Source organism: Solanum tuberosum, unplaced genomic scaffold (genome assembly GCF_000226075.1).
Source record: "Solanum tuberosum cultivar DM 1-3 516 R44 unplaced genomic scaffold, SolTub_3.0 scf00031, whole genome shotgun sequence".
Classification (NCBI taxonomy): Eukaryota; Viridiplantae; Streptophyta; class Magnoliopsida; order Solanales; family Solanaceae; genus Solanum; species Solanum tuberosum.
Window position 1 is genome coordinate 917,759 of NW_006238957.1, and position 109,219 is coordinate 1,026,977.

The 109,219-nt window shown below is 34.4% G+C and overlaps 3 protein-coding genes, 2 long non-coding RNA genes and 1 pseudogene across 14 annotated transcripts; 3 read left to right on the top strand and 3 right to left on the bottom strand.

The window, feature by feature from the left end:
- Nucleotides 1–2,845: 2,845 nt before the first annotated feature.
- On the bottom strand, nt 2,846–3,757 carry LOC107059659 (phospholipase A1-Igamma1, chloroplastic-like). Its single transcript, XM_015306381.1, has one exon. The coding sequence runs from the start codon at nt 3,755–3,757 to the stop codon at nt 2,846–2,848; it is 912 nt and encodes a 303-aa protein (XP_015161867.1).
- A 1,687-nt stretch (nt 3,758–5,444) lies between these two features.
- LOC107059652 (uncharacterized) lies at nt 5,445–7,552 on the top strand. Its single transcript, XR_001472799.1, has 2 exons — nt 5,445–6,180; nt 7,015–7,552. It is a non-coding gene; the product is annotated as an uncharacterized lncRNA (long non-coding RNA).
- A 43,847-nt stretch (nt 7,553–51,399) lies between these two features.
- Nucleotides 51,400–65,130, bottom strand: LOC102600214 (3-dehydrosphinganine reductase TSC10A-like). Of its 4 annotated transcripts, none has more exons than XM_015306374.1 (7): nt 64,795–65,130; nt 61,640–61,713; nt 60,056–60,134; nt 59,349–59,444; nt 58,523–59,099; nt 52,878–53,025; nt 51,400–51,939 (listed from the first exon to the last, which is right to left on the bottom strand). In XM_015306374.1, exons 5-7 carry the CDS (start codon nt 59,057–59,059, stop codon nt 51,647–51,649), a joined length of 978 nt encoding a protein of 325 aa, XP_015161860.1. In that variant the 5' UTR covers nt 59,060–59,099; nt 59,349–59,444; nt 60,056–60,134; nt 61,640–61,713; nt 64,795–65,130; the 3' UTR covers nt 51,400–51,646. The 4 variants fall into 4 exon arrangements, with proteins under 4 accessions (XP_015161860.1, XP_006341896.1, XP_006341895.1 ...); XM_006341834.2 differs by lacking the exon at nt 59,349–59,444 and adding an exon at nt 64,664–64,702; XM_006341833.2 differs by lacking the exon at nt 59,349–59,444.
- Nucleotides 65,131–66,854: 1,724 nt separating this feature from the next.
- On the bottom strand, nt 66,855–71,925 carry LOC102600985 (uncharacterized). 7 transcript variants are annotated; one of them, XR_001472802.1, is made up of 6 exons: nt 71,701–71,924; nt 71,292–71,402; nt 69,382–69,455; nt 67,820–68,376; nt 67,409–67,729; nt 66,855–67,096 (listed from the first exon to the last, which is right to left on the bottom strand). It is a non-coding gene; the product is annotated as an uncharacterized lncRNA (long non-coding RNA). The 7 variants fall into 7 exon arrangements; XR_001472803.1 differs by lacking the exon at nt 66,855–67,096 and adding an exon at nt 70,599–70,691 and having other exon boundaries at nt 67,127–67,729; nt 71,701–71,925; XR_001472801.1 differs by lacking the exon at nt 66,855–67,096 and having other exon boundaries at nt 67,127–67,729; nt 69,378–69,455; nt 71,701–71,925.
- A 6,458-nt stretch (nt 71,926–78,383) lies between these two features.
- On the top strand, nt 78,384–81,143 carry LOC107059660 (uncharacterized). Its single transcript, XM_015306382.1, has 3 exons — nt 78,384–78,729; nt 78,910–79,273; nt 80,003–81,143. Exons 1-3 carry the CDS (start codon nt 78,384–78,386, stop codon nt 81,141–81,143), a joined length of 1,851 nt encoding a protein of 616 aa, XP_015161868.1.
- A 17,731-nt stretch (nt 81,144–98,874) lies between these two features.
- On the top strand, nt 98,875–101,216 carry LOC102605142 (DUF21 domain-containing protein At4g14240-like; annotated as a pseudogene).
- The last annotated feature ends 8,003 nt before the right edge of the window (nt 101,217–109,219 follow it).

Consider the following 109,219-nt stretch of genomic DNA (forward strand, 5'->3'; position numbering starts at 1 on the left):
AGAAGAAGAAGAAGAAGAAGAAGAAGAAGAAGAAGAGAGGAGGAGGAGGAGGAGGAGGAGGAGAAGAAGAAGAAGAAAATATGTGCCTTTACCAAAATTTAAGGAACACAAAGTTTGCAAACAAATATTGTTAAAAGATTAGATGTTGTTCAAGCTATAGAAGCGCCATCAAGAAGTAATAATAATAATACTAATAACGGAAAAGGGAAAAAGGAACGACGTGGAAGAAAGAAAAAAGAAAAAAATATTCCTTTTCCTGTTGGCGGTGGTGGTGGAACAAATACTAATGTGGCACAAGTTCAAGTTACTACTGAGACAACAGGAGGTACAAGTAGTGGTAGTACTAGAGAGTGAATGAAAGAGATCATCCTATTTGGTTCACTTTGGTTGCATGTGATAAGCAGTGAGTTTAATTCTACGACTTTCAATTATATGTATTACTTTTCTCTATAATATTTTGATTTATGTGACAATGTTTGACTAGATATGATTTTTTTTCAGGGAAGGTCCTTCACCCTTACCATAGATTTATACCCGCTACATAAAGATCAAGGAAGTCTTTAATTACATTTGAACATATATTTACAAAAATATTATGTCCTGCCTATATATATTTTTGAAGTTCTAGATACATTTTGAAATGTTGGTCATTCATTTTTTCTTTAAACTATAGTAGCCATTGTGGCATGCATGAATCAATTTGGTAAAGGTAATTTTTTTTTCTTTTTGTATGAATTCTCTCTCAAATGAAGGAAAGCTATCAATGACATAACTAGTAAAGTTGTTCCAATATGACTAGGATATCACAAGTTTGTGCTGTGAAAAAATGCAGAATAAGGTGTGTATAATGAACCCTAATGGTATGGTCCTTTCCTGGACCTCGTATAGCTCAAAATACCTCTTAACTTCAATTAATATGTTGTACTTCTTTTATATGGTTAAATAGGGATGTGAACAAGTCGTCTTTCTACCTAAAAAAGTACCTTGCACAAAAATTGAGTCTTCAGAGCGAAGACGAGGTAATTATATACTTATATCGTCATTCAATATTTGCTCTGATATCTTCTAAATGACACCTGATTATTAATTTTGAATTTCTAATCCTAATAATTTGAAATATAGGTGGAGCTTTGTATGTTAGAAATGTTGATTCGTCCTGAATTGCCTCTCAAACATCTAGAAAAATTGTGGTTACGCGTAGCACCTCACTCTGGAAAAAGTTCAGTAAAAGTTGGAGCTTCTGCCGAAGAATTTGTCATGGTTTTGAAATATTCTCGATCACACCCAAAATTGAATTAGTATATTAACTATGTACAATATTTCAGTTTCTCCTTTGCCTAGACATTCAAATTTTGCAAGGAGAAAACTTCTTGTTGCATATTGTTAAACACCTTTAATTTGTGTGTGTTTTTTTTTATAAAATCAATTAGACGTTTTTGAGTTACTTCTTTTGCACTCTAGATATCAGTTGTTTATTAAGAATTGTGTTTTTTTTGTTCATTTTTTCTAAAGATGTGTTAGGTTGCACTTTTTTTTAGATATTGACAGCCAGAGTCAGGGACGAATCTACATCATTAGTTACGGATTTGACAAACCTTGGCCAGACTATTATATTCGTGTTAAAAAGTTCACTTAATAGGGTATAGAAAAATAATCTATATCGAATCCAACAAATTATCATGTACTAGAATCAGTGGCATAGCTACATAGATCGACCCAAGGGTGGTTATTTGAACACTCATAATCAATAACTTATTTTATGCATATAGAAAATAATTCTGATATCAAAGTTAACAGGTTGAAATGCGCATAAGTTGGTTCGGATACCAATAAGAGAGGGCTTTGTCCATCACATGTATGATCGTGATTTGTGTTCATCTTTTGCTGGGGATTAATTCTTGAGACAAAATTGTTCAACATACTGTTTTTTCACATTACTATCAAACTTCATGAATTTTTTCCCCATTGATTATCTCAATATACGTCTTGATCATGCTATCAGTTACTTTTCTCGCCAAATTTATATCGTCTCGATTTCGAATCAAAATCCTTTTCCTTTCCCTTGAAACCTGCTCATATGAACACATTCTAGTTAAATTTGAGAAAACTTAGTTCTGAGAAGAATTCTTTTATAAACTTCTATAACATGAATCAGAATTTCCAAATATCATTTTTCACTTTGAAAACAAAAAATTATACTTTTTTCGATCTTCACAATGAAACATGGTCAAACGTCTTATTTTATGAGTTATGGATCACATTTTTTTTCTTGGCTATTGTGTTCTGAATATATTGCTTATATAGAGTTTGGAGAAAAAATACTTTTTTTTTTGCCAAACCAGTAAGTTAAGGGATGGTTCTACCCCTGCATCTATACGGTAGGGGTGATAATTGGACGGGTTGGGTCATATTTGGGAGGGTCAAAATGGGTCAAGATCCAACTCAACCCAAATTTGTTTGGGTCAAAACGGATCAAGTAATGGGTCATAACCCAATCCATCCAATTTTTACTACGTTTTAATTATTTTTTAAAAAGATTTTAGTACCAAATAAAAAATATTATTATGGTTATACATAACATATTAAACTGGCCAAATGACCTGTGAGACCCTTGTACTTGGCTTCGTTTGTCGGTTGAACCCTCCTACTCATCAGTTTATCAACTAAACCTTTAAACCCATCAGAACACAACATGTAAAGCCCTTTTCTCCGAGCTCAACTAAGTAGGAGGGTTCAATTTGGACTACATATCAACTCATTTTTTAATGGATTGAAATGAGCTGAGCCCAAACTCAAACAGGTTGGACAGATTGAATTTTATTTTGTCACCCTTAATCTATAGAAATTAAAAAGGAAATTGTACTAACCATTTGAGTAAATCCAAGTGAACCTCCAAATCAGTGATGTATGTGAGATTATGCATTTCCTTTAAGGAAGGGGATATCTTATGATCCAAAATTATCTCTTCACCAACATGCCAATAACTCCAAAAATAATCTCCAAGTTTTTGAATCAGTCTTGTTTGAACCTCGAAATCATGTTTGTTTACTACTCTCAAAACTTTCACTCCTAATCTTTCAAGCCATTGTTTGAATCTAATATTCCCAACTCTTGGCCCTGAGAATGAAAATACACAAAGGGGAATAACACGTCCGGGTAAATCTAATCCAATTTCTGCAATGTCATAAGTACTAAACATAGCTAAGCCACCTCCCAAGCTATGTCCTGCTATTGTTATGCTTAATACCTCATTCGAATATCGATCTATCAGTCTCTTAACTTCGTCAAGAACTTGTTCCCTTGCTGACAACTTGCACACGTTGCATTGATCGTGTTTCCTCGTGTAGATGTTCAACAATCCAGCTTCGATTTTGATTGTTGGATCGCGACTAGACATGTTGTAATCTCTAGCTGGTCTTTGTAAGTCCATTATATCCGCTATCTCCTCAACATCCTTTGTTGTTTTACGCCAAGCAATTGTTATGTCACGGCATCCTAAGTGTGCTGAGTACTCATCATTTGATACTACAACATAGCCAATCCAATTTGCTTGGTGACTCAAATTACTAGGCCAAATTGAATGAGTGAGGCATTTGGAGTAAATGTAGCTGGAGACATCATAGCCATGTTTTTCGCCACTAGTGACTTCGGAAAAGAAATTAGGATCGATGCTATAGCTATGATCCAAATCGTACAGTGGCGATTTTGAAAAAGAAACTAGGATCGATCTTATAGCTACGATCCAAATCATATGCATTGTGACATGCTTGTAACATATCTCCGTAACGTATTAGCTCTGCTTGTAACAGGGGATCAATAGGGTCAATCATCCCTTCCCAATCATATATGAATGGAATTTCTGTTTGGGTTTTGTTTATTTGAGAAGAGAATTATTCTGGAATAAGAAATGATCATTGTATTAGAGATTGGGAGAAGAAGAATTGCACTTTGGTTTGTTGGGAAAAAAATGTGCTTTTTAGTCTTCTGAATTTGTGGCTTTATATAGAGTCTCTTACTCCAAAGGTCACGGTTCGAAATTCAATGGATAATGGACCTGATACTCTACTTGAATACTATCATATTGGAACTTGTGACGTGTATTTAACCTACGCATAATAAAGTTATGCTTTAACAACTAGAATATAATGATTAATAGACCTGCTTCTCTACTTTTCTCTACTTTAATACTCTGTGATAGTGTTAGGACCTGTGACGTGCATCTAATCTACGCATAACAACCAGAATATGATGATTATATATTTTTGTTTACTAGGGAAATGGTCTAGCTACTTTTGAAATTAGTAGGATGCTACTTGGCATTAAAGTAACACTAATCAATTGAGCACATTAGTGTTTCTAATTGAATATTTTTTTTAAAAGGTAGGAAATTACTAATTATCAACAACTATTAGAAGGACCTACTTTTATATATTAGCAGCCGATAATGTTGAAAGTGGTTAGAGATTCGATTTTGAAAATATTACATTAGAATAAAGAAGATTTTGGTTTGGTGTATTTAATTAATTGTACATTTAAAATGATACATTGGAATAAGGAATGACTTTTTTTTCTTTTTAGCAACTCTTTGATTTCAGTGTTTCATACGACATGTTTAAAACTACAAGATTAAATGGCATTTCAGTAGATTCAACATATTTTTAATTTAAGACCACAAAATTCAAGTCTTCCGTAGTGTCTTAAATTTCGTGTCAAGTCAAAAGCAGACAAATATGTGCGGGACTAGGCCCAAAGCAATCTAAAACCTTAAGTTGTTAAAGAGAGCACACTTTTATTAGTTAATGATATTCTCAACAGACGTTCATGATAGAAAGCAGGCCTTTGAAAAAGGGGTGAAAATTATTCCTTACGCAATGTTGACACTCAATTTTGACCCTCCCCGAGAAGACTTAATTTTCGAGCTTCTTTAATTTCAAACGATTTGGAATAATTAATTTGATGAAAATTTCAAATATTTTTCAAGTCATTTTTAGGTAATTTTAGTCATTTTATAATTTTTAAATAATAAATATGTTTTTATATAATTAGTATATTTTATAAATATTCGAAAATCGCGTCAATTTATTTTACTTCTACATAAATATTTTGTTAATTAGTTTAGTTTAAATTATAGTTAATATTCTTGAATTAATTAGTTTGATTAAGTTAATTATTTAATTTTGTTAAGATTAAAAAGTTTGTTAATTAATTAATCTTAATTCATCGTGTTTAAATTATAGCCAAATTCACTAAATTCACTCAATTCAGCTATGTTTTGAATTCTATATGGCTATAATTGCAATCCATCTAGCTATTTTGTATTTGCAAATCTAACCCTTTTAACCTCACCTTAGCTCCTTAACTTAGACCAAGATTTTGGCCTTTTCTAATTTTTTCAGCAGCCCACTTCTTTCATATAAGACCCAACCCATTACAATACCAAAACAATACAATACCCATACAACAATACAACATACGTACAGCAAGACCAAATACCAGAACTACCCCTGCTTCATTCTTGGTCTTCTTCGCGAGCCCAGATATGCAGAACCCAGAACTCCAAGGAAAATCGCGAGCAACAGCCCAGCGATTCCAGCAGCCCAGACGCGAGCCCATCAGCTCATTCTCCTGGCATCGCAGCGTGTCCCTCTCCGTATGCGAAGCTTCGGGAATAATCCAGGTGGAGCAATCTTGCATCTCCTTCTTCCTTTGCTGAAATCGAACGGATGTCATTCCAAATCCGTTGAAATTGGTACTTTGCCAACCGTTTGAGCCTTATCTCTTAGAAAGGTTTGAATTTCGAATTTGAAAAATTCATCCAAATTTCACCCGAATTCCCCCCAAAAATCGTGCCCTAATTCCTCCTATTTAACCCGCCCCCTCCCTCTTCTTCTTTGTGGGAGGTTGGAGAAAAATTTGGAAAAAAAAAAGGTAGGATAAAAAATTGGAAAAAAAAAGGTTGGAGAAAAATAGCTCGAGCCACAAATTACATAAAGTTCCAATAGGAACAAAAAGTAAAACTAAGGGTGCTTTCGCAGATCGATTCCAAAAGAATTTTGAAGCTCTTTTAGTTTTGGTTTCTGTTCTATTCAGTATCCTCCGGAGTTCGTTGGAATCCCATGTCAATGGTGAAAGGTTGGTGAGAAGTCCAGCTCATTCGTCCCGTTCGCTGCCCGAAAGAAGGTAAAGCTTTCTCCTTCGTAACACTTTCCTCATTTTTTTGTTCCAGTGTGATGTTACTGGCTATTTATTGTTTGCTATTATTTGTTATTGAGCTCTAGACGATTTGATATATTGCGTTCTTCTTTAAATGATCTTGGTATTTACTCTTAAGCGCTAATTCAAAATTTTCTTTTGCTGTTTTGTAGTTGGTGTTTTTCTGTTTTGAATCTATTTCATTGCCTGCCTCTCTTTACTTGTTTTGATGTCTGAATCTGTATTTTCTTGTCTTCCATTACTTAAATATCAGGTTTCTTTCACTTTGTTACTATAATATTACTTTTTTTCCTTTTGAAATGAAGGCAGAATCTCAGAAATTTAGCTGATATGAAATCGTATGTTGTATTATCTACTGTTTGGTTGGGTTGCAATGACTGGCTTTCTCTATTTTATTTAATCTCGTGTTTGTCCTATTGTTCAGCATGTCGGGTTTAGAATTGGTTTGTCATCTCCTTTATCTAAATTTTAGTCGGAATGCTCCTTATTTGCGGTATAGCTTATAAAAATGTGAGTCTCTCTTGTTGTTTTCTTTTTATTCCCTCTTGTTCCAGTTCCTGTTTCCTCTCAAAGTTGATGCCTATTTTCCTTTTTCTGATCGCTGTCCAGATTCAGCATGCAAATTGAATAGCTAGTTTATAGTTTTCCGTTTGTTTTGGAATATAGAATATTGGTCATCTATCCATCTTGCTATCTTTCTTTTAGTTTTCTCTGTATAGTATTATCTGTCCGTTAGAACAAGCTCTAAATGGTTGATTTTCTATAGTTTGAATGCTGTCTCATATGCTTTTTTTTTCTTAGTTATAAAAATGGTGGTCTGTTACAGTTGTGTCGGAAATCGGAATCATGCCTTTCCTCTGTTTATTTCTTTTTTAAGGCTAAATTCATGTACCATTCAATTGATTTAATCAAATGAATGTTTCAAATGATATTTACTTCTACAATTTATTTATTTTCTTTTCGTATATGATGATGCTTTAGTCATTAAATTGATATAGTTTACTGTTGCTTTCACTACACTTTCTCAGGCAATATTAATCTCTTTTAAGTCAAGATTGTTTCTTTATTTAAATGGCATTAACTGATGCAAAGTGTGTTGCATTTTCTTCATTGTCTTAGCTCAAATGTTAGAATAATTTTGCTAGTTTTTTAATGTAGCCTCTTCTCCCAGTCAGATGGTATATGATCTAATTCCATTTCCTTATTTTGTTTGGGTACAACCCGCTGGCCGAGTCTTTTAGGCTCTTACTGTTCTCCTAGCCTCTCTCATTTTTATATATTTCGTGTTAATTTTATTGTTAGTACATGCTTATTTGCTAATTAATTTTAAGGTTCTTAACTCATAATTCCTCAAAGGACAACCATTTTGAGTTAGTTAACTTATAGTACTTTATCTTAAAATAACTAAGTATACTTGTCTTTTTTTCCAAATTGATTTCTAAAAATGTTAGAAGCGTTTCTCTACTTAAACATATTAGATAATATATACCCTTTCCTCTCTAAATGATTTTAAGTTATAAAATTTGTTTATTCCGTAACTAGTCAAACCTGCCTATTGTTAGCCAAATATATTAATTGTCGGATAACCACATGTTAGCGGATGTTCTAGCTACTTTAAAACCCTTCCTAGAACATTAATGTGAACCCCGAACTCCCTTAAATATTTTCATTAGATTTACTGTTTTAATATTTTGAAAAAAAATAGTTTTCTTAATTTTCCTTAAAAAAATTAAGTGGCGACTCTAAAACTCGTCATTTTCTCTTTTTAAAATAAAAACAGACGAATCCACATCGAAATAGGAGAAGAAAGTTAAGGACCTTGTAAGAACGAGTTCAAAACAACTTTTGAGGCATCGTTTGAGTTAAAATCCAAGGGACAAATCCGTGCAGTCCTATACCCAAAAAGGACAACACCTTAACAATTGGACAAAAGACTTTACAATTGAGCCCCAACGTTGAGGTCTAGCGATAGACCGTACGTGATGTATGAATCAAGCATACGTCACATGTTCAAACTTATTGTAGAAAAATGCATGATAGTATTTAAGTAAAAAGGGGGAGAGGGACGATCCCACTATCCATCGAGCTTCGAATGTCGTGTCGGTTGGCCCTCTGGGATTTTCTAGTTACAAAAATAAAGAAAAGAGAGTGTAGACATTGAAATTTTGTGGGACTCTACAAGACATGTTCAATTCGAATTGGGACTGTAGAAGGTTTGTTCGGTTTCAATTAGATTTCTTGGAGGCTACTACCCTAAACCCTAGTTCATTGCATATATAAAGGGTACTAAATTCCCTTAAAAGGCATCTCCAATATTCCCCAAAAGTCATGGAATATTCATATAAAGGTTAAATCTAAATAATCCTTGTTCGAGAAATTCACCACTAACGGCCCTCGAATAATGGAAAAATCTTAGGAGAGTACAATCAAGGGAGGAATAGAATTGTACCCGCACTATTATCAATAAAATATTCATGTTTCTTCTGATTTTATTTGTGTGGTTTATTTATTTTTCATATGTTTAAAATTTGTTTCAAACAAATTAGCACGCCCAATGAGACCATCTCTACCTCTCATCTCAATTTTTCAAGCATCAAAGAATATCGAGATGACTTCCATGAAGATCAACTCTCAATCAACTTCCTATAAGGCCACTAGCTCCAAGTTCTCTACTGAAAAATTGAAGGCATTCATGGTGTTACCTTTGGAAGTTTCGGAGTTGTTACAAGGAGCAAAGCTACTATGCTAGGACAACAAACACTTCAAGTGTCGTCACCATCAACTCTTATTTTTAGGTCTTCGACCCCAAAAGGAGTAAGTTCCCCCACAAATGCTTTAGAAGGAGGAGTTAGTGTTGCTGAAAAGATCAAGAAAACATTAGCTCTGGTTGAACAATCTGGTTCGAAGACCTCTACCACAAGGGAGAACTATGATTCAACCAATGAATCATCTCTACATGCATCGCGTAACGTGATTCCACTGAAGATCAACTTACGTGACAATCCATTTTACTCTTCTACATCTCCAATGATCATGCAAACAATGGTGACCGATGCTTCTTCCCCTAAGGAACAACTCGCAACTCTGACGAAGTTGGTTAAAGGACTGACAAAACATGTACAACACCAAGAGTCTCGAATCGATAAGTTAATGGATATGATGGAAAGACTTTTAGATGGAGAAGTGATTCATGCGCCTGGAAAGGTTGTTGAAGTTCAAGAGATCGGAGATCCTGCGAAGAAAGCACCCCTTGTTAATGAGATGCCAGTTTCTTCTGAAGGAATGATCCCACTCGATCGCTTGAAGGAGTTCATTTAAGGCACAATCAAGGATAAGTATGAAGTCTCTACCAAGTCTTCTCATATGTATGCCAAGCCATACACTGTGAGAATTGATAACTTTAAAATTCTTGCTGGTTACCAACCTCCCTAATTTCAAAAATTTGAGGGTAAAGGAAATCTGAAGTAACATGTTGCACACTTTGTGGAGATATGTAATAATGCTGGAACATATGGAGACCATCTTTTCAAGTAGTTTGTCCGCTCTCTAAAAGGAAATGCCTTTGATTGATACACGGATCATGAACCCAATTCTATCGATAGTGGGAGCAATAGAGCATGAGGTTTTCAATCACTTTTATGGCACGAGGCGTATGGTGAGCATGGTAGAACTCACGAATACTCGCCAAAGGAAGGACGAACCGATTATAGACTTCATAAATCGATAGAGGAACGCTAGCTTGAATTGCAAAGATAGGCTTAGTGAAGCTTCTACGATAGAAATGTGTATCCAAGGGATGCACTGGGAGCATCTTTACATCTTACAATGAATAAAACCAAAATCCTTTGCAGATCTAGCTACTCGCGCTCATGATATGGAGTTGATCATGTCCTCTGCTGGAAAAGATATGACGCTTGTCCATGACCCTCGCAAAGGAAGGGACAAGCAGGAACCCAAGAGATGGAGCAAATTTTTGCCCAAGAATGACAACAAAGAGTCAATGAATGTTAATGTGTCACTTATAAATTTCACTACGAAGGAAGGCAAGAAGCAAAGTGTGAGAACGAATTTCCAAGCGCGCTCGAACCAAAAGTCGATCCTAAGGGAAATGCGAGAAAAGGAATACCCCTTCTTGGATTCTGACATTTCTGCTAATTTTGATGAGTTGCTTGAGTTAAAGCTCATTGAGTTGCCAGAGATGAAGCGACCTAATGAAGCTGGAAAAGTTGATGACCCAAATTATTGCAAGTATCATAGACTTGTGAGTCACCCTCTTGATAAATCTTTTGTCTTGAAGTATAGAGTGATGCTATTGGTTAGAGAAAAGAAGATTGTCCTTGATGATGAGAAAGTTGGTTCTAACCAAATCTCCATCACATTCGGCTCGTTCGATCCGATCCAAATATGTATCTCTGAAAAGCATGAAGAAGAGTCCTTAGAGCAAGACAAATCTCAAGTAGATATAGATGGTCACGAAGGCTGGATTCATGGGACTAGGTGAAGACGCACCAAATCAAGCTTACGAAAGGAATCATTCGAGCAACCAATCAGAAGGAAGATAGTGACGAAGGTTTGATTCTTGTGACTATGCGAAAATGCAACAAGTCAAGCTTACGAAAGGAATCATCCGAGCAACCGATCAGAAGGAAGATGGTGAGGAAATTGGAAAAGAAAAAATCAATCAAGCGTCCAAAGAGGGAAAAGATAGAAGTGCATCACTACCAGAAACCCCGACGTCCTGTGACTCTAGAGGAATTCTTACCAAGTTCATTCTGCACAAAGTCTACTCAAGACAATGTCGAGGCATCATGTTTCAATTTTGATAAATAAGAAATAATGAAGGTGTCTCTTACTGACAAAGACATAACAACGAGCAAATTCTCACCACAAGTGTCTCCTAGTGACGAAGAAGAAGCAACGAGGAAAATCCCATCAATGATGTATCCTTCGTCTTCTGAAAAAACCTATTGAACCTTCTTCCCAAGAAGCACATGCATGTGATACAAAAATAACATTTACAAATAATGATCTTCTATTTGGTGAAACACTACACAATCATCCTTTGTATATGGTGGGTCACGTGCTAGAGAAGAAGATAAATAGAATCTTAATAGATGAAGGATCTAGAGTCAACATTCTGCCTATCCACACATTGAAGGAACTCGGCATCATGACTGAAGAACTTAGTGGAAGTTGTCTGTTGATACAAGGATTCAATCAAGGGGGACAGAGGTCCATGGGCTTTATTAAATTAGAAATCCACATGGAAGATTTGCGATCAAGCGCATGGATGCATGTGATCGATGCAAAGACTTCATACAATATATTACTTGGCAGACCTTGGGTACATGATAATAGAATTGTCTCGTCTTCTTACTATCAATGTTTGAAGTATCTTGAAGGTGGGATTGAAAGGAAGATAGTTGCGGATGATAACCCTTTCACAAAAGTTGAGACACACTTTGCCGATGCAAAATTCTATTTGAAAGGTTATGTTGTTAAAGGGGCAAAATCTAATGATGTCAAATCAATCAAGTCTGATAAGATCACAATAAAAAGAATTGATGTGGCTGTCGGAAAGGTAAAAGTTGACAGCAAAGAACTTTGTCCCATTCTTAATGAAGGGAAGATCATTTCATCAAAGAAATTGACTTCTAGACTTCGCTATGTTCCAAAACTAAATAAAGAAGAAGGTAGATCATCTAACCTTCAAGAAAATGCACTTAGAGGACTAACTCTTGCTATCGGACAGATTGATGCAATAAACTTGTCTTCAAAGCTGCCAGGAAAGTCAATAGCTCGAAATCAAGTGCGAGATGTGGCATTCCCTACAAAGCGCATAAGAGAAGGTTTTGATTTCAATGCTTACAAGTTATTTGTGAGGGCTGGATACAACCTTAATGAGCCATCAATGTTAGGGAAACTCACATCGGAAGATACAACTACGCAAGCATGTAAAGTTCTAGGCTATAGCCAATCGCCGCCAATTCGCATTTTCATAAGAAGGGCAAGCAATAATCATATAACTGTTGAATATGACATCACTACTCCCAATAAAAAGCCTTCCTTCTTTGATCGACTTGGATAATCAACTTCAAGAACTTATGTGTTCAAGAGATTAGGTCTATTGAAGAAGAACAACAACAAGCATCAGAGAAGTTATCTAAAAGTGACAACGCTGGCTTCATCAATGATCCAAAAGGATTTCAAAAGTTTGATTCCTTCTAGAATGAGGCGACGAGTGGAACTTGCGGTTTCTTGTAAATAGGAACTAAAGGCAACGATTCACATTGTGGTTTACACCAAGGAGCATGAGGAAGATGAAGAAAGTGTAGGCTCATCATATCATGTTACAATCCAGAATGAGCACGATGCCTTGTCTCAAACGAAGATTGATAAAGAGTTGGAAGATATTGACTGGTGTTGTCATATATCTGTCAATGACAATGATCCTCTAAAACAGGAAGATGTTGTAGATGCTCCACCAAAACTTGAAGAAGGGGGGAAGACCACAATAGACCCTTTAAAGGAAGTTAACCTTCGCACTGATGAAGACCTTAGGCCAACTTTCTTAAGTACCTTTCTAGAAGTTGATAAAGAAATTGCTTATGTGAATATACTCAAAGAATATAGGGATGTCTTCGCTTGGAGTTATAAAGAAATGTCTGGCTTGATTCCTAATGTAGCAGTCCATCAGTTGGCAGTCAAAATAGTGCTCGTCCTGTTAAGCAAGCATAAAGACGTGTTAGGCCAGACTTGGTTCCATTGATAAAAAATGAAGTCAACAAACTCATTGAGGTAGGATCCATTCGTGAAGTTAAATATCCAACATGGATTTCAAGTATTGTTCATGTAAGGAAGAAGAATGGCCAAATTCGAATTTGTGTTGACTTCAGGGATCTAAATCATGTATGTCCTAAAGATGAGTTCACTCTTCCCATTCTGGAGCTGATGATTGATGCCACCACTGGTTATGAGGCGATGTCATTCATGGAGAATTCCTCTGGCTATAATCAAATCCACATGGCACCAAAGGATGAAGAACTCGCCGCATATCGCACGCCTAAAGGTATTTATTGCTACAAGGTGACGCCTTTCAGTTTGAAGAATGTTGGTACTACATATCAAAGGGCTATGCAAAATATATTTGATGACTTTGCTCTATAAAAATGTTGAATGTTATGTTAATGACCTGGTGGTAAAGTCAAGAAAGAGAGGTGATCATTTGAAAGACTTAAGAATGGTGTTTGAGTTGCTTCGAAGATATCAATTGAGGATGAATCTGTTGAAGTGTGCTTTCGGAGTTATTTCTGGAAAGTTCCTTGGCTTCATTGTCAGACATCTAGGAATTGAAATTGATCAATCCAAAGTTGATGCAATTTCGAAGATTCCCGAGGCTCGAAATATTCATGAGTTAAAAGTCTCCAAGGAAAGCTAGCCTACTTGAGGAGGTTCATCTCAAATTTAGCAGGAAGATGCCAACCATTCTGTCATCTCATGAAGAAATGTGCTCTTTTTAATTGTGATCAAACATGTAGTGATGCCTTTAAAAGTATCAAATTGTATCTAGCGAAACCTCCAGTTTTGGCATCCCCTATACTTGGAAAGCTATTGATACTCTACATTGCAGCACAAGAAAGGTCTATAGGAGCCCTATTAGCTCAAGAGAATAGTGAAGGAAAAGAAAACTCTCTTTATTACTTAAGCAGAACGATGACGCCAAATGAGCTGAACTATTCATCAATTGAAAAGTTGTGCTTGGCACTAGTCTTCTCGATCCAAAATATGAAGCATTATTTTCAAGCTCATGTTGTCCGCCTTATTTCTAGAGAAAATCCCATCAACTTTGTTATGTCAAAACCTATCCTTAGTGACCGACTAGCAAGATGGTACCTCCAATTCCAGCAGTTTGAGATCATGTACATCCCTCAGAAAGCTATGAAGGGACAAGAATTAGCGGATTTCTTGGAAGACTATTTGAGACCAGATGATTGGGAGTTAACTGATGATCTTCCTGATGAGGATGCAATGAATATTGAAATTCAACCACCTTGGAAAATGTACTTTGATGGGGATGCACATCATGGCGCTGGAGTGGTGTTCAGCACTTCGCAAGAAGAGATTCTACCATTCTCCTTTACTTTGAAGTAATGTTGCTCCAATAATGTCGTTGAATACCAAGCGTTGATACTTGGATTTGAATTGGCCGTCGACATGAAGCAATTACACTTACAAGTCTTTGGTGACTCTCAGTTGGTGATTAATCAACTCTTGGGAAGTTATGAGGTGAAGAAGCCCGAATTGCGCCCTTATCATGATTATACTCAAAATTTAATAGGATGGCTTGGAGATGTAACCCTCCAATATGTGCCTAGAACGGAAAATAAGAAAGTTGATGTGTTGGTTGCCCTAGCTTCAACGCTAACCCTTCCTGATCTAACACAAATCACTATTTGCCAAAAATGGATGGTACCACCACCAAATGAGGAAGAATATACAGAAAATGAGCTTAAGTATCACGTCATTGTTTCTGAAGCCGCGAAGGAAGATTGGAGACAACCAATTATTGACTATATGTGTTATGGGATGCTTCCAGAAAATCCAAAGAGTCGTGCACCTCGCTTCCTTTACTACAAGGACACATTATATAGAAGATCATTTGAGGGAGTACCCTTAAAATGTTTGGGAGAGGAAGAATAAATCCAAGCTCTACAAGAAGCACACTTAGGAGTATGTGGATCACATCAATCTGGACCAAAGCTCCACTTTAATATAAAAAGAATGGGGTATTATTGGCCAACCATGGTGAAGGATTTCTTAGATTATGCTCGAAGGTGCGATGCTTTTCAATTTCATGCGAATTTCATACATTAGCCACCTGAAGTATTGCACCCAACTATCACATCTTGGCCATTTGATGCTTGGGGATTACATGTTGTCAGACCACTACCAAAATCTTCTGGTGGACACTTGTACATTTTGGCCACAACAGGTTACTTCTCAAAATGGGCCGAAGTTGTCGCTCTTAAAGAAGTGAAGAAAGAGAATGTTGCCGATTTCATTCAAGTGAATATCATCTATCTCTTTGGCATTCCTCGCTACATAATAACAGACAACGGCAAATCATTTGACAACATGTTAATGAACAAGATTTGTGATTTCTTTGGCTTCAAGCAGCGTAAATCTTCTATGTATCATGTTGTCGCCAATGGTCTTGTTGAAGCATTCAATAAGGTTCTATGCAACCTGCTCAAGAAAGTCGTCTCCAAGTCCGAACAGGATTGGCATGAAAGAATGGAAGAATCCTTGTGTGCATATAGGACGACGTACCACACTCCAACTCAAGCAACACTATATTCACTTGTTGTTGGAGTTGAAGCAGTCTTGCCACTTGAGCGTCAAATACATTCTTTAAGACTTGTTATTCAAGAAGGGCTCACTGAAGAAGAAAATTCTCGACTGCGTCTTGCTGAGTTAGAAGAACTTGATGAAAAGATTCTAGAAACCCAACAAAATCTTGAATATTATCAAGCTCGTTTATCTCGTGCTTTCAATAAGAAGGTTCGCCTGAGGTTCTTTCAAGTTGGAGACCAAGTTCTCGCAGTTAGAAAACCCACCATTACTTCGTATAAGTTTGGGGGAAAATTTACCTCAAAGTGGGATAGACCATATGTTGTACAAGAATTATATTCAAATGGTACTTACAAGCTTGTTGATGCAGATGGCGTAAGGATCGGTCCCATTAATGCAAAATTCCTAAAGAGGTACTACTCTTGAAGTAAGATGATGCTCCTTAAGGTACGAGCCTAAATTGCATGTCACTCCTGGCCCGCAAAAGTATAAACTGTGTACGACAAGCGGCAAAATCAAAGAAAGAGTTCTATAACTTTTTCAAAGGTGAAACATCCACGTCTTTGCAGTCCATTTCTTTGATAATTACTTGGATTTCATCTTTATGAGGAGAAGCAGAATCTACGTCACTTCTTGAAAGTTTGCCCTTAATAACATTCCAAATAGCAGAAATAAAATCTTTCTGAGCATCTAGGATGACCTTCTTCCAATCAAATATGGACATAACAGGTGATGGATGCTTGTATGCTTCATACCCCAAATCGTCTTTAACTTCATTGCAAGAGACATTAGGTAGCCCCTTTTCCACTTGAGTCACAGGAGGTGGTTTCATCAAATCTGAACAAGATATAGACTCATCAGTATCTTGTGACTTTTCTCATTAGGGTGTCTCAATATTGTTCTCCTACATAAAAATGAGAGGGATAAATAGTAAAAAAAATGCTAAGATATAGTCGTCCAGAAAACATCCTTTCTTCGACATGTGATCACCTTGTTGTATCAGGTAAGCCCCAACTAGGATTATGGGTTGATTCGGGGCGAGCAGACTTCTTTTCCTCCCTCGGTGGAGCAGCTTCATTCCTCTAAGGTTTCTTACACCAAAAACTTATCCACTTGCTAAAAGATACTTCTTGATTAACCCCCTGAAGATGATGAAATGCCGGAAACAAATATTCACAAGTCTGAGGAATGTATTTTGTCCTCTTTTCATTGGAACCCACAAGTTCCTTGACCTCAGGCACTATTTCTTCATAAAGAGTACCCCAAATCAGTAAACCTCCAAGAATATGTAAATCCCATAAATAAATAGATACTTCTCCGGCAGATGTAAGAAGTGTACTGGTTTTTGGACACCAAATATAGGTTGCTTTGGATTTTTTTGAGATTTATTTGATCTTCATAAAAATGATTTTGTGGATTTTTTTTATAAATATTTCATGAATTTATCAAATTCTTTTCAAAAAATATACTGATTTTGTATATGTTTTCAAGATTAGGATAAAATAACTTTCAAGAAATTAAATTCGTTTAATAAAGTCCTACAAAATTTCAATGCTTATAATATTTTAAATTGTTTAGGCTCAAAAGTCAAATCATGTGGATTTGTTTCGTCAATAGGCACAAGTGCGGAGGAAATAATGAAATGAATTCTACTTGGACTTAATTACTTCCCTTGCAATATTTTTTTTTTCTTTTACTAAATATTTGATAATAACTTTTTTTTTAATAATAACTGTAAAACATTATGGTACCATCAACAATTCAATAAACCTAAAGAGCACCAATTTTACTATTAAAATTGATCAATGTAGTCTTCCCAGCCCCTAATTTTATGTTGTTTCCTCCCATCCTTGTTTTATTATTGGCCTTCGTATGCTTATCCGTTTTCTCCATATAATTTTGCACCGGCGGTGAAGTCGGAATCGTACATTTAGCCCTCGTTGGCATATTGTAAGCCAACGTGCATCGAGAGAGCTTAGTCGATATATAAGATTCGGATGTACTTCTTCACTCTTAAGGCTCATTTGAGACTTATAATTAAAAATGAAAAGATCTCATTTATCATTAGCTCCTCTCGAGGGCGAAAGGTGAGAGTATTGGCAATGAATTTGGTCAAACTCAATGCCAGTAGTTTTGGTTCAAACTTATATATATCCCAAAAATTTATGAATACATACATATTATTAATTTAAATTTAAATAAATTAAAATCAGAATTCATAAATTTCAAATACTGATTCCGAAGAAATTTCAAACAGCGTGGTCTGTGATGTTTGGTGATATATAGACATGAAACACCTATGTTGACTATGAACAAGTCTGAATCATGCATGAAGGAATGATCTTTTTTTCTTATTTAATGTATTCCTTCCTTAATTTAACTTAAAACCAAAAGTTGTTGAAGAGTTGTTTATCTGTATAAAACTATATATGTGGAAGAACCTTTTTTTTTTTCTTTTCTAGTAAGTATTTAATTTGGTAAAATAGGAAATATACAAATTACAAGTGGCTTAATTTAGGAGTAAATGTCAACATTAATACAAAAAACATAAGACTCATTTGGATATTCTCATAAAGAACATCTCTCTCCACATTTGATTGATCCAGAAAAAAAAACACAATTTCTATTTCTTTTTTCTTCGCTGTTCATTTTTACTGGTTCAGTATTAACTTGACATATATTTTAAACAATAATAAATAGAATGATAACTTTATTAGATATATTGTCTCCTCCATTTTTACTTGTTCACCACTAAAAATGAATGTTTATTTTTATATTTCCAGTTTTAAATATTAAAAGATAATTTATTCTTATTATTAACTAGGTAAATTATCCGTGCTTCGCACGGGATTGAACTATTTTACTAATCTTACATATGGTCATTCGGTAATATTCGTATTTTTGATACATACACTACATTGTCAAGAACATTTTATCTTAAAGTAAAGCATTCTTCTGAAATCTTAAAGTACAATATTTTTTAAAATTTTCATTTTTGTTATACAAAAATTATGAGTCGTAGAGAGATTTTAAGTATAAGAAAGAAGTCTAAGAAAATCTCCATGGAAATAGTTGGTCAGAAGTAATGAAATTTTCTAAATTCCAAGAAGTTATATAGAACAAAATCAGACATTAAAGAAGAGATCAAAAAGTCTCAAACAACAACACTCCCAAGTAAAGTGGAACATCACGTCTATACAAGAACATAATTAACTAAATTCAAATGGAGGACCTTCGACTCCTTTCTTATGAACCTCCATCAATCTCTTTTTTATTATAGTATGTTGTACTATGTATATGTTAAAAATGACCATAAAATTGTGAGTATCACAAAAGTTTTTCCTCATTGTCTCAGAATAGTCATTACTATTGCCAGGATTGAGAAGTGAAGAAATAGGGGAAAAACTTTTACTTGGAGAGTCTTGGAAGGAACTGATAATAAATCAAGTTTTTCTTATGAGCTTTTTTTCGAGCCTTTGTATTTCTGTTTTTCTTCATTATCTGCTGGAAAACATTCAGTAATTTTCTTCAATAGAAACGATAATATGTATACCTCAATCCATACAAAATGTTTGTACCTAAGAAAAAACAATCAAAATAATATACTAACTGTGGCAAGCAAGAGAGCAATCTATTTGGTTCTTTTAACAAACATCATCATTGGTTCCATATTAGTAATCACATATTTATTGTTGTATGCTATCAAATATAACACAATCCACAAGCAAGTTTCCCAAAAAGTATATGAAGAAACCTGTAAAAAGGGACAAAAGAGAAGATAAATTTTCAATCATCTTCATTGGAAATTTTAACAGAGTTAAAAAAAAAATACAAAAATAGCAAAAAGAAATTGCAAGGGATACATGAATCACTATGACTTACGGTAAAAGATTAATATTCATAAAATAGGAGGAAGAAAGCTTTGAGAAATGGAACACACTTCATAAGAAGCTTAATAAATGTATATGTATTTGACTGTCTTAATGCAAAAAATCCTACAAATAATAGTGGCAGAAATAAAAGATTTGTTTTCTAAAGAACCAAATGTAATGAATTCAACCATTTCAAAAGCGTTATGAGTTGTGGGCGGAGAGGTGCAAGAATAGTAATGTTGCAGTGCAATTAAAATCAATTTTCATTGTTTATATGAAGAAACTTGTAGAAAGGGACAAAAGAGAATATCAATTTTCAATCATCCTTGCTGATATTTTTTAACAGAGGTAGACGAAAGTCACCAAGATAGAAAAAAGGTATTGTCATTGTTACATGAATCACTATGATTTATAGAAAAGATTAAACTCCATGAAATTGGAGGAAGAAAACTTTGAAGAATGAAACAAACTACATAAGAAGCTTAATTAATGAATTTGAATTTGACTACCCTATAGCGGAAAAAAAAACACCTACAAATAATAGTGACAGGAAGTCCCTCTATTTATAGACAACAAATGGTAGTGTGAACAAATTTTTATTGTGCCTTGTCGAAAGGGTCACAACTCATTGGAAAAGTTACAACTTTTTGGAAAGGTCACAGCGTTCCATAAAAATCATATTTTTTCATAAAAGTTGCAACTCTTCATAAAAGTTACCAAGTTCAAAAAAAAAAGTTACTACTTTTCATACAAGTTACAATTTTTCAGAAAAGTCGTAATTTTTCATAAAAGTCACTACTTTTCATACAAGTTACAACTTTTCAGAAAAGTCGTAACTTTTCATAAAAGTCACTATTTTTCATTAAAGTCATAACTTTTCATGAAAGAGGAATACTAGTTTTGTAAATAAATAAATTAAAAGGGAATTAATGAAAGGGGAAGGTTAGTTTTGTAAATAAATAAAGTAAAAGGGAATTCTTGTTTGTGGTGGTGCCACACAATCCACAAGCAATTTTCCCAAAAAGTATATGAAGAAACCTGTAAAAAGGGACAAAAGAGAAGATAAATTTTCAATCATCATCACTGGAATTTTTAATAGAGTTCAAAAAAAAAAGTTACAAAAATAGAAAAAAGAAATTGCAAGGGATACATGAATCACTATGACTTACGGTAAAAGATTAAGCTTCATAAAATAGGAGGAAGAGAGCTTTGAGAAATGGAACACACTTCATAAGAATAAGAAGCTTAATAAATGTATATGTATTTGACTGTCTTAATGCAAAAAATCCTACAAATAATAGTGGCAGAAATAAAAGATTTGTTTTCTAAAGAACCAAATGTAATGAATTCAACCATTTCAAAAGTGTTAAGTGTTGTGGGCGGGGAGGTGCAAGAGTAGTAATGTCGCATTGCAATTAAAATCAATTTTCATTGTTTATATGAAGAAACTTGTAGAAAGGGACAAAAGAGAAGATCAATTTTCAATCATCCTTGCTGATATTTTTTAACAGAGGTAGACGAAAGTCACCAAGATAGAAAAAAGGTATTGTCATTGTTACATGAATCACTATAACTTGTAGTAAAGATTAAACTCCATGAAATTGGAGGAAGAAAACTTTGAAGAATGAAACAAACTTCATAAGAAGCTTAATTAATGAATTTGAATTTGACTACCCTATAGCGGAAAAAAAAACACCTACAAATAATAGTGACAGGAAGTCCCTCTATTTATAGACAACAAATGGTAGTGTGAACAAATTCTTATTGTGCCTTGTCGAAAGGGTCACAACTCATTGGAAAAGTTACAACTCTTCGGAAAGGTCACAACGTTTCATAAAAGTCATATTTTTTCATAAAAGTTGCAACTCTTCATAAAAGTCACTACTTTTCATACAAGTTACAACTTTTCAGAAAAGTCGGAAAATAAATAAATTAAAAGGGAATCCTGATTTGTGGTGGCGCCATGTAGGTGGGCATAGGGTTCTCTTTTATATATATATATATATATATATATATATGATTATAGTTATTACTAGAGCATTGATTTATCATATATTACTAAAAGTGGGAAGCTTCTAACCTCAAAGTTGGATTACCATTTTGCCCCTAAAATAAAATACAATATTATTAAATATCTAATTAATTAAATAATAATAATTATTTTAAAAACTTTTCTCATTCAAAAATAACATTAATTCTCTACATCACCAATTAATCATTATGTCGAGAATGTGGAGAAGATAGAAAGTTGAAAAAAGTAATTTAATGTTGACCAAATTCATTGGATTATATAAATTAAATAAACATAATTCTTTGGCAATTAAAATGTTACCAAGAATTATTAAATGAATGTTTGAATTTTGAATAGCCTCTACTATACAGAATTAAAAATTGAATATGAGGGGTCAATTTCCATGTAGAAATTAGTTTCGGATTTAAAAGGTCATTATCTAATACTATTTAAGATGGATGCTAATCACATTAAATTGAATGAATTGCACAATTCAACATTAGAAGAAAAGAGAGTTGGAAGCTGAACAAAAAAGTGCCGGAAGCTGCTAATCAAGAAGAAGAAACAAAAGCAGCAGAAAAAAGAAAAGTAGATTGAATACAGGAGTAGAAGAAACAATATATATGTTAATATGTTTGACGCCAACAATAAGAAAGTTACTATTTGTTATTTATTCATCTGAACGTGGAAACTTGCTTAGCAATATATATCATCAACTCCTCACACTTGCTTTCTTTTTTCTATTACAAGATTTTAATCCTTTATAATTCATTTGTTTCCGATTTTCAACTCGATATAGTTACAAACTTTAAATTTAGTTATCATCGTGAGCCTTTGGAACAATAAATATGAAATCAAATTTGTCATTCTTCTTCTTCTGCTTCCATATTTTGATGTCATTTGTCTTTTAATATTTTTGGAAACCTTAAGTGATTTTTTAAAATTCTTTTCGGGCATTATTTTACCCTTAAATTGCAAAAGGTTTGTTTACAAGATACAAATGTGACCGGACATTTTAGTCAACACAATACTTTGATGAATTGAGTAATACTATTCTCTTTTTTTTTTTAGTAAAGAATGATAATATTCATCTATAAGAAAATACAAAATAGAAGTTTGTATCATAGATGACTTGCTTTATGGGTCACACAAAGCTTATTATTGGTCATTAATGAGTTTAATATCTAGGCTTTTAATTTTATTATGTGGAAAAGTATTAATTATAGATCAAAGAAAGTTCTAAGATATGTGTGCACCAGTTAAAATTTAAAATTGGATATAAATTTATATTAAAATTTAGAAATTCACAGTTGAATTATCATTTTGATTTCAAAGTTTGATTACCATTTTGCCTCTACTATAAATTAAAATGTTATAATAATAATTTTATTTTTATTTACTTTTTCTTGCTCATTTACTCTATCTTTTACTAAATAAAATAATAATGATTCCATTTATCCCAAAATAAAGAGTACTCCACTCGCCATTATATCTGCCAACACGAGTAATTGACATTTTCAATAAGTTTTATCTAATAAATATTTGTATTCGTAACCGACTTTTTATGTAATCTATAATTACAATATATGTATTAACCTCTCACAATTGTAATAATTATAATAATAATAATAATAAAGTTCTTGTACTAATAGCATGAGATACACCGGCAGCATACATGTTGAGTATATATATATCGTTATAACAACTCCACACAACTTAGTATGGGACACACGTGCGTTGCACGTGTCCAGGACTAGTTATATTAAAAAGGTGATATAATAACATTTTCATTTTATTTATTTCTTTGAATGTGTCATTTCAATAACGAACAAGTAAACAGAAAGAGAGTAATAAATTTGTGTGATAATAAGGACAAATTTAAAACTTAATAATTAACTTCTAAACTGGACAAATAACTATTTTTAGTATAATCAACCAACGAAAATAAACGGAGGGAGTATAAATCAATTAAATGAAATAGTACACTAGAATATTTTTCATTCATTTGAATTTTTATTTTTTTAAGTGTATGGCATCAATTAACAGTTGTACAATTCAAGTGGTGCAAAAAAAAAAACCCTACCCTTACCCCCCACCTCCCCATGTCCCCCACCCCCAAACACCCCCACAATACACACCCATGGGGTACTTTTGAGCACTACAAATTCAAGACCAAACCCCTCACTTTCTTTCATTCTTTGTTTGTCCTTCACAAAAACAAAGAACAAGAAAAAAACTAAACTCTGGCAAAAAAAAAAAATCATATTTCAAAATTCTTTCTTCATCTTCTAGAATTCCACAAAATTTCAACATTTTTTCATCTTTTTTACTATCATTTTTTATTATTCGACATGTCAACTATAGTTTATCAAGATTTCCAGTCATATCATTGAAACAACTACTCTTAAGCTCAAAGTACCAACCCCAACTACTGTACTGGAAAATATGAATACTACTAATGAAAAATGTTGGAGTTCCGTTCAAAATCTCTCATCCATCAATTATATATTCGAAGGAAATGGATAACTCTTATAAAAAATGAACTCCAACAGTGTAATAGTGAGGCAAACCTCAATGAGGAGGTCAAGTTACTAAAGGGGTTTATGTAATGTAAAACTCATGAAATATAAGAGGGTGACAAAAGTTGGTTAAGGAAGAACTTGTAGGCTTCTAGGGTGGTAAACTTTCAAATATGCATGACATTTTAGGCTAATCTCATATCAAAAAATGAGAGAAACATCAGAACATTATACTCACGCTACAAGACTAAAAATAATACACAAGTGCGTGGGTACATACATACATTTATCTCACCGAAGATGCAAACCTTGATCTATTTTTGCATCAATTTAGAACTGGCACTACAAGAAAAGTGTGAATTACATAGGGATTTTCCTTGGGATTAGTATGAAAATTCGTAGGAAACTTATTTTCCCGCAAATTTTCATACTAATCCCCAGGAAAATCCTCATGTAATTCACACTTCTCTTGTAGTGTGGATCCTCTGAAGGTTCGCTGCCTGACGTGTGATCTCTGCAATATGAAATCTTGAACCTTAGAAACTTCATACGTCAAAAGTGCATGTCGTCAAATGTGAGTGCGGGAGCATATGGTTGGAGAAGTTTTCAGGGAAAATGAGAACAATAGAGTGACATCCAAGAAAACAAAATGCCAGAATGGCATCTGCCAGAATTGTTTAGTTGATGGAATATCTCGATTAAAAAAGAGTCATCATCAGTAACAACTTGCTAAGACGAGGATAATGTTTGTCAATCCTGTTCAGTTGATGAAAGAAGGGAGTTTCTTTCTCCATCAAACAGTTCTCATCAAGGAAGTTGCTTCTGCAAAATGCAAATAAATTACCCTTCGGGGTGGCCCAGTGGTTTGGGCTTGGGACTTCCATGTTGTAGGTCTCAAGTTCAAAACCCCTTGCCAGCAAAAGCAAACGGTTTGCCTTCTGGGTCGAACTCGTCGCACCGTGCTTGCCTAGTACGGGTTACCTTTTTTGTGTGGTTTGCAAGCTATTGCATAGGAGCGGGGTCTTACCCTGTGCGCACCCAAAGGGTAGCTAGCAGCTGTGGATTTTCCTTGTCATCAAAAAAGTAAAAATAAAAAATGCAAATGAAATCTCAGGGAAGGAGCTAACAGGATGGATAAGTATTTAAATTCAATCAGTTAATTTATGATAGCAGATGAATAAAAGGTCAAAGAAATGAGTGCAATCAGCAAATATCGCACTTTGATACCAAACACAGAAAATCACTGATCACAAAACACAATCGATTACACATGACAGTTGTAAGTACAATTCTGATCACTCCTTGCAATCATTATCAACCCTATTACATGATAAGACAAGATTATGAGAACTAATTAAAATTAATAAGAACTCTGATGAACACTAGCACCCTTCATGAAATCATTATGCAAGAATAGAAGAAAGTAAAGACAGAGATTAAATGGTAAGAATTGGATTAAAGTTCAGTCGGTGACTCTGAGCTATCTACGTCATTGCACATAATGTTGAGTTTTGGGATCTTTCAAGTTGATGCTAGATGCTAATGGAGTTGTATTCTGGGTAAATAACTTGCATTACGCACAACCTAAGATACATGTTGGAAAGTTATCTAAATAGACCTATAATCTCTTGAATTCATGCAATTTAGCAAAAGAATAGAACACAATGTAAGTAGAGGATTCACATAAGCGCACCAAACTAATTAGGATGAAGGTTTGGCTATTGTTGGTAGACTTAATGGTTGAGGCATTCAATTAATGTAGAATTCTCCACATAATGGTGCTTGTAACTTCTACAGGTCTACCGCCAAGAGAAGTTCAGGGCTGTTCAGCAATGTGAAACACTAGACAAGCAACAGTATTTCCCCTTTATAGAAGAACAATTGGTCTGAAAGTCCAAGTCATTTTAGTTTCATTGCTGGTGAAATTATGAATAGATAATACACATTGACGAAATAACTACCTTTTCACATCCAGGAATGCTCTAACTTATGACTCTGTTAAATCATTATCCCCAGCGGCTGATAAGTCACATGAAACAGTGAATGCATCTATACCTTTTGTCAGACATGTGGAACTATAACCAGGCTTCTTAGTAGCTTGACTATAAAGAATGTTTGCTCAACTTCTTGTCAACTTAAGCATTCATCACATCTGCAGGACCAATCATCACCAGGTTCACAGATAGGGTTAAAACTCTACGTTCAAGAAAATATGCAGATACAACTTTAGTTTACTTAGTCATTCACGCAAACATATTCTTTACAGAGACAAGGGGAAACTATATATATAGTAATACCATCACAGGAAAGACAATATGAACCAAACTTTACAGATGCATCAAAACATAATATCAGCATCTACTGACACTCTTCATTATCAGAATTGCCATGATTCCAAAGTTCCTCTTCTTTTTTTTGAGATTGGTTGATTCCAAAGTTACTCTTACCTCAAAAAGTTCTCCGATTACACACTAGAGCACCTCACACTGCTAAACTTGCAAACATCTTTCAAACCAGCTTCGGCAGCTCTCGTGTCAGGATTGACTCTACAGCATAAGCACATCTTTAGATTTTCTATAAGTAAAATAAGAGATGACTAAAGCAAGAGACTTGAAATATCCGTACAGAGGAAAAGTAATTGCTTGCGAGGTCCTGAAAACCGTCCTTTGTGCTCCATGTTCTCATACTTTTGTTGGTCACATTATTTGATTTTTGTTATATTCTGGTTTGTGCATTATTTGATTTTTATTATATTCTATTGAATGATCAGAACTTGGGACTGTGTAAATGTGTAATTGTAGTTTTAAAAAATATATTGGCTCAATCCCGGGTTTTCTTTAAACCAAGGTTCTTTGCAAGAAAATATCACATCATTATAATGTAAAATAGGAATTGAGCAAATGTACCTTTGGAAATGTAAATAATAGTGATCCCGAGATCTTTTGCCTTGGAAAGCTAGCTAAGAAAGCAAACAGAGATGAACAAGCAACTAAGGCTCTTGGTCATGTACCTTAGGAAATTGTGATGCCTATAAGAAATGAGTAGTTGATTGGTGAAAAAGAAACACATGAGAGTAGTAATGAGCAATCAGGTGAAGAAAAAAAAGTGGTGGATTTGCAACTGAGTGGTCAGGTGAAGATGAAAACAGATGACATAGGTGGTAATCAAAGTTAGAGAAGAAAGCATTGAGCATAGAACAAGTGAGGATTCAGCTGAAGAACAAGAAGAATTCTAAGGGCAATCATCAAAAGATAATAGTGATCCTGAGTCTCTTTTGCTTCCAGTAAATACGTAAAGATCATTGACATCAAAAGGTATGGGTTTAAGACCCCACTTAAACATGTCTGGGCCTTATGATTCAAGGGTCACTGCGAGAGTCTGCTTAGAGCTTAGAACTCAGTTTGTTGAGTTTATAGAGGTTTTGATCAGTGAGGGTGTTGACTAGAAATTTAGAAAAACTTGTTTTAGTCACTTTTTGAACTTAAAAAAAGATGTAGAGCTACAACTCCTTCCATTGAAGTTGATGCATAGCATTTTTCTTCGCTGAATCTTCTCTGAAACGAAAAAGAAGATCTAGGATGATTAAAGGTTTGCCTATTTGTTTTGGCATTAACGAATTCATTGTCATGACTAGACTCCAATGTCACTCTACCTCCCTTGCACCCCTTAGTCAACAATTGGCAAAATTTTTGGAAAAAGAGGGTGCAAATTTGGTTGATAAGTGGGGAAGTCTATTGCACTCATTGAAAGGATAAAGAATCCAAGGATGATGAAAAAACAAAAGGTGGCAGTGAGCGTGGTTTGGTTGTTGCATAGCATATTATGTGCAAAAGATAATCATCAACTGGTTAAAAGTGGTGTCGAATAAAAATGTATTCGCTTCAATCTTTCTATTGAATATCATTTAGAAGAACTGAATTCATCCAAGAGTATAAGGGGATCACCTTGCTATTGGATCTTGGATGGATTCAATTCTTTTAAAAGATATTCAATAGTAAGATTGAAGCTTATTTGATTCCATGAATATGAATCGAATATATTTTTATTCGATGCCATCTTTTACCGGTTGGTTTCTATCTTTTTTTGTATCTTTTGCACAATATATTATGCAAGAACCAAACCGCTCGCTACCATCGTTTTACTCTTTTTGTCAGCTTTGGATCATTTCTCTTCTAAATGAGCTCAATAGACTTCTCCACTATATCAACCAAATTCGCATGTAGAGAATGACATAAGAGTCCAATCATGATAACGAATACATTGATCCCAAAACAAATACACAAGTCACTGAAACCACACCAAATCTACTATTTCTTTTCACAAAAGACTCCGCGAAGAAGAAGGCTACACATCAGCTTCAGTGGGAGTTGTAGCTCCATATCTTTGTTCAAGGTTAAAAAGCGACCAAAACAAGTTATTTTTAATATCCTTCTTAATACCCTCATTGATCAAAACATTTTTTAACTCAACAAATTGTGTTCCAAAGTTGACACTCACAGTGACCCATGAATAATAAGGCATAGACATGTTCAAGTGGGTCTTAAGATCCATACTTTTCATGTCAACAGTGTTGATGCATTACTGGAACCGAAAGAGCCTCAGGATCAAAGTCATCAATTGAGTATCTAGTACCTTTTTTTTAGAAGGAAACGATTTGTATTATAAACCAGTACTTATGTAGTACTGAAAGCCCCTTTACAAAAAAGTATGAAAATCTAGGGACAGAAAATAGCAAGCCTAGCATGATTCTAATACTTCTAGGATTGCTTCTGCATCTACAGGGGAACTCTTTTTACACCAAAAACATAATAACAGTATACAATCTGTTTTGATCATTTGTAGGGATCTGCTTCTATCCTCAAAGCTTCTAGCATTCCTTTCTCTCCAAATGGTCCACCAGATGCATGTTGGAATGGTCCTCCAATAATTTTTGTTCTTTGCCTCAATTCCTGCTTCCTCCCAACTTGAGAGAGTGTCAACAATCTTGCTAGGCATCGTCCATTGAATGCCTCTGAGATTGATGAAAATTTTCCACAGTTGATCAGTGATTTTGCAATGTAAGAACAAATGCCTAATTGTCTCAGCTGCTTCCCCACATAAACAACTATGTGTCACCAGAATGTTGTTTCGTTTCCTCAGATTCTCATGTGTTAGTACTGCCTCCTTTGCTAGCAGCCAAGTGAAGCATGCCACCTTGAGTGGAATTTTGGCTTTCCAGATTTGTCTCCAAGGCCAATTGAGGGTTAAAGGAGCCCTATTTATGACCTTGTAACCTGAACTCACTTTGTATCTTCCTTTGTTGTGCTCTGTCCACCGTAGGTAGTCCTCCCCTTCCTTCAAACCTTGAAATGATTCCAACCTTTTAAAGAACTCAACTAATCTACAAACTTCCCAGTTATTTAAATTCCTTCTGAGAGATAGATCCCAACCTTGGGGAGACCACATTTCAGCCAATGTTCTGTCTTTATGTAGTGCTAAGTCAAAGATGTCAGGGAAGATCTCTAATAAGTTTTGATTACCAAGCCACCTATCTTTCCACAATCGTGTCTTGATACCATTGTGTACTGTTATAGTAGTATGATTCCTAAGGAAAGGCCACCAATTCCTAATTGATCTCCAAACAGTAACACCATAGGGATTGGTTGCTTCCTTGGTGACCCACGAATCCATCTCTCCGTACTTCAGTTTAATCACCTTGCTCCACATTGAGTGTGGTTCATGAGCATATCTCCACAACCATTTCAGCTTTAGAGCCTTGCTTTGGTTCTTCAAATTTTTTATGCCTAATCCTCCTTGTTTTTTTCCCGTGATCATAACTAGTATCTAGTACCTTTAAAATTATCATAGCCACCAACATCATTATTTGACCTAGCAACAGCTTCTAATCGGGCATCCTTTTTAATCATGTTATTTTTATCTATTTTCTGTTCTTTCTATATAGCTGCTGCTGAATCCTCAACCAGATTTTTTGCTGATGTGCTCTCATTTCTTTCTTCTTCTCCTTTAGATGAATGCTTACTTGTACTATGATCAAGTTTTCTTCAAATCATCAATCATAGTTCTGTCTTTAACTGTTCAGTTGCACTCTCACCATATTTTTCTTCTTTGCCTGACTATTCACCGCTACTCTCATGTGTTTCTTTTTCACCAACCAATTGGTCATTACCTAAAGGCACCACAATTTCCAAAGGTACAAAATCAACAGCCTTAGTTGTTTGTGCAGTTTTGTTTGCTTCCTTAGTCAACTTTTCCAGTTATGTGGTGGCTTTTTTACTGTGGTACGTCAACTGTCATCACCACTATCCACCATTTATAATCATCACCATCAACTATCATTACTATATAATAGCCACCAATCACTATCGACAACAATAACCACCATCAGTCACCACTATATATTTTCTTAACAAGTATCACGTAACTATACCCACCAAGGCTTGAACAGATAAAAAGAATCACCTAATATTTATATCTTTGCTAGAAATTAAACCTGAGACCTCATGACTCTCAACCACTTCATTAATCACTAGACCACACCCTTGGGTGCCCATCAGTCACTACTATATATAACCAACCAGCATCATCATTCACCACTTGCATAAGTTATCACTATCATCCACCACAATTATCAACTACCCCAATTATCAACCATCATTAACCACTACTACAAGTTCCCTGCCATCACTAGGTACTACCTACAACCACCACCATCAGTCAACACCATTCTTAATCGGCACCCACGACCACTATCGCTATCTATCAGCACCACCAACCATTATACAATTTTTTAAAACTATTTTTGTAGTATTACATTTATTTAGTATTTTATATGAATAAAATATTTATTACTCCATCTATCCTAATGTATGTGACACTTTTGGATTTCAAAACTCCAATGAGCTTTATTTGGACCACAATTTTTTTCATACACCTCGTAAATATTTTGAATTGTCAATTATTGTGACTTGCAGTACTTTCGACGTAGTTCTAAAAAATGTAAATTTTATTTATAAAAACTTAAAGATTGCATGTACGAATTAACGATCAAAATTCAAAACTGGCTCTTGAAGGTCAAACTGTTCCACATAAATTGGGACAGAGGGGATAATTTTTAAATAAAAGACAACTTCTATACATTCAGATGTTGAGAAGACAAACTATTTAAATTATTTAGTATTTATATTTTAATATTTAGAAATGTATTAGGAAGCATACATCTATATCCTAATGCACATCTTAATATTTAGATTCATATGTTTTAATCTTAATAAAAAAAAAATATGAGTTCCATTTTGTCATAAATCTTAATCAGACTTATTAAATGGCCTTGCACCTTTTCATTTGAATGGGAAAGAAAACCCTAAAACAAGAATAAGAAGTGAATAGTCAAAATTTTCCTTCAAAGTTCTAAAATTCTTTTGAAATATGGTTACCAATGAAGTCTAAAGGTGTAGACTTACATCCTACTGCCCTAGTACTTCCTAGTTTAATCAAACTTCAGAAGAATACAAGAAACTTCAAACATCTTGTACTTTTTATCACTTGTCAGTCAAACACACCCATACGTAAGATTGTAAAGCCTGTCCATATTTTGGAGTTTGGACCAGACAAGTTTTGTTGATAAACTAGCTATTTATGCCCCACATTCTTTTCTAATTATGAAGGTTTCGAACCTAATAGTTGATAACTAGCAGTGCAATGCCTCTGAATATGATGCAATTCTACTATTAACTGTGATGCCTATGGGAATCATTATTTTTTTTTTAGATTGGTAACTGTTTCTATTTCTTTAAATCAGTACTTGGGTTGTACTGAAAACCATATTTACATAATGAACTCTAAAGGCACTGTCCTATCCCTATAATGAGTCTAAAACATCGATGATAGAGACAATATCATTAGAGTAGATCTGATAAACCCAACACAAAGTTAGAAAACAATTCAATTTTACGTGCTGCATATTACTCTCCCTATTCTCAAAAACTCTAAGATTTCTCTCTTTCCAGATAGTCCACCAAATAGTAGCAAGAATGATTCTCCAGTTTTCTGTTCTTTGCTTGTAATCCTGCTTCTTCCCAACTGTATAAGGGCTCTGCAATTCTCCAGGCATGACCCATGAGATGTTTTTGACCCTTAGGAATAGACTCCACAATTGGCCAGTGACCTTACACTGGATGAACAAATGATTGACTGTTTCTGCAGTTTCCCCACAAAAAAAAAACTTATCAAGCACAGTGTAACCCCCCTCTTCATCAAATTATTATGTGTCAACACAACTTCCTTAGCCAGTAACCACACATAACAGGCCACTTTGTCTGGGATCTTTGATGAGTCGGGAAATTTGACTCATTTAGGGCTTGTTATTTCATGAATTAGTATTCTCAATGCCTATTTTGTGTTTGATGTTAACTTGTTTATGTGCAGCCATGAAGGCTTAAGAACAAGGAAAGAACATTACATTGCGAAAAGAAGCAAAGAAAAAAAAAGTTGGAAAAGTTAAGGAAAAGTAAGGTTGGAGCTCGCAAAAGTCACTCGGCGAACTCAAGTGCAAAACGGTGCATCGCCGAATGAAACGGTGAGCTCGACTTAGATCGCCTAAATGGTCAGAACAACTAGAGAAGGAAGTCAAGTCCAATCAGCGAGAAAGGATCCAAACGGCAAGTCGTCGAAGTCATTCGAGGATGTCCATTGAGTTCGCCAACTGAGAAGTCAAGAATTCAAAAGCTGAACTTGAAATTTGGCGATAAGGCCTGCCCATCGACGGATCGCCGAGTCATTCGGCAAACCTGACTAATATCGCCGATTTGGTCTCGAGCTGAATCTTGGGAAGTTTTTGGAAACATATAAATTGGTTTTTGAAGAGAGAGAAGACACTTTTACATTACTGAATATTTTGCTGAAAGAAACTTCTATTCTCTGAGAGATTTCAAGCTAAGATATTTTTGGTTTGAGGGTTTGTCATAATTTTTGGCATTGATTATTGAAGATTTTGGCATTCTGATGGAGAATCTATTTGGTAACTTTTACTTACTTTTTATTATGCTTGGCTAAACCCCCTTACCTTAGGGGTGTGATTATGTAATAGAATACACAAATTAGTTTGTGGGTATTGTTAATTGCTTGATTTAATGTTGTTTAGAAATGAGTTCAATTATTTACTCATGTTTTCATTTATGGATTGAAGTTGCAAATTCAGTTCTAGCTTTTGCTCTCTATGCTTGCTTGTGAAAGATGATTAGGATGGAGTATATAATTGATAGTTGTATTGACTCTTGTCTTTACACCCAGCTTGATAAAGTGGGTTAAATTAAGGATTTGGTTGCTTTGCATCGTTAAGCTTGTTGAGGTTCAAAAGAACTTACTTGAAACATAATAGCTGATTGAAAAAATGGTTGTTATAGTTACAATCCATCCTACCCATTGAGATTCAACGACCTAAAACAATTAGTTATTTACCCATTAAGCGAAATTAGTATTTGATTGCACACACTCCAAAGGTCCCTTCTCTACTTGTTCAAACCCCGCGTTAATTGTCTTCTTTAACAATAGGTTATCCAACACTCTTAATATTGATAATCGAAATTTATTGATTTACATTATGTTACGTGTAGTTTATTCCATTCTACAAGAAGTTAGAACACTTTCATACTTCATATTTGAATTCTTTTCAATACCATTTCTCGTGGGATCGACCCCAACTCACCGTTGGGTTTATACTTGTTAGCGACCGCCTACGCTTTGAATCATAAGAGGTGTAGTTGAGCGTTATCATCTTGGCCTTCCAAATGTGTTTCCAGGGTCATTTAGGTGCCTGCATAATTGGGTAGTTCAACTTCCTATATGTCGCACTTACTTTAAAGTCCATGTTCCGTTCCCCAACCACTGCAATTTGTCCTTCCCTGTCTCCAAGCCACCAAATTATTCAATGACGCTGAAGAATTCTGTAACTCTTAGAATTTCCCAATCATTGAGATGCCTTCTAAATATAATATTCCACCCATGAGGTGTCCATAGTTCAGCAATTGTACTTTGTTGCTGAAGAACCAGAGTGTGTATGTCCGGGAAAAGTATCTCCAGATTTCCTACTTCATGCCAATCCTCCTTCTAGAATCTAATTTTAGCGCCATCTACCACTTTAATCTTGGTGTTTAGTTTGAATTCATCCCATAGTGATCGGATGGATTTCTGTAAACTAACACCATAGGAAGTGGTAACTTCCTTTATCATCCAATTGTTACTTTCTTCATATTTTGCTTTCGTGACTGGGCCCCTTAAATTTTGGTCATCGTTGGAATACGTCCAAATCCACTTCATTCTCAAAGCATTGCTTTGATTCTTCAGGTTTTTGATCCCTAAAACCCCCAACTCTCTTATCATTGATCACTTTTTTCCATTTGACTAAGTGGTACCCCTTCCTTTCTATCACGACTCGAGCCTACACCCTGGACGTGGCCGGCACTCGAGAACTATTGTTGGTCCCCAAGCAAACCCTCATCATGGCTGACTACAAGAGGAAGACTAACTCAAGCATACAAAAGCTTAAAACTGAATTATATTCAATAAACTCAACTTTAAAATAGTCTGAACAATACTCAATAGATAACTCAGAGTTTGTAAAAACAACTCAAAGAAGATACATACTGAAAACTACTCAACTTTGTCTATCTATGAAGCATCTACTATTACAGAAGGATATTGGGACAAGACCCATGACATCTCAAAACTACTAACCGTAAGATAAAGGTGAAGTCCTCCGGAATATAATAAGAAGGCTCACCAAAGCTGACAGGAACGTCCCATGACCTCAACGAAACGCCTGCTGATGATCCTAAATACTTGTATCTGCATCATGAAACGATGTAGGCCAAATGGCTCAGTACATGGAATGTACGAACATGTAAGGGGAATTCTAAAGCATAAACATAAGCTTGAACTGGTGGAAAAGACACATACTTACCTCTTCTCATCTCACTCAACTCGACTCAACTCAAAGAAACATAGTTCAACTCAACTCAAGGAAACATAGTTCAACTCAAACTCAAGGAAACATAGTTCAAACTCAACTCAAGGAAACATAGTTCAACTCAACTCAAGGAACATAGTTCAACTCAACTCAAGGAACATAGTTCAACTCAACTCAAGGAAACATAGTTCAACTCAAACTCAGAGAAAATAGTGCTCAACTCAATGATAAGATATTCAACTCAGTGAAATAAGGCTCAACTCAATAATAAGATACTCGACTCTAGGTACTCAACTCAATATAAAGCAACAATAACAGATGAAATATATGGAAAGCTTTTAAAACAGTAGAAAGCAACTCAATGTATTGAAAAATACAATAGTAACTCAGTTTGTATGCAAGGATACAAGATAAATTTTGTTTGTATATGAAAATACAAAGTGAACTCTGTGTATATAAGAATACAAAATATCGCTGTGGGAGTTTCTCTAACCGACAACCATTACTATGAGCTATGTGATGATACAACGTCTCGCCCACGCTGCCAGAACTGTCCTATACCTTGCCGAGGTATAGAACTCTTCAACTAAGTGGATCCACTAGTCTATGCTATAAAGCATTAAGGAATCATCTAAAAAGTATGACCATTTCTACCCATGTTGGCTACATGGTTTATGGGGGCAGTGAGTTGTCTGAACTCTCACCCATATCGGTGCTCAATACTACTCCCAAAATATAACTAGTTCATATGTTTAAAAACATAACTCTTTCTGTGGTTTGAGATGATTACTCAAAATCTTTCTCTAAAAAGATATGGTACTCGACTATTCAAAACTCTTTTGGAAATCTCAGTTTCCTCCTCTTTTAAATGTGAAAACATTTACTCTTGGGAATACTTAGTTCCCATATATCATTTTAAAGAAAATGAACTCAACTCCACTCTTTCTCAACTCAAGTGCTCAAGTCTTAAATCAAGTTTAGAAAAATTTGTAAAAGACTTCTCAAAATAAGGTTCATGCCGAATTATGGACGTGAACGACTCAATTCAAGGTTTTCAATAACCATACATAGAACTCAATACTCAGAACTCAACAACTCAGAACTCAAGAACTTCAATGATAATACTCATTTCAAGAATGCTCAACTCAGAGGATTCATGCGGAATTATGGGCATGAACAACTCAACTCAAGGACTTCATGATACTACTCATCTAAAAAATGTTCAACTCATAGGGTTCACGCGGAATTATGGGCATGAACAACCCAACTCAAGGACTTCATGGGTAACATGTAATAGTTCCATGATTAGGAATATAATCTCAAAAGGGTTAGGAACTCAATACTTAAGAATTAGAACTTGAAGATACTACTCCTATCAAAGAGACTCAATTTATGGAGTCCATGCAGAATTTATGGGCATGAACGACTCGACTCAAGGGTCTACATAACAATAGAACTCGTGTATACGACTCTTCTCATCCTCATACATACTTCCTCAAAACTTAGTTCAAATCGATAATTGATCTCAAATGATTCACAATTGAACTCAAAGACTTTCTTGAACTCTACTCTTAACTCTTTCTTGAATTTGAATTATGAATTCAAGAGTTATGATTCATGATATGAAGGATCTCATGATGATAATGTAGACTAATGAATACATTCTCCTCATTCTCATACTCACTTGCTCGAGTCTTGAAACAAGTTATTTGAAATTGTAGAAGACTCCTCAAAAAGGACTCAAAGGGACTTTCTCAAAATGATCTAAAGAACTCTCAAGACTTAACTTTTAACTCTACCTTGAATATGAATTATGAATTCAAGGTTATGATTCATGTTATGAATGATTTCTAGGTGTTTAGAAGTAGCTTAGAGTGTTTAGAATCAATAGGGCTTGAAGGTACCCTTTTAAAGGACTCAGACCGGCAAAACGACGGAGAAGGGGTAGGGGCAGGCGACCCTGGCGCACTGAGTGGCACAGGGCGCCAACCCTCTACCAACAAAGGTGTGGTTGGGGCGCACTGGCTGGTGCAGGTCGCCAGGCCCCAACCCAGAAAACCCCGACGACTTTTCTTTCTCGTTTTCTGACCTTAACTCGCCTAGAATCGAACGGTTTCTTCCCCAATCACCTAGATTCGAATACCCAACCAAAGTACACAAGAATCTACTAAAAAAAACTCTTAAAATCCATACGATTATCTCAAGAACTCATCGAAATCCCAACAATCAAGATTACAAAAGGAATTTCAAGAAAACACTTCAAGAACTCAAATCCTTCAACTTTAAAACGAATTTGCACTAAAAATAACATGATTAGCGTGTGGGAGAACGAACTCAACACAATGAGAACTCACATACCCCTTAGGGGTTAAACCCATGGCGAAAATCCGCAACAAAACTCAAGAATCTCAACGAACGCTTTGATCCCTTTCTCTTTTCTCCTCTTTTCTCTTTTATTTTTCTCTTCTTGAACTCTCAACTAAAACCCTAAGCGTAGATTAGGATTATAAAACTGAACCTAATCAGTTTAGACCCCTAAAACCTTACTAAAAATGAATTAAATCTGATTAGGTAAGGAAACACCAAAATACCCCTCATATTTTCGGGTAACTTTCCTTAACTGGACAGCCTGACTTAAAAAGGCATATCTCACTCATCCGAACTCGAAACTTAGCAAACTCAGTGGCGTTGGAAAGATAATCCAAAGACCTTTTATTTGATATCTTATAGGCCACCTAACTAAATCATGTACTGAAAGTTATGGTCGTTTGAATTTGACCCAAAACTTAGAAGAACTTAGGAAGGACTTGAATAAATTTCTCTTTAGTTCTTTTGGATATCAAGTGCTACATCTAGTGACCTTAACACTTAGGAAAAATTTAAATTCCTTGGTAAAATCTTACTCACAACGAAGGATGGTTCGAGTCTAAACTCAATTTTTTTTCCGGGGTGTTACACTTTCCTTATTTCCTTGCAATAAAAACTTTCTCCTAATGCTATCCAACCTATTAATGACACCCGGAGGAATAGGAAATAAAGACATCATATATGTTGGAAGTGCATCAAACACAGAGTTGATCAAAGTCAGACTTCCACCTTGTTAGTTTCATCTCAGACTTCTCAATCACTCAATTCCAGATTTCCAAAGACTTGGATTTGGCCCCTAAAGGCATACCCAAATAAGTAGTTGGAAGAGCACCCACTTCACCACCAAGAATTAATTTCAAATTTCCCATATTTGGCACTTCATTAATTGGATACAAGAAGCTTTTTCTCCAGTTAACATGAAGTTCAGACATTCCTTCAAACAAGACTAGAAATAGTCTCAAAATTTTGAGGTGGTTCTCTTCAGCATCACAGAACATCAGGGTATCATCAGCATATTGTAGATGAGTTATCCTTAGGCTTTACCTTACGACTCTAGCTACTTCAAAACCTCTTAGCCATCCATCTTTGTTTGCATTCATAATCATTTTGTTGAGTCCCTCCATGACTAATAGGAAAAGGAAAGGTCATAAGGGATCACCTTGCCTTAAGCCCCTTTGTTAACTAAAAAACCCTGTTGGACAACCATTTATCGACATTGAGAAGATTACTGAAGATATGCAAAATTTAATCCATTGTCTCCATTTGAGACCAAAAACCCATCTTCTCTAGGATACACATAAGAAAATCCCAGTTGACCTGGTCATATGCTTTCTCAATATCTAATTTGCATAAAATGCCTGATTTTTTCAAACTTGACCGGGAATCTATAGCTTCATTAGCTATTAGAATAGCATCCATGATCTAGCTCCACTTAATAAAAGCTAATTGTTGTGTATTAATAAGTTTGGACATCACTCGTTTTAGCCTTTCAGTGAGTACTTTCGAGAGAATTTTATAGATACATCCTATCAAACTGATAGGTCTAAATCCGTTAGTTCTTTAGCATCCTTTTTCTTTGGAATCGGGGATATGAATGTAGCATTAAAACTTCTTTCAAACCTCCCTTGGTCATAGAAATGCTGAAAAGTTTTCATGATATCACCCTTGACTACTTACCAACATTTGATGTAGAACCCCATTGTAAAGCCATCGGGTCCTAGTGATTTATCCATTGCACATTGCTTTAAACTTCTCAGAACCTCCTCCTTATCAAAATTTCTTTCTAGGTCCTCCATTTCCTACCCTGTTAACCTTGGACAATTTATGAAATTGTTGCCAGGTCTCCGTCGAACATCTTCTGAGTAAAATTTCTGGTAGAACTCCACTATTTACCCTTGGATCCTTTCTGGATCTTGGACTATATTCCCCTGAATGAGCAGTTGATCTATGGTGTTATACCTCTGGTGTACATTAGCCATTTTGTGGAAGAACTTGGTATTATTATCCTCTTCCTTTAGCCAATCAGATCTTGACCTTTGTCTCTGGTATATCTCTTCATTATTTATTAAACCCTCCAGGTTCAGAAGTAAAGTTGCCTTTTCCATTGCTTCATCTTCTGTTAATGCTCTATCAGTGGAAATATTTTCCATAACATCCAGCTTTTCAAGCATATTCTTTGTCTGTTGGCCAAGACTTCCTTGTTCACTTCTATTCCATTCCTTCAATCTATGTTTCAAAGCTTTTAATTTAGATGTCGATATGTAGTCAGGTCTCCCAATGTAATCGAATGAGTCCCACCACTTCCTAATTCTATCTGTGAACCATCAATTCTTAACCACCAACTCTCAAATTTGAAGTAACTTTTGTTCTTCTTCCAGGAACCAATTTGAAGTGTGACCGGGGAGTGATCCGACACTATTCTCTGCGTAGTATACTATTTCAGATTACTAAAAGCATATCCCATTCTTGACATACCAGGATCCTGTCAATTCTCGAAGCTATTTGATGGTTATCCCCTTTTAACCAAGTGAACTTAGCATTTGCCAATTGGAGATCAATTAGATTCAAATCCTTAATCAAATCAGAAAACTCTCTCATTCCTATTGTTCTCCTAGTACAATTTTTCTTTTCTGAAGCATATCTGGCCACATTGAAATCCCCACATATTGCCCATGGACCTTTTATTAATCCTCCAATAGACCCAATTTTTCCCATACTAGTCTTCTTTCCACATAGCAATTGGGTGCATAAACTCCTGCAATGTGGCAGGAAAAGTCCTACAATTGTCATTCAAATTTACAGGTGAGAGTATATGTCCCTCTCTCTAGTAGCTCCCCCTTCCATATTCTACTATCCCACAACATCATTATCCCTCCTCTTGTCCCACTCGCCTCCAAATATGTCATGTTGACCCACTTCCCCCCCCCCTCAAATCTGCCTTACCAACTCAGTGATATCCCCCTATAATTTGATTTCTTGTAGACAAATGATGTCAGCTTTCTAGTCCCCCATAATGTTCTTGATAACCCTCCTCTTATCTCTATTATTCAAACCCCTTACATTCCATGATACTAGTTTGAATTGCATCATGAAATGGAAAGTAAATTTCTCCCCTTTTCTCTATCCCCACCACTCTTGAATTTCACATCAAATTCTACTAAACTTTTCAAAATCATATTTGGAATTCAAGCAATTAAATAAAACCTCAGTGACATATGTGTCCCAAGCATTGAAACATGAGGGTGGAAGATTAGCACAGAAATGTAGACCACTTAATTATGAAATATGGGTCAGGGGTTTGACTCACAAAATTAAGCCTCCATTCTTATAAAGGGTAATATGATGTACAACCTCACCACCCACCCCCACCCCCAAACCAAAACCACTACTAGCAAGGGCATTTACACTAGACTATCAATATATATGAACATTCATGGCTTTAGGTGATAAGAAAAAATAAGTTGATAACCGTACTTCTATTGACAAGCAATGGCCAGTCTGCAGAATTACTTCAGGAGCAATCCAGTATGGCGTACCCTTCATTAAAAACACACTTAAGAGCACGTGGGTCTAATTTGCCTCTATTTTGAGAATGAATATGAACATAGGCAACACTCCCGAAGATTCTAGGAACCAATTTATTGGAAATTTCAAAATTCGGAAAGAAATTCCTAAGAGTATCAAGCGGACTTTTAAAGTTCAGAATTCTTGATGGCATTTTGTTCTAAAATGTGCAGCAGTTAGGACAGCTTCCCCCCAATACCGTTTTGGTACCTTTTTGTGAAACAATAGTGATCTACTAATGTCATAACAAACCATTTCTTCTCTCTGCTATCCCATTTTGTTGAGGAGTATTGACACATGAAGATTCATGAATAATTCCCTCTTTTTGGAAGAAAATAGAGAGGGTTTGATTGCAATAGACTTTGGCATTATCAGATCGAAATCTTTTAATAGGCACAACATATTGGGTTTTGATCAAATTAAAAAAAGGTAGGAAGAATTTGACTAACATCTGATTTTTGCTTTAGCAAATAGATCCACGTTACTCTTGTACAATCATCAATGAATGACACAAACCATCTAGCACCAGAAATATTAAGAACGGGAGAGGGTCCCCAAATATCACTATGAATAAGAGAAAATGGAGTTTGACTTCTTTTGTGACTAATTGGATAGGAAACACATTTGTGTTTTGCAATTTCACAATCATCACAATGAAAAGACTCAACAATCAAATATTTGAACAAAGCTGGAGACATCATTTTGATTACATAAAAGGAAGGATAACCTAACCGACGCTGATAAAGCCATACGTTTTCTTTATTGGACATAACAAATTCAGACAAGAATGAACTAGATAAGGAATTCTTAGTTGTATCTTCACCATTGTGGACATCCAGACAATAAAAACCACATTTCTCACTAGCGCCCAATCATCTCCTTCGTGTTCTGTTCCTGAAATAAGCAATATGAAGGGAAGAAAGTTACTTGGCATTTGGAATCTTTGGTGAGTTTCTGGATAGAAATGAGATTTGCAGATAACTTTGGGACATGAAGGACATCTAAGTATCAAGGATTTTCCTAGTGGTATGTCGCCTTGTCCAGCTACAGTAATAACTGAACCATTAGCTATAGTTATTTTTTTATAGCTAGGACAAGGGGAATATGATATGAAAAGATGAGAGGAACTGGTCATGTGATCAGTTCCCCCGAAATCAACCACCCATATTGGAGAAAGTTTGTCTGAGACATTAGTAACAAAAGAGCAAGAAATTCCTATGAAGGCCAATGAACAACTACTTGCTGTAGTTGAGTGTGGACTTGTTTCATCAGCCTGAGGGCAGCTAGCTATATGTGCCTGCTACCATCACTAATGTTTATGTTTGGAGGTCTACCATTGAGTCTCCAGCATCTCTCTCGGGTGTGCCGATATTTTTTGCAATAGGTGCAATAAAGATTGTCCCTATTGAATGGCGGTTTGAATGAACCCGCGGGCTTGATGGTGCTCTCCCATTGTGAAACTCCAGATTCTTTTGAACTTGTCCCTTTTTGCTACAAGAGTTGATCCTTCATTAATTTGAGTTTCAAGCATAACATTCCTCTATCCTTCTTCTATCTGTATAATGGCCATTGTCTCATTCAATGATGGCAGATCTGTTTTTCCTAAGATTTGCACTCTCATGGAATCAAATTATGCATTTAGCCTTGCAAGAAAATCATAAATCCTTTCTTTTTCAATAAATATCTTCAGAATTACAGCATCATCTTTACAACCCATTTGAATGCATTGATAATGATCCATTTCTTGCCATAACCTCCGTAAAAAGTTAGAATATTTAGTGACAGGTCGAGCTCCCTGTTTTGCTGCAGAAAGTTTTGTTTTTATTTCATAGATCCTGGAAGCATCATGTACTTTAGAGTACTCCCAAATTTCCTTAGCGGTGCTAAAAAACATAACGCTATCGCTGATTTCTGGAAGCATAGAGTTCCATAACCAAGACATCACCACTGCATCATGTTCATCCCATGCATCAAATGTGGGGTCTTCTTTAGATGGTCTTGTACCAAGAAGGTGTCGTATTTTCCTTTTACCCTTTAAAAAGGTACGAACCAATTGAGCCCATTTTAGATATTTTTTTCCATTCAACCGATAAGAGGCGTGAATGTTTTGCAAATCACCGGATGAAACTATAGAGTTATTCTCTACAGTTGCAAAAATATTTTCAGAGGCTTGAATAGTTGCAACAATCACATTTTCTGGCATGGTTCTTGAATTGTTTCAATCTTTGGGCATATAAAGATAGAAAAAAAGGATATTTCAAAACAAGATGGATGAAACTAGTAAGGAATAAGTCTAAAGCTCTGATACCATGTGGAATAAGATAGTTGAAATGTTTCATTCATATCTTTCTATGTCAAATACATGGCTTTATATACATGAGAGATTGTGGAACAGAATCACTTAGTTCCCATGAAATCTGGGATTCTATAAAATCATATATTTTACAAAAAAGGAGAAAAAGATATTCTAGATTACAACAATTATCTTTAAGATCTTAGAGGATCAAATCTTGATATGGAGAATATCCTCTATCAGCCAACACTATGTTCTAGTTCTAGTTGCATCATGTTAAGGCATATGGAAATAAACAATTGATGGTACAGATGGAAAGCAAAAGACAACAGAAAAGTGTAGATGTTCACTAATTTATTAGCCAAACAACCCACAAGAATAAGTTTATTATCATATTCATATCTATCTATATCTATATTACCTTAAAAGAATGAGCTCCTAACTTGAATGTTAAATTACTATAATATTCCTAACTTAGGTTTTGACTTTTTCGATGAGTTGTGAATTTTCCAATAAGTTGTGACTTTTTTCAAAGGGTTGTGATTTTTTGATGAGTTCTGACTTTTCCAAAGAGTTGTGACTTTTTCAATAAGTTGTGACATTTCCAAAGAGTTGCGACTTTTTCAAAGAGTTATGACTTTTCCAAAGAGTTGTGACTTTTTCAATAAGTTGTGACATTTCCAAAGAGTTGCGACTTTTTCAAAGAGTTATGACTTTTCCAAAGAGTTGTGACTTTTTCAATAAGTTGTGACTTTTCCAAAGTGTTGTGACTTCTCGGGAAGGTCATGATCTTTAAGATAAAACACAAAAAACATTTGTTCATACAACCCTTTGTTGACTATAAATAGAGGGACTTCCTATCATTTTTCAACCACAATTTTTTCTAATGTTCTACTCTTCTTCTTCTTGCATTTTAAAATTTCTTGTGTAATTTATTATCGTTTGAGTGAGTTCGAAGTTAAGCGGAATATGAGTACCACTATTCTGATGAAGTAAGTCATTCTATCCTAAGAGGGTATATTCCATAACCTTGAGTACTTGAGGAAAATAATATAATTTTGATGATATAATAAAAAAAAATTCTTAATATACACATTAGTATGTAATGTTCCAATATATGAAATTTACATGATGTAGTCTAAAGTCATTTGTTTTTGTTAACAATTTCTTTTGTCATGTAGATATATGCTTCTGAATATATTTTTTCAAAAATTAGAGAATTGTCACGATTTGTTTTTGATGCTCAAGAAAAAAGAAATGGCTTTATTTATCAATGTTACTTATGTAATTTAGACTCCCACAAAGTTTGCTTCAAAATAGTTATTACTATATAAACATTGCCCTTTTGTTTTACTTATTTACTATTTCTTAATATTTAGTATTTTAGACGAAGAAAAGTTCATATGACTTGTAATAACGCCAATTGAAGTTTGTATTAGTTTAAATTTTATTATTTATTTAATAGCTAATTTTATGAGATAAATATTTTCATTAATGCAAATATATATTTATATTTTGGTAGGTATTTGTATTTAAATTAAAGTATTATATATGTCACCGTATTATCAAGTTAACGAGATCTTCTAACTCGAAAATATATTATTTAACAATTTAACATAGAATACACATGCAAAGCACATCTGGTTAGATGACAAGAAAAATACAAAACAAATATTGTCTATAAGGTAATATTAGTGAGATAAGATTAATTACATGATTGAACCTAATCAAATTGAAATAAATATGTAAATAATCACATTTAACTAATAATTTTTTTCATTGACCATCTTCATAGGTTTGCGTGAATAAGAGAAGCATGAACTCCTAACTTGAATGTTAAATTACTATAATATCCCTAACTTAGGTTGTGACTTTTTTGATGAGTTGTGACTTTTCCGATAAGTTGTGAATTTTTTCAAAGGGTTGTGATTTTTCGATGAGTTGTGACTTTCCAAATAGTTGTGACTTTTTCAATAAGTTGTGACTTTTCCAAAGGATTGTGACTTTTCCAAAGGGTGACTTTTCCAAAGAATTGTGACTTTTTCAATAATTTGTGACTTTTCCAAAGTGTTATGACTTCTCAGAAATGTCATGATCTTTCAGATAAGACACAAAAAACATGTGTTCATACTACCCTTTGTTGACTATAAATTGAGGGACTTCCTCTCATTTTTCAACCATAATTTTTTCAAATCTTCTACTCTTCTTCTTCTTGCATTTTAAAATTTCTTGTGTAATTTATTGTCGTTTGAGTGAGTTTGAAGTTTAGCGGAATATAAGGTACCATTATTCTGATGAAGTAAGTCGTTCTAGCCTAAGAGGGCATATTCCATAACCTCGAGTACTTGAGGAAAATAATATAATTTTGATGATATAATAATTATTTTTTTCTTAATATACACATTAGTATGTAATGTTCCATTATATAAAGTTTACATGATGTAGTCTAGAGTCATTTGTTTTTGTTAACAATTTCCCTTGTGATGTTGATATATGCTTCTGAATATCTTTTTCCAAAATTTAGAGAATTATCACGATTTGTTTTTGATGCTCAAGACAAAAGAATGACTTTATTTATCAATGTTACTTATGTGATTTAGACTCCCAGGAAGTTTCCTTCAAAAATAGTTATTACTATATAAACATTGCCCTTTTGTTTTACTTATTTACTATTTCTTAATATTTCAGTATTTTAGACTAAAGAAAAGTTCATATGACTTGTAATAACGTCAATTGAAGTTTGTATTAGTTTAATTTTTATTATTTATTTAATAGCTAATTTTATGAGATAAATATTTTATTAATTCAAATATATATTTAAACTTGGGTATGTATTTTTATTTAAATTAAAGTATTATATATGTCACAATAAAAAAATAAAAAAATAATCACTACAAATGTGAAAATATGTGAATATATAAAATGTAGTTGTTCTCTTCACATGTTCATATGACATCTAAACAATTTAACGTAGAATACACATGCAAAGCACATCTGGTTAGATGGCAAGAAAATACAAAACAAATATTGACTATAAGGTAATATTAGTGAGATAAGACTAATTACATGATTGAACCTAATAAAATTGAAATAAATATATACATAATTGCATTTAACTAATAAATTTTTCATTGACTATCTTCATAGGTTTGCGTGAAATAAGAGATATATATGAGGATCCACATTGAACATTCACAAAAGAATCTGCAATATTATTTTTTGCTAAGCTTATTATTCAAATATTTGCTTAAATAAGCAATTATATTTACCATAACGTATAATTTTGAAATTGGTAATCACGTGCAACGCAAGGAAGTATTAGGTTAGCGACGCTTTCAATCTTCATTAGCGCAATCAAGTTGGAACAAAACTAACATATTACATGAAACTAATCAAAATGTCTTTGGTCATATTTATAGGTCCGATTGAAAAAGAGACGAGCTAACCATCAGAATGCAACTTTTGAAGGAAATACAGCTATTGTGTGAAAACTTTGATATTGATAATTAGGATACGAATGACTTCAAACTCCTTGACGGTATCCGCTATTTTGGAACAATGTCATAAACAGAACCAAATGTAGCTTCGAGCAATATTACATATCCGCTTATTATTTTGAGCTTTCGCACCATTAAATGCATCTAATTCAATACAATTATCGGACTAAATGAAGTATTATTTATAAACAAATATTTGGTAACTAAGAAACATCCATACAAACAAATCCCTTAAGACATATGCCATGTATTGAACAAAGAGAGTGTTCATGCTTTACTGCTTCACAATTGTAGACATGAACTAATATTTAGTAACTAAGAAACATCCATACCGATAAATTCCTTAAAGACATATTCCATATATTGAACAAAGCGAGTATTTATGCTTTACTGCTTCACAATTGAACGCATCACGAGACTAGGTAACATTTTTAAGGTAAAAAGTAATAATTAGATTTTCCCACTTTTAGTTATCTTTTTTCACTATTTCTTTTTCATTTTATTTAATAAGAAGTCCAAAAGTCTATGTAATGTGGGTAATATCTTATAAACAGAAGTTCAAAGATCACCATTGATCTTACAATCGTTTCTAAGCCAAAATGGTGAGTCTTATTTTTGAGTTTGAACTTCTTTTTCATTTCCTCTATTAATGTTTTGTTCAATTCTTTGAGCTTTGTTCTTAAAAATTTTCTATAAAGAACTTGTCTTCTTTTTTTAAAAAACTTTTCATAAGAGTTTTAGGTATTTACAAATGTATATTCGGTTTTGATATGAAATTGTTGGAAATATGGGTACAACAAACAGAGTTTAGAGGCTATTTGAAGGGATTGCTTTTCTGATCGTATGAAGGGATTGTTGTACACAAGTGCAAATAACATTAGATTTGTTGTGCACATGAAATACTTTTTTTATATCAAATTGAAGATTACATGAGGTAAAAAAATTTCGTAGTTTGTATTGAAATATTTATGAATATTTTAATATTTCTCCAAATAATTTTTTTTTTGTGTGTAAAACAATGATGAACATATCTTTTGATATCTATATTTCTTGTTTAACAATGATGATTTAATTTGACGTTGAGCAGGGTTGTTGTATACGGATACTGTGAAGTTCATGATTATTATGATCACATTCTTTCTTCTATTTTGAATCTCCAGGTAATTGTTAATTTAATTTTAAGATTGCCTTTCTCTCTCTGTTTTTTCATTTTTATTTTTTTTGTTGGAAACTTTTGAGTTCTTATACCACAAAACTTTTTTTTTTTTATATTTGCCTTTTTTCATTTATCAGTTACGTTTCTTTTAAATTTCTCAACTCTTTAAATATAGGTAGTGTGAATACTCTTTGCAATAATAAATAAATGTTATTTACAAAATAATAACATGCACTCTTTATTTATTGATATATAATTCATTCCCTTTTGGATCAAGTTACCATGAATTTTTAATTTTAATTTTAGGATTAGATTTTTTCCAATTCAAGAATCTCTTAATATACTTTCTAATTAGTAATTATATTTGGATAATTAATACTACATAATAGTAATTATGCAGGAATAAAAGGCTGGGGAATTTACATAATCTCAAAAGTATCCAATAATGAAATATGTTGTAATCATAATATGATGCAGTTAGAGGACATTTTTACGATGATAAATACTACTACTAGATATCCCACATAAAAATGGCCTTACATATTCTCACGCTGTATAAGTAAGATAAGTTACCATTATTGTTATCAGATTCAATATGGTAGTAGTTTTTTCCCAAATTGACAATATTCATGAGTTATGCATATTTTTTTTCACATGGGTGGTTTTAAAAGTCTACAATTCTTACTTATAAAGTTGAACTGCATACTAAAAAATCACCAAATAATTGAAAGCTTTTTTAAATTTTAGTGAAACACTGATCTTACTACAATTGTTTATGCTAAAATATCAATATTCGTTCTAACAAAGATTTAAAAGTTGAACTTAAAAGAAATACAAATATGATAACCATTCATATTAACTTAATTAATTAAAGAAAGTTATAGTATATCTTTGCGATTAAATCTTACTATTATTTAAGAATTCACAATGAATTTGCATTGAGAAACGTTTACATTTGTAAAGTTAGCTCTCGAATGCTATATATACATATACATTATAAGTAACATTTGTAATATGCGAAAAGAAATATAATTTTTTTTATTTAAAATACTACTTTAAATGTATTTATTAGATCACTTTGTTGGATTACACTAAATATTTATTCAAACACTTTAACATAATAAAATCATCCCACTTTATGGTACTATATAGATATATCGTTGTTGTTGTTGTGGTTGTTGTTGTTGTATAAATTAAAACAATTTGAAATATCTATTCAAGGTCCTTCAAACTAATAAGCTTTATAATTTAACATTGTCGTTCTCTGTTGTCTTACAACTTTGCGACCGAACATCATGTTTGTGGATATAAAAAGTATAACAAACTTTTATTTTGTTTACAACACTACTATGTTATCAATCGATGTAACTTTTTTTAAAAATCGTATACTTATTGACGTAGGGTTCACGCGCAAAGCGCGTGTCCAGGAGCTAGTTAAATAAATAAGAAAAAAGAAACAAAACAAGGTGTTTAACCTCCCCTATTTCATTTAGTGAGAATAGTAGCAAGCACTTAAAGATTCAGGGAAAGATCCAAATTTTCCCAAAAGTGACAAGATTGAACCCCTGGGAACAAATTCCAGCAATATATTTAATGATCATGCCTCACTTGCAGTGAAGCAATACTACAACAACAACATACCCAGTGTAATCCCAAAAGTTGAATCCGAAAAGGGTAGAATGTACGCAGACCTTATTCCTACCTAGGAAGTAGAGAGATTGTTTCCGGTAGACCCTCGACTCAAGGAAAAACATTTCAAAGCAAATCGAAAAAGAAATAACGGGATCCCTAAGAAGTAAAAAAAAAAAGAACAGTAAAACAACCTTCAACCACACCTTACCTAACTTGAGACAAAAATAGAACCATGCTCATGACTATATTGAAATGCGAGAAATTCTTAAAAATTAAATATCCAGTTCTTCTTGAAGCTCCCCAAACATGAGTCAGATTCTTAAAATTGTCAATTTTTCATGTTGCACCCACTGAAATTTCTTAAAGCAAGAAGCCAGGATCCTTGACGTAGAACTCACAAAGTCATTTATCAGGGAAAAAGTAACTAATGTACTTGGCATTAGGAAATTTCTTCTTTAAATTTCATCTTCAGAAATCATTTTTGGATCATTTCCCATACTTTGTTGGGTAAAATAGTAAGTGACCTATGATGATTGTTCAAGGTGGAATATAGAATAAGAGGAGAGAGAATATTTGATGTTAAAAGTTGTCAACAACAACCAATTGTTAACTGAAACAAACCACATTTTGAAAGGCAAAAAAAATATTTGTTCATATGTGATGGAAGTCGGTGAAAAATATTTCCTTTCTAGAAGACATTTCAACTAACCAAATACTAGAAATTGATTTCGTCAATAAAAACAGTCTCTTACAAATCATTCTCAACGCAATCCAAAGTTAACTAGTTTAATATTTATGCAACAATTTAACTCAATTTTGGTCGCCAGTATAAATTAGTCATAAACCTAAAGGAAAAAGGAACAACATTAAGCTATTAGGTCAATCAAAATTTCTTATTTTCCTTTGAAGCACCCACCATAAGCGAATCCAAATTTCAGCAGCATAATGCACATATTTCCTTTTCCATTAGTGATCAAAGTAACAAAAAGATGACTAAGAAGAAGCAGTTAAAGGGGAAATTTAACCTCCTTGATAGCGACTTGGCGAGTAACTCTCAAGAATCAACATTCATCCCCATATAGACCTTCCAAAAGCACCACATCTTGCAATGGACGGAAGACCACATATTCGAGTCTGTCTCCCTAATTGATTTGAGTAAGCTGGAACCAATCTTCGCCTCCAAAGATCTGTCATATTCCATTTTTTGAGAGAATTGGGAGAAGAGGACTAAGATTTTGAGGAGTGGAAGAGATAAAATTGTTCTTCATCCAGAATTTTCACTTGGAACCATTATTTTGAACCCCTAAAATACTGTAATCTTATGTTTATGTTTAGGGGTTCAAAATTAATATATATATATATATATATATACATCAATGATGACAGGAACATGAACTTTCAAGAGTTAGCATTAGAATAGAAATTGTGATCAAGCGAAACACATGCACTATTATTGGTAGCAAAAGCCACAGGCACGCCTAGCTAAGAGTGCAATTTACTTCAACTCGGAACAAAATACTTTTTATATATTTTTCTTTGTCCACGGTATCAAAAATAGATATTCACTTTTACTTGTTTAGATAATAAGAGTTGTTATTTACCATTTTGTACTTGTTTTACCTTGTATGAGAGATGTTAGAGAGATGCCTATTGTTGGAGGCACTGGACTCTTTAGGTTTGCTAGAGACTATGCATTGGCTCATACTTTTTGGTTTGATGTCAACACTGGAGATGCTATTGTGGAATACAATGTGTCTGTTCAACATTATTGAAGTGAGAATTTGTGCTTATAAAGTAGTAATCACAGGCACAATGACTTTACTTTTTCTTAATTATTCCATCTTTTTAATTTCTTTTTTTACTTTTTCTGAATGTTCTAAAGTGATGTCTTATTTATATCAAAGAGTTTTGCTACTAATGTTTTATCAATTCACCAAGAAATCTATGAACTCCAAGCACAGTAGATAGAAAAACTTCTCAATTAGTGGACAAAGTATCCAGAAACACTTGGTAATGTATATAATCAAAGAGGAACCAAAACTACATATTTCTTTTGGTTCACTTGCACAGAAGTAGATGAAAATTGGACAGCCTAGGGGTACATAAGACATCATGAAAAAGTTTGATTTCTATAACAACTATCATGTCGAAATGCATTTGTTCGATCAAACTATCAATTCTTGTTAGAATCTGTTTAGTAGTTGCTCTCTATTTTCTTTCTCCAAGGAATTTGTCAATATTACCATACCAATTCCACTGGAAACATAGACCAACAACACGTAATATTCCAGCAGCTATCACTTCGATAAATGCCATCAGGAATGATCTCTGAGGAGATAGACCAGAAGTTGCTATGGAAAGAAAGAATCCCTCAAAGTTGCAAGGGACAATGAAGTTTCCTGATTTAAGGCCATTCAAAGCTTTCTTTGCAACTTCATCAGCTTTCATGGAACCAGAAGAAGCTGCTAGTATACTAGTCAACTGTGGCCTCCTCTTGTTCTCTGCAAAAGGATTAAACTTAAATTATTGCAAATGTAAACTGATTATCATTCAGGTAAGTTCAAGCACCTATCGGGTACATTCGACATTGTGCACATGAAATATTGGGGGTACAACACACACAATCATGTTGATGTCTCCCAAGGTTCAATATTAGTGCATACATATCTCCATGTGCATTCATCACAGCCTAAATATCATAACAAAGGAACTCTATAACTCGCATAAGCATGTCAACCCCTTGACCACATTCTTTAATATTAAAACGAAGCAGAGACCATACACATTAAGCCTCAAACTGTTCTAGACCTGTATTATCTAAATAGATCTAAAGACACTGAAATGCAGCATTTAACATCCTGTCGGGTTCTACAGAATCTTCATGGCATTTCAAGATTTTACATAACCTATTGAATTGCTATAAAGGATAGCTAATATGTGCAGTACATCATGAGCTAATCAAGAACAAATATTTTCTGGCTTTGTTCCTCGAAACATAAAGAACAAATTGGCTAAACAATTTGTGCTATCCCATGCAGTACTCAATAATTGGTAAAAAGATCAGTTCTATCATCATTTTTATTGTGAACTAATCAACTTGCTTGATCCAGACAATTTTGTGGTCTCTGAAGGAAGATAAAGAAAAAGATATTAAGGAAAAGGATATAAAACGAACATATCAACTTAGAATCAGAGGTAGATCATAGCATTTAGCATTAGTGGATTCCAACTGGGTATGGTGATATTACATATTTAATTTTTTTTACATAGATTTTATTTATGATAACCTTCTTTTTTTTACATAGACAAACATGATGCAAGTAGAAAGCAGTGTGTTTGTTGCCCCCCCCCCAACATGTAGCATAGCATCTAATTCGTGCATTGTGACATGTAGTGATAACAACCAGAAGAAACAGAGTAGGATTTGTTCAGGTCCAACCTTCAGCAAATCCAGGAGTTTCAGTGTCCGGGGGAAATATTAGTGATACGTGAATATTTTCACCAATTACTTCCTGCTGCAGTGCTTCTGCCAGTCCTCTGAGGCCGAACTTACTAGCTGAATAAGCTGTATAACCATATATCCCAACCTAAGACAACAAAATACCAAATAAACCAAATCAGCTAAGAAAAAACATTATAAAGTACACTAATGCAATTGTATGGGAAAAGAAGTTCACCTGATTCTACCATATTTTATCACAGACTGCTTCCAGTCTTTCAGGTTAAACTACTATTTGAGAAAACATTTCAGTGGTGGCTAACGATACACATTATCTCTTTATTATGTGAGCATCACAGACCAAGCTCCAATCCTTCAGGTTTAACTACTATTTAAGGAAGCATTTGCCGTGGTGGGTCCTCCAGTTAATTTTTTTATGATGAATACACGTAAATGTGAATGCATAGAGGGAAACGAAATTAAATAAATTGGACAATTGTGATGATCAACTCTAACTTATTTTCATTGTTTCCCCAAAAACTCCTAGATGAGATAAAAAATAAAATTGCAATAGAGATTAGATATCAATCAGAACAGAAGATGAAAAACGCTGCTGCTGAAAGTGTCTCCATGCAAAAAGTCCTCATGAATTGTGTACTAACGAGAATACTGCAAAATCATAAGATTGTCCACACTTTCTCAAACTACCATCCTCAAAGAATAATGAGTTCCAAACTTTAAGTGAGTCAGGTACATAACAAAACTACTTCTTTCTAATTCTAAATAAAGAGACGAAACTAGCTAATGCATTTCATTGTCTTTTGCTGTTCAAAAGACACTACTTGAAATGCATTTGCTAGTAACTGTAGCATGAAAAAATTTATAGGAAGTGCTTATCTGCAAATGTTGATACCATAGTAGTTACGAGTTCAGATACATTTGTAATAGTATTATAGCTCTCAACTACTCCGGGTGCTTCTAATTTAGAATTTTACAGTATTAGATGGTAAATGAACCTACGATGCTAAAACTGAAAGTATTAATAGGATATTTAACAAAAGAAAACTCCAATATCCTTGGTGGACGTAAGAAAATGGGTAAAGTAAGTAGAAAATAGAAAACCATCCAACATGTTACAGACTCCAGATTTAAGAACCAATAGCACAAATCATATCTTGACTAAATCTAGTGAATTTTAGAGATTGAGATAGACTTTATAATGCTTTGTTATTCTTTAATCATCTCAGACTGTATGACACTAATTTTACCTTCATTTCTCAATCTATTTATACCAGAAAACTGTGGTAAGATCTTCGAAAATTAACAACAAATATAAACAGTGATCATAGTACGACGTCATTTACATTGTTATCAAGTTCAAACCATATTTTGGTTCTGAACAATGCTCTCATTTCAACGTTTTGTGATAGTCATACCAGAGGCCAATCTTTATTATAATAACAAGACAGGTTAAGCTCACAACAGAAATATACTCTGGAGCAGTTTAGCCTTTCATGTCCTTATCTCAAAACTAGTTACTCGTTCTCCTGCTTACTATAGCTGTTACTAAGCATTTTTCTTTGACTAACATCTAACCTCAACCTAAATTCTTACATGGCAGATAGCAGAAGTGGTTGAAGAGATGTATTCAAGTTAACCAAAAGAGTATAATGCAATCAAGCATGTTCATAAATTACCGCCAAACATGCTCTTGATTTAGTGCAAACTACACACAAGAATACATTAGCCCCTAATGTCCTTAAGTCCACCGGTCTACCCACTTGGCGGCAATGCTAGATTACTTTACTATTTGTTTCATTACAACAGAAAATGTTTGAAGAAATCCTCTTTTACTTTTTTTGGTTACCTTACAAAAATATAATTCTCCCAAATACTTCCACCAATATGGGAAACTGACTAATACGGAACTTAGTATCTAAGCTAGAAATTACCTGAAGTGTGTGAAAGCTAATTTTGGTGGGAAAGTTTGTTAACTTGGCATTTTCTTATCCTAGTTTAATTTCCCATTTTCTTTTATTTCATTTTCAGCACACTTCATGTGAGCATAGCTGGTAGTATAAAAGATCAATCAAACACTTGTATTGCATCATGATAAATGATAATACAAATTGCTAATTTCCTTCCTAAACTTCTCCTCATGTATGCCCTTTTCTCTCATTTTTCTCTTCTTTTTTGATGAAGTAAGAAGTTTCATTAAAAGCATCAAGAAGATGAGTAAAAGGGGAGTACATTAGAGCTAACAAAGAGACTTGTGTTACATTCCTTTCTTCTCTCTCCTCTGTTCTTCGATACCAACAATTAGGCATCAAATGGTATCAAAACATTGATCTCTTGGGGCTGTGTTCATGGAGAAGAACACATCAACTGGGAGCTCAAGCTGAGATCCTAAGATGATGGAAAATCGGGTGGATTTGGCTGCACGACTTGCTGCTATGGCTGCTAGTCAGAAGGAATTAATGAATCGAAAAGACCAGATGGAACAACGACTGTCAAATTATTTAAAATGATAAGTGAACTGAAGGAGGCTATTAATGGCCTTCACCTGCAGAACAAACAAAGAGAAGCTCTTTCTCCCCAAGAGCGACACTGAAGCTATTCTGCAGACTGAGAAAAAATCTCAAGCTGGATCGGTCTCTGCCAGCGAAATCACTGGACTAAATAAAATTAGAGAACTAGTTCAAAAATGAACGATTGTGAGATGTTTGAAGGAATGACCCAAGGATTTATAGCAGATATATCAGACCAGCAACACACTATGAATATCCGTAAGAACATGGAACTAAAAAAAGTTTGTCGATGCTCTCCACATTCGCAATAACCACAAAGCCATCCAGTCGCCGAAAACTAGGGACAATGAAAAATCTGATCAGAGAGTTTAATTTGAGTACTGTTCACTTTAACATCCCTATAAGCATGCATCATGTTGAGAGAACTAAAATTGCTTACCGCATTTGATCAAATGCTTGAAAGCAGTGGCGGATGTAAGAATTGTGTGATAGGTAGGGACATGATTACTCAAGGTGTTTTGTTTCATTTTCCATTTGACCCTGGTCAAAATGTGCTTACTAGCACCTCTAGTAATTCACTGCTTGGTGGTTACTGTGAAAATAAATAGATGCACTATGCAGTCACATGTTTGGGACAACACCTGACAAAATTATTGTTTCCTAGAAAGTGATGATCTCCTGCTATACCAGAGGTTTATGGTGTCATGAAGTTGTGAGTGTATTTCCTGGTTATTTAGGATATATCCAGACCAACACAACAGAGATTCAAATGATTTGGCGAAATATGGAAAATAAGTGGCATAATTACTGGTAAATCTGAAGAAATCAGCTTTAGGGTACCATTGCAATTCTTGTTTAGCTGGTTGCTCAAGAGTGAGGTATCATAGTCAAACACATGAAGATTTTGATTTGTGTACCGAGTGCTTCAACAGTAGCAAATTCGAAGTTGACATGTTTCCTTCAGATTCCATTTCTATTGACCTTGTTGAGGAAGAACAAACAACAAATGATTCATGGGATGTGCCTACAGAATCTTTTTTTTTATGAAGTAGATGTGCCTAAAGAATCTACAACTGTTGATGGCAGCACACATTTTGAGATTGCAACAATAAACCCAGTGTAATCCCTCGCCCCAATTTTTTTGGGCCTACCTCTACCCCTCCTAAAGCTCTCTACGGCCAAAATCTCACACCTCCTTACCGGGGCATCCACACATCCAGTGGCGGACCCAGGATTTTCGTTCAGGGGGTTCGAAAAATAAAAGTATAAATGTGTATATATAAGCCAACAAAATAAAATTTCAAGAAAGTAGTAGTATTTAGTTTTAGTGGTGGACCCTTGAATTTTTTTGGGTTTAAAACCACACTTTTAGCATGTTTTATAAAATAAAACGTGAAAACGGAACTGTAACAGTAATATATCCTTGTATATTATGTGTATATAGATCTTGTATCTCTTGCTTAAGTTATTGTATATCATGTGTGTAACATCATATATATGACATACATGTGATACATCTTGTGTATGTTTGATCTGTGTTTACTTTACGTCATGTGTATGCACAAGCTAGGTATGTACAGTGGCGGACCCAGGATTTTCGTTCAGGGGTTCGAAAAATAAAAGTATAAACGTGTATATATAAGCCAACAAAACAAAATTTCAAGAAAGTAGTAGTATTTAGTTTTAGTGGTGGACCCTTGAATTTTTTTGGGTTTAAAACCACACTTTTAGCATGTTTTATAAAATAAAAAACTAAAAAAAACGTGAAAACGGAACTGAAACCTTTAAAAAAAAAAAAAAAAAACTGAAACTGGAAAAGAAAAAAATAAAACGCTAATGCAGGGATTCGAACCCTCGACATGAGGCTTAATTTTCAAGGAAAATGCCACTGGACTATCTCTTTCTCCTTGTCATTGAGGGGGTTCAAAATATATATATTCACATAAATACAGAAAATTACCTTATATATACAGTGTAATTTTTTGCCGAGGGGGTTCGGGTGAACCCCCTGGAACCAACGTGGGTCCGCCCCTGCACACATCTCCTCTTCATATGCCCGAACCATCTCAACCTCCCTTACTGCATCTTATTTTCCATGGGGGCCACTCCCACCTTGGCGCGAGTATCTTCATTCCTAATCTTATCTCTCTTGGTATGCCCACACCATCCTAGCATCCTCACCTCTGTTACTCTCATCTTCCGGGCATTGGACTTCTCGATTGGCCAACACTTTGCACCATATAGCATAGTCTGTCTATAAAACTTTTTTGACAAAGGTAACAATTTTGTGTATAAAACTAAAAAGAGCTAAAAACCTGGTCAAGCTTCTAAGGCTTTCTTCATTCTCCTTTCTTGGTTTTTGATGCATGTAGTTAATCAAAAATCAAGATGACATCAAAAGTAGGAGACTATTTGTCAAGTACGGTATAGACACCAGGGGAACAATATAAATCAAACATTACATTTCAATTTTATTTTCATATTTTTATATAAGCCTAAATTAAAACACATACGGCAAGATACATTCAGATGCCATACTATAAAAGAAATGCAAAATCATGTATTCCATCAAGTTGTATGATAATATTTAAACACAAGATGCATATAAATGTCTAAATCTAGCGCAAAATTACGTAAAATTGAAGATAAGTTATTTTCAATGTTAAATAGACTTGTATGTAACAGTATGCAATGAGGTTCAGTGTTCATTTAAGCCCACTATTATGTTTGCTTATCTTCAACCATTTCTGTTTCTTTTTTACCGTGGACTATGATGCTCATACAGAATACAACAATTTGTCAGCAAAATATTTTTTTGCATTTTGGGCTAAACTTAGATTGGAGTATAGGCCACCATTAGGAGCTCAACTATTTCTAGTCCAACTCAGAACTCATACTTGGGTATACTAAAAACATGAACTCTCACAATTAGCATCATACTGGAGATCAAAGTACCTATACTTTAAAAACCGCTTACTGCCTTGCCAACCATTTTTTTCTCTGCTCTAATTTGTTCCTTTCTCATCTCTATATGGTGAACTAGTTATCCGACGGAATTAATTCTGAGTGGAACAGAAGACCATTGAAATTGATACTTGAACCGAAGGTAGAACATACCTGACCAGCTTGTGAAGATATGATAGCGATGGACCCAGGTCCACGGTCAGCCCTATTCTTCATTCCAGGCAAAGCAGCTTTAATCAAATGAAAAGTCCCGATCAAGTTGACATCAATCATAAACTTGATCTCCTCAATATCTTGAGTCTCCAATTCTTGAGGTACAAAAACTCCCTGATTGCACACCAACACATCGATTGGTCCTGCCTCTTCTACAGCCTTCTTAACAGCCTCGTAGTCTCTCACATCAGCGCTGAAAATGGCCACGTCACGGCCAGTAGAAAGCCGAATTGACTCCTTCGCATCTTCGAGTCTACCAATGTTACGAGCAAGTATTGAAACTTTTGCACCTTCTGAAGCAGCCTGTTGAGCTAGAGCTAAGCCAATACCGCTTGAGCCGCCAGTGATGAAGACATGGCGATTTTTAATTGGAACTTTGACGGGGTGTGGTCGGACGATGAAGGCGAGGAAAACTAGGAGGGATAGAGAGAAGAAAGGGAGGAGGAGAGAGAAAAAAGAAATGCTCAAGTCCGCCATAGACAAATAGTCGCAGAAAAATCTTAGGTTGCCTTTGGACCTGCAATATGAAGATCAGCGCAATTCGGGATATGAGCTTTGGAATTTCAAATCTGATTTCAATGAATTCAGATCAACGATTTGGGATTTCACCATTGCAAATTTTTTAAATATTAAATTTTGATTTAGGACTTTGAATAATTAAAGTTTTAACTATTAAATTTTTATTTGAGATGAGTGTCAAAAATACACTTAAACTATTTATTTTTTTTAGTTCCATAACTAAACCATTGAGAATGTGAGTCCATACCTAAATATCACTTATTAGTTTGAGAAACACACATCTCTATCTTTTATTTGAAAAAACATTGACACATGGCATTCCACATGGATAAAGTATTCCACCCTGACAAAAATTAAATAATAAACTATTAATATTAATTAAAAACTAAAGATTAAAACATCACTATTCCAAAAAAAAAAATAACAAATTATTTTTTTAAAAAAAACTAATTAAAAATAAAATTTAAAGGATATAGAAGATCTTTTAATGAAATATTTACATACATTATATAAAATAATAATAATAATATAACATTGTTGAAATATATTAAAGGTATAAAAAAATTGTCTAACATAAAGATGAAAATTGAAGAATTTCTTTTTTTCACAAATTCCCTCGATGGTAGAAGGGAAAGATCTTTAGATATTATTCTTTTCATAATCTTTAAATTTTGTTGGGATATATATATATATATATATATATACTAGATGTGGTGTGCCCGTGCGCTTGTGGTCGACATTATTGTTTGTTTATGCTATTTAATTTGACAAAATATAAGGAGAATATAAAGATGCAACAAAGAAATTTTAGTAAGCTATAAAGTAAGCAAGAATGACCTTTACCAATAATCATTCAAGAATGTGTTAAAAGAAGCTGACTTAGGAGATTAATTTGAAAGTTAAAGAGCTGCTTAACTCTTCTCCCATAAAGAAAAATAATAGAAATCAACCAACCTATTTGTGTATTAGAAAAACAAGGAACCAAAGAAGCATCTGGAGCAGCTAACTCCACAAATTCCAGGACACTTTGTATCTGCAATTTACAAAGTAGGAGTTGAATATATCAATTGTGTAATGACACCACAGCACACCCACACACACCCACACACTGTGTTATCAACATCAATTAATTTTGGGCTGATGTAAAATTTGTTCAACTATCTAGCATTCTTTTTGTCCTCCGCATCCACATTTGCCTCATGTCTTATGAGAAAAATAGTTACCTATCAAGCAAAAATCAAATCTAAAGATATATTAAGGTATCGACACTATTGTTTTAATACATGAAGCATCAATTAGGAAACGATGAAAAGATTTCTACTACCAACTTGGATGAGCAAAAGATCACACTTCAATTTCAAAGTTATAATCAAAATTTAGATTTGTCCATTTTATTGATTACTTTAGGCACAATCTTTAGTTCTTCTAGAACTACTATAGCCAATTGAAAGAACTTGAAGTTGCTGCCCTTAAACTCAGATCAATGGACCAGATGATGCCTTTAAAAGGACATTCTAAAGAATATTTGTGTCATAAGCCGAAACAACTGAAGATAACTTTTGATTTTTTAGTCGCAAAGATTTTTTTCTAAAAAGAATGTGGCAATCATTAACTTGCCTATAGACCTAGATAGTTCTTTCAGAAGGATTCCATCTCAATTTTCAGGCGACATAACGATTATAAATTCATACTTAGAGCCTATATTATTCATTGTCATTTTATGTTGAATTTTTGTAGATATGTTTGTTTTAACAAAGAACTGTGCATGACGGTGAAAATCAAACCAAGAAAACAAAACCTGATGCAATTTGAGATTATTAAACACATGGTCTAGTAGAGAGGGAGAGAATGAAAAGAGTGGAAGAAACATAAGAAGAAGTAATAGAGACTAAAATTGGGTGACAATGAAAAAATGAAAGAGAACGAATGAACGTCAGGTGTGAGGAGATGCACCCTGATTTGAACTAAAGTTCAAAAATTGAGCTTCCAATCAAAACTTTCAGAAGAAATTATCGTTGTTGGCTTGCTACATTAGCTTGACCAGCATTTTTTAATACAGCGTGAGCCTGAAAAGTGGTATCTAGTATTTTTATAAGAAGACAGGACTTCAAAAGTAGTCAAGTTTGCTGCCCATGACATCAAGTTACTAATATATACTTCTAATATGCTTCTCGGATTCACAAAATAGTAAAAATTCATGAAAGTCTGGATTCATTCCTAAATATGAATGGAGATGCATCCCTTTCTCTAATAAATCATAAAAATACAAAAGCATCGGCTTAAACGTGTGAAGGAGACCAATAAGATAGCATGTTAGCTTAATTTAAAGCTTTTTTTGGCTCAATAGTAACCAATTGCAACGACTTTTCTTCTTGTTGTATCACATCATTGCTTAAGTCAATATAGGGTAAACAAACAGTATGCAGAGTACAGAACTACAATAGCATGTGAAAGTTGCGAGTTGGTAGTTCTAGAGTTGACAAAAAGTTCCTTCACCATAAGTGAGGCAAAATAACAAGTACAGTTTCTACTACATACCGTTTTAGATGCATTTAGTGTGCCTTTACAGTATAGTATAGGTGCAGCTGCAACAACATTTGTAGTAAATGCCCCTGGATGAAAAACAAGAAAAAGGTGATTCCTGATTCATCGGTTTCTATTGGTTGATTGTTAGAAGGTAAGTTTTAACACAACCACCAAACAATGTGTTCCTTTTTCATTTCAAGAAAGCTATGTATCCTTTTGTCTTACAAGGAATGAGTGGGTGGGGAAAGGAGGTAAGAATTTTAAACAAACAACAATATAGCTTTCCATTCATGAACCTACGAAAAGCTCAACTCTGATAACGTAGGACTATGGAGTATGAGAAACCAGAGAGCTTGAGCGTTGGAAGAACAAAGAAAGTCGGCAAAGTAATCAAAAAAATAGGAGACACGTCTAACACCGAAGAAGAGAATAGGTAAATGTACACTCATTAGCATCACAGATGCACCACATGTAGGTAGAGAAGACAAATACTACAGAAAAAGTAAATCATTCATCACATGTCATGAAGTATAAGTAACAAGGCCAAGCAAGACAATAGTATATGATCAAAAGTCAAAACTATACATAAAAGCACACTTTAATACAATCTATGTTGCCATAATCGGGATCATTGAGAAATGAAGCCACATTCTAGTTAGAGCAGAGTTGGAATTTTTAACTACTCAAATTATAGTGTTTATAGCTGGTTCCATATACCAAAATTGGTAAAGCAGTGTAATTTGGATCTTCTGATGCATTTCTTCATCCACCATAAATTTTATTCTATTTCTTTCATTCCAGGTGTGGGATAAGACAAACAGGTGCATTTTTAACTGGTGCAGCTCCTAATGGTCTATTTGGACTTGGTATTGAAAATATATCTGCCCAAAGCATGTTAGCAAGTAAAGGTCTTGCTGCAAATTCTTTCTCTATGTGCTTTGGACCTGATGGTATTGGAAGAATAGTGTTTGGAGATAAAGGAAGTCCAGGCCAAGGAGAAACACCACTCAATCTTGATCAACCATAGTAAGTTGTCACTTTGATTTTCTGGTTTTAACGTTAAGGGAAGTGAGAATTCAACTAAATATGTATTTACTAGTTCTCTCTCTCTCTGAATGCAGCCCAACTTATAACATCAGCCTGACAGGAATAACAGTAGGAAGCAAGATCACTGATTTTGATTTCAGAGCCATTTTCGACTCTAGCACTTCATTCACATACTTGAACGATCCAGTTTACAAAGTCATTACAGAAAACGTGAGTGAGAAACTAATTGGATGAGTTATCTATGGAGTGTGTTCTTTGTATTTTAAAACTGAATAATTTGCTTCTTTTGCAGTTCGATTCTGAAGCAAAAAGGCCGCGTATTCAACCTTATGGCGAAATTCCTTTTGAGTACTGCTATGGGATCAAGAAAAAAGAAGAGGTTGACTGAGTAATATGTTAAATGGGTGGTTATTTAGTTATATTCTGTTTGTGTTCAGATCATAAGGCCTCCGGTATGTGTTCACCCAGAAAGAATTGAATCTTCGTCAAAGGAGATGACTTGAATTCCTCAAAGACTATGACATGAATGTGCTTTACCATCCAGGTAAGGCCAATGTAGTGGCCGACGCTCTCAGCAGACTATCTATGGGTAGTGTAGCACATGTTGAGGAAGGAAAGAAAGAGTTAGCCGGAGATGTTCACCAGCTTGCTCGCTTAGGAGTTTGCCTTACGGACACGTCAGATGGTGGTGTGATAGTTTAGAATGGATCAGAATCCTCATTGGTAGTGGAGGTTAAGGAAAAGCAGGATAGTGATCCTATATTACTTCAGTTGAAAGGTGTAGTTCATCAGCAAAAAGTTGAGGTTTTCTCCCAAGGGGGAGATGGTGTACTTCGTTACCATGGTAGCTTATGTGTTCCAAATGTGGGTGAGTTGATGCAGCAGATCAATCAAATTAAACAAAATAAAAAATAATGAAGTTACTGCCACTTAATAGTAAAGGGATAAAGGGACACCATTCATGATAAATTATTTTAAAAGCCTAACATTTCTATCCCTTAAATAAAAATGGCAACAAAAGATAACAAAACAATACATCAAGCTTTTAGCACAATTCGCATACTAAAGATTGGAGGAATTATCCTATAGCACACAAACGGAAGAGAATCTACTGATTTAGACATGAATCAACAAATTAAAGGCTTCAACAAAATCTGATTCAAAACAACAACTCTTTAACTAAAAAAAAATCAACTAATTTTAAAACAAGGAAACTAGCAATACAATGTAAACAATCAATCACCACATTCATAAGAAACTATCACCTTATACCTTTAAAACAACAAACAACATTAGTCTCTGATGGGGGGATCACATTCCAAATAAATTGAGGAGGCAATGATGAAACCATTAAGAGGTAAAGAACATGCTATTTAACAATCTTCCTAACGAATTCAACGACCAACTAAGGCAAGAAACAAATACTACACTGAAAGAAAAATCAAAACCTCACATTTTATAAACTCAACTACAAATGGTGAGCACTTTCGACTAAAATTTAGACAAAATGGGGACATAAACTCGATTCAAACAAAGCATGCTGGACAGCAAGACAATTCTGGAATTTGAAAATGGAGAAAATCAGTGACTACATCAACAAACGATAGATAAAACGTCAAACAACCTTCATACTAACTGGTTTAAGATTCTTCCCCTATTTTTGAAAAGAAAAATGCCATTAACATAGCAAAATGAATGAGACCATTGATGCTAAGAGACAGCGAAAACAAGAAATACGAAATCAGCGACATCAAAGCAAGTATACGAGAAGCAAAACAGCAAGAAACGAATTCAAACAGAGGAGCAAAGATGCTAAATACAGAACACGAAATTAATTTGACACCGAGACTGAATCGCAACTTCACAGTAAGCAAGACGAGATTAACAATGAAATAAGACAGGAGAAACCAACTCAACATCAAATGGGATCATCAAATCTCAAACGCCAAAGACTGAAAAGGAAACAAATAAATTCGCGAATGAACAGACCATCTACTGATTCATAGCCAACATTCAATCGGAATACGCCTAAAATCATAACATTTGAACGCTTAGTCAGTCAAGAATCGAGTAGTCCACACATTAAGAAATAAAGAGACATGGGCTGAAATAAATGTTACCGCAAACTGGAACAAGAAACGAGCTGGAAATTAACTATTCCACCACCACACGAAAGCAAATTCTTCAACTAATCCGAAAGAGGTGGACGTCCTTGATGAACTCGAGTGTCCTACGTGCTCAATCCTACGCGATCAAGGACAAATCAAGGGCTGTTGGCAGCTGTACTGTTGAGGCGAGGAGAGGAAGAAGACGCGTACAGTGTACTAGAATCGCCGTTTGATTCCGGATTTGCTGGACTGGTGCATCTTTTCGCTGATTTCTCGGTCCTGGTCGCCTGAAGAAGATGATCATAGGGGTCGTTGGTACTGTATTGTACGCTATTGGAGGACAGAAAATTAAATAATAAGTCTTGGTTTTGTTTTTTACGACACTTTGACCTCAAATTCACTTTAAAATGTAATTAAATAAAAATGGGACCAAATTAACATTTTCAAAACTTTCTAATTTTTTATAAAAATACAAAAAAACACTTCATTTTTCAACTTTTATAATTCTATCCAAACCATTTTAAAAAAAAAAGGTAAAAGAAAATAGAATTTTTTCTTCTTTCTCCTAACGTTCTCTCTTCTCTTCTTCTTCTTCCATAGAAATTTCAAAAATCCGACTATCAAAACAAATATTCTCCCCCATTATCTTATCTTCCTCTTCATCTCCAGTCGTGACTCTCTCCTCTTTCTGAACTGAAGATTGTGTTCGACTTAAAATGGATAAGTCATTTTTTTGAAAGATTTTACAATTTTTGAACAATACTAAGTTTTTTTCTTGGGTTAATGAACAATAAATCGTTCTATAGATGTGAAAATTGAATAATGGTGTAATGGTACCTATTATTTACAGTTTTTGAACAAATCCAAAAAAGCCCTAATTTTGAGGAAATGTATATGTATTATTAACATTTAGTGAAAAGTCATTTTTTGTCGCTTTTGTTGTTCTTTTTATGAGCATTTTGTTCATATGATTTTAGAAATATAGTCTTGTTCAATTGTCCAACATATATTTCATTTGTTGAAAGATGTGTCGTATGTTGTTACATTTTAGTGATATATTGGTATATGTTCCAATAGAGTTGTCATGTTGGAACATATAACCTATGTGTTAGGGCAACAAAATGGTCATCTATAGTAACAGAAGATTCATCTGTGGCACATGAATATTCATCTGTGGCCACAAAAGATTCATTCGTGGCAACAGAAGGTACATATGTGGCAACAGAATGCCCGTCTGTGTCAACATAAGTATAAATTGCTATCCATTATTATTTTATAATCAATTATAAACTCTCAACCTTTTATTATTTACCTTGTAGATCAAATGATACAAAAAGTTTCATCCATGACAACAGCTCAATCTTTTATTGGTGTTGCTTCCTCTTCTAACATCAAATGTTCTTTTTGTCTATGCGAAGAATGTGAGCAGCAACATGATTATTTTATTAGTCGTGTTAAAGAACTCACTGAGCAGCAACATGATCACTACAATGTGAGCAGCAACATGATCACTACAATGCGAAAAATGTGAGCAACAACATGATACTACAACATTTTGGGCTTTTAGCCACCCCAGTAAAGTGTAGCCTAACCTAGCAAAAAGTGTGGTCTTTGATAAAAGGCTACACTTTTGAACTTTAAGCAACGCTTTTTAAGGGGTGGCCAAAAGAAGCGTAACCTTTGACATGAGGCCACGCTTTTTAAATGTCATCTTAACAGCTACACTTAAAAAGCATTGCCAAAGAGGTATAAGGGCACGCTTTGTAGTAATTCATTATCAACACCTTTGTTTGATTATACTACATTTAAAAGTGTGGTCCTTGCTTTGTTATTGGGCACACTTAAAAAATGTTGCCTTTTATATCTCATCTAGAACAACACTTATAAAGTGTAACTTTTCTTATGTACGTCACACACTAGACGTCCCTATGACAACACTTTTGAAGTGTGGCATTAATGTTGTGTAGAATTTTTGTAGCCACAATTTTTTTGCATTTTTAAGAATAATAATTTTTATTTGAATATATTCAATAATCACATAATTAAATATATAAGTGATCTAAAGCACAAAATTAGCTAATAAATAAATCGAAGCTATATATTTCAAATAAACTTCGAGAAACTTGTCTTGTACAACCAATACTTAAAAAGTGATTGCTTAAAGATCTCTACTATCAATAAATTCCACAAAACCAAATGAATTCAATAGATCGAGTTTACTTCATGCCACAATAGTACAAAAACTCTTCATCGTTCACTACAATAGATCGAGTTTACTTTATGCCACTAGTCAAATTCAATTACCGGCATTTTCCTGAACATTCAAAATAAAATTATAAGTTAGTGAAATAAATCATGTGTTTTTAATATGCTCAAATTCACAGTAAGCCAAACCAATCCATAACAATAAAGTAGCAGGCCAAACACATCAATGCACGCTTTTATCAACAAGAAGTTGGCATTCAAGCAACCTCCTTTCCTAGAGGAGGAATCAGTTTCACAAGCAAAATGTTAAAGCAACTATGAATTGGGCAAAAAAATCTTTTGAAAAACTACAGCTAGATGCTTATCAGAACCCTAATCAGGATTTAGAAGAGGAAGTTTGATCATTTTCACTGGAACCAACCATAAACTGAAGCTCTCTCAACATAAATCTTCAATGAAAAATCCCTAAGCATCTGAAGGCAGCAGTGCTGCTCAAATGGCTGAAGCAACAGTGTTTAACTTGTCTCCATTCCCATCACTCTTTGACACACATTAGCAGCAGCAACAGCAGAGACCCCTCCTGCTGCATACCATACCAGGTTACATTGGAGATACAACTCTTTAGGCATAAATGGACTACCGGAAGACAACTCTTTATAAATTTCAACATTTTAAAGACGAGACATCTAAAAGAAACAAAGAATCACTTGCAAAGCTAATCCATCTTGAAGGCAGTGCATTCCTAAGACAACATAAGATACTGATCAAAACTTCATAAAGACCAGAGGCGATGAGGGCAGCCACATAGAGAAGAGGTGAAAAGGGTGAGCACCTGGCTGTTGAACTTGCACTACTGATTGGTGGAGGTGTCGAGAGCCTCTTTGCGATAAAGAGAAGGAAAGAAGAGTTTGAGAAAAGGATCCATAGAAGTAACTCCCCCTGAAATTCCAATGTCATAACCAAAGATCAACCCTCCCATTACAGCCATAATACAAGTAAGTGCCACATAACGTGTCAACTTCCCTGGGTACTCGGAACCCCCTTCATCAGCAACAATAAAGTTCCCACCAGCCATGATCAAAGATCAAGATCAATATCAATAGAAAGATGTATTATGTTTAGTTAATAAATTGCGAGGGTATATATAAATTTCAAATACTAGTTTGAAAAGAATTAGGATTACTTACATTAAAATGCAAAATTTCATGTCAAATTTCATTCTATCAAAACTTAAAGAAAAATGAAGCTCACAGAGGTCACAAGCAGTAAAGAAAAAGGCAGATTCATTTGTCACTAGAGAACAGATTCATACGAACTCATTTGAGGCCTATTATGTCAAGGATACTGGGCAATATCTCATCCCAAACAAATGAAACACTATCCACATCTCTGAAAAACACAAAACGACAGGAATCAAATACAAATTCACTGTGAGAATCAGAAAAAAAGGTCCTATATCAAAAGGGATCATTCACAACACAAAACGACCATACCAAGGTTGAATAAATCTGCACCTACTGATATGAGTGAGAACTGATCAATCTAAACTTAGAAAACAAGCACAAGAACAATGGAGTAATTTCTTTGACACCTTCAAAACTCATAACTAAAAACAAGAAAACTACTACAACAGATAGAGACAGAACAACATCAATGCACGCTTTTATCAACAGCTTGTCACATGCTTATTTAATACAAATCTAGTGATATTCTCAACTGCACATTTATGTACTTACTTTAAAAAGTATGTTATAAAAAATTATAACGACACAGAAGTTAGAGAAAGCAAAACATGAAATTTTCAAGGAACCTAAGTAGCCCTATCATATAAAAAACAATGTCTTCCAGAGAATATACAGATCATGGTACTATTAAAGTGCAAAACTTGTCTATCCTAGTTCCTAGGGCTGTTTTCAGATTTCGTTCGGTCTTCAAATCCGAATTGTCATCTCATGTTACAGCATTGAGGCCGGCCTAGCTGTTGTAATTTTTTCCACATACAAATCATTTGTCTAGGGGACTGGTAAATTAGGATGTGGTGCGGTGTTGGTACATGTATAACTTGTACATTCTATTGCTGTAATACCAAACATAAGGATACATTATTTGCTATTGCTATGGCCTATGAAGATTCATATTCAGTTGATATGCGTGAGAACTGATCAATCTAAACTTAGAAAATAAGCACAAGAACAATGGAGTAATTTCTTAGACACCTTCAAAACCCATAACCAAAAACAAGAAAACTACTACAACAGATAGTGACAGAACAACATCAATGCACACTTTTATCAACAGTTTGTCACATGCTTATTTAATACAAACTCTACTGAGAATAGAGAGGTTGTTCCTAGTAAATGTTGAAACTTGAAGAAATGTCCAAAGCCTACCTACCACAGAGTCAATGAAGCGAGATGAGATGTCGAGGACGATTCTGGCTGAAGCAAAATTGACAAAGTGTTGAAGTGCTGAAACAACATAGGACTTCATTTAAGCAAAGAACTAATGCCTACAAATATATCCTTACCAATTAAGGAATTTAAATGAACTAATTTAGATTATGAAATTCTATCAAGAAGCAGGTTCAGATTGAAAGCAACATTTCGAAGAAGTTCAAACACATTTTTTAGAAGACCAATAGTACAATATAGAGTGAAACCTTTTAGAGTTGTTTAAAATTATGTCCAAAATTTTAAAATCTCCTTCTTGTGCGCACACAGTCAGAGAAGTATCAAACATCTACTACCATGTTTAAACATTCAAGAAAACATTACAATGATCCTATAATAGATCGTCGATCACACCAAAAAGCTTAAAGCTTCATAGAGTTTATTTGCAAAGCTATGGTGGAACATGAGAACTAAAGAATCGTTATGAAGGAATTATATGAGCAACAAATACTTGATAAATCAGCATACAGTGATAGTACAAAGATGCTAAAATGCAGAGAGGAAATAGAAGCTAAAATCTGGTTGCTGTTCAAGCAAGGTAACTCGTACTTTTGGTTATATAACTGGACAGGCTTGGGAGCTTTGTACAAGCTTATTCCTCCTGGGGCTGAGTATGATCAAACAATTGTTCTGCTCAAAGAAGTGGCAGAAGTAGGGCAATGGGAAGAACAAACTCTAAGGAATTTACTTCCTTATGAGGTGGTTGAACACATTATTCAAAATATATGTCTACCTGAAGACACAAAAGAGATGGATAGACCTTACTGGAAGTTAGAATCGAAGGGAGAATTCACTGTAACTTCTGCCTTCCATCATGTTAGACAGAGACAGGAAGTGAATAAGGTATATAGTTTTATGTGGATAAAAGGTATGCCTATTAAAATCTCATTCTTTATGTGGAAATTGTGGAAAGCTAAAATACCCCTAGATGATATTTCAAAGAAATGGGGAATTCAATTCCCATCCAGATGCTGTTGTAGTGAGAATCATAAGGCAGACGATATTTCTCATGATTTCTTATATTCTCCAGTAGCAACTACCTTGGAAACACTGATTATTTAGAAAACCTTGCATTGGAAAACGAAAATGTAAATGCAAACTATTTTCAGGAATTGGAGGCGCAAGGAAAAAGAACAGTAAATAGTGACAAAGTATTAGAACCTTATCTGAGGATCAGACCATGCAGAAGCTGACGGACATTTGGAAACAGGAGATAAAGGAGAAGAGGGAAGAAGATCCTTAAGTTCAAATCCCCTGGAAGAACATGGAGGATATACTTTTACTAACCACTTGCTCAATTTGCAGGTTCACAAGTTGAATCAGATTTTAGGTGCTCCTATGTTTAGACAAGCTCAACAACTTCAGTAATACATATCTTTACTAGTCGAAAAGGGTCGCAGACACATTATGTTCTGTAAACTTCTTGTAAACATACAATCAATCAAAATAGAATTAAAACACCATTGTCCTCTCAGTCAACTACTATTAGTGGTTTTAGAAAATTATATGATACTCGTCCAATCAGTAAACTAACAAATTTACAGTGCTTAGGTAGAATGAATGCTAAAAAATTGTTTAAATTACCATAATTTTTCAGTTCAAAACTCTCTTCATTAAAGATAACCAAGAGAGTTGTCTCGTTAACCCTGTTTTAATCACTTCTATTCCTTTTGAACAAAGACATGATTCATTTTGAGTCTTTCTTGATAACATAGAAGCTCTTTTAGATATAAAAGGTTCATCAATTTTGATACAGAATTTTGTCGTTTTACATGATAACACAAAAACTTTTTAAATATAGGATACAAAAGTTTATCAAGGTAAAGAAAACAATAACAATTTCATATGATTTACCTGATAAAGTAGAAACCCTTCAGAATTTGGAATTCATCTGAAAGTTGTGCAAAGAGAAACCCTCGATTGATCTGATTGCCTTTAGACAAAGAGAAATCCTCAATTTTTTATCTGGAAAAAGATGAATCCTCTGTTAACGAAGGGTTTAATACTACTACAAGATAGAATCACTTCTAGTCAATCTAAGAAGCTCGAGTTTCAGAAACTAATAAAGGTGAAGCAACAAAAACATAATACTTATAAGATTAACATGAAACCTACATTATAATGGATGATTTCAGCCCTAATCAACTTATCAGTCTAATAAAACAGAAATTCGCATACTTATTTAGTGATTAATGCAACAAGTATGAGACTGACTACCAGCATAGCAGATAATAGTTACGCCACAATCCCACCAACAACTTACTGAGTAGTTCAGGTGATCCTGACTCTACAGAACAGAGAGGACAATCAATGGAATCTACTTTTCAAGAGAAACTTCAACGATTGGGAGCTTGGCAGTCTGAAAAAACTTATTTCCCCCGTGACATTCATATGAAGAATCATTTAAATACATGAATCTTGAAAAATCTCATGCTAAGAGACTCTAATTTTGAGCCAAAAACTAAACCTAAAAAAGAAAGTTCTTCAATTGCTCATATCTATCTATATATAAAATGAGAAGAAAAACTGACACATGTCAGCACCACAAATTTTCAGTATTTTAAATAATTAATAATCAATAATTAAATAAATAAATATAAACGCATGTCAATAATTAGAATTAGAGTGACACATGTCAGCATCACAAAAAAAAATTTAAATAATTTAAAATTATTAATTACATGTAATAGGATTAAATAATAAAATCAACTATTTGTAATTATCTTAAATTCGAAATTAAAATATTAAATTTATTTATTAATGAATTACTTAAAATTAATATATGATAATAACTAAAAAAATTAATTATCTAAATCTGAAAAACAAAAAATAAACATTGCAAAACATGAGTGTGATTATTAATTTTAATTTTATTTTTTTTTAAAAACAAAGAACTGCTCGACGTTACTAAAAAATTTAATTATCTAAATCTGAAAAACAAAAAATAAACATAGAGAAACTTCAACGATTGGGAGCTTGGCAGTCTGAAAAAACTTATTTCCCCCGTGACATTCATATGAAGAATCATTTAAATACATGAATCTTGAAAAATCTCATGCTAAGAGACTCTAATTTTGAGCCAAAAACTAAACCTAAAAAAGAAAGTTCTTCAATTGCTCATATCTATCTATATATAAAATGAGAAGAAAAACTGACACATGTCAGCACCACAAATTTTCAGTATTTTAAATAATTAATAATCAATAATTAAATAAATAAATATAAACGCATGTCAATAATTAGAATTAGAGTGACACATGTCAGCATCACAAAAAAAAATTTAAATAATTTAAAATTATTAATTACATGTAATAGGATTAAATAATAAAATCAACTATTTGTAATTATCTTAAATTCGAAATTAAAATATTAAATTTATTTATTAATGAATTACTTAAAATTAATATATGATAATAACTAAAAAAATTAATTATCTAAATCTGAAAAACAAAAAATAAACATTGCAAAACATGAGTGTGATTATTAAATATAATTTTTTTTTTAAAAAAACAAAGAACTGCTCTACTTTATTAATATATTCTATATCTATCTATATATAATAGAAGAATAAAAAATGTCACATGTCAATACCACAAAATTTTTATTATTCAATTTTGAAAAATAAAATTTAAAATCTATCTATATATATTAGGAGAAGAAAAAGTGTCATGTATCAACACCACAAAATTTCTTAATTATTCAATTTTGAAAAATAAAATTTTAAATTTTAAAATGTTTTGAAAAAAAAAACTACACGTACGGTTTTTTTTTCAAAATAGTTATCACACTTTTTACATTTTAAAAAGTCAAATAAAAAATATAAAAAGATAAAAAAAATTAAAATTAAAAAAGGACAGTTGAAACCAATTGTCCCGTTTTCTTCCACTTTTTTTTAATTTAAAAAATGCAGTTTTTTTTACATAAGATAAGAGTGCAATTTTGAAAAAAAAGTTACTTTTCAAAAAAATAAATAAATTGAATTTCAAAAAATAACTAACCTTATCATTATAAAACACCATCTTAAAGACTGTATTTTTGTGTTGTAGATTTATGGAAGTGATTTTATTTCTAAATAAATCTACAACACAAAAATTACTTTCTGAATTTCCAAAATTATATTCAAAATCAACCTAAAACTCATGACAATGATGATGCTAAGACCCGCAGAATTCCTTCGCTGTAGTAAGTTTTGTTTGTTTCTTCAAATCAAAATACGGAACAATAATTTCAATTTTGAAAAACATTATCGATTAATATTTTTGACACAATTTAATTATCTAGCAAACATTTCAGCAGATATGATTGGTAAGATTTTTCACTATATTATGTTTGTATATGTATCTTTTTTCTTTTCGTCTTTTCAAGTTCAATTGCGCAAAGTAATAAAAAAAATTTGGAATGAACAAAAAGAAAAATGTGATTTGCCAGAAATCGGCTATACTAAAGGTGTCAATCTTTTCTAAAAAAAATTGCATGTAAGAGATTTTTAATTTTTAATTTTTTATTTGTAAATTGCAGGTAACAGGTAAGAATTTTATCAATATTTGTTTATATCTATAACTTTGAAATTTATATTATTTTTTTGCTTCTATTAAGAATTGGCTAATGTTTAAGTTTTTTTTGGAGTCTTATTTTAATTTTTATTAGTTAATAGTTAATAATGCTTCTATTAAGATTATTTTGTTGGGACTTAGAAACTATGAAAACAAAGCAAAGTATTGTATTTACATATAAGAATTAAGTCTTCTTTTCTTCTGTGTTTAAAATTATAAACTTTACCAAAAGTTATGTTCTCTTATATGAAGAGTATAATTATCATGATTACTCAATTTTCACATTCAAGCGCTTGATTGGTTGTCATCGTGTTCTTTATTTTTACGTTCAAGAATTTTATTGTGATCATATTCTTTATTTGTTTTACAATGTTCATACTATAATTTTATAAAATTTAATTTTTTTCTACTATAAAATATAAAACTATAAGGAATTTTATTATTAAAATTGTACAAATGTTCTTTGATTGTAAAAATCGGAGAAGCCATGAAAAGAAAGAGGAAAATGGTTACATAATATTTTTAAAAGTGTTGATGTTGTATATTGTTGAAATTGTGATGATTTAAATTATAAGATCAGAGGAAAAAAAATATTCAAATTGTTATTGGATGCATTTGTTAATCAAATAGATTTTAATCATTATTAGAGGTTCTTATATAAAAAAAATTAAAAAATCAATTTTACCAAATTGAGAAAGTAAAATACAATATGAATTTAAATTAAATTGTGCTAAACAAATTTAACATAGAATAATAACTATATGCATTTACCAAAAAATATCAATATTTATTAGGAAGTGTCTCATTGGAGTTAGAGTTCATACATTACATTGCAACCATTTAAGAATAATATATTTAATTAAAAATATAATATAGATGCAATAAAATGTTTAAAAAGTCCATGCAGCTTAGTCAGTGCAGGTTCAATTCCTGCTGACTTTTTTGTGACAATAATTTGTTTTAAATATTTTTTAAATTATTTTAAATAAAAGACAAAATTTAAAGTTTTCGATAACATGCCTACATTATGATATTCAAGTGATTTTTTTTTGTTGTATTCTTAGTCTTATGATAGGACTTTTCTTAGTTCTATTTTATTTAAATTTAACTATTAAATTTTTTTATATCTTTATTATTCTAACAAGAGGATAATATGGATAGGGTGGTAGTATTTATCCTTTTAAATAATTTTAATAAATAAATTAAATAAATAATGAAAAAAGATAATTATTGTCAAATTTAGACAATGAACTAAATTTATATATTGATTTATTTATATATTGATTTATTTATATAAATGTTCTATTATAACACATTAAATAATGATAAAAGATAATTATTGTCAAAGTTAGACAATGAACTAAGTTTATATATTGATTTATTTATATAAATGTTCTATTATAACACATTAAAATGCTAAATGTTAACATTCTCAAATAAATCTTATAATATTATCTTATAATAAGTTAAAATTTTAAATTCTCAATCAATTAATATTTATGATTACATTTATCAACTAACCGCGCAACGCGCGGGCACGTATACTAGTTTTGCATAAGCTTATCAGAAAGTCCAGAAATAAGCTGACAAAATGGGTATATCAACAAGAGAGGAAGGTTTACTAAAGTTAGTACATCCTGGTAGGCGTGTTGAGACTCATATAAAGCCTATTATTGCTGCTGAAGTACTCAAGAAATTGCACTTTATGAAATAGTATATTTTTAAAATAAATTAAATGTAGTAGAAATCTCAATTAACTTATTTGAAGTGATACCCCAAAAAAATTGGTTCTTAAAATAATATGTTTTCGATCGGGATTCTCAATTTACTTATTTCGAAAACGACAGAAAGGTATTAGTAGCAAAATATGCTAGTGCATCTTCCATCGGAATTCTCTCTCCTATCTATCAACCTTTTTCTTCTATTCATCTCCTTCTCATCATGGGTAGCAATATCATCTATTTTGCGGTAGGTTTTAAATCATTTGACATAACAAGGAAGATCTCAAGGGCTGAGATTTGGTATGAATGGGTGGAAAGAGGCCGAAACATGATGACTTGGGCGAGTTTCAGCCAGAAAACGATGGAGTGGATAGTTCACCTTTTGAAGGAAGCATCGAAAACGACAGGAAACTCGGTGAAGAGATGGAAAAATCACGACCATTATTCTGAGATTTTCTGCTCAAGAATTTTAAACAGATTTGGTCGCTATTTCAGTATCATTAATATGCAAGGAAAGAAGAAAACAATTATTATTGTTCCAGAATGGTCATTTAATTCAGGGTGGTCGGATATTGCTACTAAGATAACCAACTTCATTAATGTCAAAACCACAAGGACAGTCAAGCTTGTACATCGTACGACGGAGGAAGGGCTCCTATACGCAGAGGCTGTCAAGAATAATAAATGGTCAACCAGAGAGATGAATGTTGCTGGGGTAAACAAGAAAGGAAATTCCTTATTTATTTCGGAAGATACTAGGAAAACACAAAATGAACTTCTGGATAGGAGCGTGGTAGGAAGCCTAACAGAGGAGATCTCGAACATCCATCTAGCTGAGATCCGTCGCAGGGTAAATAGTTCCTAGAAACACCACCATGGTATTTACATATATGAGATAGGACGCAACCAGTTTCTCTTTGAGTTCCCAACTAAGACAGCAACAGACCATGTGGTGAAGGGAGAATGGTTCTGGAAATCTCACAAATTCCATCTAGATTGGTGGACGCCATGCTCAAACTCCATCGAGGAAAGCCTGAAGGAAGTTTGGATCAGACTGGTAGGTCTTCCACTCCAATTTTGGTCCCAAAAGATCCTTCGGGAGATCGGAAATCTGTGCGGTGGATGGATACAAACAGAAGAGGAAACAGAGCTCCGAAACCACCTAAAATAGGCTAGAATAAAGGTAAGAGGGGATGAAGAATCAGTCCCAAAGACGGTGGAACTGATACACAATGGATCTATCTTCAAGGTCCAAATTTGGATTGAAGCTCCAGGGAGGTTGGTGAACAGTGGACAAAGGGGGAAGAAGGGTATTACCCAGCAGTCTGTGAAGACACCCTACTTTATACAGGGTAGGGGGGTTTTTGAGTGCACCAAGGTGATAGGACACGTGGGCACTTCGAAGTCGCAGGAAAATTTGAATTTTACAGATGGGCAAACGTACCAGAGGTCACGTGAAAGGGATGAGGGTCTTGATACACATGTGATAGCACGTGCAGGCAGTTTAAATGAGAGGAGGAAAATTTTGGGATGGGGAAATTTGGGCCATGATCCAGTGGCCTAAATCGGTTTTAAAGAAGGGGAGGGGAAAAATGCAAAAGGTCCAGCAGACCCTTTTGTAGATGAAATAATAGCAAATCAGTGGAAAGAAGCGCAGGCCTCTCAACCTATCAGAGGAGAAAATATTTTTGACACTTCATCAGGAGACTTACAAAGCGAGGGAGAAGAGCTGGATCAAGAGCTCCAGGTTGCAACTCTTAGGGATGATGACTCTATGTCAATCATTCAGATGGACAGTAGATTAGAGATTGACACTTATGCAGAACAAGGAAACAAAGAACTTGGAGCCGTGAATGTTGAGGAAGCCACTCCATTAAATTACACCGAGTTACCAGAGAACTTCGAACCAACATCAGATTCTACAATTCCTCTATGGGTCCGACAGAACATCATTAACCTGGGAAAAGAATTTGGGATTCACTTTAATGGGTGTGAGGAAATCGCGGAGGAACTGTTTATGAAGATAGATGGGAAAAGGCAAAGATCCGGTGAAGCAGCAAAGGCTCTAATGTTGATGACACCAAAATCAAAAGTCTCAAAGGAATTAAAAAACCTGGAAGTGGGAACAAATTTTTTTAGCTATGGCACAAGAAGTAAGGGGGGATGCAACATCGTGCAGTCTCATGAAGACTAACATAGTTTCATAGAATGTGAAGGGACTAAATGATGCCAGGAAAAGGCTGGTGATCAAAAGTCATACACAATTGGAAGGCTGATGTATTTTGTTTTCAGGAAACTAAATTGCAAGGGGATATAAACAACATAGTGAGAGATTTATGGGCCAACAAATGGGTAAAACATGCTCAATTAGAGGCAAGCGGTACTAGAGGGGGAGTCATTCTAATGTGGGACAGCAGAGTTTGGGAAGGGGAAGTATGTGAAACAGGTGCATATTGTATTACTTGCAAATTCACAGGCAAATCTCTGGACTTCAGCTGGCACATGTCTGGAGTTTACGCCCCTAATAACAGAGAAGAGAGAGAGAGGAAGTCTGGTGGGAATTGTGCTCAGTGAGAGGTCTTTTTTCAGGACCTTGGGTGGTTGGGGGGGATTTCAATACAGTCAGATTCCCTTCAGAGAAACGAAATTGTACCAGATTTAATAAGGCCATGATGGACTTCACAAATGTTATCGAAGATGCAGAGCTAGTTGACATCCAGCTAGCGGGAGATGTTTTTACATGGAAGAAAGGAGAAGGCCAGGATCCTGCAGCCAGGCTGGATAGATTCCTGATTTCTGAGGAATGGGAGAACACTTTTAAGAACATCAAACAATCGACATTACAAAGGGTTATTTCAGATCATTGCCCTCTGATATTGGAATGTGGTAATTGGGAGAGACCAAACTCCTATTTCAAGTTTGAGAATTGGAGGCTTCAAACAAAAAAATTTAAGGAGATGGTGAAGACTTGGTGGGACTCCAGTATTTTTAGGGGAAAACCTGACTTTATCCTGGCAAGTAAATTAAAATACATGAAGGGTAAACTCAAAGAGTGGAGCAGAACAAGACAGGGAAATTTGGGACTACAGAAACAGAGCATTCTTAATCAACTGGCTGACCTAGAGAGGATACAAGACCAAAGACAACTCACAGATGATGAATCCTATTTAAGATAAGTTCTCACCATTGAATTTGAAGATAATGCAAAGAGAGAGGAAGTAGCTTGGAGACAAAGATCCAGAGCTTTGTGGTTAAAAGAGGGGGACAGGAACACTAAGTTCTTTCATAGAACTGCAAACAGCCATAGGAGATACAACAACATTGATAAGATTTCTGTTAATGGAGTGTGCACGCAAGAACCAACAATAATCAAAGAAGAAATCTTAAACTTTTATCAGAATCTTTACACTGAGACAGAGAGGTGGAGACCTCAGTTCATTGTTAGAAATGGCAAGATGATTAGTGAAGGTGACAATATCATGCTTCAGAGTCAGTTTACGGAGGATGAAATAAAAGATTGTGTTATGGCATGTGCTGAGGACAAAGCTCCAGGCCCTGATGGGTAGGTACACTATGGCTTTCTTCATTACATGTTGGGAGGTAGTTAGAAAAGAGGTAGTTGCAGCTGTCCAAAACTTCCATGATCATGGTATTTTTGAGAGAAGTTTTAATGCTACCTTCATAGCATTGATTACAAAAAAGATAGGGGGTAAGGAGTTGACAGATTTTAGACCTATTAGTCTAATATGGAGCATATATAAGATCATTTCAAAACTTTTAACCGAAAGACTTAAGAAAGTGGTCTATAATCTGGTGGATACCCAACAAATGGCCTTCATAAAAGGTAGGCAGATCATGGATGCAATTTTGATTGCAAATGAATGTGTGGAGGAGAGAAAGAACAGTAAGGTGCCAGGCATTTTATGCAAATTGGATATTGAAAAAGCCTATGACCACTTGCATTGGGGATTCCTCTGGAAGTCCTTGGAAAACATGGGCTTTGGAGGAAAATGGCTAAAATGGATTAAGTTTTGCACTACAACTGTGAAGTTCTCTATTTTGATAAATGGTGCCCCCTCTGGTTTTTTCTCACAAGAGAGAGGACTGAGATAAGGAGATCCTTTATCTCCTTTCCTCTTTATCATGGCGATGGAGGGCCTAAATGACATGCTCAGAACAGCCCAAACAAGAGGATGGATAAGAGGATTCAATGCTAATATGAATGACAGACAAGGTCTGGCCATCTCCCACTTACAGTATGCTGATGACACATTGATATTTTATGATGCAGACAGCTCTCAACTAAAGTACTTGAGAGTAATTTGATCCTTTTTGAAGCCATCTTAGGCCTACACATCAATTGGGGTAAGAGCTTCATCTTTCCTGTCAATGAGGTGCCTAGGATAAACATGCTTGCAAATATACTAGGGGGGGAGGTAGGGGATCTCCCCACAACATACCTTGGCATGCCTTTGGGAGACAAGAGCAGGTCAAAAGGTATTTGGAACAACATTCTAGAAAAGTGTAAGAAGAAGCTGGTGAACTGGAAAAGTCAATATTTGTCCTTGGGAGGAAGAGTCACACTCATCAACAGTGTGCTAGATGCTCTACCCACATACATGATGTCTGTTTTCCATATGCCTGCAAATGTGATTGACAGAATGAATGCAATTAGGAGGAATTTTTTGTGGCAAGGAAATTGTGATCCTAATAATCATAAATTCCATCTAGTGAAGTGGGACCAAGTCATTCTCAGCAAAAAGGAAGGAGGTTTGGGGATTAGGAATCTGAAAATCCAGAATCAAAGCTTACTTATGAAGTGGTTATGGAGATTTGCCTCACAAGAACAAGCTCTCTGGAAGGAAACAATAAAGGCTAGGTTTGGTATGGAGAATTTGTGGATCACCAACCTGTCCACACAACCCTATGGATCTGGAGTATGGAGATCCATCCGAAGTTTATGGATCAAATTCTTTAACAAATGCAAAATCAAGGTAGGGAATGGTGGAAGGACTTTGTTCTGGGAAGACAAATGGGTGGATCAGGTGACTTTGAGAAATAGGTTCCCTATTTTGTTCAACATGAGCCTTCAAAAAGAGGCTACAATCAGAGAAATGAGAGATAATCAAGGGTGGGATCTAAGGTTTAGAAGACATCTAAATGATTGGGAGGTCAATAAAATAGTTGAGCTACTCAACATTCTAGGGCAGTGCAAAGATCTAAACACAAATGAGTACAATCTATTTTGGAATCCAGATGAGCAAGGCATATTTTCAGTTGGCTCGGCTTATAGAAGCTCACAAAGACCTGGTACTCATATAGGTGGATGGCCTTGGAAGATGATTTGGAAAGTCAAGATACCATTCAAGATAGCATGTTTCACTTGGCTGTTAGCCAATCAGGCTGCACTCAACTCAACACAACCTCAATGAAAAGAGGCATGCAATCTGTTCCAAGGTGTTGGTTTTGTGAATGTGAGGTCGAGACAATAAATCATCTCTTTCTACATTGTAGAGAGACTGCAAAGTTGTGGCAGATTTTCATTAACTTAAGGGGCATCAATTGGACTATGCCAAGGAACATCAAAGAAGCTCTAGCTTGCTGGAACAGAGATGGGAATCAGTCAGGACACAGGGAGAGATGGAAGATTGTCCCAGCCTGCATTTGGTGGTCTATATGGATGGAGAGGAACCAGAGATGTTTTAAAAACAAGAGTTGCTCCATCCAGAATTTGAAGCTGAATTGCCTGGTTCTTTTCTTTTTTGGTGTAAACATGAATATCCTCAAGATGCAGAGGATATTCCTAGTATTTTAGAGTTCTTATGACCTCCATAGGAGTTCTTTGCTTTTTGCAACTTTTGGATGTAAGTATTACTAGAATACTCCTTATGTATTCTTTTGTTTATAATACAAGTTACCTTTCTCAAAAAAAAAAAAGTGCTCGAATACTGAGTTACAAGTCAGCTTCAAATAGTAAAAGATTTTCAGCAGAAAATCAACATAGCATTGCTAGTGTAACTAAGTGTATTAAGCAACTAAGCAAGTACATTGTCAAGTCATGTAGTAACCTTGATTTTAAATGCTAAAGGAGGTTATAAAGAATCCTTAAGGTCTTCACGAGCCTACTTCAGCTCACGACAGAAAGTTTGTTTTGTTGAAATGCTACATATATTACAAAAAGGAAAGCACAAAGATTGTGCAGAACATTACATCAAAAACCCAAAAGATCACCGACTATGTATACAGTAAATTGATGAACTATAACATGGACTGAGATTCATTTACAAGTTCTACTTTACACCAAAAGGAAATCACAAAAATACTACTCCCCCTCTGTCGCATCAATTTAGATTAATCAACTCCTTTATAGTGTTAACCGAAAAAAAATAATTACTAGCACTTATTTGAAGAAACGAAGCAGAAAAATACAACTATAAACAACAACATCCGAACAATTCACATTTGGAAACACTCGTTTTCTTTTTTTGAAGATTTGAACAAATTGTAGAAACAATCTTGGGCATTCAAAATAAATTATAGCCTACACTACTCACTGTATGCAACAACCAAAACAATCACATATGAATACAACATTAGACTGGGCTCTACAACTTCTTGTCAACAAAAATCGTATCAACAACACAAGAATATCAAAACCCTAAAGCTAAATGTGTAACCACACGCAAGCAATAAACCCAAATGCCATAAATTTAGACTTCTAAAGATAAATTTTTTTACCTGATAAACCCTATTCCAACAAAATCCTTTTAATGTGATGAAGCTCATCATCCTCTTAAGTGAAGCATTTTGTTCTTCAACAAGAACTCTGTGAGAGATTTTCGTATGCTAGAGGGAGAAATCTATGGCGTAATAGCTGTTCAACAAGAAATCTATGAGGGAGAAAAGACGTTTTGAGGGATAACAGATGTTTTGAGGGATTACAACTATGAGGGATTACAGATTCCTTTAGCGTTCTTGAGACTTTTTTAGCGTACTTCTGGAGAGAATTTTTCTGATTTGGAGGAAAAGATATATTTATGTTTTATGAATTGTTTTTTTTTTGCCCAATAAAAATTGGAGGGAGAGTTTAAAATGTTTGAGGGAATATACTCCCTCCGTTTCACAAAGAATGACCTAGTTTGACTTGGCACGGAGTTTAAGTAAATAAAGAAGACTTTTGAATCTTGTGGTCCTAAATTAAAGTTATGTCAAATGTACAAAATTGCCCTTAATCTTGTGGTCTTAAACATGCCACGTGGAAAGCAAAAAGTAAGATGTTACCAAAAAAGGAAAGAGGTCATTCTTTTTGAAACTGACTAAAAAGGAAAGGAGGTCATTCTTTGTGAAACGGAGGGAGTAATATTTTAGTGAAAATTTTAAGGCCACATTTATAATGTGTTGTTTTTTACAATTATAAAAGTAGGACATTTTAAAAGTGTGGCCATATATGTAAATAGTCGTTGCCTATTATAACATACAGTAATAACCATTATAAAGTGTAGCCTATACCTTTAAAGGGTACACTTTACAAGTGTCGTAAATATTATCGAAGCCAAAAGTGAAAAACTTAGGCTACGCTTTAAAAGCGTCCTCAAAATTATTTTAGGCAACACTTTACAAGGTTGTCCAGATTTAGTGTGGCCGTAGGCCTAAAATGTTGTAGAATAGCTTATAATATTGATGTTCATACATCCAAGAAGATTTCACAGCCTTCGAAGTTTAGGAGGTTGAAAAAATCTATTTCCCAATCACTATCTATATTTAGTAAAAGAAAAAAAATCAATGACTACTACTCCAGTATCACACTCAACCCCAAAAGGCAAGGAGGAGGAGGAGAAGGAGGAGGAGGAGGAGAAGGAGAAGGAGGAGGAAGAGAAGGAGAAGGAGAAGGAGAAAGTGAAAAAGAAAGCGAAAGAGAAAGAGAAAAAGAAAGAGAAGAAAGTCGAAGTCGTCAGTTGTAATGTGAAGCAACAATATCTATTTGAAGGTTTTAACATTGACGGCAAGGGTCCAACTGAGCTAATTTCATCCTTCTCACAATGGATAAATGAAGGTCTTTACAAGCATCATGCAAAAAAGTAAAGTTGTTCAACTATTATTAGTATTTCTTCTTGTTGTCCACTAAATAATTATTTATAATGATTACACAATTGTAGAAGAGACAAGGACGATCACTACTTAGCCAATTGCTCGAATCTTGAGTTCAAACAACTGGATTTTGTTGTTGCATCTCTAAAGAAGAAGGATTGGTTCTACGTAATGTCTCAACCCAATAGGTGTTGGACTGATGAGGTAAATCCATGCCCACTTTTATGTTTTGATTAATACATGAATACATACAAATAAATTGATACGGAAAATATACTTGTTGATGCATCTATGCAGCATGTGAATGTCATTTTATACTATTTGCGGAAGAAGTTGAAGCAACAGAGTCATTCTAAATATCGATATACCACTACTAATTATTTTTTCAAAACATACATTGACAAAGCCAGTGTTGTTCCTGAATATGAGTATAAAATCGTTGGCATTATCAAAGGGTTTGATATACCTGCTGGACTACCTTGGCACCTCACAGATGATGTTTATGTCCCTGTAAATTGTAATGGGGAGTTTCGTTGGGTCTTGGAAGTCATTGAATTAAAGGAACGGTGCATAAAGGTGTATGATTAATTCGATGTCCTCATCTAGGACTAACAGAAAATTGTGCTCCGAGATTCAAAATTTGTCTACAATGTTGCCAAAGTACCTTGAATCCAGCGAAATTTTTTGAGCAAAAAGAGTGAACTAACTGGTCAGTTCTTGAAACTTACGAAGGAAAGAACAAATCTTACCCATTCAAAGTCATACATGTTACTGGTATTGCCCAACAAGCAAGCAGTAGTCTGTAAGTATCACATTATTTTTTTGTCTTACCACTATCGAAATGTGATGTTATTAGGTTTATTATATTTTCTAATTGATGATATACCATGCAGAGATTGTGCACTTTTTGTTGCTGCATACGCTGAGTTTTTGAGTGATGGACTACAAGTACCATCTAATGGAATTATTTCTGAAACCCTTCGCATGAGATATGTTTCACTCCTATGGAATTATGGGATTTTAAAGGCTCGGAGTGTCTATGTTAGTAACAATGAAGACCCACAGAGGCCTAGACCTAAAAAAGCAAAGTTCGATGAAAATGTTGTGGTTACCACCATTGATTAGATTGATGGTTATGTATACCATTGTGAATTACCTTTTTGTTGATAAGTTGTAAAAAATAATTGGTGAAGTGTTCATTTTTGCTGATAATATTAATATTAATGATTATTATTATTATTATTATTATTTTGTTGGAACAAATGTCAATTATGATAGAAAGGAAGAAATGTGGTGTATGTGGCAATATATATAACATCTGTTGTAAAAAACGCCACAGAATTATCTGCATGTGCTCCAACAGAAAGGATACATGTGGCAACATATGTCACATAAAGAAGATATGTGGTAACATATGTCACAGAAAAGAGATATGTGGCAGCAATATATTGTCACCAATTGTTCATTTTTGCTAATAATATTAATATTAATGATTATTAATATTATTTTTATTTTGTTGGAACAAATGTCAATTATGATGGAAATAGTCTTTGTAAAAATAATTGATAGAATCGATGAAGGTTGTTGTATTAGACCATAATTTTGTACTTTGACATGTTGTAGGATTATATATTAGTGTTACATGTTGAATTAGGTGACAATTTAATTGAATTAGCCCCAAAAGGCACATTTTAGAATATGCATATGTTGCCACATATGACATGTCTGTTGCAATTTCTGCTATAAATTCAACAATTTATCCAACAAAACGTGCATATGTTGCCACAAATGACATTTCAAGGATGGGTTAATCGATATATTGAGCAATTTAGCAATGGAAAAATGTCAAATTAGACCAACGCTTAGTACTTTAGGCCATAATTAAGCAATAAAAAGATGCTATAAGACTTGGAACAACGATTTACAAGGGTGTTATATAACTATCATATGAAATTACTTGGTCATTGTATGATGAACTAGTGGTATGATAGTCTTTGTAAAAATAATTGATAGAATTGATGAAGGTCGTTGTATTAGACCATAATTTTGTACTTAGACATGTTGTAAGACTATATATTTAGTGTTACATGTTGAATTAGGTGACAATTTAATTGAATTAACCCCAAAAAGCACATTTTAGGATATACATATGTTGTCACATATGACATGTCTGTTGCAATTTCTGTTATAAATTCAACAATTTATCCAACAGAACGTGCATATGTTGCCACAGATGACATATTTTATAAAGAACAAATTCAAAAATCAGTATAAAACACTTCATCTAGTTCTAAATCACCAAAACATAATTCACAACGAACGTGATACAATTGATGAACAGTGCAACAAATGGGTCTTTCTCCCAACAAATGATGGGTCTTTCTCCCACCTAAAAAATATCGCAACTTCTGTCGACATCTTCTGAGTTTTCGTGGCTCCGTTTTTTCTCATGTTGGCAATGAACATTAAGCCTTCTCTCATGGATTCACCGCCCCTGAAGATTGAAATTATGGCAAGCGCATATGATGCATCAGTGTGACCTCCGTCTACTGCTTGATTAATCATTCTCAATGCATTTGGATCACTATGGTTGAAATAATCAACCTATAGAAGAAATAACACATTTAAAAGGTAGAATACATTGATAAAAACGTGAATACATGCTAAAAACATTAAAAATTACCACGCCTTGTCTGTATAAGGCTTCTAAATTCCTTGATGCTCTGCACATTTCCAGGAAAGAAGTGCATTTTCGAACAACTGACCAAGGGTTACACGACCATATATATTCAGTAAAGTCGCCCAACGTTACCTTTTGATATACAGAAGGTTCATTAGCGACTTGATTAAGGACCCTGGAACTGAGAAATCAAATCAAATGGTTAGGAAATCAAATTAAAGAGCGAAAATTGATAAATACATACATACCTTAATCTAACATTCATTAAATTTTTGAAGGAGTAGGAAACAATCCTTTCAACGATATCAATTAGTAGTTCCCTCGGAAGGGATTCAATGTACCCCCTCCGTTTCAAAAAGAGTGACCTGGTTTGACTTGACACAGAGTTTTAGAAAATACAAAAGATTTTTGAATCTTGTGGTCCTAAATTAAAGTTATGTCAAATGTACTAAATTGCCCTTCAATCTTGTGGCTTTAAACATGCCACGTGAAAAACTGAAATTAAAATGTTATCAAAAAAGGAAAGAGGTCATTCTTTTTGAAATATACTAAAAAGGAAATGAGGCCCTTCTTTTTTAAACGGAGGGAGTAGTTTTTTTTACTCCTAGTCATTTTTGAAGATTTTTTCTTCTTCATTCCCATCTTGGAGAAAATTAAATAAAAGGACATAAGTTGTGTTCTTCTTATAAAATTCCACTGTAATGAATGTGAAAAGTTGCAACTTCTGAAGACGAAGAGGCACTTTTGACTTTTCAAATGCAACTACTTAATTTTTTGAAAAAAGGTAAAATATGAAGAGTTGTAATTAATGAAGGAGGTTGTTGTATTAGACCATAATTTAATTGAATTAACCCCAAAAAACACATTTTAGAATATACATATGTTGCCACATATGTTGCAATTTCTGCTGGAAAATTCAAAATTTATCCAACAGAACATTCATATGTTGCCACAAATGACATTTCAAGGATGGTCAAAATGAGAACACTATGAAAAAAAAACAAATATTTTTAGATTAAACATTTTATAAAGAACAAATTCAAAAATAAATACAAAACACAAAAAGGCCACCTTTTTCACTATGAATTTGCAAGTTATGTACATATGTTGTCACATATGACAATTTAATTAATACCACACAGTGGTATAAGACAGAAATTTAACTACATAATCTAGTTCTAAATCAAACTACATAATTCACAATGAATATCATCTTCATCGTCACTTTCCCTGGGCCAACCATTATTGTGAGCGATTTGCTCAGGTTGATGAATAGTGCAACAAATAGGTCTTTCTCCAAACAAATGAGGTTCTGGCACCCACATTCCACCTAAAACATATCGCAAATGTTGTTGACATCTTTTGACTTTTAGTGGCTCAGTTTTTTTCATGTTAACAATGAACATTAAGCCTTCTCTCATGGATTCACAGCCCTTGAAGATTGAAATTATGGCAAGCGCATATGATGCACCAATGTGGCCACCGTCTGTTTCTTGATTAATCATTCCCAATGCATTTGGATCGTTATAGTTGAAAAAATCAAACTACAGAAGAAATAACACATTTAAAAGGCAGAATACATTGATAAAAATGTGAAAACATACGAAAAACATTAAAAATTACCATGCCTTTTCTGTATAAGACTTCTAAATTCCCCGATGTTCTTCACATTTCCAGGAAAGAAATGGCCTTTTGAACTTTCACCGACCATCTACAATAAGGAAAGTTGACCAATGTTACCTTTTGATATACAGAAGGTTCATTAGCGACTTGATTGAGGACCCTGGAACTGAGAAATCAAATCAAATGGTTAGGAAATCAAATTAAAGAGCAAAAATTGATTAATACATACATACCTTAATTTAATATTCATTAAATCTGTGAAGGAGTAGGAAGCAATCCTTTCAAATCAATTAGTAGTTCCCTCGGAAGGGATTCAATGTAAATTTTTTTTACTCCTAGTCATTTTTGAAGATTTTTTCTTCTTCCTTCCCATCTTGGAGAAAATTAAATGAAAGGACCTTCTGTTGTTGTGTTCTTATATAATTCTAGGAATGTAATGAATGTGAAAAGTTGCAACTTCTGAAGACGAAAAGAAGAGAAGAGACAACTTTGGACTTTTCAAATGCAAGTACTTTTTTTTAAAAAAAAAGGGTAAAATATGAAGAGTTGTAATTAATTTTTTTCTTGAAAGTTGTTCCAATGACAATAATGATTGATTGATTGTTCACATACCTTACACATAATTATTTATTAGAAATATGTTGGAACAAATGCGTTTTCTGTTATACTTGTAACACATAATTGACATATGTTGGAGCATATGCAATATTATGTTGTAAGATCTAACACATAATTGATATATGTTGAAACATATGTGTTATTTTGTTATACTTGTAACACATAATTGACATATGTTGAAACATATGCAATATTCTGTTGTAAGTAGCAACACATAATTGACATATGTTGTAACAGATGCATCAGTTCAAAATAAATCACACATTTTATTCAACAACACTTATGGAGCATTTCGATTTGGGCATGTAGTTCTTTTGTGGCCTAAGTCCCTATATACGGAACACTTATTTTTTCTTGTTGGAAATGATTCACCAACTCCACGCCGTCTCTTATATCTCCTTCTTCCAGGTTTGCTTGGATCAACATATGGAGGATGTATTTCTCTCTCTATGATATCCAAAGGGACAATCCAAGAATCTTCAGGTGGCACATGGTGAATTTCCTCACAATATGCCATTATGTATTTTTCCACTAAATAATATGGATAGGAGTACTCATAAATTTGATTTCCAAAATTGGCACCATATTGGGATCAAAGCGCTGCCATGGCATGTGGACAACGTATTTTGTCCAAGTAAAAAATTCTACAAGTACAAGTTCTTCTTTGTAGATCCACCGTAGCAACATCACCATAACCAGTGACACTGAACTTGTAGTTAGTGATTTGATGAGCCAACAACTTGTTACCTGCGTTGACATACTTTGATATGTCTTTTTCAATTGAGGGAAAAAATCTATTTGCAGAGTTCACCAGCTCTATACGCCTCTGGTAAAATAAAAGTGCAAATCTCCTGTTTATTTCATCCAATAGAGCGACAATGGGAAATTCTCTTTCAACATCAAACATAACATTCACCGACTCCGCGTCATTTGACGTCATAATATTATATCTACACAACAAAAAATAAAAATCAATGAAAACACATAAATGACAATAAACTCAAACGAGATGGTATGGACAATAATGTACCTATTTTCCGGGAAAAATGCCCTGCTCCATGTGTGGAATCCAATACGTTAAAGAGTTTCAGCCGCCTTTGGTACCAAATCTCTTATTTGATTGAAATGGTCATTGAACTCACATCTGTCGTATGCCTTTGCTGCTTTATAAAAATGGGACACTACCTTTGAATTGTGAAAGTTATTTCGAATATTTTTTTCCCAAGGTGTCTCATGCAACAACCATAATGAGATGCAGGGTAGATAGTCGAAACCATCTTTCGAATACTTGGATGCCTATCAGAAATAATGCACAACTCATCAGTATCATCTACAAAGCTTCTTATATTTGAAAAAATATTCATATGAGGCATCGCATTCCTTGTCCACAACACAAAAAACCACTGGAAATATATGATTCTCAGCATCTTATGCTACCGCCGATAGCAAAACTCCTTCATACTTGCTCCTTAGGAATGTCCCATCAACGGCTATTACTTTTCTGATTTCTTGAAAACCAATTACCAAGCGGCATATGATACAAACAAGTACTTGAACCTCCCATTTTCATCGAGCGACAATGCCATCTTGCTTCCTGGCATTGCAACTTCAAGCATATAACGGTACGCATTAAGCACTACATACATGTGCTCATGTGTTCCCTAACCGAAGACTTAGCATGCTCCATGCCCTTATAAATCTTCCAATAGCTTACCTTACAACCCAATTCTGTGCGGAGTTGATTTGACATGTCTCTTGTGGATGGGCCTTTACCATTGAGAAACCTATTTCCAAAGTACTTACCTATGACTTTTGCCGTGGTATGCAGATTATGGCTTGTAAGATGCTCTGAACCACATGTATGATACTTTTCATAGATTCTAATGACAAACATGTCGCTACTTGTAAATTTCATAGCCCTCAGCCACCAATTACACTCAGGATATGAACATTTAAAAGAAAATACATTACGAGAATTGATAACCTTTTTCAATCTAAAATCTTTTTTCAACAAAGCAATTTTCAATGAATTTGCTAGTTCTTCCTTGTTCTTGAATGTCATTCCCTTATAAAAATTGGTTTCATCATCTCGAACATTATTCACACGTGATGATTAAGAAGAACATGGAATGTTGCTGCCAACAATAGGTGTATAAGAATTGTTGCTCTCAAAGTCCGGCACTTCATCTTTTCCAATTTCATCATCATGATTATTCATGTCCACAACATCAAAATCATCATTTAACATATCTTGTTGGTCTTCTTCTGGCTTATGATCCTCCTCGATAGGATTTTCATCAACGTAGACTTTTAATATGGGCGGCCTCACTGCTCCTCCCAAATAAACAAGCAAACTAGACTGATCAGTTATTTTAAAAGGTAAGACCTTCTCATCATGAAAAAAACTGAGAATGTAACTCATGACAAGATCTTTCGGTTGACAATTAAATCCAGATTTTTGGATGACTAAATTCACAAAATCATCATACAAAATATTTCTTTCGACAGTCATTTCTACCGACCCTCCCCGTTTCTTACCATCCTTCCAATGCCAAATGTATCGATTTTTCTTCTCGACCCATTCCCCACTACAAATAATCCCTCCATTTATTGTACCTGAAGAAATAAATTAAAAAAATAATTAGTACTAATGAAGAAATGTGTCAAGTCATATATTGCAACATATGACTATTTTGTTGCGACATGTAAGTCATATGTTGCTACATATAACTGTTCTGTTGCTGTGGCAAATAAATCACATGTTGGAACATGTTTAAGTTATATGTTGCAACATATGACTATTATGTTGCGAAATGTAAGTCATATGTTGCTATCTATAACTATTCTGTTGCGCATATACATCACATGTTGTAACAAAATGTGTAAGTCATATGTTGTAACATATGACCATTTTGTTGCGACATGTAAATTATATGTTGTTACATATAACTGTTCTGTTATGACAAATAAATCACATGTTGCAACATGTGTAAGTTATATGTTGCAATATATGGCTATTCTGTTGCGACATGTAAGTCATGTTGCTACATATAACTATTTTGTTGTGACAAATAAATCATATGTTGCAACATATGGCTATTCTATTGCGACATGTAAGTTATATGTTGCATTTTGTGTAAGTTATATGTTACAACATATATCTATTCTGTTGCGATTGAAACAATCTTTCTGTTGCAACATAAGACTATAATCTGTTCCAACATATATAGCCATCTGTTGGAAATGCGAATGTAAATTATTGAAAAAATTGCAGGTTATACCCAGATCAATGATGAATGATTCAAAGAACTATTAACCTTACTTACCAAACAATGGTGTGTGAATGCAATCTTATGAAGTAATTCCAATTGATACAGAATGAAATCTGGTCGACTAATTAGATTAGCTAAATCTGATTCAAGAAGAAGAAAAGAAGAAGAAGAAGCACAAGTACTAGAAGCCAAGACCAACAATGTACGAACAAGAAGAAGAAGAAGATGAAGAGAACAGGAAGAAAGGCAGGCAAGCAAGCAAGAACGAAGCAGAAGAAGAAAAAGAGGAGGAATACAAAATACGGCGGGAGGCGGGGAAAAAAAGCTTTTATTTCCCCTTTTGGTTCGCTCACTGGCTTGCTTCCCTCCATTTTTGGTTCCCACCAAAATTGGTTAAATTAGGTTTTAGTCATTTACCCTTTTACCCCACATTTAATATAATGGACCAAACTGTCAACTTATAAACTTGAGGGCAACTCCACAATCCTTAAATACATAATTGTCACCTGCACCCAATAATTAAGACTTATGTCACTGCCCCTTTATTTTCACACCTTAATGTCACCCTTAATTCAAAGTCCCAAGAAAGACGCACAGGGTCGGGTTGCTGCGGATTTGTTGGGTCGGGCGTATTGTATGTTGGAGTTATATTGGAATGCCGTGGGTTATTTGTATTGAAAAGGCCCAAAATTTGGTCTTTCAATGAGTGGAAGAAATTGGCAAAAGTTGCAATTAAACAATAGCCAAATGAATTTCAATTGTAGCCAATCAAAATTAAAAACTTAGTCGAATTGATTAAATTAGTAAATTTGACTAATAATTAAATGAGCTTCTTAATCTTGATGAAATGAAATAATTAACTCAAATAGAAACTAATTAATTCAAAAATACAATCTTAACTTAAACTAAACTAATTTGATAAAATATTTAACTAAAACATAAAATCTTTTGAGATGATTTATTCCTCAAATATACCATGAGATATTCCCTACAATCGATTTCTATAACTTTGTGCAATGAGGGAATGATTAAAGATATATTATGTTGATTAGTTAGAAGTAATAATATAAGGAAGACTTGGGTGTGTTCGATGTGAAGGGAAATTTTTTATTTTTCAAGGAATGACGCTTGTGGAACTTGTTTATATGCATTTATTCATTTTTCTCATTTCTAAGGAACTTATTTTCCTACCGGAAAACGAACATAGGAAAATTGTATTTCTCTGTACTGAACACACCCTTAAACCTTAGATTTTCCAGTAGTCTGTTGTCTTCCCTTTTCTTATATGTATGCATGTTTGTAATCAGCTATTGAAGAGGTGAGAGCAGTATGAAATTGTGGATATAGTGAATGAATGCTTGAATATTTTGTATATTATTTCCAATTCTGTAATTATGGCTTGTGAAATACACCCTTCAATTGTTTTTGGAGCTGATTAATGGAGAGAAGACTTGGTCAGGCATGTCTTTAGAATGTCTATGAGACTATGACGATTTACATTTAGGGGTATTTTTAGTATGAAGGAAAATATTTTTCCATTTTTTCTGGCAACTAAACACCAAAAAATTACTTAAAAGGAAAAAACAACTTTCTTAGCGTATGTTTTTCCCTTAATATTTGGTGGATTTGTATAGCAATGGAGCTTTATAAAAGGATGTTCTATTGAGCTGCACAAAGGCTTTATGCAAATAAAAGGGTATTATATTCTCAAGTCTGAACCTCCAAGTTCTGTAAATGAGAGAGATACTATGCTGATGTATCAATTATTAGTCTTCTCCTTTAGCTTAAAGCTTGGTCCGAGCAGTCAACAACAAATGGATCAGGAACTTTTTGACAATGCTTTCTTTGTGATTTTCCAAGCCTTAGAGAGTATACAATTTTGCCAACTTATGCTTTGATGATGAAAGCCATGGAAGTTATTCTTCCATGGAAGATAATGGAGAAGAGAAACGTGTGTAGAAGAGGAAGAAGAACTTATTTCATTATCAGAATGTTCACTTTACAATAAGAAGTCCTTCACACTTTTATAGATGGATCATTCTAGAATGTGTGATTAGTAGGTCCTAACTAACTCACTGATCACAGTAAAACAGTTACAACAAACTTTCTTTACAGCTAACTTTAACTAACCATACACCTATTTAACAATCACTTCTTAATACTCCCCCTCAAGCTTTAGTCTGAATACATATTGAAGACTCCAAGCTTGGATAGTAACATATGATGAGAAGCTGCACCTAAGCCTTTTGTAAGAAGATCAGCAGGCTGTTGTGTGGTGTTAACATAGGTAGGTAGTATTAATCCACTCTTGATTCTTTCCCTCACAAAGTGACAATCTATTTCTATATGTTTTGTTCTTTAATGAAAGATAGGATTAATGGCAATTTGAATTGCTGCTTTGCTATCACAATGCAGCTTCACAGGTGTTGTTACATTTACATTCAGCTCCTTTAACACTCATAGTACCCAAATAATTTCTGCAACAGCGCCAGCCATACTTCTATATTCAGCTTCAGCAGAGCTTCTACTCACTGTATGTTGCTTCTTTGATTTCCAGGATATAAGAGAATCTCCTAATTTGATCATGTATCCAGTTACTGACCTTCTGGTGTTGGGGCAGGATGCCCAATATGAATCACAAAAAGCTTCCAACTCCAAACTTTGTTTACTGCTCAGTAATAGTCCTTGACCAGGACATCCTTTGATGTATCTGACTAGCCTCAAGGCTGCTTCCCAATGTGACATTTTAGGCTGCTGCATGAACTGTGAAAGCACTTGAACAACAAAACTGATGTCAGGTCTGGTGATGGTCGAATATATCAGTCTTCCAATTAATCTTTCATAGCCTGTTATGTCTTTGAATAAAGGATCATCATCGAGTCCTGTCAATTTATCATACTGCATTGTGGTGAGTTTGGTGTTTGCTTCCAAAGGTGTGGTCACTGGTTTAGCACCACTCAGACCAGTGTCTGAGATTAACTCAAGAGCATATTTTCTTTGGTTGAGCCTTGCTTTGTACCTTTCAACCTCACCATTAGCCTGAAGTTTGATTTTGTATACCCATTTAGAGCCAATAGCCTTTTTTCCATGAGGAAGGTCCACCACACTCTAGGTGTTATTTTGCTCTAAGGCTGTAATTTCATCTTTCATAGCAGCAACCTACTCTTTACTACTGGAGGCTTCTTTAAAGGTGGTTGGCTCAGAAGAATTAGAAAGAGCAGTTAAAAAGGACTTATAGGAACAACTCAGCTTGGAGTAGACAACATAGTCTCCAATAGGATAAAGACAAGTAGAATGAGCTTGCTTTTGGGGTTTGGATACAACATAGTCCTGGTGCCAAATGGGAGGCCTAACAGACCTATTGGGTCTTGTAGTAGAAGGTGCAACAATTTCCATAACAGGTGTAGAGGTGGCATGCTTAGCAGATGGTAGAGGAACTGCACTAGGGGGAGAGACATCAGTAGTTGTACTAGGAGGGGTTGAAACCTCCTCTGCACATTCAACCTGCACTCCAGGACTTGTGTCAAATGGAGTAGGAATGGAAGCTTGTGATAAATGAGGAAAAAGGGGTTCCAGGAGATCATGCAGGGCCCTAGAAGAGGAGTCAGACTGGAAAGGAAACTCATGTTCTACAAAGGTGACATCCCTACTAACATGAAAGGAATGCAACTCAAGATCAAACACTCTATATCCCTTTTGAGTTTCAGCATAGCCCATGAAAACACCCTTCTTTGCTCTAGGAGCAAATTTATCGGATTTAGGCAGTACAGATGTGAAACAAAGGCAACCAAATACCCTTAGATGATCTAGGTGTGGTGGAGTACCATACAATAATTCATGGGGGGACTTTCCATGCAAACCAGCTGTAGGAAGTTTATTGATTAAGTATACTGCTGCCTTGACACAATGACCCCAATAAGAGATAGGAATGGAGGCTTGAAATCTTAATGCCCTGGCAATATTGAGTATGTGTCTATTCTTTCTTTCCACCACCCCATTCTGTTGGGGTGTATAAGCACAAGAACTTTGATGTACTATCCCAAGAGAGGCTAATAAATCTTTACAGTTGGAATTCATAAACTCTGTGCCATTATCACTTCTCAACACCTTCACTTTAGTGTCAAATTGAGTGTTTACCATTAACAGAAATTTTTTCAATACAGAGTAGACTTCAGTTTTGGAATGAATCAAACAAAGCCACGAGAATCTACTGTAATCATCAACTATGGTCACAAAGTATTGCTTCTTGTTATAAGTTGGAGTCCTATAGGGACCCCATACATCTATATGAACCAACTAGAAATATGACACTAGATTTATGTAAACTAGAAGGAAAACTAGGTCTACTTTTCTTAGCTTGAGGGCAGATATGACAGCAAGGAAGAGTAGACAAGTTGCTAGTCAAGGATGGAATATGTTGCATTGCTGTCAGTGAAGGATGACCAAGCCTCAAGTGCCACAATGTGGTGAAGTTATCATCCTTTATTGCAGCAGTAGTCACTGCATTAATGGTGTCTTTTAACAAGTATAAACCTCCAGCTTCTCTACCAATCCCAATCACCTTCCCACTGTAAAGACCCTGCAATACACAAAAATTAGGGAAGAAACTGACACTACACACTAGATCTTTGGTCAACTTGGCAACTGACAACAAGTTAAACTTGAAATCAGGAACAAGCAAAATATCCTTCAGTGTGTGATCACCCAGGATAGTAGAGCAACCTATGCCTGCAATAGGAGCCCTGTTGCCTGTGGGCAATTGAACAGTATTTGATCCTTGATTACCAAGACACCTTGAATGTGATAACATGTCCTTACAAGAAGTAACATGATGAGTAGCACCAGAGTCAATGATCCACTCATGTTCGCAAACATTAGGTGTGAGTGATACATTACCTGTGAAATTGGCTTTAAGATCACCATCACCACCTAAATTGTGTCTAAGGTTCTGCACATGATTATATTTTTCTTCTGTAAGTGTGAGAGCATGTCCCTGTCCTGCAGAAGCAGCATAGTTAGCAGAAGACTTGAAACCAGTAGAATCCTGTTGAAAACCACCAGTGGATCTGGAACTGCTGGATACATTTGCCTTTCTCTTGCTTTTGAAATCAGTTGGATATCCAATTATTCTATAACAATCCTTACTCAAGTGGTTCCTATAACCGCAGTGCACACATGGATTATCCAGTAATTTTTTTCCTCTGAATCCTGGCTTTCGATTAGCCAGCATAGTGAGGGGTTCCTTATGAATCTCCACAACACTCAACAATCTCTGACTTTCCTCTTGAACTGCTGTGGCATATGCCTGATTAGCACTGGGCACAGTAGTTTTGAGTAGTAAATCACTTCTAATATGGCTATAGGACTCATTTAATCCCATTAGAAACATCAATAACCTCTGCTGATTAAGATGTTCTATGTAAGGTTTGGCTTCAGCACAATTACATAAAGGAGCAGGTACTAAAACATCCAGTTCATCCCACAGATCCCTCAATTTAGAATAGTAAGTAGTTACAGAATCATTGCCTTGTTTCAAAGAGGATACCTCTGTCCATAGGTGATACACTCTCGTAAGATTGGATTTATCGAACCTTTCCTTGAAGTCGTCCCAAACTCGTTTTGCATTTGACGCGTATACAATAGTAGTGAGTAATTCTGAAGCTACTGTACTGCTGATCCATGAAAGTACCACGGCGTTGCATCTTTCCCATTGAGCTGCTAGATCTCCTGTGTACGAGCTTTTTAGGCAAGTTCCATCAACAAAACAGAGCTTGTTCTTCACCTATAAAGCAAGCCTGAACGATCTGCTCCAGAGGCCATAATTTTCTGGACCTGTGAGCTTAGTCGTAATGAGAGCTACACCTGGTGCATCTGAAACCTGTAAGTATAGAGGATGATTGTGTGGAAGAGTATCAACTGTCAATTCTGCCATTACAGATATGCAGTTAGCTGAATTTTAATTCGAATTGCAGCTGGGTGATTGATCCCTGTATCAATGCTCTGATACCATGTCAACTTATGCTTTGATGATGAAAGCCATGGAAGTTATTCTTCCATGGAAGAGAATGGAGAAGAGAAACGTGTGTAGAAGAGGAAGAAGAAGTTATTTCATTATCAGAATGTTTCCTTTACAATAAGAAGTCCTTCACACTTTTATAGATGGATCATTCTAGAATGTGTGATTAGTAGGTCCTAACTAACTCACTGATCACAGTAAAACAGTTACAACAAACTTTCTTTACAGCTAACTTTAACTAACCATACACCTATTTAACAATCACTTCTTAATAAATTTCCATTTTGGGTAGTATAAATTGCAATTTTTTGCATATCAATATGATGAAAAAATATATAGTAAAATGTTAGTCAAAGCTGTTATTGTTTGACTCCAAAAAAGGAAACCATACGAAGAGAGTATACAATTTCCATTTTGGGTAATCACACTGCCTTCCTTCCGTAGGGCGAAGGAACACCGTACTGTACCAAAATAGCAACTCAAATCCAAAAAATAAAATAAAACAAGTCCACCGTGTTGTTTTTCATTACTTATTGTACCATTAGTAAATTGGGGGGGTAAAACTCAAAACAGGTATCCTGTTACTTGTATGTTCATTTCTAGTTTGAACAAAAGAAGAATCAGTAGCAAAAAACACAATGATGCAGCATGTGATGAATGCAGTGGCAGTAGTTCGAATGGCAATGAGAGACCCCAATAATAATAATAATAATTCAATTGGAGCAGAAGTAGCATTTGTGTGTTTAGATGAGATATAAGTATATTCTACTACAAGGTATCTTGTGATTAAATATAAATGTAAAAGTAGTTTTCAGTTTGTTTGTTAGGAGAATCTGTATCAAAGCATAACTTCTACTTTTAATGGAATGTTCACCTTTTCAGCTGTAATACTTCCCATTTTTCAGAAGCAACACCAGCTTCTTGTGACCCTACTTCTATGTAATGCTGCTGCAATGGAGGCCCTACCCTTATACCTGGACAAAATGTTCAATCAATATGTAGCCGTTATACTGTCAGTAACTTTTGTCTTAAATTAACATCTCCACATTTAAGACCTTAGTTTAATTGTGTGATGATCTCATCTTCCTCCTATTTCGGTTTTGTAGGTTATTCCTCAAGCAATATGTACCAGGTATGGACTTGCGGTGGGTGCAAATTTTGTTTGACTTGTTCGTGTTCTGATGGTCATATGCTACCCAATTGCTTACCCCATAGGGAAGGTAATCATTGCACTTCTGAAGTAATTAAAGACAAAGGTGGACGTGTATCCTAAGTACCAAAAAGTAAAGATAGCTTAGTCAATGAATGATAGCAAACATGTGCATTCTTCACTTTAAAGGAGTGTCGTAATTTAAGCATCTTGGGTTCTGAGTTCTTGTTGATGCCTTAGAATACTCTTAGCTGATAAGAATTGAAATCTGTTTATCAAGAAACATATAACAGATGAAGCTTTGTTCCTTTTTCTTTTTCTTTTTACTGCATCTCTTGACTAATTGTTAAGTTCTTTTAACCTCTTATGAAATTATGTTTGTATTTCAGATCCTAGATTGCGTATTAGGACATCATGAAGTACGGTTTAGACGAGCTCAGTTAAAGGCTCTTGTTTCTATCCACAGTGAAGAGGTCAGTGTTGTATCCTTAATTTTCAGTAACGACAAGACTGCAGAACCAATAGATTATTACTTCTAGTTCCTTTAGCTTTTTGGAAACCATGATTTCTTTAAATGAGAAAGTTCTGCAAGCTGGCAAGGGAGGTGAACTTACACAATAATTAGTGGAGCATTAGATTTAACTGAGAAGGTATGGACACTGACGCGGTCTTATCGTTGCCATGCTTCTCCAGACCTCAGGTTTATCAATTAATAATGCTTGGGTTTTAAAACATCCGTATTTCCTTCTTTGTAGTTGTGAAAATGGACCACATCATGAGAAGAAATATATTTTTTTGTCAGTATGCCTAAATTATCAGTATCCTGAGATAGATTCTTGATTCAAGACAGACCACTGCTATGGCTATAATACTTACTTTGACTCTTTTTTTCTCCTGTTTTCCTTTTGAATTTGAAAATCTTGATACAGTACTGTGATGACCTGTTTTTTTTTTTTGTTTGGCTTTTGTGTCGTTGATAGACTGCTGAGGAGGCCATGACACCCATTGAGTCGACATTTTCATTGAATGTCAATTCAAAGCTGGACTGGTGAGTGTGGTGCCATTATTCTTCCAAGCTTCTTTGGTTCTGTTCTCAGCTAAACAGTATGACTACCATTTTTTATTCTCTTTCCAACTAAAAAGAGATAAAAAAGTAAATTGAAGAAACGAGCTCTTTCAGATGAGCTATATGGTGTACTACCTTCATGGTAGCTACTTACAGTACAGATATTTGTACTGTCATTTATTATTTGTGAGGTTCCTGGCAAGGCTTACCTCACTATACATGAATAATTGCTTGGTATAATAAGTTCTAATTTCGTTTGCTTCTCAATTTCTCTATGGACCATGTATGTACTCTATTTCTTGGATATTAACCTCAGAAATATTCCAGATAATTTTTAGTAGTTGGCTAACTGATCATCTGTGCCCCTATTATAGGGAGGCAATGGGTAAAATTATTGCTCGGGGTCATAGCTGAGTTCCAGTCTACTCAGGTAGTTCAAAGAATATTACTGGACTTGTACTGGTGAGTTTTGGATCTCACCTTCAGAGCACTTGTAATCTTGCTATTCCGTTGAAATTGATAGTTTCAATTTGATTTTAGGTAAAAAGTCTTCTTACCGTACGTCCAGAAACTGAGACACCAGTTAGTGCTGTTTCTATCCGTAGGTATTAACTTTTTACTACTCTACTTCATTTCTTTATATATGCATGTGTTGATCAGTAAGCTGTAAACCTTGTTTTCCATGAATCTTTTCAGAGTTCCAGCTGATATATATGCCACTATATGATATACTAAACGAGGCAGTCATATGGCTGCAGTAGTGAAGCTTAAAGGGAAAAACAAAAAACCTCCCTTGGTACTTGAGGAAGAGAAATCTGATGATAGTACAGTTACGTTGCTGGTGGAAATCCTCATGTAACTACCCATCATTTGATGGCAAAGGGTGAAAAGACAGAGAGTGTCGTTGTTGACATCGAGAAGGCTACAGTACTGGCAGTAACGCCTCCAACATCTGCTGATGCAGTGACAAATGGAGTTCCTGAGTAGTTGAGGATGCTGAAGTAATAGGTATTATTACTTTGGAAGATGTTTTTGAAGAACTCTTACAGGTGATCTTTGGGGTTCTTCTAGTTTCTCGTTACCTCTTTTACACATATGATGGAAATTAACATCATTAGTGCAGGAGGAAATAGTAGCACGAGACTGATGAGTATGTTGATGTACATAAGAGGTGGGTGAGAGCTGGACAACTTAATTTCACCTACTCAATATAGTAACTATTGTTGAAGAGCAGATTGTAACTTTTTCCAAAAAATATCTACAGAATTCGTGTGGCTGCAGCTTCATCAGTGGCACGAGCTCCATCAATCCGGAGGTTAACAGCCCAAAAACCAAAAGGGAACCATAAGTACACATTTTATACTATATTCATTGATATATGATGAAATATTTTTGAAAATGTCAACATAATAATTTCTATACACATAGTTGCAAGAAACTAAATCCGTTGTGTGGTGTTAACAGTATACTTAGTGATTTCAAGTGCATAATTCATTACATTGTGATTATACTAAAATGGTGATGGGAGAGGAGAGTTCTATGTTTTTGCTGCATTTGTGTATTGAGTTTTCTGTTTCGTCGTTCACTAAAAGCTGCTATAGAACTGTTAGGATCAAGAACTCGGGTAGTGCGGAACTTAGCCAAACAATGTTATAATGACAATAACAAAGACAATAGTAAGTTGATAATAACGAAAGTGAAGCAATTAAAGAAGACATAAATTTAACGTGGTTCAGTCGGTGTGACCTAACCCACAAGCGGAGAGGAGCAATTTCACTATATCAATAAGAGTACAAAAGAGAGTATAAATTTAGAGTAAATACTCTAATTAATCCCAAATACCCAAAGAGAATAACCTCACAAGATCACTCCAAAGAAAGGGTTCACACAAGTGTTTCCCAACACAAACTCTCTTACAAAATTACTCTTAATGGAATGACAAAGGAAGAAAACAATGAAATATTTTCATATGCTTCAAGGTGTGTTTCAACTAATGTCTAAGCTCCCTATTTATAGACAAAAAAAATAGACTTGTTGATGTCATGGATGATGTCTTTGGAAGATGCAAAATATTCAACATCTCAATGTGAATATATCAAATATGGTGGCTTCCAAATCTTTGACAAATATAGTTGCCAAATCTTTGACAAATATGGCTACCGAATTTCCACATTTGTGGCTTTCAAATCTTTCACAAAAGAAAGATAAAATAACTTTCTTCCAAAAGGCCACATTACAAATCTCCACCTTGGCCTGAGTTTGGTGAAAATAGTAAATTTGCTCCATTCTCTCCGCAGAAGCCCATATGGGCTAAAATATTCTTCATAAATGCCAATCAAGTTCAAACAAAGCTTGAACTTGCTGACTGGAAGAGACTTCGTCAACATGTCGGCGTGGTTGTCTCTTGTGTTAATCTTCTTAACATAGACCTTTCCTTCAGCAATGGTTTTCCGAATGAAATGATACTTGATATCAATATGCTTCGTCCTCTCATGATACATCTGGTCTTTAGTCAAGTGAATGGCACTTTGACTATCACAGAAAATGATAATACCACCTTGGTGTAAGCTGAGTTCAGCAAATAGACCCCTTCAACCATAAGGCTTCTTTGATCGCCTCGGTCACTGCCATATATTCTGCTTCGGTAGTAGATAAAGCTACTACATGTTGTAATGTAGCTTTCCAGCTGATAGCACAACCACCAATGCAAAAAACATAGCCTGTTAGTGATCTTCTTTTGTCAAGATCACCTGCATAATCAGAGTCTACAAAACCAACCAAAGTGTTAGGATTTCTCCCAAACTCCAAACATGTGTTCGAAGTACCTCGCAAGTATCTGAGGATCCATTTCACAGCCTGCCAATGTGCTTTACCAGGGCAAGCCATATATCGGCTTACCACACTTAATGCTTGTGAAATGTCTGGACGTGTACACACCATTGCATACATAATACTGCCAACAACACTGGAATATGGTACCTATGCCATATACCTCTCTTCTTCCTCTGTCTGCAGTGATTGAGCAGCTGATAACTTAAAATGAGCAGCAAGAGGAGTACTCACTGGTTTAGCATCTTTCATGCCAAACCTCTCCAAGACCTTCTCCAAGTACTTCTTCTGGGTCAGGAATAACCTTTTGGTTCCTCAATCTCTTTTGATCTCCATGCCAAGGATTTTCTTAGCTACTCCTAAATCTTTCATTTCAAATTCACTTTTCAGCTGACTTTTCAAAATGTAAATTTTTGTTGAATCCTTAGCAGCAATGAGCATGTCATCAACATATAACAATAAGTAAACAAATGAACCATTATTTAACTTCCGGAAGTAAGCACAGCTATCATACATGCTCCTCGAATAACCATGACCCAACATAAAGGAATCAAACCTCTTGTACCATTGTCTTGGAGATTGTTTTAATCCGTACAAGGATTTCTTCAACAAGCAAACATGATCTTCTTTTCCTTCAATTTCGAATACTTCAGGTTGATGCATGTATATTTGTTCCTCAAGTTCGCCATGTAAGAAAGTTGTCTTAACATCAAGCTGTTCTAATTCCAAATTATACATGGCAACTAAGGCAAGCAAGACACGAATAGAGCTATGTTTAACTACAGGTGAGAAAATATCATTAAAATCAACTCCTTGTCGTTCTTCTAATTCCAAATTATACATGGAAACTAAGGCAAGCAAGACACGAATAGAGCTATGTTTAACTATAGGTGAGAAAATATCATTAAAATCAACTCCTTGTACCTGACTATAGCCCTTTGCAACTAATCGTGCTTTATACCTCACATTTTCCACCCCTGAAATTCCATCTTTTTTCTTGAAGACCCATTTGCAGCAACAATTCTTTTACCTGACGGCGGCTTCAGAAGAGACCAAGTACCATTCTTGTGGAGAGATTCAATTTCTTCATTCATTGCAACCAGCCACTTGGCCGAATCAACATTAGAAACTGCTTCTGAATAATTAGATGGTTCTCCAATTTCTTCAGTTTCCTGTGCAACTGAAAAGGCAAATGCAATATAATCTCCATACCTTTCAGGTTTTTGAATTTGTCTCCTTGGTCTGTGTGTGGCTATAGAATACTCATTTGCTATAACTTCAGAAGTCATAACTTCTGGAGCTTCAACTTCAGGAGTTTCAACTGTATTTTGCTCCAGGGTTGATAAGTTTGGCTTTGAAGGAATGCCAAGTTCGACCTCCACATGCTCATGTATACCCTTCTCCTTATTCGTATTACTAGAACTAGAAGACTCTTTTCTTGGGTGTAACATAGAGGATTCATCAAAGGTTACATCTCTGCTAATTATGAATTTTGGTGACTTAAGATCAGGATACCAGAGTCTGTATCCTTTCACCCCAGATGCGTATCCAAGAAAAATGCACCTTTTTGCCCTTGGTTCTAATTTACCATCATTCACATGCATGTATGCGGGATAACCAAAGATTTTTAAATTAGAATAATTAGCAGGAGTACCTGACCACATTTCCTCCGGAGTCTTAAAGTTCAAAGGTGCAGAAGGAGCACGGTTGACAATGTAACAAGCTGTAGAGATAGCTTCTGCCCAAAAAACATTTGTCAACCCAACATTTGAAATCATGCAACGAGCTCTTTCCAAAAGAGTTCTATTCATCCTTTTTGCAACACCGTTTTATTAAGGGATCATCCTCACAGTGCGATGTCGAGCAATTCCTTCATTTTTGCAAAATTCATTGAACTCATCATTGCAAAATTCTAAGCCATTATCCGTTCTAAGTCGCTTGACATGTTTTCCTGTTTGCTTCTCAATCAAAACTTTCCATTGTTTGAAGGTTAAGAAAACATCACTTTTATTTTTCAAGAAATAAACCCAAACCTTCCTTGAATAATCATCAATGAAAGTTAACATATACATGGCACCACCTTTTGACGGGGTACGAGAAGGACCCCAAAGATCTGAATGAATATAGTCCAAAGTACCTTTTGTTCGATGAATTGCTGGAGATTTGAAGCTGACTCTTTTCTGCTTCCCGAACACACAGTATTCGCAGAAATCCATATTCCCGGTACTTTGTCCACAAATAAGACCTCTTTTGCTGAGGATGGAAAGACTTTTCTCACTCATATGCCCCAATCGCATATGCCACAATTTGGTGATGTCGGAATCATATTGGGTAGAAACTGAAGCAGCACCTGTAACAGTGGATCCCAACAAAGTGTACAACGTACCAGATCTGCGTGCTTTCATGATCACTAGAGCACCTAGAGATATTTTCATAACTCCACCTTCACCTGTGTATTTGCATTCAAGAGATTCTAGAGTGCCCAAAGAGATGAGATTTTTCTTTAAGTCATGAACATATCTAACATCAGTGAGAGTTCTTACCACACCATCGTACATTCTGATTTGAATTGTACCTTTACCAAAAACTTTGCAGGGAGTATTGTTGCCCACCAAGACAACTCCACCTCCAACAGATTCGTATGTGGCAAATAAATCCTTATTGGGACACATATGATAAGAACAACCCGAATCCAAAATCCACTCATCGTTAGATTTAAAACTATTACTAGTAGCTAAAAATATTGTTCCATCAGACTCATCAGCAGCTACACTTGCTTCAGCAGGGTCAGTATTTTGATTCTCATGTTTGTTTTCCTTATGCTTTTCTTTGTGTTTCAACTTATAGCATTCAAAAATAATATGACCTTTCTTATGACAATATTTGCACACCACATTTCTATATCTGGACTTTGACCTTGATTTAGACCTCTCACTACTTGATTCTTTCTTATTAGATCTACCTTTTACAAATAAACCTTCCCCATGGGTTACACTACTTTCTCCAGTAATATCTCTATCTATCTGTTCTTTTAATTTTAAGATAGATTTGATTTCCCTGTAAGAGATATTATCCTTTCCATAAAGCATAGTACCTCTAATATGCTTAAATGATTGGGGTAAGGTAATAAGTAATAAGACGGCTTGATCCTCATCATTAACTTCAACATCAATATTACTCAAATCCATAAAAATAGAATCAAATGCATCAAGATGTGAGAGTATAAAAGTACCTTCAACCATACGAAATGTGTAAAGCTTTTGCTTTAGGTAAAGTCTGTTTTCCATTGTCCTCTTCATAGACAAGGTTTTTAGTTTTTCCCACATGCCTTTGGCTGTGGATTTTGCAGATACTTCACGTAAAGCCTCATTTGAGAGATTTAACATGATACCTAATTTTGCTTTTTTGTCTATGACGGCAAACTCCATGTCCGTCATATTTTCTGGCTTCTTCTCCTTTCCTTCTAGTGCCATATCTAGGCCATCTTGAATTAGTATAGCCTCCATCTTTAATTGCCACATCCCGAAGTTTGCACTTCAGTCAAATTTTTCAACATAAGTCTTTGTTATCGTCATTTTTGGCTACTGAAACTAACCCGATTAGATCCGGCTATGATACCAATTTGTTAGGATCGAGAACTCGGATAGTGCGGAAGTTGGCCAAACAATGTTATAATGACAATAACAAAGACAATAGTAAGTTGATAATAACGAAAGTAAAGCAATTAAAGAAGACACAAATTTAACGTGGTTCGGGCGGTGTGACCTAATCCACAAGCGAAGAGGAGAAATTTCACTATATCAACAAGAGTACAAAAGAGAGTATAAATTTAGAGTAAATACTCTAATTAATCCCAAATACCCAAAGAGAATAACCTCACAAGATTACTCCAAAGAAAGGGTTCACACAAGCGTTTCCCAACACAAACTCTCTTACAAAATTACCCTTAATGGAATGACAAAGAAAGAAAGCAATGAAATATTTTCATATGCTTCAAGGTGTGTTTCAACTAATGTCTAAGCTCCTTATTTATAGAGAAAAAATAGGCTTGTTGATGTCATGGATGATGTCTTTGGAAGATGCAAAATATTCAACATCTCAATGTGAATATATCAAATATGGTGGCTTCCAAATCTTTGACAAATATAGTTGCCAAACCTTTGACAAATATGGCTACCAAATTTCCACATTTCTGGCTTCCAAATCTTTCACAAAAGAAAGATAAAATACCTTTCTTCCATCAAACAAAAGGCCACATTACAAGAACAAATTACTGATGTTTCTAATTGGACTCCATAGGGATTGCAAAGCAAGGAAGGACAAAACCTGAAGAAGTCAGGCGAGGACACGAAGGACAAGGGAGTCTTGGAGAGCCTCTTCTTGAGAAGAAGAGATAAAGAGTTGGTAGTTTGGTAATCTTAGTGATGTTGAGAGTGAAAATAACAAGTCTTACTGCAACCTGATGTATAGTTTTGTTAGTGCATATACAACATATTCTTCTATGTAAAACTTTGGCATTGAGAATCATAAAGTTATATGTTTCCTTGTATATAATATTCTAGGGATTTACATATCTAGTTACTTTGTTACCCTTCTCTTTACTTACATTTAAATCATTGTAATTCTCCTAAAGTACCTTGTTTAGTAACATAGTATCAGAGTCATCCCTACTTGGATTCTAGTTGGACCTGGGCGTGAAGGGGTGTTAGAGTCCTATACCAATTGGGGAATGGAGTGATTGTTTGTTTAGTTTACAACAATCCTCCAAGCTAGCTAGCTTTTGGGGTTGAGTTAAGTTCAGGTTGATATTATGCCGCCACGGTGCTTTCTAGTTCTAATGGAGAGAAGTAAAATATTTTAGAGAATTTTAGTGGATATAGAGAAAGACCCCAAAACATTACTTTACTATTGTACTATAAATCATCAAATAGTAATGTTGAACATTTTCCATCATAACATTTTGGTAGAATAAAATACTGATCAAAGTTGGATATATTGTTTAATGTTTTAAGTATTACTTCAAACACCAATTGATATATTTCAAATGAGTTGAGAGAGAATCAGAACATTTAATCTGGTATTGCTCAGTGTGTGTGAACAATGCTTTTGAAATATTGCCTGATTTTTGCATGCTTTTGATATCATTAACTTTTTTTTTAAGGAAAAAATTCAGCAAACATTTTTGAATTTCAGGAATTTTCAACTGGAAAAATTACTCCCTCTATTTCATATCAGTTGATCATTTTTCTTTTTACATGCATTTTAAGAAATCATAAATAAAATGATAATTTTACTGTTTCACTCTTTAAAGAACTTCTTAGAAATTTTACAAATAAATATAAACTCTTTCAAAAAGAAATAATTGTAAGGGTAATAAAGGAAAAGCATAATTAATGCTTTCTTGATTTATTAAGGTGGACAACTAATATGAGACAACAACTTTTGAAAAAATAATCAAGTAATATGAGAGGGAGGGAGTAGCAAATATTTGTGAATTTCAAAACTGAAATTCAAAGATGTTTTTTGATTTTTGTCCTAGACAACTTAATGATTTCATATTTACTTGTCATTATTTGGCTTGACACACCAGAAAATTATTATTAATATAAGTATTTTATAACATTATTCCCATTATATGATGTTTAATATGAGGTCTTGAAAAATAATTTATAGAATAAGTATTCAATGCTGAGGGTACAACTTGAAAACAATAATTATTATTTCTTCTTAATATGTCAAAAATGAACTAATAAAAATAAAAATCCATTTTAGGAATAAGTGACAATTAAAAATATTAGCCTTGAGTTTCCCGAGTTTCGAAACTGCTAACTTTTGTACTAGTACTGAAAATTTGGCTATTTTCCAAAAAAAGTGTGCAAAAATAGGCTAGATTTGAAAATTACCTGTAGTAAAACAAGAAAGAAAAACTACATAAATAGGCCATAAAATTTAAAATAATTACAAGTTTATACCCAAATCCAAAGTAATTCCTGAAATACCCATTCTCTCATAAATAATTACAGTCCATACCCCCAATTCATTAAGGGTAATAGTTGTTGCTTAGCTGATACTAAATCGCTATCATATACTGTATTTGTATCATTAAGGTTGATAATTTCGCTTAACTGATACTAAATCAGTATATATATATATATATATATATATA

Bases quoted from the DNA above. Each gene is read 5' to 3' on its own strand.
- LOC107059659 (XM_015306381.1), bottom strand. From the start codon at position 3,757: ATGCATATGATTTGGATCGTAGCTATAAGATCGATCCTAGTTTCTTTT.
- LOC102600214 (XM_006341835.2), bottom strand. From the start codon at position 59,059: ATGGCGGACTTGAGCATTTCTTTTTTCTCTCTCCTCCTCCCTTTCTTC. The intron at 53,026-58,522 runs GTATGTTCTACC...TTGTTGTCTTAG, and splicing joins TATCTTCACAAGCTGGTCAG to GTTGGGATATATGGTTATAC. The intron at 51,940-52,877 runs GTTGGACCTGAA...ATCCTTTTGCAG, and splicing joins AACTCCTGGATTTGCTGAAG to AGAACAAGAGGAGGCCACAG.
- LOC107059660 (XM_015306382.1), top strand. From the start codon at position 78,384: ATGGACTTCACAAATGTTATCGAAGATGCAGAGCTAGTTGACATCCAG. The intron at 78,730-78,909 runs GTAAATTAAAAT...TTGAATTTGAAG, and splicing joins ACCTGACTTTATCCTGGCAA to ATAATGCAAAGAGAGAGGAA. The intron at 79,274-80,002 runs GTAGGTACACTA...TTTATGATGCAG, and splicing joins AAAGCTCCAGGCCCTGATGG to ACAGCTCTCAACTAAAGTAC.